The following is a 144,179-nucleotide window of genomic DNA, read 5'->3' as shown; positions in this document are numbered from 1 at the left end:
TTCACAGGCCTGTGCTCGTGTAGATGTGAAAGCTCCCGAATGTACTTACACAATTCTGTGTGTATGTTTAATGTCTCTGATTGAGACAGACACCAGCCACCGTGCGCCTCTTTGGTAACGCGTTAGCACCGACAGCTCTGTTTTTTTTCCTGTTCTCCACGTGTGTCGACGGGATTTGGAAGTATGGGTCCCGTACAAACGCACTCTCGGCCTCATGCAAAATGCACCAGTCACGTTAACTGTGTGGTTTACGCTTAATGAGAGAAATCCAAGAAAAATATCCCAATAAATTTTTCAATTAGCTTAGATTCCCTCTAGCACTTTGCAAAGTCTCAGTCAGTATTTGTGCAGATTTCCTCTTTTAGATCTTTATATATCATGAAATATGTAGGCTTAATTGATTTCCACTTTTCCCGCAATGCCGTGGTAGTTTTGAAAATGAGGCTGTTATCTGTGGCTGCAAGAATATGGGTATAATCAGATTTGCGTTACCACTAGCGCTCCGCTAACTCGGGCCCCCAGATCTCATTTTTCTTGTCACTGTGGTCTTTCCCCCCCGTCGCAGCAATCATCCAGAAGCGTCTCAAGAAGGAGAAAAAGGCCAAGAGGAAACTCCAAGAAGCTCTGGAGTACGAATCCAAAAGGAGAGAGCAGGCGGAGCAGACTCTGAAGCAGCCCTCGCCCTCCGACAGCATGCGTTCTCTCAACGGTCAGACACTCCACAGTGAGATGCTGCGTCTGCACACCACAACATTTAGTCTGATTTAGTCATTTTAGTCCGAAATCAGGAAAACAAATGATGGCAAAGATGTGTTTTAGAAACTGGATAAACTTTAGGTCCTTTTTTTTCGTGTTTGCTCTCAGTTACTTTATAGAACCGACTGTTTAGCTCAAATGTCCTGTAAATTGAATCAATCACACAGCAACTGTACAACTGCCTGTTATTTTTACATTGTCATTCCATCTTCTGAATGTGTTCTTGGTTAATTAACCGCTCAGCTTAATTGATCGGCCATTGAAATCGGTGTAATATCCCTCAAAAGGTGATCTTGAAATGTTTTGTCTCGGTGACAATAACACAAATGTTGAGAGCCGGAGCTCCCGGGGGACTGACATGTATGAAACAAGCGATCATCAGATTGATTACGAGTTCATTCATTTGATCTGTTAGCTGAATGTTTCAGCTCTGACGTACGCAGAACGGCGACGGCTCGCTCTTGCAGAGTTCAACAACGTCATAGAATGTATTTATTCCGTGCGTTTGAACTGAAAGAAAACCAGTGATGTCGAGCTGTATTGTAGGCGCACTCTGGCACTTCAGATTCAGCCTTTCATTGCCTCCTTCATCATCAGTTCATTGGTCTGCCACCAGCAGTGTGCAGTGCAGAGTTATTAGACCAATTACAAAATAGGACTGTTTGTTCCAAGTTCAAGGGCAATTTTTGCCACTTTAAAACATTTGACTGCCTTTTTTCGAGCTTTATGAGCGCAAACAATCGGAGGAGGGTCCTGGTTTGATGGATTATTAGTTTATTTATTGATATTTCATTTTTTTTTTTTTAAATCGCCGATTGATAATTCCAGTGAAAGAAACAATCTCGCCCACTTTCGGGGTATGCCTTCGGGGCAGATATATAGCCCGAAGGCTCGAGCGGCGCTGCGAAAGTGGCGCGGTGATAGGTGGATGTCAGGCATGTTTAACGGCGGTGATCCCTCTCTTCTCGCAGACTCTCTGACCCCTGAGATGGAGAGTGACCGCAGCAGTGGAAGAACAGATGCTGAAAGGACAATACAAGGTACAGGGGCTCAGATGAGACAATAAATCTCTCTCTTTTTCCCTGGCTCTCACTTTTGCTCTTTTTTTCTTTTTCTTTTTTTTTTCTGCCCCCCACTCCCAACACACACACACACACACACACACACACACACACACACACACACACAGCTTCAGTTTATGAACATTAGTGTTTCTGTGCCTGCTGTTCAGACATACACCACCATCTGGGCCACAGCACTAGGTCAAGATCATTGGTTTTTCTGTCGGAATAATATTATTCTTTTGCTTGACTTTTAGTGCTCGTAATGCTTTTCGGAGACAGGTCTTTGTCAGTATAAATGCACATCGCAGCCGGCCGACCACTGGAGCAATACGAGTCATAAAACCTGCAAAAAAAGGCCAGCGCAATCTCTCCTTCGATAGTAATAATCAGGGTAAATCAATCCATTTTATGAATAAGCCGTGTACATTTTTAATGGTTTGTTTGTTTGTTAGCCTTGGGGGTGCAGTTTGTGTTTGGGGAAGGGCGCCGCAGCGATAACCTCTGTAGACTGTCTGCTATCTGTGTTTACCCAGATGCAAGACACCTTGCAGAGGTTGAATATCCTCATTATTACTCGAACGTCTTGCTTTAATACGCCTCAGCTGCGTCTGCTCAGAGCCGCCCCCTTATCAGTGGGAGAGGTCCCAATTTATCTGGGAAGAGGCTGCATGTAATTTGCTGTGAAACGCGGCAAAAAATATTCATCTTTGCACGCAAGAGTAAGTTGGGGCCCCCGTTAACTGTTTAATGTGCGATTAGTCTACTTGAACTGATATTTTGTGAAAGGGCAACAAAATAAGGAGGAAAAAAAAAGCGCACCTGGAGAAATGATGGCTCTTCCTTAATTGAATGTCATTCAGTCACTGTGGGGATCTGAAACAGTTTGGTGTCCAAAAAAAAAAAGAAATCCATATGTCATCATTTGCATACAAAGATACCTTCCAGATACAGAGTAATTATAGCCCGCTATTTCATACCAAATTAGTAAATCTTCTATGAAGAGCTGGCTCTTTGTGGGGAAATTGAATGGGCTGAAGCTTCTCACTTACTGTACAATGACAGCAGCCATTGTTCTGCATAAAGTATGGGCCATTTTTTATACATATATATGTATGTATTTTTTATCTAATCCCTGTAAAACAGTACACTGTCACCATGGCGTCTCTCTGATCATTGCCTTGAAGAGTGGAATGAAACCGAATAGCAGGCTGCACTTTTGTGTTTTGTTCAATTAGAGAAGCATTCGTCTGCCACCCATGTCTCCTCTCCTCTGCTCTGCGAGCTTCGCCGTATAATTAACCTCAAATGGCAAAAAAATGATGTTGATAAATTACACAAGCAGAAGGGGGGGGGAGAAAAAAAAAAAAACAAGCCTATCACCCGCATGAAAGCCAAGAGAAATGTGTGGCTGCATTCTCGAACTCCAAACTCAGGGAGGCGAATGGAAAGCGGAGGGGGGGGGGAGGAAAAAAATAATGAGGGCATAATTTTAGAGAACTAATTATTTCTATTTGTCTTTTGTCACACTTCTCTAATTCTGCGATATTAACACAGTCTGTGTTTATTAATTGCTTTTACAGTGTTTTGAATCGGGTCCAAGTGGGAACGTGGCTCTTTTCACAGGGAGGCGAGCTACTGGGACCGTACCTCGCCAGCACTGCCTGGCAACGGTGCATGTGTGAATATCTTCCCCCAGTATCTTCTCTGGTTCCCTGCCGTCTCCCATCCACCCAAACCCCCCCCCCCCCTCGACGTGTTCGGCAAGTTTACACGACCCTGTGCGCAGAGATAAAGTTCTTTGTTGCAAGATTAAACATCAGAACAGTTAAAGTGAAATTAAAATTAAATGAATGAATGTCACTGAAGCAAAAAAGACTGTAATTAATGGATCCCCTAATTGTCTTCATAAAATATTTGCATGGGCATAATTTGCATAATTTACATGTATTAATTAATCTTTCAAAGGAATTTTATGCTGAGAGAAGACAAAAATTCCCTTTGTTTTATTTAGCATCTAATGAAATATTTATTCTCTTTAATGAACTTTTCATCTCGATTTGAATATAAAAATGCTAAACTTTCGACATATTCTAATGAGCCCCTCGTAAAAAAAAAAAAAAAAGGCGCGTCAAGACATCGCCGCGTTCTCTTTCTCGTCGCGTATGTAAAGCAGATGTTTCCACATTTGCGCCCGCGTTGCCCGCTGATTGCCAGTTTGAATCGTGTTGAGACCGGGCCCACAATGGCAACAGCTCGGATCTCTCGGAAGTCCAACGCTGCCGTATTTTAACAGCCCTCTCTCCACAATGCGTTAAACCTCATCATCCGTCAAATAATCAAATTGCCTTTGTTTTCATTAACGCCCCTATAAATTGCCACAACTGTGAAGCCGGGCGGGGCGGGCGGGCTGCGAGGGCGACGCTCTCTCTCTCTCTCTCTCTCTCTCTCTCTCTCTCTCTCTCTCTCTCTCTCTCTCTCTCTCTCTCTCTCTCGGCGTTCTCCGGCCCCCTCTCCGGCGTTACGTTCCTCACGCCGCCGCGTTCATGCTGTAATGACTTTTACGCAGAACTCGTGGTTTGTTGCTTGAAGAGAGGCAGAGCCAGAGTGCAATGCCTCTGAGACCTACGGCAGTGCTGGGTAATTAGCCCGTGTGTTTGTACACCCCCCCCCGCCCTCCTTCCTCGCTCTCCCCACACACACTGTACACACAGTCATGGGCACACAACAAGCTTTTGTTGTCTCCCGAGTCAGTACGCAATACATAAAACACGGCCTGAAAGGTTAAGCAGCACTAAATCATCAAATATTTATCAGGCAGTAGTATAGATAAGACTTAGAATAAAAACAAATTTCAATTCTGATTGATAGAACAGTGGGGAAAGGCATCTCTTTAGTAATAGAAAAAAAAAAGATGTCGCTCAGACGGCTCCCAGCGTCGGGAGCATACTCCAGGAGATTACAACCAGGTGTATTCTCCAGCAGTCGGGCACCTGCGCTGCTCGTGTCATGTCCAACATCTCGCTCTGCTAAATGTCTTTGTGTGGGGTTTGTCTTTAACGTTGAATTATTCAGGCGCGCTGCCATAGAGAGGTATGTTTCTTAAAGGCATTACTGTGGCGTTCTCAGGCAGTGGAAATGCGGCGGTAATAAACGTCAGGCAGGCTCCTGAGCTGCGCCTAACAGATGCTTTTACCAGCTCTGTGTCGGAGCAGCGGCTGCTCGCTCAGGCGAACACTCCGACAAGAGCGTTCCCTGGCAGTGGACAAAGCTCGTTAGGTTGGAGGTGTCTGGAGATAACGCAGCGGAGGAATGTCTGCCGGTTTCAATAAACAACATTTCCCTGCAGGAAATGTCAGTTAGAGGGAGCACTTTACATCTCGAATGCAGCATTATGCTCAAACAAGCCGATCAGGAAGAGTTGTCTTAAACATGTGTGGTCTTTAGATCTATTAGCTTCAGTGCTGTTATGATTGCTGCTTTTTTTCTTTTTTTTTTTTTGATGATAAAATGTGAATGTAACAGTGGAACTGTGTTTGTATATCCGGACTAAAGTGCTGGGCATGATCTTCGAAATGCATAGTTAGCTGCTTCGAATGTTCTTGTATCTTTCCAAGTACTAAAGTTAATGACCGCGCATGATGTTTAATCACATTTGTCACGGCAGCCAAACTCGGATCTTATCCTTAAATCAGCTCATGAATTCATCGCGACTCCGCCGAAATCCGAAGACTAGAGGGCAACATTTCAAAGTTGCGTTCGCATCCCCGAGTAAATGCATTTGCGTCAGCGAGATGTTAGCTGTTGGCTAATCTGTGCGTGTGTGTGTGTGTGTGTGTGTGTTTTGTGTGTCCTCTGCCTGCAGATGGAAGACTGTTCCTGAAAACCACAGTGATGTACTGATGATCCCGCGAAAGGAGCCCGGAAGAAAAGAAAAAAATATATATATCTCGGAAACAAAAAAAAAGACAAAGAAAGAAAAACCCATGAAGATTCTAAGGAGCCCTGATCCAGGCCCATTCAGTTTGCGGAGGGAAGTTGGAGCTGCTTGTAGGTGGAGATGCTGTGTTTCACCCAAAATGCTGGAGGAGGAGGAGGAGGAGGAGGAGGAGGAGGTTGAGTCTGAATGTAGAGTGAGAAGTCTTTTTCCAGTCACGGAGGCCAACGCGAGAAATAGTTTGGTGCAGCAGGTTTTTGACACGACAGGTTGGCCCGAGGTGAAGGATAAGCAAACATACTGAGCACAGTAAACATGTACCCACGGTACATCGTGGTAATAACTCGTAAATTCACAGCACTGAAGATTTTTATACTGTATCTCAGCCAGCGAAGAAGCTTCAAAATAGAATAAATCGACTGAAGTTTTGTTTTTTGTATTTCAAATTGAATTCTAAGAAGCTAAAAACGACGCGCGGAGATGACCCTCGTGTGTGTGTGTGTGTGTGTGTGTGTGTGTGTGTGTGTCGGTGGATGGGTGGGTGGGTGGGCGGGGGGGGTGTGTGTGTATCGGTCCACGTGTTCATCAGAAGAGACGATTGATGTTTGATTTTGATGTTTTCTAAATTAGATGATAAATACAATCAAGTTTCCTTTATACCATTGTTGTACATAGAAGATCTGATGATAACGATAAGGCAAACTCACTCTGCCCAGCCCGAGTGGATTGATAAGGTATGTGTATATAACGTTAAGAGGTATTGTGTATGCAGTAGAGCTATTAGGCAAACGATACCACCATTTATATAAACCTCCCGTTTTGTTTTTGTTCTATCTCTGAGCCATCATTCTTTCCTATAGCTGCCATTTTTTCGGTGAGAAAGCATGCAGGCATGTAAATGTGTGTCCTGGAATTATGATATTTAATAAATCCTATATTGTGCTGAACAAATACTAGGGTTGACTCACTCGAGCCCAGGCGATTTTTGAAACCATTATCAAAACCATTCACTTTCAGAATAAAAGACTTTTGCTGTTGATAGTACTGTAATCTTTGTAACAAAGATGAATATTTCTTGGAATTGACTGTACATTTTTTTCTTTTTCGTCACGAGACGCACTCTGAAACAAGCACCTCTCAAAGCTCTTTTGGGTTTTTCTTTTTTTTTTTTTCTTAAAAGTGTTTTTTCCGATCGACTTGTCATGATGTGCCCAGTCTGAGAAACAGTCAAGTCAGGATGCAACTTTTTTGGAAACTGAAGCACCATTTGGTGACACTGCTCAAAAAAAAAAAAAATCCCTGTTTAACCTACACGAGTACATTTATGGTTTTCTAGTGTTTCATGGTATTCTGATGGAATTGTGGTGCTGAAACACCTGTGTATATTCTCTAGTCATGAGCTGATGTCAGTCCTTTAACTACAAAAAAAAAAAAAAAAAACAGTTTAGACCTTATGTGTTACAATCAAGAGCGCCAGGAGGGGGAGTGTCCCATGTTCACGATGTGTTTGTTCCTTTTGTTCTCAATGGAGTGTCTAGGTCTGTTGTCACTGATAACTTATATAGCTTCTCGAAAACATCTCTTCATTGTACTTCAAACTCAAATAAAGTTAACATGCTTGACGATAGAGTATGTTGCCCGAGCTCGGTTCTGTTGCCGCGGACGCCCCACGTGTCGCTGACGTAACATTCCAGATGCAGGTCGATACCACTAACACGTAAAGCGCGTGGATCATCACCGCGGAGGCGGCGAAACGGAGCAGCTGGAGATGGGAGCGTTTCGGGGCAGCGCCCCCCCCCCCCCCCCTTTTTTTTTTTTCTGAACCACTGTTTTGTGTTATTTGGTGTTTTTGAGACATTTACAATCAGCCCCTCAGTCTTTTAACCCCTTTTTCTATGTATGTATGCCCAGACGGGAAAAAGAAAAAAAAAAAAAGGAGAAAAAAAAGACATTGCAGGTATACTGTACTGTAGAAAAATGAATGAGCATATTGTTCTTCGCTTTGTATAGCAGTAAAAAATAATGTACGCATAATCATGTGAGAATATCTTGTGTTCGTTTTCCTTTCTTTTTCTGAGAGGGAGTGTGTGTGAGTGTGTGTGTGTGTGCGCGCGCTTTGACCTGCATGTGAGAGTGTGTTTTCTTTTCTTTTTTAAATGCATAGGCTAATCCTAGACAAAATATGTAAATGAGGGTGTGACCAAGGTCACTGTAAATAAATTATTTCATGTGTACTTCTACTTGTATGGCCCTAATTCACGCGATATTACCAGAAAAATAAACAACCCCTCCTTTAAGCACGTCGTACGTGCTGAGGCGTCATGCATCACGACGCGCACTTTAAGCAGCACTCGAGCTGTTGTTTTAATTGCAGTTGCTCCTTGGAATGATTAGTCGTACAAACTTTTCTCGAGCGACGTCGTGAATGTTTTGCTCCAGAGACACAGGAGTAGTGGTCCTCGGGGATCATTGCAGAACAGGTACAGACTCTTGAAACACACGCACACAAAAAATGTGAAATCGACATTGGGGGACAGATTTCTTCTGTAAGCAATTCTGAGTGAAATGTGTTGACACAGCATGCCTGGCCCATTCCCATTTTGCATGCTTTTTAAAGCATGGCCATAACATGGCCACAGAGATGAATAATTGACTGATTGCTGCATAATTCAGTGCTGCATTGTAAAAATTCAAGGCCTGAAATATTTCAAGCTTTTCTTCTTTCCTTTTTTTTTTTTTTTTTTTATTAAAAATGAGGTTAAAGTTTCAATCAACCTTGAAAGAACAATATGACACACAATGGGCAATCAATCACCAGACCGTGCTTCTTGCCGAGTTCGGGGGCTCGTGCTGACTGCCGCAGCTCCACTCCCAAACTTAAGCTCACTCTGGACTGAAAGAAACTGACATCACGACCGCTTCATCCGTTTAATGACTCGATCGCTCCCCTTTTTGCAGCTGTGAAAGATTCCCTCTGCTCACCTCCAGTGAGCTCGTGAGGAGTGGGCTGTTTACAGCCATTACTCACATGTTCTGTTTATTTCTCTTTCTGGTGCCTTCTCCTGCACTGGCATGTGAGGAAAAACAGGCCCCGCGGCTACATGTTTCATATCACTGCACATTTAGTAATAAATTCGATTCAGTACAAATATGACCACGAGGCACGAAGACTTTAAATACCAAATGTGCATTATAGATGTGTTGTTGCATTGCACTTCCTTCTCTGCAGTGTGGAAAGCACATTGCTGATTGCATATTCAAAGCATTCGAAAGCCGTGTGAGCTGCGCGTTTTATTTACTTGGCTTCACGCGGAGACGAGCTCGTAAAGACATCATCCAGATGTGATTATTCCGCATGATCCTGACCCCTTTTTTTTGGTACGCCTAATGTCACACTGCACAAATTTGCTGTTGTTCTGTGCCTGCTTGACCGGCAGAAGAAATGAGTCGCTACCGACTTTAAAAAAAAAGAACAAAAGTTTCACAGAAGAGAAGCAAAATTTGTATTTCTACCTCAGGATATTGTCTACTTCACCGTTAACCCCCCGGCTGAGCTAATTCCTGGCTCATCGTAGCAACCAGGAGATGACCATTTAGCAAAAGCAGCACTATTGCGCGTCTCTTGATAGCTGAGTGGTGCCCTGAGTCTGTGGAGAGACATTAGGAAGGTTCAGGCTGATCGTCTGAAAGATAGGACTAATGTCACCTAATCAGACAGACCATTACGTATTAGCGAAACTACAAAACAGTTTTATCTGACAAGGGCCAGGCCACATTATCTAAATTAACATTTTGCAAGCATGAACATGGAAGACCACAGAGGCAAAGAGGAGGGCTATAGGACGGCGGCCTGTGCTTAGACATTCGGCAGTAATTATTAATTTATGATTGTCTCTGGTCTTAATGAAAATGAAAGCCAAGAAAGAGAACAGGGAGGGATAATGTGGCGTGAAATTGAGTTTCATTTGTACAGGGGCCACCTTTTAACTCCGCTCTTCTTGGGCGGAAATGGAGCCGAGCGCTTCCCCGTCCGTCTCCGGAGAATGTATTTTAGAGGTGTTTTTTTTTTCTTTTTTTTTTCTTCCCCTTCCACGCTTTCTCCCCTTTCAGTCTTTCAGTCAAAGCTTGTTCATATCGTCTGATCCTTTTGTGGTATTTGGGGCCAACACGCCCTTTAACATCTCCATTACTCTCATAAGGCCTTTTCAGAATGACACCAGGCTCTTTGATGTCTGATAACTATGTCAACAAGTTTCTTGAATGGAAATGTCTCCACACGGCTCTTCCTTAATGTCAACAAGGCGACTGTGAAAGGGCTCAGTCTGGCTTGGTATGAGAGGAGCTGAAAGAGACTTAGTTTGATTTATACAATGCAAGACAGTATCAACTTCTAACGTCTGATTTTTGTTTTTAATCCAGGCAGTGTTCATCCCTGTGGAGGGTGACATACCCATTTAAAGCTTCCACTTGTGCTGTACTGGAGTGTTAATGGTTTAACAGCTGGAATCACACAAGTGATAAAGGGCTTTGTACAGATATACGCATCTATTAAAGGCATTGCGAAGATGGTGTAGAATTCTGGCCACACATCAATTAGAATACTTAAGAAGTAATGATAACCAGTCCTAACTGATCTTTTTAACATTTCTGACGACATTATTAAACTCCTTTCATAACATCCATCCATCTATCCATTTTCTATACCCACTGAATCCATCGGTTGGTTGCAGGGGAGGCTGGAGCCTATCCCAGCGGTTGAGAGGCGGGGGTACATCCTGGACAAGTTTGCCAGTCCATCACAGGGCCACACAACCACACACATGTGCACACTCCTAAGGACAAATTTCAGAGACAGAGCTGGGAGTTGAACCTGGAACCCTCTCACTGTGAGGCGACGGTGCTAACCACCACACCACCGTGCAGCCCCCTTTCACAACATTTACAGACAATATGAGAAAAAAAACCCAAAGGAAACAACACATTGACAGACTTAAAGAGTACCCATGAAGTCAGGTTTGCTGTTTGAGTTCTTTACAATCCCTGGTAGCCCACTGATTCAGACAGATTGTGGCTAAGTGTCTGCTCTGGCATCAGCTCACTTTTGGCATGCTAGCTCTGTGTCAACGATTATTGTCTAATTTGGTGAGATTTTGGGTGCGGAGATTCACTCCACAAACCCTGAGTGTTGACCTGAATTTGGATTTGATGAAGATCCGGTTCAGTTCCAGCAACCAAGTTACTTCTTTTCATGAATACTGCTGGACTTTGACCATAAGAACAAAACATTTTGGTATCCTAAGCTGTCTGGGACTACACATCATCTGTATGTCAGTATCTAGCACCGGGCTGACACCATATCCAATTTTCAGTCCATGAATATCATGGCATAGGCAGTCATAACAATGATGCCAGTGCAGTATCAATACAGAATTTGGGTAGATGATGCTTCCCGACCAGTAGAGCTTTCTTTTTTAGGTTTTTGTCTCCTATCTTTTAAGGTCAAGAACTTTAAAAAGTGTACAAGAATCAGTCTTCATTGAACAATGTGATTCTATCAGACGTGACCAATCACAATATCCTCATGTGTGTATTATCAACACATCGTCGATAGTTCATTCTTTTAATATCACAGTTAATGTCAATTCCATTATGTCGTGACAACCCTAATATGGCCAAACAAAGGCCTAAGAGAATTTTAAAAGGACTGCATTATTTTTCTTGTCTTGTTGACTATTTAAAGTAACCCTCGTTATGAGCCAAACTGACTCATTCACGCAGGACTTTTTATTCCGTACATTGAGCACCACTCTCAATAAACACATAGTGTGGATTCAGAACATTTCATCATATTGACCCAAGATGCAGGATATCAAATGATCCAAATTTGTAATCCTAAGAGCTTGAATAAGGGCAACTGAAGAGTTTCCCTTAGGCAAACTCTTAGGATTACCATGACCTGGATGACTGAGAATCTACACCAAATTTGTCATTTTATCAAAAAAAATACAAATGACGTTGCTGTCGTTGTCCACTAATTTTGCATCCATTTAAACACATTGTCCTATTTTTCAAATGTATTAATAGAACTGATGGTGGGTGGTGACTGTTCAGGCCAAAAGAGCTGACCAATTACAGCCCACTGAGATGTCCGGTTCCGCAGGTTCGGATTTTTTGGAGAAGCATCTTCCAAGGTTTGCTCTATTCTAGCTCTGATTTTGGTTTTTGATGCTTTCTGCTGAACATGACCATGGGAGCTGTGAGAGTGAACCAAAACAGCCGTTGGAGCAGACTAACAAACATAAACCATGAGTGAAAGTGTCCAGCTTAGTTGAACTGCGGGGAGCTGCCGTGTCTGCATGAGATGGACAACGGCTCTCTGTGAGTTCATTACTAAAAGCCAGCAGTAGTGCCAGTAGCCGTGTCATCCACTGTTAATGGAAAAATTGATTACAGGCCTCGGAGTGGTTCCTTCCATTCAAATCAAGGAATACGTTTTTAAACTATACTATGCGAGGAAAATACCATTAATTTAATTGCCTGTCATCCCAGCAAACATAAATAAATTTATCTGAATAATTAAAGATACATTCCAATATCAGTCACTACTCTTACAATCGTACTGTTGTCATTTTATAAATGAATTAGATCCACAAAGCTTACTTTAGCATTTTATGCAGCCACTTAATGTCCTGATCTATCAAAACAACATCAGACTTTGAAGCTGCTGCATATTTGAAGTGGCATCTGAAAGGTTTTGCAGAATCACTCACAGCCCGAGTATCCAAATCACCGGGGTTGGTTATATTAAGCCAATTACATTTTTACAATTGTGACGAGGGATGGTTAATTTAGTTTGACCCAAGAGCCCCCGACACTCCTCCAGATAGCAGATGGATGAGACGAGTGACCACAGGCATGAGGGAGTGTGTGTCTGAGTGTGTGTGAGCCCACTGGATTAGTCTTCATTTGGTGCCTCTGTCATAAGGGAGGGGAAGACTGAGCGCTGTGTGGTGGAGCAAAGACAACACACAGGGTCAGTAGAACCCACACAAACACAAGCACACGCTATTAAACCCCCCTCCCCCAAGCTCATCAACTTTATTTTGCAATCTTCCCTCAGAACCATTAGAATACCCTGAAGAAATGACTTTCCAATTAAAGGGGATCTAGAAGAAGAGGTTGTTTTTTCTTTTCTTTTTTTTTTTTCATCTCTGGCTCCTGGAGTTCTTTATTCCAATAATTTAAATTGGAATTGATTTTTTCAATTTACCCACTGACTGTTATGGACACGGAGCGCATGGCCAAAATAGAGCTGTGTTCTTCGAATATTTGTCATGAAAGCTCAACATGTACATTTGCGCAGGGTGCCTAAATAGTCATATATTTCCTCATGTGTGAACAATCAAGCAGGAAAAACAAAATGAGGCCCTGTGCAATTATAGCATTGCATATTCATGCAGTGTTTTGTGTAAAAGGTCATTCATTTTCTTCCCAAACAGGTCAGAAAAGCCTGATGGGTTTATGTTCATGGGATTCTCTGCAGTCAAAACCTCACCTCAGGCCAAACTTCGCTGTTACGCAGCATTTCTCAAAAGCTTCTGGAGCAGGAGGAAACAGTACTTTATCCCAGGCAAGCAGCTTTGAGCCTCCAGTGTTTAAGTTTGACAAACTATACCCATGAACGCAGTATCAACAGCGGCTCCAGTGGTGTTCTAATCAGCATTTATTGTGCCTCGACTGCAGCGATTGCTTTTGCAGGGTCTGCTTCAAAGCCATCCAGATTGTACTCGAGCTGTTTTACAGATGCGTCTAGAAATGCGAGGCCGTTCTTCTGTGGACGAATGGTTCTGTCTTTTGCTCCTGACAGCTGCGCGGGCTTGTTGTTCGCTCTCTCCTGAATTGTTTTAATAAAGTTGTGCTGCAGGACTAGTGAGAGAAGATTAATGGACGCACAGGAAGTATGGCAGTTGTGAGAGGATGCAGGACAGAGCGGGCCAGCAGCCATCTGTTCCCTCTCCTTTACAGCTCTCTTAATGGAGAAGCAAACCAAACAACATGGATCTGAGCCCTGCAGACAGACACACACGTGTGCATGACACATTTAGTGCACATGGCTAAACACCAAACATCACTTCATACAGGAGAGATGAGAGCTGGGCTTTTGTCATCGTATTCCCCCTTGTTGGATGTGAGCGTTTCGTGTGTGTGTGTGTGTGCTTTCTTTTTCTTTTTTTCCCTCCACCTTTCAGCAAAATAAAGTTGGGTGTGAGCCACGGCTCTGAGATTTAGATGAAAGACACAGCCTGGATGGAACGTGATTAAGAGATGTGTTCTTGAGGCAAAACAGGACTTGGCATTTGCTGAGACAAAACCTAATCAAATTAAAGCAAAACATGGCCATTGTTGTGGAGTGTGTTCTCCGCTTGTGTCACGTTTGAAATGAAACAGTGTAAAATAGATATGGGCTTGTGTCGGCGCAGCATCACCAACACAGTGGCTTTATTCAGATTTACACACAGGCACTGACTAATGACGGTTGTGCCCAATGATGCCTAAAGCACTTTATAGAGCTGTCTGGGTTGTAAAAGATGTTTACTATGATGGAGCTGAATGGCTCACTGAAAGAGTATTATTGTTTACAAGTTATGGTTTCAGATTCATTTACTCAGCACAATTGTTAAATTCTCCATCCGATGGGCACGCTGACCTCCGATTCATCGGGTAAGTGGTCACCCGTACGGGGTCCCTGAGGTGGGAAACACAGTGGCAAACCAGAAATTAAAAAAACAAAAACGCACAGCATCTTGTTACAAAAACACGAGAATCTTTCACAAAACACAACAGCAATGCAGACAACAGAACATTTCACAAGTCATGAAATAGAGAAGAATGTTGAGTTTACTGAGATGCTTTGGTTCTAATTGTTGTTGAAAATGAAAGATGTCCTTTTGTTTATTTTCTGAAAAGATTCTTCAGTTCATCATACAGATTTTTCTGTGTGAACGTGAGATTTTGTGCCACTGTGTTTTTAAGAGAGGTTGGTTTCTATTTCGGGAGGAAGATTTGTACTTGAATAATTCTCCCAAGTCTCTTTTGTGGAGGGTTGTTTTCTGGGGGATTTTCTGTCGTGCTTTCAACATTTTTGTTGTTCTTTTGCTGTTTTGTCATGTTTTCTGAAATGTTTGTTGTAGGATTTAGTCAAAAAATGTAAAAATGTATATATTTTTTACTTACTTGTGTTTTTGGCACGTCTGTGACGGCTTAATTAAGTTTGATCGATTTCTATGCTCGCGCTCGTTGTTAGCATAAAGCCTGCATTCCGACTGTTTCACATTTTATTTGTTTTGAGTGAACACAGACTATGTAACGTGAAATGGCAACACGTGTCGTCTCCCTCTTTCTCCCAGTGAAGACATCTGTACGACATGATGAAGTTTCCTCTCCGAGTATCAATCCTGTAATTGAGCTCAGGCAGAGCAGACGTGATGTGCAAACAGAGGAAGTCAAGGGCCTCTCTCATTCTTCCATGCATTCCTTCTTCATTCAGTCTCCTCTTCCCTCCCTCTCCCTCTGTCTCTTCCTCCACACCCACCCACTCGCACACAATTCCTCTCTTCATCTGTTTACATGTGCACATCAGCTGAAATAAGTGCATTACCATTAGCTGCCATCATATTTCTTACTGTACAGGCAACTTGGCACTATGGATCTGGCAGAGCAGATAGACACAGGTGGAATCTCATAATAGTGACATAAAAAGCTTCCTGTAATTGTGTATAATCTGTGTTCGTTCTCTTTGCCCATGGTGTAATGCTGCTTTCTCGTTCTGTTTCCTTACAATGCTGTGGATCATAAAGAAACCGAAGTGAGAGCGGATTAAATATTAACTCAACCCGACAAAGTCTCCGACAGAGCTCCTATTCTACTTCACATGATACATTTAAAAACACCCCAACCCGCACTGAGCGCGCCACTGTCGAGAACATGTGGCTATGCTCACTTAGAATAAATCTCATCTATGGAGGCCAAGGTTTTCATACGTGCACTTAGCCGAGCAGAGAGTCGGAAAAAGAAAAAAAAAACACACAGGGAGAAATGAGGGCCTTACATTATTTATACCTGCTAATGGTGGCTGGCTGTGTGTGTGAATCAGCAACGGAACTATCAGCTAAAATAGATGCCCAGCTGTAATCAAAGCCATACATTTTCTTTACTCTCCCATCCTCTGCTAAATACAGGGTCAATTGGAATCAGTTTAATAGCATTTGCCACTCTTGCAGTAGATTATCTCCTTTTAATGGAGATGAAGGACAATGCAGGCGCAGATTGCCTGAGAACTATGTGCACTGAAAGAGCACCTCACACGGTTCCTGTAAGACATCACTGTGCATCTACCACATATAAGAACAATAGCTCAAGTGCTTAACCTAGTTTTGTCTGCAAAAGGAATCCATTAGTCTCATTGTGCAGCCCTTAAGCTTGGCATCACAGGGGGGAACCCGCTGCTGCAAAGCTACATCCATGCACATGTGCCTCTCATTTCCTATAGCAGTCCAGAAGTATCCTTCAACATCCTATTGTAAAGTTTACCAGGGGAGAGGTTGGGTGTATTAAAGTGCCCTGAGAGAAACACTAAATGATGTAAATGCAGGCAGCTGCTTACTGCTAATGCCGTACAGTAGACGAGGAGGCCCAGCTGAGGCTGGATATGTATTGTATCTATATAACATTATTGGGTCTCTTTCATGTCCTTGTGATCTCTAATGGGAACAATATGAAGAGTAATGGTTTGGGAAAAGTGTGGGGGACAGCGCTTTGACCCAAACTGCAGCAAATCCAGTTTGTTCTGTTGATTTGAATTATTTATCACCATTACAAGGTCTTTCCATATGGTTAAATTGCATGTTTCGGATGGTTTGGCGGTTTGCATCTATGATCATTTTGTTCAAGGTTTTTTTTTTGCAAACGTGCTTACTTACACTCACGATCGCACTTATAACAGATATGAGCCAGATGTTGCAGTTTGTGGATACCTTTTTACAATCTTTTTGATTTGATGAGCCCCCCCCCCCCGAATTTGAGAATAATTACTGCAAGTTGTTTACTTCTATATCACATTCCAGTCTCGAAACCCAAAGGGGTCATTTGTCCCAAGTCTGCTTCAACACTCACAACATAACTGTGCATAAATAAACATATGAGACACAAACTCTTGAGAAACACTTTTAATCAAGACACAGATAAATAGCCCTGCAAAGTACGGTTTTGAAAACAATTGCAGCAACACTGTCTCTGATCATCATTTGATGGTGAGCTGACATGCAAACTCTATTAAGCTGTCTTCAAATATGCAAAAATGATATGATTTTACAATGATTACATATTCACTTCCCCAGCTGGCTGGCTCCAAGCGTCTCCATTTGTCATCGACTATTGTGTCCAATTATATGATTAGCTTTGAACACTCCAGCACTTCGAGAGCTCTCGTGTGTTCTGCCGCGCAGAGCGATTCACAAACAAAGTCATTACAACATGTATTCACACATATCAAATAACAAAACAGATGGCCACTGCGCCTGCCGCCTGATTTGTTTTCCACACGAGTGGAAGAAAAAAAAGTATTTTCTGAGAGCTGTGTTTAATGCTGACTGGTTTTTTTGCTTTTTTTTTTTTTTTTTTTCTTATTCCCAAAGAAGAGCAGCTGGCTGTCGCGCTGTTAGATCAGCTCCTATGAAAGACAATCTTGTTTTCATTAATTTCTGTACAACAAAGGCACTTGTTGGGAAGATTTAGAATTACAGCGGGTAAAGCTTCCGGATAATTCATCACAGGGACTTGACAGGAAACTTAATTGTTTTAAATGCCAGTTGCGGTGAGCAGCATGGCTGATTTTTCTTTGATGTCTAACAGGTGGGACAGATAGACGACCCTCTGATGTTTCATTCGACCTTTGGCCTGTTGGTTATAAATCCACTTGTAGTCCACCGGCAAATAAACCTATCACCATATGATGGAGTGCAGTTGCCAATATTCCATGTGAGATGGAAATCTTGTAGTCTGCCTCCTCTTATTTAACACTGTGTAAATCTAAACCTCTCTATATCATATGGAGTGGCCACGTCTTCACCTATGAATACTGCACAAAGCAGCCAAACACCATATGGAGTCTCTGTGAAACTGTGTGTCTCTAATTTCACCAGCATGTTACATTCACTTGTTTCAGTGTAACTGGGTTTGCTTGTGTTTCTCTCTCAGGTGAACTGAGTTTCTTTAGATTTCTATGCCAATAGATTAAAAAACATGACTAAAATCTGTATTTTTTTTTTTTAAAAGCAATACCATCAGTATATTGCTGTTTATATGTTACGTTACGCCATTGATCAGTCAGTTCCGAGCACTTCTATGTTACATGGCGTGACGCCACAGGGTCAACAGTTGTCTAACTGAAGAGAAACAGAACACAGTAACCCAGCTGCTCTGACTTTTAATTGTATGCAGTTGGGTCTGTGTTTGCATGGCAGCTCTGAGGTGAAGAAAAAACACAACCCTGGACAAAACACAGCAAAAGCAAAACCACAGAAGATGTCATGAAGTACAGCTCAGAAGACAGAACAACGACTTAAACAAAAAGAGAACAAAAAGGAAAACTATAGACTAATTCTGTATTTCTGCGAAGTGTTTTTGTGTTTCCAGAAGTTGTGCTGGATCATAGAACTTGTTGTGTTTGCCTCTTTCTTCGAGAAAAGTTTTCTTGTGCTCTGTTTTGTTTGTGTGTTTTTGGGAAATGTATTGTTCTCTGAGGTTACAGTCTAAGTTTTTTTTTTCACGGGCTATCTGAATACAGTCTGTGAAATTTTGTCATGTTTTCTGTATAGTTGTCTTTCATGAAATGTGCTCGTTTGTTTGTTCACATTTGCTCAATTTAATTGAGTTTTCAGAAAAATGGACACGTTTTCTGATTTTATTTGATTTCATCTTTTTTGGTTTGCTTGTTTTTTTAACCTCAGCTCTGCTGGATGTGGTGTGGCAGACAAAGAATAACTCTTAGCTCGGATGAAGTTTGTGCAAGAAATCACCACATTCAAAGCCTTTGAAAATTTTCCTCTTCTCAGTAACACAACTGCCACCAATCAGCACTGACTTATTACTTGTCTGTAATCTAAGAAACGCATTAAGAATAAATTGCATTTTATACCTGCAGCAGAGGCCTGACACTGAAATGTCCCAGCGCTGAAAAGGTTTTCTGTTTAAAGGTTAAGGTTGCAGTAAATCTAGCAAATAGCCTCCCTGACATCTCTTGAGCATGTTACTGTAAATGCACTCCAAGCAACTGAATCATTTAACATCTAATCAATACTATTCACATTGCACCATAAACACACTTTAGTCAGATTCCTGGTTGAGGAAGCTGTTAGGGCTGTTGTTAACCGGAAAAACTGAAACCAGTTTGAAATGAAAAAAAAAAAGAAATAAAACCAGTTTACATCAGAGAAAATAGTACAAAAACAAAAAAGTATCAGGAGAGGAATTAGAGACAAAATCCTTGTGACGTCCACTTTGCAAAAGTTTTTTTAAAAAGCACAATGTTTTGGAGCTCTGGCAGGGGGATGGGATTTAGCTGTGCCATGCTGCCATCACCTGGTCGCTACATTTACAGCAACTTTTAGGAGGCGTGCGATGCAAGTTGTAATTATGTACCGTGTCAAGTGTTTGGTCCTAAATCCGGGCTCCACCAATATGAAATGGCGGGAGTTCAACATGACATCATGCAACGTGTGCTCACTTGGCCCGTGTAGGACTGATGTGTCACAGAGGCTGAGTTTAGCTGCGGTTAAGTCAACAATCGAAAGCAGCAACCTTTGAGAACCCACCACTGTTTCCTGCGGAGGCTGCTGAGACCCTTTACGACGTAGTGAGAAGGTTGAAAAGCGTTTCAATGTTTGTTCATATCAAAACAAGCGCTGAGATACTGTGAGCTGTTTTACATGATTAGGGAGCTTTATTTTCACCTGCACGTATGCCACACCTGAGTCACAGACTGCAGTGCTTTGTCTGAGGGAGGAAAGATGCATGGAAAACATTTCAAGTCTCATGGGTGAGTCAATCATCTCTGAACACAGATGTTTTTGCCACAACAGCAGCACTCCCATACTGTGAGTGTAAATTACATCTTGAAAATTAATTGCAATATTTGGTTCCTTTTTGATAATTAACTGTGTAAAGTAGACGGTGATGCATTCAGTGTTACATTGTGCCAAAGCATGCACAGTACTTACAATTGCGGCAAGCTGTTTGAAGTAAAGTTTCATATCATCGCGCTAGTCAGGTTGCTCATTGACCTGACGCTTCCTGTGTGTGTGTGCCTGCTCTTTCGCCTCACGCTTCGCAGGTAGTTCCTATACAGAATCACACTGATCACCCTGTCCTGGAACTGCTTGGAGACAATGTAATACAAAATGATATCCAGGACTGTGCTTAGATTCATCAGGAATGTGGTGAAGACCGCCCACGTGCTGAACCCCCCATCTTTGCCATCCCCCAACAGGCGAACCACCAAGCACACATGAAAAGGCACAAAACACACCAACACTTGGATAATGAGCGTGATGATGATCCGGATAGACTTCTGCTTCACTTTAGGCTTGAGCTTGGAGGTGCGGCCGTGGATTAGATTATCGACAATGACAAAGTAGCAGCCGATCATTATACATATTGGCACCAGGAAGAAGAAGATGAGTCTCACAAAGTTGATAGGGTTGTCGTGGCGCAAAAAGATGATATCTTGCATCTTGATGCAGGTGGTGAAGTTGGATTTGCGATCAGGGTCATCGTCGGAGAAGAGCACAGGCACTGTGCTGCCCAGAGTCATGAGCCACACCCCCAAACTACCCATCACAGTCTTGGGGACGTTCCTCAACTCTTTGCCATGCTTTGGCTGCACAATGGCCATGTAGCGGTCGGCGCTGATCAAAGCGAATAGCCACAGAGCCATGCAGGGGTAGAAGATTGTGAGAGCCGCACTGATTCGGCAGAAAATATCCCCGAAAGGCCAGTAGTCCTGGTGGAGGTAAACCAACCTGAAAGGGAGCAGCAGGATGTAGATCAGGTCCACCATGGCCACGTTTATCATGTAGACAGTGACAGAGTTCCTTTTCTTGGTGGTCAGGGAAAACACCCATAAAGCAATGAGATTAACTACGACTCCTATGATGAAGACGAAGCAGTAGAAAACCAGGCTTGCCACGCGGTACTCCACAGGGCCCTGCTCCGGCTTCATAGTCCCGGATTCCAAAGACATGTTGGAGGAGTTTAGATCCACCCTCATACTGAGAAAAGATGACAGCAAGTCACTTTATTTGTTCTGTACAGTTGATGTAACTTTTAGTTTTAAACATCCTCTCTCTTTTCATTGTAAGAAGAAGCACATCAGCTTTTACGAGTTGAAGGCCTGCTAATAGGCCAATACAAAAATACTGGTATGCTTCTTGCAAGGTAGCATGTGGAAAGAGGCATTTTGACCATTATGTATGTCTATTTGAAAAGTGATCAACAAGAAGCTGAGTAAATCTCTAGTTATAATGTTGTGTAAAAAAATTAATGGACACATCATCAAATTGTTAGCAAATCTTTTAAACCTTTGGTCAATTGCAAGATATTTGGGGATTTCATCATACCAAAAGAAATCGAAAGATTCAGGAAAATCTCTTTCGACAGATGATAAGTCTGATGGCATGGCAGCAGATTCTATATGATTCTTCATTCATGAATAATCCTGCCAATCGGTCCAAATGAGTTAAAAAACAAAAGAACAAAGAATAAAATTCTGAAGAAATCTGGATTTTCCTCTATAAATTCAATGTTTATGTGTTAAACCAAACATATAGTCTGGACCAATCAGATCTCTGGCTGAAACGGTGCGACAGAAATAGCCAGAGGCTGCCTGTAAATTTGGACAGATGCACATTTTGCAGTTTCCAGAGCCTGCTGTTGGTGATTTGAATACTTATTTTCAAAAGTTGTGCAGCTGTACTGTGAAAGAAAAAGGAAGAGCAGCAGACCGTGTCCGTCTACATGTGGCTTTCAACAACAGTTCGTGTTTTGGTTGAAAATAAAACAACAAGAAAACAAATGAATCAAAACTAAATGTGTAGAATAACTCTAACATCTGGTGACAGTGAAATTTGTATTCATGAGGAACTGGAGGTCTGTCTTCTTGAGAAATCACGTGACTTCGGTATTTTGATTTCAAGAATTTCTTTTTTTAAAACTGTGCTCCACCGCACACTCTGTTGTATGTGACAGAATTTAGGCAGCATTCTTTCCAAATATTAAAAAAAAGTTGTAAAAGAAAACAGTTAACGGAACAAAAGCGGTGTGGAATGACACACATGAATCATATAAATCAGCAACAAACGACACATTCGGCTGTAAACATGTCTGCCAGCATCACGCTCTCCCACTAACTCAAATGTGAAGCAGACACCATAGCTTTGCCTGGACAATAAAATGGCACACTTACCCCAGAAATCAAGCAAACATCTTCACAAGCTTGCACCAACAGGTTCATGAAGCAAAAGTAAGGTTTATCAGAAGTGTCTGCTTTCACTGCCAAAACAGGGAAGTGAACGTTTTCTCAAATGTGATGGAAATGGTGGCGAGAGTGAGTGCAGTGTAAAGCCCCCATCACTTCCTGTGTGTTGCAGTTTCTGTACTTTTAGATTCATTTACAGTATCTGCGTAGTCGGAACGGAAAGGGCTACAGCTTTCCACAGTCTGCAATTACACCCCCTTAAAGAAAATGATGTGCCATTAGAAGTGGGAGTGTGTTTGGCAGGCAGAGAGATGGCAGATTTAGGGCGAGTTATTGATTGGAAAAGTGGGGTCTGTCACAGCACATTAGTTCTCAGGGGAGTAATCCACAGCAGGTTGCTGTGAGAAGCATCTGCTGCTGGAGAGAAGTAATTAAAAACAGGATGTTGAGGCAGTTGCCATATAAACAGGAAATAAGACGGTGGTAATAGACACTTCACGCTGATGCTGTGAGATGGTTTTACACCACATCAACTTAATGGATGCAAAGCGCATACCTCAGGTGAAACGCTCAAGGTCAGTCTGAACCAGGCTTGAATACAGATTAATGTGTGTGATTAATGTGAGTGTGAGCTGCTAACAACTATGAATTAGGACGTTTGGCTCAAAGCACATTATGCAATAAAACTTCTCCCCCTCATATCCTAACTGCTACTTTTCGTTCTTATTATAGATCTTGTGAAACAGACGGCATACCTACCCACGACTTCCTATTTTTGCCTCCTGACTGACCGCCACTGTATCTGACCTCCATTAAGTATCACATCCACGGTCTCACGCTTTGTTCGATTTTGCAAACTTGTCAGCTTCGGTGCTCGACTCCTTTCTGAGCTCCCAGCGGGAATTTTATCGCTGCATTTTCAGAGCTGTGTGTTTGTATCGTGGAGTTCAATTCTTATTCCTGAGAAATAATTATCCACCGGCTCATCCTCTTGATGTGCCTCAAAAATCTCATACCAGATGGTACTCGGTGTTCATTGCAATATGTTGTTATGACAACAGTCTGTGGGATGTTTTCCTCTCTTTGATACTTGTCATGTGGCTGTGGCTAGAAAGTATCCCACTCTAGAGAAAATACTCACCATGATTCACCTGTATGATAAATACAGTTATATTCCACTTAATAAACAGATCTAGACTACAACAAGCTGTGCATGTTTTGTTTCTTACCTTAAGGTATTTATTCTATATCTCATAATGGGTAACAGTCAAAGAGTTAAAAGGTCATTATTAATAAAAAAGATGAATATATGTCCTCAATGAAATCAACGTGCCAGCTAAAAGCCCTAATTACTTGGTTTATCATCATCTCTTTACCCTGTTTTACACTGTCCTCTAGAGGCCGACGTGACATATTACAACGTTTTCTCTGTGCCCACTAATCACACCATAAAAATCCCACAGTGCTATTATTTCTTCATTGGTAACTCTATCATTTCTAGGTGTTCCAGACTCATTTTTTATTTATTTATTAGGGCAACTGAGTATTCTGTGGATAAGTTCTGTGTTGGACCCCATCGGTTTCCAATATGTGTTAGGTGCACAGAAAGTCTCAATTTTTGGCCTTATTTCAATTATATTGTTCAATATATTTTTCTTTTTTTCTTGCACGTCTGTTTCAGGGCGGTACCTGAAGGTGACTTTGATTTACATCAAAAGTCCCACTCAGTCAAATTTTCAAGGATAAAATAGATAATACTCTCTTAACTGCATACTTTTTTTTTCCCACCTTGAAAATCTTTGCAAACGTTACACACAAGTTTAAAAACTGACACAGTGTGCACACTGGACTTATGAGCCAGGTCTGACTTCAACTACTTGTATGTAAACTTAAAATGAGCATCGAAAACTTCCCTCACCACCAGGAGAATGAAACTGACACCACATGATTCAATTTGGAATAACTGTATACGTATCATATTTTGCTGCGCTATTGTAGGGTTCTTCATGGATTCAACCTACCCCTTAAAAAAAGAAGCACATATCCCAGATCCCCAAAGACGTCAAGCGATAGAAAGAAAGCGATAAAGCAGATGGCTGTTTCGTGTGATTTACATTGTTTAGTGCAAACAAAACAACAAGACCGTCGCCAAGGGATGTGTTTCAGAGAAATTAGATTTCCACAAAAAAATAAGAAAAAAAATCAAACTTACTCTGAGGTCAGGATACACTGCTTGAATTATTCGGTAGTGGACTGCATTTATAAAGCATAAATCTAAATTGTAACTTGTCCAGTTTGCCAAGAAACAGAATAGCATCATAAAAACAGAGTTTATAAAAACAAATACTTTAGATATGAATAGGCACACTGGGCAAAAATAGTGTCAACCAGGTGGCTCTTTCTGTCATTTTCTCTCATTCATACTCCAACGAACAGCTACTCTCCGCTTTAAATATTTCAGCATTGATTCTTTCTTTAAGTTTTTCTTTTTCTAATTAATGGCATGCAATGCTATACGAGTTTTTCTACTGGGAAGCTGTGGCTACAATGTTTTTCTTCTCCTTTTTTCATGATAATTCATTAACTGATCACCAAAACAGTTGGTGATGAATGATCAGTCCCTGTTCTCAGTATTTGTGCTGTGGTTTAACCTGTTTCCTCGTGTTTTGATAACATTTACATCATCAAGGTTCCTGGAACCGATCTTTTTTTTTTTCCGAAAACCTTTGTTTCACACTACAAGGGCACACACGCTCTTACTTAGGTGCAGACAGTGCACCAGCTGACTCAGATCACACCTCTTTTTTTTCTCCTCACTTCAAGTCAGCGACTCAAGACAATTGACTGCACTTCACAGAAACTGCCAAATGTAAAATGCCAGCTTTAGGTCAGTACATCTGACAATAAGGTAACAGATGACAGCAAGTCTGTTTAGTGCGTAATAACTCTGACAACATCTGCTCCATAAACAGAAAATACATAAGGCATCAAAACAACTGATTCTCCTGTCTGCTGCTGTTATTCTAATGACTACCACCCCTTTCTTCTAATGTCTCTTTAATCCTATGATGCTACCACAATTATGAAACGGCTATAAACTAAGAAGATAAGTCCCTTATCATTCAAGATCTCAAGATAACAATGTAATGTGATCTATAACATTTCACGTTCGAAGATAACCGAGAACAGGAAAAATCTTGTTTTCTTCATGAGAAATGTTGCAAATAAGGTATGCTTTCAGTGTCTGCATCAGTAGACAGTTTCGTTAGCATTTCCTTATGAAGAAGTGAGCAGTGTAAGCAAAATTCTATATATACACAGTTTTGGCTTATTTACCAGCCTCTCCCTTCATAGGCATAACAATGTACGCTGAGAAAAAAGAAATTCCAAAAATATAATAATAACTCCTCGTCTTACTGTAAAACTCTTTGTGTAGTGGATGTACATTTTTGCTTTGTGGTTTTGCTGAAGCCTGTGCAGTGCTTGCTGTGTGCTGAGGTACTTTCTTCTTCTTTTTAAAGGTTTTGTTATACTTTCGGTTGTGTCTTGCCGCTGTGCCATCCATCCATCCATCCATTTTCTGTACCCGCTGAATCCGTCGGTCGGGTCGCGGGGGGGGCTGGAGCCTTTCCCAGCGGTCATCAGGCGAGAGGCCTGGGTAGACCCTGGACAAGCCGCCAGTCCGCTTCCAACCCCAGGCAGTGTCCCATCATCCTGAGCTATCTGGCCTTTGTGCCATCTGTCACGAAGCTTAATGTGATATTACATAAGAAACTATTAACATTAAATTGCTTCTAATTTCTTGCACTTACTGGCTATAGATTTTGCAACTTTATCAAAAGATTGGTATATTTCTTTTGGATCTCAGAAAATCAACCACCCATATTGGACTACAGAGTGCCATGCTAAATCGAAAGGTCAGAATCCAGGACTGCCATCAAATTTCTGGATCTATTGCTTGCAATAGCCACGCTTGAGTCAGTTCGATTCAAATAGCAATTTTGACCTAAGTCAGATATGTCTGAATATCAAGGGACAAGAGAAGCCAATCATTATGTGTATTTTGTGATTTGCTTCACTTGATCTTGGAGACTATCCTGCCAAAACTAACCATGGAAGTGTTCTTACCCTATCCAAGTGACGCTGCTGCCTAAAGACAACCTTGAAGTGACAGAGTTTTCTTGTAATAAGTTACATTTACACGTAGCTAAGGCAACCAGTACAACTGCGTCCATGACGGTGAAGGTTGCATTGTGAATAGAATGTATTTTAGGCCCAACCATGATCAATCAAGCAATGGTATTGAGTGAATCCAGCCACGAAATGAGAAAAGTGTTTTAGTAAAGTGTTGTTATTGACAGAACATATGTTGGCCTCAATCAAATGTCACACAAGGGCCCATTTTAGAAAGCTCTACGCCTGTATGACCCCTTCTTTATCCTTCTCATGAGGTCTTCAGAGCTAAATGCAAAAATAAAGTAGGAAAGAGTTCAGTTATCAGACTTGACAGCGCAGTAGGTGTCATCGTACTGTAAACTGACACTTTTTTGTGAGGGGATGGCAGGTGAGGGTCAAACAGATTAAACAGATTGAATTAAAGTTGCTGGTTCGCAGCTTGGCTGGAGCCTCTCTATGTGGAGTTTCTCTCCGTGTATGTGCAAGTTCTGTCTGAGTACTCTGGCTTCCTCCCACAGACTAAAAACAGGCATGTTAGGTTAATTGCTGACTCTAAACTGTGGGCGTGTGAGAGAGAGTGCATGGCTTTGATGGACCGGTGACCTGTCGAAGTGAAAGTGATGGATGACAGAAGCCCCAGAAATGATCTTTGAATAACGCCCAAGATAACAATAACTAGGACTGATCCCAGCACTTCGCCTTAAACTGTTAAACGCAAAAGCAAACGCATTTGATTTCAGTTTTAGCCCCGATTATGTATCGAAAATATGTTTGTAACATTCTACATCATACTGACGACTCAACAGTCATGAATGCAGCCGTTGTTCCACATTAACAATGTAAAAAGAAAAGCACCACGACTAGCTGTCGTGTTGTGGTAAAATGTGTTGAAATAAAGGGAAAGTACTCATGCATCTGCAGACAGACAGATGGTGGTAGTAGAGTGGGTTATAGGGCAAACACAATGTTGTCTCTGAGGGGGAAGCAGACATAATAACAATGACTCCAGAGTTGTTTGAGATTCCTTACTTTTATTTCAGATACTTTTCAAACATTGCCGAGCAGGGGGCCAGAATTAGATTAAGCATTTACACAAATTACAAATGTGTCACACAAAAAGTTTTAACGACAAACAGTAAAAAGAGGATGCTTTCAAAGTATGAAAATCCTTGGAAAATGTTATGTATCAACTGACTTTGTGTACTGAGTAGTTCAGTGTACAAAACAACAACAACAAAGTCTTGCATCCAGTATTTCAAGGTGCTCCAAGCACCCTTTAGATCTAGCCACAGTTCCTTTGTGGATCAAAATCTGTCTCAGAGACTTCAGATTTTTTTTTACAATCAGAACACTGTGAAGGCCAGTGCACCTGAGGTATGTGATTTTTGGAGGACAGGGTAGCATTTGCAGGAGTGTTCTGCTTGAGGCTAAGGAAAGAGGTTCATCCCACTTGCTGTATGTTATGGCTCATTGCTATGAGGAGGATAGAATCACGGCCATCGTGCTCCTCACAGAATAACTTATACACATCCACACATCTGAAGCGCTGAAATCTTTTACAGAAAACTGCAACAACCTGAAACTGTTCAGCAGTTCAATGACTAGATTCCTATGATATAAGCTAGAAAACCTGACGATCAGTACTGACAGGGAACAGATTGAAAGGCAGACTATGACTGAGAGCCACCTGTAAATGAGAAAATACACTTTTGTGCATTTCCTTAAACTCAAACTGTTACCCTATTTTTGGTCGTGCTATACAACAACATACAGTACAACAGTATTGTTTCTGGAATGAATTGCATATGTCCTTTTGTCTGTGAGATGATTGCTGTGTGTAGATCACACATGTTCCAGGGTAGCTACAGAGGATTCAAAACACAATTATGTCATAACATAAATTATCACAGCCAAACTTTACAAAAAACAGCTCCATCTACAAGTTACTGCTTAAAATTGCATCCTTGTCCTAACAAACGAAAATCAGTTTTAGACTCAACAATAATATGTGCTGCTTTTCCAACCAATTAGGCTGAATTCATTTCACAGAAAGTTAGAATAATAGTTGTTCACCTCAACGGTTTTTCTGTGAGTTGAAATGAAACGTGAAGAAACTTAACCAAGACTCAGACTGATTTCATATCAGAATGAAACTAGTATCAGATATACCTCTACTTTAACATTTCAGTGCATGCACTGTCTGCTCACTATCAGACTTTGAGATAAATGCTGTGATGTTGCTGTAAGAAATGTTTTTTTCAAGTGTGTGCACTGCTTGGAACGAAATTAACTTCCCTCATACTTGTACCAGACTGTCATTACTTTTCCAACCAGATGGTGAAATTAGTTCCTGTACATTCCCAACCGGATCTGCCTCATACTTTACCTAATCAGCTACTGTTTGCTGGCACGACGCAGGTATTTTCTCCCCATTTATTTATTTTTTTCTCAAGTTTTCCCCACAATTTAGGAATATCACAAATAAACTATGTAAACACAAGACGTGCTGAGTTTTCATTACATTTTGAATATGTCTTATCTGAAAATTCCTTCATTGTGGAAAATAATCTACTGAATTCCAGGAGAGCAAAATGATGAGTAGCTTCTTGCTCTCCATGATGACCTGACCTAGTCCTTTACCAGTTTATTTGACTCACTGTCCCTGTGAAAAGAAGCTCAATGAGACATAAGTGTCCCCCTCGTCATGTCTCAGTTCTTAAGTTCACTCGTGCGATCGATGTGATCTCCTTTCTGTCAATCTCTCACTGGTCGTACCCACGATTGAACTGTTGAGTTTTATCTTGTTGCCATCGATGAAGTCCTTCGAGGAGCCTTCGGGTGACGTCCTCACCGCGCTGGAGAAGGACATGCTGACCTGCAGCTTTAGCAGCTTCAGGAGTTTCCTTTTGTAGCCCTTACAGGCAAAGAAATAGATAAATGGGTCCAAGCAAGAGTTAAAGTTCATCAGACACACTGTGATGTGCAGCGATACCTGAAAGGCTGTAAGATCAGCGCAGTTTGGCTTGGACACCAACTTACGGATCATGTACTGCAGAATGTCAATGTGATAAGGGCTAAAACAAACAACAAACACCAGAGTCACGCAGCAGATCACACCAATGGCCTTGCGACTGCGGCCAGACTTCTCTGTCAAATGGTTGGTCTTTGCTGTTAGCCGGAGTTTGGTGCATAAGACAGAATAACACCCAATAATGGTGACCACAGGGATAACATAACCCAAGAAGACAGCACCGATCAGTATAGTTTCAATATGGTCCACCTTTTCAAAGTCGGGGTATTCCATACAAGTGATGAAGCCATCATTCTCACTTTGGGTCAAAGGCATTCCAAGGAGAGGGAGGGTCTGTGCCAGAACAAGCAACCACACACCAATGCAGATATAGCGCACGTTACTGACTTTCCTGAGTCGTGAAAAGCGCAGAGGCAAGACTACGGCGATGAAACGGTCCACACTGAGGCAGGTCATGAAGTTGACCCCCGCGTAAGTGTTGATGTAGAAGATGAGGGCTGAAAACTTACACAGTACTTCACCCAGAGGCCAGTGGAAGCCCCTGGCATAGTAAACTATCCTCAGAGGCAGAGAGAGGGTGAAGAGGATGTCAGAGATGACCAGGTTGAGAGAGTACAAAGTGGTGGAGTTGATCTTCTTCAGATTGGGACGGATGACATGGAGGGCGAGGCAGTTACCGAACAACCCCACAAAAAACACAATGCAGTAGAAAAGCGGCATGAGGACTCGGGCATAGTCTCGATGGGCGTATAGGGTGTCGCAGCTCGTCTTATTAGAATCATTGTTGGAGGCTGAGGTGGTGAGGGTCACAGGCACAGTGATAGAAGCCATGTTGATACTTCAGGAACCAATAACTGCAAAAAGGAAACAAGATCTTTGTTAAATTCATTTTGCTTTTGCTTTTTTTTTTCATTTTCTGCCTGTTTCAGGAAACACAATCACACTGAACAAGCATGATGAAACTAAACTCTTGTCCTGTACAACCGACCCAAATGAACACCTTGCTTTCAAAAAGGAAGTAAAAGAGGCTGCTGTATTTCTCATTACTCCTTTTCTCAAATCCACAAGTATTTGTGTTTTACTTGTGCTTGCCTGCCGATTGCTTCAATTTTGTTGCAAAAGAAATGGCAAACCTTAAAAATGTTGGCATTGCATGTTATTACAGAGCTGGTCTCATTTTCCGAAAATACAAAAAATTATAAAATTATATGATTCATATGTACATATATACACATGGTTGGCACTGTTGCCTCACAGCAAGGGGGTTCCTGGTTTGAATTCCGGGCGGGGCCTTTCTGTGTGGAGTTTGCATGTTCCCCCGTGTATGCGTGACTTCTCTCCGGGTACTCTAGGCTTCCTCCAACCGTCCAAAAACATGCATGTTAGGTTGGTTGGTGACTCTACCTTTACCCTAGGAGTGAGTGCGAGTATGGATGGTTGTTTGTCTTGTTTGTCTCTGTGTGGCCCTCCGATGGACAGGGCCACACAGAGACAGAGATGGGCACCCCTGTCCAGGGTGTACCCCACCTCTCGCCCGATGACTGCTGGGATAGGCTCCAGCCCCCCCGCGACCCGACCGACGGATTCAGCGGTATAGAAAATGGATGGATGGATGGATACTTATATATTTCTTTTTAGTTAATTTGATTTGTGTGGTGTGTAGTGCCACCTTGTGGTTTTTGTTAACCAAAACCTCACTCAAACCTCACTCAAGTGAGGTTTTTAGTTAACCTATTTATCAAAATGAAAGTTAAATGTAGTTATGTATTCACATAAAAAAAAGTCCAAATCCAATCTGATATGAACTGCTGTGCCTGAAGGTACCTTTTCACTCACCAAGTTGTCCAGTTCCCTTCATACTATATTTTCACAGATAAGGACTGTTCAAACATTTTGATATCACAATCTGAGTTTGGTTCTTTTTAATTTAGTTTTCGGGAAACTGGCAATGAACACAATAATGGTGTATCAGAGAGGATTGAATGACTGACCTTCACGAACAAACTACAGTAGGAGCACCCACTGATTTACAAATTATGTGTGCATGTGTGTGCGTGCGTGTGTGCACCTGTGTTTGTAGCTATAAGTGACACAAAGGAAGTCAATGAACAATTACTTTTCTGTAATTCTGCCTGCACTGGCAATGCTTGCAAGAAAAAAAAAAGGTGTTAAGAGATGGCCTTGTGTTTGAGGAAGCCTACTTCCCCAGAGTATTGTAGCTAAGAATGGGGCACAAATTGAGCGAACATGCAAAGACCAGTTTTTTCATATTTCTTTTGAGGATACATTGGTGCTTAATGTCAAGAATCAACCACAAAATATTTAAACTTTAATTGATTATTTTCAGTCAGATATAAATCTGCACTACTAAAGCCAAAACACCAAATATTATTTCTAAATCTAACACAAGAAACACAGAAACATACAACTTTTTCAGATGTCATAAAATAGTATACAGTGCATGTTTAATAGTTGGGCAACAGTCTCTAATTACCTGACTCTGGAATACAACTTGTATTTTCAAATTTCTTATGAGCCAAACTGACAGCTGTACCAGTTATCTTGTTGCACGTTAAAGGACAAATACACAGCGAGTTACAGACAACTTGAAAAATACAGCAAGGAAAACAAACTTACCTCACTGATGGAAAATGCTGCTCTATAGATCTACCAGAATCACACTGATCCAGGGGACGTGAAAATGTTATTCCAAAGCTGATCACTCTCACAAGAGTTGCCCAACAGTCACTCTGCCTGGTGTGAAAACAACATGACATTCAGACATCAAGATCGGTATCTGCTGCCGGTAACTATAGTGACAAAATATCCTGTTGTAGCTCTCTCTCTCTTTATCTGTGCGTGAGGGTGTGTGTCAGTTTACCCCTCTCACTGTTACAAAACATTTTCAAATGCTCTATCTCACGTCAGACTCTTTTTTTTTTTTTTTTTAATGAAATCCAGTGATTGCAACCGAATAACAATTAAATGCGATGTGACACCAAACTGCCTGGATGTATATCTTCTTATGAGTTAGTCCCAAGGGAGTTGAGCAATTAGGGGTGAAGCAATGATCTGGGGAAATGAAAATCTAGGTTTCATACAAAGTTGTGTGTTACGTGTGCCCTGTTGGGAGGATGTGGCTTTAGCTACCGAGATGAAACCAGATAGATTTTTTTTTGTTCCATTTCTGACTTTTAGCTTACTTCTTACTTTTTTGAGACCAACTTTATCCAGTTGAGATGTTTTTACCATTGTTAAAATGTTATTTTCCCACATTTATATCACACTTATATTTGATAATCCGTCATTTTTTTTCATCTGTTTCTATGTAAAAGGAGTGACGGTGGAATGGGGATTTTCCCATTTACCACAGAAGAAGCATGCTATGTTTGTTTCAGTGTTTTGGGCTCAGAATGACTTTCAAGTGATAGTACAACTAACATTTTTTCTTTTGATGGCTATGAAGTCTTTTTTTGTTGTTGCTCTGTGTCGTGTATGTCATCAATATGTCAGTTGTGATTGAAGATATTTTCATGTTTAACCCATGTGGTAAGAACATACAAATCTGAACAGCCCCCAACCGAATTCTGTTTTTTCCTTGAGTGGATAAACTTCTCTGATACGCCTACCTTCAGCAGCCCTTAAAGGTTAATAGCTAAAGATTTTTTCTTTTTAGGAGAGAAAGTACCAGCTGAGCATTTGGTTTATCAGCAAAAAAAAACAACAAAAAAAAAAACACACTTGCACGAAAAGAGAGGAGAATAACACCCCCAGAAACTGACACTGAGCTGTAGAAAGACAATTTCACATTTGTTTTAGGTCCGCCTACCCTCGCGAGCCGCAACGAAAAGGGAGATGCGCACGCACTGATTAAAAGTAAAAAAAAAAACAAAACATATTTTATTAAATCAAATATTGGGAAAAGAATGAAGTGTGAGTGTCAGTGTCAGTGTCTGTATCAGTGGTGTGTGTCAATATGTGTCTGCAATGGTCCATGAAGGATCCGTTTTGTCTGTGCATGTCAAAAGTAAGAAACAGGTAATAAAACAACAAAGCAGCTGCCATGGTGTAAGCCAAGGAGACAACTTGCATCGGGGTAGGCGGACCTTAATAGCCTCTGCACCAGCCAGGTGCACCTTGTTACTAATCACCTGAAAGGCAAACAAACACACAACAGTGTGCTGTACAACAGCAGGGGCCCGTTGCACAAAAGTAGGATTTAGACATCCAGGATGAATTACTCAGCTAGGTTCAAGGAATCCAAAACATGGGCGCCCAGGCTTAGTTGGTTGTACAAAGGCCAATCCAGGATGAGCAGACACGGATTCATCAAGCCAGGTGAAACCGATCCTGGTTAAGTGCTGCACATGGCTTGCTGAAATAGACCCCACAATCGATCATAGATTCACTGATTCACCATGGCAACAAGGGCACCGTATTTCTCCCCAGCGGAGCAAGAACTATTAATGGAAGCATATGAAGAGGTGAAGGAGAAAATAAAACAAAAAGGAAATACTGCCACAGTTGAAAATCAAAGGGAGCAAGCGTGGCAAACCGTTGCTGACCGCCTGAATGCGAAAGTAGTGCACAAATACACACTCACCACTCCACTGAAACCATCACAATTAGGCCACAATCCAAATAAAATGTTAATTAACATATTTGTAGCCTATTTTGATTATGAACAAGTTGAAATTGACTGCATGTGAGTGAAACTATCTAAATGTAACTCCATGCTCCTCCACTGTTTCATTGTGTGTAGATTTAACATGACTGGGCCAAAACAGACATGGCAGCAAGTCAAAGTAAAATCTAAGAACATCCTGCAGAATGGTAAGTCCCCTGACAAATACTTAACAAGTGTACTTTTTATCAAGAATGTGCCTGCCCACACATTGCCTGTACTGTTTTAGCAGTGAAAAAAAAAACAAAAATAAAACAAAAACAAAACTCAAACACAAACACAAACAAGGCACAGGTGGTGGGTCACCATCACCTGACCCAACCCCAGCAGAGGACAAGGCACTGGAGCTCAACAAGGGCAGGCCTGTGTTGGAGGGGATCCCTGGCTGGGGACACATTCACAAATATGCCCCCCGCCTTCCAAGATCTCACCCTCTTCATATATGGTACATTCTTCCATCTCTATGTGAGACATTACCAACCATTCATATTCAATCCATTTGGACTATCTGACTTTGGTTTGCCTTGCAGTCTCTGGAAACACCATCACACTACTGGAGCCCCCAGTACCAGAAAATTCTGATCCAGTGAGTAGGCTACTCCATCAAAGGCATACTGTAGGCCTGGCATGTATCATCTACTGATGAGGCCACGATTTGTCGCACAATCCGTAGTGTGTGGCTGGCAATTAAAGGACTTGTAAGCATCTTCATCTCTTTCCCTGGGCATAGAAGACTCTGTGACATCAAGGAGGAGTTCTATAGGATTTCAGGTAAGAATTTTTTTTTAAATTACAGTTACAATTACAATGTTAACATTCAGAGTAAGATACTCATTGCATCGTATTACAGGTTTCCCCAATGTCATTGGTGCAGTGGACTGCACACACACGAGGGGGATTTTGTGAACAGGAAAAACTTCCACAGCATCAATGTACAGGTGAACATGACTTTTGATAAAGTTAATTAATGAACACTGTACATTGCCTGTGATGTGCATTAATTGGTTTAGCATCTCATCATTTCAGATGGTCTGCAATGCTGACTGTTTGATCAGTAATGTTGTGGCAAAGTGGCCCGGCTCGGTCCACGACTTCCGAGTGTTTCAGAACTCAGAGATCTATCGGCGCCTATCACAAGGTGAGCCACAGAACCTCTATTGATAACCACTTTTAACATCATGGCTGTGTTAAGACTGTCACTACTTATGAGGTTGTGATTGTAACATTTTGTATTCACAGGTGAATTCCTGGGTGTATTGCTGGGTGACAGAGGGTATGCCTGCCAGCCTTTTCTGCTCACTCCATTTGCAGACCCTCTGGAGGCACAACTGGCATACAACCATGCCCATGCCAGAACAAGGGCCCGGATAGAAATAACATTTCGCTTTCGCTTTGATTCATCTTTGATTCATCCTTGTTCAATAAAGGAACATCATGGTACACTCTAATGTGTATTTATATTTATATGGTGATGTACTTTATGTGTAGTCTGTGGGAAACTAAATAATCTAATGATTGCAAGTTCATCTAAAATCATCAGTTATCTAAAATGTTTGCAATTAATGATCACAAATGTTTCAATAATGATAGTGGGTATAGTTAAATGTTTTAACAATATGTCCTAGGCAGTGGAATAAATACTGGTTTCCATTTGTGGCGACCGCTGACTGAGATAAGGAATGAGATTAAATAGATCCTGGAACTTAGCCTGGAGCAGGCTAGCTTCACAGAATAAATCTCCATGGTAACTTACGTCTGAACATATCCCACTTCCCTCTATCCCACTTTTGTGCAACTGGATCACGGATAAGTTGAGCCAGGATAGCCAACATATCCCCGCTTAATCCCTTATCTTAGTTTTGTGCAACGGGCCCCAGGACAGGACCACAAGGCCCCCCCAAGGCCATAACACACATATATAGGGCTTACCTATGTTAGCAGACAGCTGATGATGTGTGCAAAATTCTGTTGACTGCTTGTTTCTCCCACTAAATGTCTTCTAGCGCATAAAATCACCCCCTTAACATCTTTTTAAATCATTCAAAACGTTATCTTCAGCAGGTAAAATTTTGCTAGCCACACAACATAGCCTGCAAAACACACTGAACCAATGTCATGGACATGCATGACCTGCAATGCAATCGGTTCACCAATTATTATTTATGATGAGACAGAAGACAGAAGCAGCTGGATGAATTCTGAAGTGCTGAGGGACATAGTGTCAGCTCACACTGAGCCAAAAGCAGCACAGCTCCTTGCACATTGCTTCCTTCACCGTACAAATAGAAAATCATCCAAAAAATTACTGTAAAACAATTCAACCGGTTTCTGAAGGTAAATTAGTGGAACATTCTCCAATAGCCCAGTCAGTGATGATCTCACTGGAGACAAATTAAAACTCAGAGAGCTAGATTTACTTTTGTTTTGCACCTGGTGCAAACTCTGTTTTGGCATTTATTTATTTTTGCTATCTTATAATCACACATAGTGCTATTTGTATGGTAGTTATTTTTTACAGGTCCTTAGGTTTTGCTCTTCATTTTTTAAGTTAGTTTATTTGTTTATTTGAAAAAAATCCAACGCACCATAACTTCTGTAGCAGAGATATCATCTTCACACTTTCACTGGCGCTGTGCCTTAAAAGGGAACTCCGGTATTTTCAACATTAAGCCTCTTTTCTGAGTCGTCTGCAATGTTTTAGAACCCCCCTCACCGCTTTTTTGATGTTTACTGCTGTCTCCGGTATTTGCCTAATTTTGATTCTTCTCAATCTGCTTCAGAATGGCAAGTCATGCGCATGTCTAGAAAGGTCCGTAAAAGCACAATAAACGTCCGTTTTCAAAATAATCAACTCACATTTTGACATTTTGTATTGGTGAACCTCAATGCTGTGGCACATTTCAACCAAAAAGGGCACATATCATTTCACTTCTAATTGTCCTCCACTCGAAACCCATGACAGCCTGAATCAAAGTTCAAGTAAAATTTGCTCAGAGAGTGACTTATGTGTCTGCACCAAGCTACTCAAACTCAAATCATATTTTTGTTCAAGGGACATATGTTTATCCCTTTGTTCCTCAAAGAAAGGTCATCTGGCATTTCCATCTCTGTGCAAATGGCAATATCAGTCCAGACCGTTGTCACATGTGGTCTGTGATGTTGGAACAAGCTAAATACCCCAACCCAACGCCCAACAGCTTTCACACTTGAACAAACTCACATTATCTTTGCACTTCTTTACCTGTTCCAGTTGTACTCCTTTTAAAAAGATTTTTTTTTAAATCTAAGATTTTCTACCTTGCTGAGGCTTGCTTTGGATTTAAATTAGTAAAGGTAAGTTCAAAGTAACATAGGATGACTTATGAACAAACCACAACTAGAAAACACTACAATAGCAGTTATACAATGAATCATAGTAAAGGAAATCCCCTCTTTGCTGATGTCTATGTCCAGATTTCAATCATCCCTTGCCTGCAATGAATTCTCGAAAAACATCAATAATCAATCTTTTAAATATGCTTATTTTACCTCGTAAAAATGTAAATGGGATCATGCACTCAAAATTACTTTTAACGTTATTCAAATAGCTATACACACACACTTTTGTGTACATACTGTCGCTGTGTGGTTTTAACACCTTCAAATTCATCGCGCCCTTTTGGGGTGATGCTGCTTTTTACTACAAAAATATTTCTACAGGATATGCATTGCAATGGTACATGCTGATGGAGTTTAAAAACACTTATCAGATCAGCACACTCTTATTGGAACTCTAGTTTGTCAAATCAGTCCATTGGTTTCAAATGTATTTTCTATGTGTGAAATCAAGAAAATGCCACAGCACAAGAGAAACGTAGAGCTTGGGGGATGTGAGGCACTGTGCAAATGGTTAAACCATTCAGGATTAAAACGCAAAATAGCTTCAACACCATTCTGTTCCTTTTACTGACAACAGCCTTCATTCGTTCAAAACAAGTCCGGTGGTGAGGCAAAGGAAGTAGTTTGACTTCCTCATGCCCAGCCATGTGGGTCTGACTCATTTGGCCTCAGACAGCCAGATCACACCCATCGCTGAAAGACAAATAGCAAGGTATTTTGACTCTGCTATTCATAGAAGACAATGGGACTCAATGCCAGGGGGAAGCCGTGTATGCTGTCTGAACTCTTTTCTTGCAAATTTTCTGGGTGTTTTAATGAGATATTATGATTATGAGAATAAAACAGCAGCAATAAACCAAAGAATGTAGATTGGGTTGTGGCACATTTGCAGATCTCCCAGGCCATTTGATATTAATCAGTGTTCTGTGAGTCTTAAACATGATAATGGATTTTTTTTGAGAAAAATTAAACCTTAAAAAAGGATATTGCAGTACACGATGAAACACCTTGTTGTGTGTCATGGATGGATGTTGTAAGTCAGTAGAAGCCTCCAGCTGATGCATTTCTTTATTACTCATCTGAAAATTCTACAGGAGATAGGGGTTCAGCTCAGAGGTGTTTGGGGACATTTATGCGGTAAAATACAGTGAGCCAGTGAAGAGATTTTAAGAAGGGTAATGTGGGCTCTTCTGTCAATTTTGTACAAGCTGTAAAACTAGTCAAATCCTTCTTGCTTAGACTGGTGAACAGGCCGTTACAGTAGTCTAGACAAGATGAAATAAATGCATGTATCAGCATTTTAAGATTTTTTTAGAGACGACAGTTCTTATTTTGGAGATGTTACGCAGCTGGAAAAAGCAGGTTTTAGGTGAATGTTTTGTGTGACGTTTGAGAGCAGGGATGTCCACATCTGGTCCGAGAGGGCCACTGTCCTGCAGGTTTTAAATGATTCCCTGCTTTGACACACCTGATTCAGATCCAGGCATCATTAGTAGGCTTGTCCACAACTTAACAATCTTTAGAAATGATCCATTTGATCTGAATCAGGTGTGTTGAAACAGGGCAATGTTTAAAACCTGCAGGATAACGGCCCTCGAGGACCGACTTTGGACATCCCCGTTCTAGAGACATGGCTTGGTCAAAAACGACTCCTAAATTTCTCAGGCTAGGTTTGGATGTCCAGCTGAGGCTACCTAAGTGCCGTTTGATACCTGGAACAGCACCATCCGGGGCATTGATGAGGGTCTCAGTTTTGTTTGAGTTCAATTGTAGACAGTCATCACTCAACCATTGTTTCATTTGTGATAAACAGTTGATCAGGGAGCTTAATTTATTGTCAGGGTCTGTGTTTTCGGTTCATGGTTTATTTTGATAGTTTTGTCTGCTTCCTGTTTTATTTTCCTTCACTTCCTGTTGTGCGTCATTTTAGGTTTCTTGACTCCGGTGATGTCTGATTGCCCATTGTTTTCACCTGTGTTCTGTTTATTTATACCTTTGCTCCCCAGTGTGTCATTGTCAGATTGTCTGTGCATTTTGCTAGCTTTCTGGCGTTATTACTTCTCGAGATATTGATTGCATTCCTGGTTATCACGACTCTTTGCCCGTTTTCTGGATTACCCCTTTGCCTAGCGATTTTTGTGCCTTTGCATTACTGACTGCCCTCCCGTGTACCGACTTGGAATAAACTCCGTTTTACTTCTACCTCGTCTGTCTCTGGTCTGCTCTGTGGGTCCACTGTCTGTCTGGTCACGACATTTATGGGTCTGAGATATCTTAAAAGAACAATATGATTGGATGTCGTCCGCAAACAGACGATAAGAGATGTCAGCAAACTGTTGTATAATCCTCCCTTAGGGGAGCATCTAGCTACAGCAAAAATAGAATTGGTCCCAGGACAGAACCTTGAGGTAATCCATATAGGAGACCTGTAGGGTCAGATGTTAAGTTGCTCACTGAGGATGAGGTGGTCAACTGCATCAAAGGCCGAGGAGAGGTCCAACAGGACTATACCACAGTACATCTCCCTGAGTCGGCTGACAGCAAAATGTCACTGGACACTTTGAGTAGGGCCGTTTTGGTGGAGTGGTGTTTCTGGAAGCCTGACTGGGAAGTGTCATAAATGTTATGTTGTTTGGACACCACCTTTTCTAATATCTTGGCCAGGAATGAAAGCTTGGAAATAGGCCTAAAGTTCTGTAGGTCTGATAGTAGTGCTTGACTGCACCAGTGTGAAACTTTGGTTCTTGGCATGAAAGGAAAGTTTTGGACATGTTCTTTTGAACAGTCTTCTTTGAACATAATACAGAACAATGTTATTAGATATAGCACCCTTTTTAAAGAGAAAATTCTGTTATGAAATACCTATTCTCTTTCATAAATGGTTTCTGCTTCCTGTTTATAATGTTTTGATGTAGTACTGAAAATGTATTGACTTCCTGACGATGTCAATAATCTGATGGCTGATTTTTCAGTTGTTTCTCAGCATGAGATTGAGCTGAAATTGCAACAGAACATGAATCTTCTTGTACATCTTTACTCGACGACGGCGATGGATGATGTTGAAATTTGAGGGTCATGTTAAATTATGATGGCTCTGATGTATTTAATGCAGGCTAAATAATTAGGAGTTTCTTGAAATGTTCTGATAAAAACTCTATTTTTGTCACTTTTAATCTGTATAAAACTACATTGAGCCATTTTCAGTCACAAACCGCAGTTTGACAAAACAATTCGCTCATCCCGGTGTTCACCTAAAATTGATGTGAACATCTTTAAACATAATGACACCTAAATTCAACATTTCATCCCGAAGAAACATCCAGGTTGGTGGACCACAGACCCGAAACAATTTTAGGCATATCACTGTCTAAAACTTTGCTGCACTACAGTGTGTTAATGTAACAGAAGTGATCTTGTGCCTTGAAACTGGATTCAGTGACAACACAGGACATGTTGTAAAGATGATATACTTGCACTCATCACAAAATGTTCTTTTCCTCTTTCCACACCTCATGATATTTCAAGTCTTTCTCATGTAAAACGTCTCGTCAGATGAACAGTGCTCTCATCTGGCAAGTGAAAGGTACTGCAGCTGGAAATCATTCGACATCTCCAAAAATATGTATCTCTTTTTTTGCGTCAAACTGAAGATCAAAGAACACTACAGCAGTCGAGCTGCTCATCATTGGATGCTTCAGAAACTGTACAGCTTTACAGGTGACTAGTAGCAGTGTGGGATATTTGACTTTGTTTATCTTGCAAAATAGCTTTTTTGGTTAGTGATGTGAAAGTAATAGCGTCAAAAGAAAAAAAGGGCACAACCACCAAGCAAAACCATCAAAACAGAGAATGAAACCACCAAGACTGCTCCTAAGTTTCATTTTGAACAACAACAACCTTGCTTTACCTCTTCAGTCCTCATTACTTTGTTGTGCAACTTTGTTGGTTTTTACAAGAGACACCAAGAGAACATTAGTGATTAGTCACTGTCTAACTACAGTTGTGAAAGAGTCATCTCTTTTAACACTGTCCTATCAACCGACATTTAAAAATTAAAATGAAAAAAGTCTTAGGACTTTGCTGTTTGCCACCTCATTTGAAAAATTGAATACAACTGACTAATAACTTTTGCAGCACTGTGCCATTTACAATCATTTGATTTATTTCTTAACATATTTACATTTAGTTTGGTTTTAAGACCTTTTATATTTCATGTGTAAATTGCTTTGTGTTGAATTGTGCTATGTAATTTCCTTTACCTTACCTTCAAGAACAGAATTGATCAAATGTGTTAGTTGTTAGTTGTCAAAGGGTGTAAAGACTTAAACGGGTTAGGCGAGATCAGATCATTCAGGACAACCATGCAGCAAAATTCTTGTGAGACAGAGAAGCAAGCAGTACTTTAGAGTGACTAACGGTGAGGAAATGCAGCGCTCCAAAAAGCACCCACTGTGAGCATGCATCAACAACAAAACTGACGCTTAGCAAACACACACAGAAGAGGCAGCAGAGAACAATGTGATGTCCCAATAAAATACTGTTTCTTGTGAGCTTCCCGTCTTGCTGCAAAGTTTTCCACTTGTAAAGAAATCTCTGATCATTTTGGGAGTGCATAAACACAGGTGACTCTTTCTTAAACCTCTTGAGATTAGTGTTGTTTTGCACTATTTGCTCATAACAGAAATAGCATATTCACTCATTGTAAACAGCCCTAACGATTGACATATAAAGTGAGAAATATAGAGACACAGTCAAAGTCTAACACGTATCCTACCAGGATCAAGTATGAATCTTCTTACTGTAAAGTGAAAAAGAAAATATATAGATTTTCGGGTCCTTATCAGGTGTGAAACTTTGGAGAGCAAAGAGGCTTTCCCCATCCAGACAAGGAAGGGTCGCAAGGAGAAATTAATCTTTTTTTTAATCGTACTGTTATGAACTTTAACATTTAAGATGCTAACTGAGGCCATTAGAGTCTCAGAGGTAGCTCTGACGTTTGATGATATTTTTCCGAGCATTGCACATCGTCCGATCCTATGGGGAGTTTGCTGGGAAATCAAGTTCTGGGAAGATTGGTAACTGTTTTAAATGTTTTCCACTTGTGAATAATCTTTCTCACTGTAGAATGATGGATTACAAATTGTTTTGAAATGACCTTATAACCCTTCCCTGATTGATGGGTGGCAACAGTTTTCTTCTCTTAGATCACAGATGTATTTTCTTCTTTGTTGAGAAGAGAGAGGAAGGATCCAAAATGCTGACTCAGAAGTGGCTGGACTAGCTTGACCAACAAAAAAAAAAAAAAAGAAACAAGGAACTGGCAATGATTGAGAGAAAACCAATGGGAATATATACTTAGGGAAACTAAGAAGGAAGTGACTGCAGCTGTGAATAATTGAGTAGGGGACAGGTGGCAATGAAGCTGAAGGCCAGAAAAGGAGGGAACTATGGAATAATGACCAGAATCAAAACAAAGGACTGAGGACATGGAACAAAAGCAAACTGAGAACACAGAACCAAAACAAATATATTATCGAACCTTTTGAAAAACTCAAAAAAAGAGGAAAAAACAGAACTCAAAAACACAGATCATGACATCCTAGGCATTGTGCTAACACACTGTTGATCAAGTGCATTCAATTAGCCGCACCTGGATGCTAAAACCCCCCTTAAGTTCCATGTAAGCAGTAAGGGTGCACATTGTTTTTCACACACTGCTCCTGCATTTTGGCTTAGTTTTTGCTCAATAAATGGATAATGAAATGGTGTAATACGAAGAAGGTTTAGAATAATGTAAGTACACAAAATAGCAAATACATCCGTTAGTTTTCAGCCATTTTGATGCAGCCATGTAACATAAATCTAGCTCAACGCAGTCTCACCATGAATAGGCTGATGGTACATCCTTACGCATTTGACACCCAGATGAACAATTGTGTTTCTCCGGTTTATATTGCTTACTGTTATAAGCTGGAGCATCCAAAACAACCTCCAGACAAATTAATATACAAACTTTTATTCATTCTTTTGCTTGATTTCAATCAACAGTCCAGTGGCGATTCGAGTCTGTGGGGGCCCCAAGCAAAAAAATCCTAGGGGGCCCTACTGACCAGTGTTTGTCACCAAAACATCTGACACCAACGAAAAATGTATGAAATAAAACCTCTTTTTATTCCAAACATGTTCCAAACATGAAAAACATTGTTATTTTTAAAATATACATGTAAAGAATAAATAAATAACTAAAAAAGACTACGTTGTCTACATTGGCACTTGATATTCGCCTGTTGCTATTTATCTACCGGGTGTAGCTGGCCATCCAATAATAATTGTGTTAATTTAAAGATTCTTTGTGACAAGTAAAGCTGTGGCTAGTTCTCCGCGAACATAGCCTACAGTGGAACTTGACGTGAGTTTGACGAAGTCAACAATGGAATTATGGAATTATAGAATGGCATGTTAACTAGACAATCTTTGACTAAATCATTTAAATTTAACTGTTCAAAGAAAACATGTTCACCACGAACGTTCGCCACTGTTTGAGACAGTTTATAAAGTAACTAGACAATCTTTGATTGAATGCACCTCAGCTCTCGGGGGCCCCCTAGTGGCTCGGGGCTCCAAGCAGTCGCCTGCCTTGCCTGTTGAATGACAAGGTGCGCCTCTGACAGAGTCCCACTTTTGTAAAACTGAAATTAACCATAATTCAGTTTTAAAAAAAAAACGTTTTCATGCAAATGGGCAAAAATAACTACATATAGGAACAGACTCACAACATTTCGTTGAACTCTTAGGAAAGGAGCGATTACCAGCATCAACAGGTGGGAAAAGTTTAGAGGCCGGAGGATCTTAGTTGTGCAGTTACACAGAGAACTGCCAGATAAAACCTACGAGTTTGTCTCCTGTCTGCCTCAATACTTTCTATTCTTACTTAGAAACTTCACTTTTGTTTTAAAGCTGCAGTCTGCAAGATTTGTTGTTGTCATACGTAAAGTCCTACTTTTTGGCATTTTAAGAATTTACATGATCTATCAGAACGCTTGAAGTTGAAAACGGTGACCTCCGTAGTCGCAAAATGCAAGAAATGCTTATTTTTTAACCGAAAAATAAAAAGTTATTCAACTTCCTGTCCCGCCCCTTCAAAACACATGAGAACTCGTGCACGTAGACGTGCACGCCAGATGCGCCTACACGACTCCTCATTCATCAACTCACCTGTCATTTGCGATCGTGGAAGACACAGTAAGTAGACAAGCCGTAATGAAGTTCAATAGTCCAGATAAATAAGCGTGGGGACGAGCCTACCTTGTATCGCGTGTGCACAATCGGTGATTGACAGGCAGCAGAGCCCAGCTCGTAAACCTGATTGGTTACCTTTTACCGGTCCGGTCTGCAATTTTGTAAACAAACCTGCTGGCTTTGGAGGGACCTAGCGGGACATATAGGGGACCTAGAGAACTCATTTTTTTTTTGTATTGGGGTATTTAATGTACTACTTTCAGAATCCCCGGACAGTTCCAGGCATTATGCTTGAAAAAGAGTTGCAGACTGCAGCTTTAAGTAAGATATAAACTAGGGTGTTAGGTTTAGGCGCAAAAAAACTAATTGGTTTGGTATGGGTACTAAAAATCATTAAAGAATGAGAAAAGGTGGAATTAAAAGCTAGGTGATCAGGTACTGTCATTAGGAAAATGGATGTCAGGGTATGAGGCAGGGACACATTCAGGCTTGCTTGAAAATAAATCCGCTCACAATATTTGGTGCTTGTTAAGGACCATGCTTTTTCTAACCCAGGGATGAGTACCATTCCCTCCAGACACAAAACATGGTACCCAAAAGAAAAAGAAATCTCCCATAGAGAGACACTTAAGTCTTTTGCGAACATGAATACCGGGAAATTTCTGGAGAATGTATGGCGAATTAGACCTTCTAGACTTTCTCTGCAGTTGCTGTTTACACATGTACTTCACAGTGGGAGGTTGCTCAATTGAGACGAGTCCTCCCAGCTGGAAATGCTACTGAGTGGCATCTGGGTTGAGCAGAGAGTTGGCAGGAAATTATGCAAAAAATATGCTGTAAAAATCACATAGCAAAAAAAACAACAACACATTGTTTACAGCACATTAGGAGTAAAGGATGAAGCTCCCAGAGCTTTCACTCGCTGCTGACGAGTGAAACGACACATAGGTTGACAGAAATGAATATTCAAAACTGCAGCTCTAACCAGCATGTGCCCCCGTCCCACAATAAATGCATGCTCTGCTCACACATGGTCTCACTTGCTGATGTGCCGAACTTCTTACTCGGTAGCTGTCTGGGGAATCTCAACAACAAGTTAGGAGAAAATGTTGCAGACATTTCTATTCTCACAACTCCTCCAGAGCATTCACTGCTTTAGTGTTTCAGTGCATGTTAAAGAACCACTTTTGACGGTGCACAAATAAAAAGAAAGACGCTAACTAAATACGGAATTTCATCACCACAAACACAGTGATTTCTGTGTTGTGCCCTTTTCATTTTTTGCTGTGGAATTTAGTTATTTTTCTGATTATTCAGCGATAAGTTCTCATTAAAGTGACAACTCTCATCAGCATTTGACATCTAATTCTATATGCTTTCCACAAAGTGCTTGAAAGTAGTTGCATAATATTGACAAAAATAACAATAAATTTTTTGGAATTAGTAGCAGATGTAAGGGAAATTGAAAATGAAGTGTTTGTGCCCATACCAAAGCTTATTGGAACCAAGTGTTACCAGAGAAGAGGATGTTGAAAACTTAAAGCTTTGAATCCAGGTCACTGGAAATGCTTTAAACCACAACCAGGCCTGCATTCTGAGAGTGATCAGTTCATGTGTGGTTATAGGACTAATGAGGACTTGAAGGTAAAATGGAGCTCACAATTTTAAAATCTAATATTTTACCAGTGGCGGCAATAAAGAGACCCTAACCTTAACTCAAAGAAACAGAAGATATGTTTCAGCTCTATGGCTGAAGCATTTTAGATGAGATGAAAGAATCTATTTAAGAATTTATTTGGATGGGCAGTCAAAATGGAATCGCTGTAGTCTTGCTTAAATGTTACAAATATGTGTACCAGTTTTTCAGTGTCACTTTGGGAAAGGATGACCTGGATTTTTATATAATTATGTAGATAAATGAAACCATAGAGACCTGTTTAATATATTAATCAGACATACCAATAAAGCAATTTACAGATTAAATAATAAACACTGCTCATCTTGTGACAAGGCAGAGTTCTGTTGGGAAAACCACCACCATGGCTTTCACATGGATGTAACTGTGACACTTCCTCTCTACCAAAGCCCTTTTGCAGACCAGACACCAGCGACAAACAAAGTGATTGCACAATAATGACACATCAACCCACTTTCAAATGAACTTAATTCTTTTTTATGACACAACTTGTGCTCAGGGTTATTAAGCAAAATCATAGGGCAGCTTTTTCACACACTGCTCCTGCATTTTGACTTAGTTTTTGTTCAATAAATGGAAAACGACACGGTGTAATACGTCATTTGTTGTTGTTCTTTTATTTACTTTTTTTTGTGACCGGTGAGAACCAGGTGGTTTCTTTGTATGTCCTGACATGTAAAACCTTAGAATTCAACAGAGTATACTTTTCATTTCATATGATGGCATATAGATATAATCACTATACACGGTAGGTCGAGAGAAACGGTTTGCAGTATTACGACGCACTCAAAAAACTGTGGTGATCAGTGAACACTGCACAATAGGGATATCAAATTATCATTTACAAGCGTTCAGTGGCATTGCTGTGTGGGAAATTGAAGTTATACAATGTTAAGTTGTTTAGGTGTGTTAAATATAAGCTCTTTGAAATAGGTATGTACAAGCTTAGACCATCACAGTGTGAAAACGGAGAGTGTTTGTGCCCATACCAAAGCTTACTGGAACCAAGTGTTACCAGAGAAGAGGATGTTGAAAACTTAAAGCTTTGAATCCAGGTCACTGGAAATGCTTCAAGCCACAACCAGGCCTGCATTCTGAGAGTGATCAGTTCATGTGGGGCTATAGGACTAATGAGAACTTGAAGGTAAAATGGAGCTCATGATTTTAAAATCTAATATTTTACCAGTGGCGGCGATAAAGAGACCCTAACCTTAACCCAAAGAAACAGAACATATGTTTCAGCTCTATGGCTGAAGCATTTTAGATGAGCTGAAAGAACGTATTTAAGAAATTATTTGGATGGGCAGTCAAAATGGAATCGCTGTAGTCTTGCTTAGACGTTACAAATACGTGTACCAGTTTTTCAGTATCACTTTGGGAAAGGATGATCCAGATTTTTATATAATTATGTAGATGAAAGAAGCCATAGAGACCTGTTTAATATACTAATCAGACATAACAATAAAGCAACTGACAGATTAAATAATAAACACTGCTCATCAGGCAGTGTTCTGTTGGGAAAACCAGCACCATGGCTCACATGGATATACAGTGCCTTGCGAAAGTATTCGGCCCCCTTGAACTTTTCAACCTTTTGCCACATTTCAGGCTTCAAACATAAAGATATAATATTTTATTTTTTTGTGAAGAATCAACAACAAGTGGGACACAATCGTGAAGTGGAATGAAATTTATTGGATGTGTCAAACTTTATTAACAAATAAAAAACTGAAAAGTGGGGTTGGCAATATTATTCGGCCCCCTTGCGTTAATACTTTGTAGCGCCACCTTTTGCTGCAATTACAGCTGCAAGTCGCTTGGGGTATGTCTCTTTCAGTTTTGCACATCAAGAGACTGAAATTCTTGCGTATTCTTCCTTGCAAAACAGCTCGAGCTCAGTGAGGTTGGATGGAGAGCGTTTGTGAACAGCAGTCTTCAGCTCTTTCCGCAGATTCTCGATTGGATTCAGGTTTGGACTTTGACTTGGCCATTCCAACACCTGGATACGTTTATTTGTGAACCATTCCATTGTAGATTTGGCTTTATGTTTTGGATCATTGTCTGGTTGGAAGATAAATCTCCGTCCCAGTCTCAGGTCTCTTGCAGACTCCAACAGGTTTTCTTCCAGAATGGTCCTGTATTTGGCCCCATCCATGTTCCCATCAATTTTGACCATCTTCCCTGTCCCTGCTGACGAAAAGCAGGCCCAAACCATGATGCTGCCACCACCATATTTGACAGTGGGGATGGTGTGTTCAGGGTGATGAGCTGTGTTGCTTTTACGCCAAACATATCGTTTTGCATTGTGGCCAAACAGTTCGATTTTGGATTCATCTGACCAGAGCACCTTCTTCCACATGTTTGGTGTGTCTCCCAGGTGGCTTGTGGCAAACTTTAAACAAGACTTTTTATGGATATCTTTGAGAAATGGCTTTCTTCTTGCCACTCTTCCATAAAGGCCAGATTTGTGCAGTGTACGACTGATTGTTGTCCTACGGACAGACTCTCCCACCTCAGCTGTAGAGCTCTGCAGTTCATCCAGAGTGATCATGGGCCTCTTGGCTGCATCTCTGATCAGTCTTCTCCTTGTTCGAGATGAAAGTTTAGAGGGACGGCCGGGTCTTGGTAGATTTGCAGTGGTCTCATACTCCTTCCATTTTCATATGATTGCTTGCACAGTGCTCCTTGGGATGTTTAAAGCTTGGGAAATTTTTTTGTATCCAAATCCGGCTTTAAACTTCTCCACAACAGTATCTCAGACCTGCCTGGTGTGTTCCTTGGTCTTCATGATGCTCTCTGCCTTTCGAACAGAACCCTGAGACTATCACAGAGCAGGTGCATTTATACGGAGACTTGATTACACACAGGTGGATTCTATTTATCATCATCAGTCATTTGGGACAACATTGGATCGTTCAGAGATCCTCACTGAACTTCTGGAGTGAGTTTGCTGCACTAAAAGGGGCCGAATAATATTGCACGCCCCACTTTTCAGTTTTTTATTTGTTAAAAAAGTTTGACACATCCAATAAATTTCATTCAGAATTTTTTATCTTTATGTTTGAAGCCTGAAATGTGGCAAAAGGTTGAAAAGTTCAAGGGGGCCGAATACTTTCGCAAGGCACTGTAACTGTGACACTTCCTCTCTGCCACAGCCTTTTTGCAGACCAGACACCAGCGACAAACAAAGTGATTGCACAATAATGACACATCAACCCAATTTCCAATTAATTTAATTCTTTCGTTATGACACAACTTGTGCCCAGGGTTATTAAGCAAAATCATAGGGCAACTTTTCTGAAAACTCAGGAAATGTTGAAGGTTAAATTTAGATATGGGACTCGCTATAAACAGATAAGGTGCACCTGCAAACACTTGTAAGACGTGCACACATCACAAACCTACCACAAGTTTTGGAACCCAGCAGGAATGAGGCCTGTAAGGGGGGAGCAGGAAAGGTGGCTGAGGAAGTGGTGATATTTATCTCTGCACTCCTACACAGAAGTCAGATGTGGGCGTGAAATGGAAAATTGTGACATGTTCTCTTTTCGACAGTATATTGTAAGATATTTTGTACTTTAGGAACCGTATTATCAAAGATTTTAATAATTGGGGAGTACACATAACAAATGTGTGTTGTAGTCTAGTTCCTTCTGCTTTTACACACAGTTTTGCCACAATGGAAAAAAAAAAAAGGGATGTGAAAGTTACTGTTGTCCTGCGTTAAAGTCCAACTGAAACTGAAATAAAAGCTTGGATGATGCAATAAAGTTCACAGCATTCTGTGCCATCCTGCAAAAGAACCTTATCTGACAAAGACCCCCTTTATGCACAAAAATAAATGTTGAGATTATTATTTGACCCTGATGCGTCATAGCATACATGTAATTTTTTGCAGTATTAAGAATAAGGAAGGTAAACATTTGAAGCATGGTACAAAAAAAAAAAAAATAGAGAAACATGCATGTAATACAAAGTAAACGCTACTTATCACATCAAGTAAAATTAATTTTGTTTTGTCTGGAGATTAGCAAATTTAAACTTGACAGCATGCAATTTTAATAAACTGAATATGTATTAATGCACAGCTTGCGTAAGATCTTACATGTAAGACTCATAAGCCGTTTCCATCAACACTATCGTCACAGCTGAGAAGAATTGGCCTTTTTGAGCTGAACAAGTAAAACTAGGTCTTCTCTGCAAGGCTCAGTTTGGGTGCATCTCCCATATGCTCAGCTGCGGTTTCTCTCAGGTGTTGCTGCTGCTATTCTCGGCTGTTATTTTGGAGGAGGCAGCAGAAGTATAGAGACAGTCCTTGAACAGACTCATCACCCGCTTCTTGTACGTCTTTATTGCAAAGAAGTAGATGACTGGATCCAAGCAGCAGTTGAAGTTCATTAATGACACTGTAATCTGCGGGGTGACAATGGATTATGAAACGGTAAACCGAATAGGAATTTTTGAATTTCAGTTAAAACTACAGTTCTTACCTGTAATGACATCTTGAAGGCTCTCAGTTCTTCACAGGTTGGCTGGTGCTTTATTTTCCTGAACATGAACTGCATTATATTGATGTGGTAAGGGCTGAAGCAGATGATAAATGTGACGAGGATGAGGAGAATAATCATGTTGGCCCTATGGTTTCTCTTCGTTCGACCGGTCATGGAGTTCTGCTTGGCTGCGGCTCGTAGTTTCAGGTTGATCTTGGCGTAGCAGCCCATGATGATGGTGAGTGGGCAGCAGAAGGAGAGGATGCAGGCCAGAATGAGCAGGTACGGGGTGGAGTGGGAGCCCTCAAAGTTGAAGTACTCCATGCAGGTTCGTTTTTCTTGGCGTACGTGCAGCATGCTGCGGAACAACAGAGGAGCTGTCTCCAGAGACACAAAAGCCCAGACAAGGCAGCAGACCCTGCGGACAACTTTTACACTGCGCAAGCCCTGCAGCTGTTGTGGATGCACCATGGCCAGGTATCTGTCCAAGCTGATGCAGGTCATGAAGCCAATACCTGTTAGAAATACAGTGGATGTGCAAAACAGCTTAAAGTAAACATGTACAGAATAGAATCATCAGACAAATCAAAACTTAGAGGGTGATGGGTGACAGTTTTATGCTTAATTTATTTTAGACGTCCTCATATTGAATTTCATTTTCTATTTGTTTTCTAAAGAGGCTTTTAAGCTTTCTTCTTTCACGCAAAAAGTTCTGAATGTCAACCCGATGTAAAGATGTGCTTCATGAAAAGACACTCTCAAAAATTGGATATTTGAAATGGCAACAAAAGTGCTTCTACTGTTACCTGCGTAGGTATTGGCAAAGAAGACAAGTGTGGTCAGTCTGCAGAGAATGTCACCGAAGGGCCAGTCAAAGTGGCGAATGTAGTACGTAATTCTACCTGGCAGCGCCAGCGTGAACATGGCATCAGATAGTGCGAGATTGACCAAATAGATGGAAGTGGAGTTGAACTTCTGCTTCCTCTGGAAGATTACATAGAGAACCAAACTGTTCCCACAGACACTGATGATGAAAACCACAGAGTAGAAAACAGGGAAGAGGACCACTGCAGCTCTTTGGTAAACAAACACATCGCAACTGCTCTGGTTTGGAGACGTTTCTGTGGAGTCCGCGGTGACATTTTCCACATCCATCCCCACCTGTCAAATTGAGGAAAGGTTTACACTGCGCATAGATACTTACAGGCAGATACAAGCAAAAGAACAAAAGACCACAGAACTATTCCATAGATAAAGATCATTATGATATAGAGTACTTACACTGAGAGAGTAGTTCAGTAAATGTACTGTTAATGCTGCTGAAGCTGCTAGATGTCCTTGTAAACTGAGCTGCGATGACGAAAACACATGTTAAAGGTTGTATGAAATCCCACCTCTTTTTCTCTTTTTTTTGTCACGTCTGTCAAATTATGTCACACTACACTTCAACTTCCACCGTAGTTACACTTTTGCAATCACTGTATGTCTTTGGACTTTTCAATTTTGACTTACACTACTTTCAACCCTATTGTAATGCAGGTGGCCGCGGCTCAGTGGTTAGAGTGGGTCGTCCGTTCGATTCCCACTCTCGCTGCTCAAAATAGATTGGTGGACTGACAGCTGGAGGTTCACCTCCTTGCCACAGCTGAGGTACCCTTGAGCAAGGCACGCTCCACGGGGGCTGTGATTGGCTGCCCACCGCTCCAGTGAATAACATCTGTCGCAATGAGTGTTTGACTGTGTGCATGTGCATGTGTTTCAGTGTCCAAAATATTTTAACACCGAAATTTCATGCTTTCATGAAACACTGGTGGGCATTTTTGCAGCGCATTGCCAGTGCTAACCAAACACCACCACGTAGCCAATTCTAAGACTGAAAATACAAAAAAGAAAAAATAACATTCCGTCGGTGACATTAGCTGCAGCCATATCAACAGTTTGATCTAATTCAAAACTTCAAACTACAAAACAAGAAAAAAACATAATGTAGAGGCAGTGCAGCATGGCGGGCTTCTGATGGTGCTGGGTTATTGGTGTTTGCGATGACGTGACTTTGTACCGAATAAAACCGTATCACTTTTTAATAGGGATTGTTTCAATTTATTGGACACTAATGCTGTGAAGTCCTGGCAAAGCATGGCAAAGGAGCAAATCTGCTCTTTGCTGATCTCTGTGGATTTCAGACTTCAGGCATTCGTTGCCTGCTAGGGCTTCGTCAACAAAAGTAGTTGAGACAAAGAAAAGTATTTCAACGCATTCGTTCTTTTAGGATTTGACAGAAAAACATAATTTAACGAAGCGTACGTTCTCTGCCATTCTATTATCTAAATCCTATTTGTGATGTGCAGTGTCTTAAATATTTAACCTTTGACTTCCTTTCATGAGCTTTTTTCCAATCTCTGAATGAAGAGGTGTAAGAATCACTGGTTCAGACATCAGAGCATTCAGCATCTGCAATTTGCAATGGCTATATTTAAATTACTTTAGATTAGCACCACTGCTTGCAGTGGGTGTCGACGGGTGTTTGAAAAAGGTTACAGGGTGAGGTTTTATATTAAGTTCCTGTCACTGAGGTTTATCTGGTTTGTACTCTTCGAGAGGCTGAGATGAATGCACGCAGGCCTGAGGTGGCGATGATGAAGATATAAGAGGAAGTGAAGCTGAAGAGTTTCTATTCTTTGTTTTAAAAAAAAGGTAAAAACTGTCACAAACCTATGATGTGTGAATGAATCACTAAGATTGTGAAGAATGTCACATCTAGATATACAGCTCAACCACCCAAAAACCCAAAAGAAAAAAACATGTTTATGTTAAAAAAAAACTCCAGCAACGTAGTATTAGTTTCTGAGAACAGTTACAGCAGTTGAAATGTGGCATTGTAGGTGTGCTTCTGAAAAGCAAGATGCGGCAGCTTCCCTGTGAAGAAAACAGGCTTGATGTGCAGTTTTCATACCAACTGAACAGCTTCAAAAGAAATATTGAAACTAACTGTTTAACAAATTGAAAATTCCTCAGCTACGGGACACGTTATGTTAACAAGATTGGAAGAAGTACAGGGACTCGCAGGGGAAGGGGTTGACGAACAAGAAAACAAAAAAACAGCTAATTTGATGAGCAGCCTGCTCATTACACTACTTTACACTGCATTCGCTCCAAGTCATTACTCTGTTTGCAACTCAGTGAATGTCATATACTGTGAGATAGGAAACCTTGCCCTGTACTTTAATGTTAACTCAAATCATTGGAAAAGTGGAAAAGTGCCAGAAATGGTGTGGGACCCATCGTGATAGGACCAAATACTATATGTTCCGGTAAGAAAAACTTTTCTGAACGGTAAGGTATTTGACTTTTATTGTAAAACCCAAAGCTACCAAGATCTGTACAAAAGAAGAAACTGAACACAGATAAAACACCATCACTTAAATACAAGTTAACATGGGAGGCCTATAAGAACACTGGCTATGTTTTTTTCTTCTTCAAATGACTAATAAATCTCTCAGCTTTATCAGCTTTATCTTTCTTTAGAGTCCCTGATCTCAAGTGAACAAACTAAATTATATTGAATCGACTGTTGACATCTCTTCTGGTATTTTTTTTGTCCTTGTGGTGATAGACTCCTCCGTGTATTGCAACATACTGCAGTTGGTATAACTGACACTTGATGTGCGTGGCATGGCAAACGTTACTTTTTTCACAACTTGCACGACCTGAAAGCACAGAATAATCAACCCCATCAAACCCCAGACTATTTTCAAATCACTCCTTCGAAAAAGACAATCAAGTTCACACTCTCGTAGTTTTTTTTTTTTTCGAACGAGTTGAAAAAGAATTTCCCAACTGTGTTTCAACCATTTGTTACAACCGAACTGAAGCTTGATAGATGTTACATCCATTTCAGTTGGAGTAGGTTAGTATGGTAGGCAGACATCTCAGTCTGAGTGCTTGGAAACCTTTTGAAAAAGGTGTTGGTTGCATAATAAAGGAACTCTCTGTATTAGGGGTCTGAGGGAAAAAAACTGAAAAGGGAGCCACTTTTTTCACTCAGCATGTCCCAGGCTTTAAGTGTCTCAGGATGTAGTGTCACCAAAAAGAGATGCCCTTTACTGTGGCTTGAGTTGACCATGTACCCTTTAAAAAAAGCTTGATTGGAAAAAGCTTACAAAACTGCTTATTCTGAATGTTGTTCAGCTGATAGTGAATGAAAGCACACGCATTGCGCTGCATATTTGTTTTTGTGAACGATTTGACAGGACATAAAATCTTTGAGCCCATCTTTGACACTAGGGGGCTCCTACATTGACCCCTGGGACCCATATAACTATCCCCCAGGACTTTGTTGTTTTACATGTGGCCCTTACGTCCCAGCCTTGTGTTTTGTTCTCTGTATTCCAAGCTTACAGTAAAAGTACAGTAGACCCGCTCGAGCTACAGTAAGTGTCTCATCGTGCTCACCCACCAAAGCTTTCCATGTAGGTGTAATTGAAATGGATGGCTGCTGGATCGGCAAAAGGTCACTAATTGTCACCAGTCAAATGCGGTTATAATACAGCTCACTTAGGTCGCAGTAAAAGCTTCATGGAGACAGTGTCACCTGCAGGTTGGGAGCCTGCTGCCCTTGAGGCCTACATTTCATGCTCCATTAATTCTGTGCCCGGAGTTAAACATCTCATACCATCTGAATGGCATTCTGAAAAAGGAAAAGACAGTCGTCTGTTGGGAGCTCACTAGGTGTCCCGAGGGTCTCTCTGTATTAAATACAAAAAAAGATGGAGATGATCACTTACGATCCTTATCCAGACTCTTAACTGACTTCTCTAAACCTGCTTCAGTAAGTGAACATAAAGAGGCTTTAACTGAAGATATACTGTGCAAGTTGCTTTCACCTTTCTATTGACCCCAAACAATCTAGTATTGTTCACGTGTTGTTGTTTTCTTCTTACAGATACTAAAATGCGCTTACAAATCAAATCAATGGCTAAGAATGCATTGCTTTTTTTACACTATTTTAGTTGATGTATTGCCCAAGCGACCCTGAGAAGTTGCATGCGGTAGCGTGTAGTAAAGTGTTTGCAGTTTTCTGGGTTGATTGGTGTGTGACACGAAAGGTCTTAGGAAATTGAAAGTGACGACCCAGCATGGAACATGCATGGAAGTCACTTCTCAGAAATGTGACCTTTTTCTGGTTGTTAAGTCAGGGGTGGGCAAAAAAATAAGGGGAGGGGAGAAGAGGGGAACAAACTGATTTGAAGAGAATTATACGATAGTGAATGCTGCAAATGCAGCCCATAAAAGAACACCCCAGAAGGCATATCGTTTTAAAGGCACCCTCATGGTGGAGAGGGACCAGTGGTGTGTTGGTGAGGCAAACTGGGAATGACTTCTGGAGTCCAGGGCATATGTGGAATAACCAGCATGGTTCCACAAATGGTGCCTAACCAAATCTTGGATGTTTTTTGCTGCCAAAATTAATTTTGTATCAAACTTCCCCCACGTACTTCAGGTTTAGGGCCAGTTTGTCTCACAAACTTCACTCTGCTGCTGGTGACTCACAGCAACCAAACACATGCAACACTAGATCGTAATAATGAGCAAATACGTTTTTTTTTTTTAAACACTGATGTTTCAACTCGCACGTAGACATGCCAAAAAAAAATGAAAAAAAGGAATGAAGGAAGGAAAACAGTTTTAAAAAGTATTGCAATCCCTTGCACTGTTATAGTAAAACTGTTATTAGATATACAGTAAAGCCACTAGAGGGAGTGCAATCACAACAAATCAGAAATGGAAAATGAGTAATGAAAGTGGTCCGAGGTGGAAAGCAAAATTTGTTTGAGCTAAAGGTTGATGCATTTCTATCTTTGAAATTCACATAGCTGTTTCATGTGTAAATGTTCAAATTTGCTATTTTGTTGTTGTGTTAGAATTGCGTGCTAGTGTGCATCTGCGTGTGATGTGTATGTGTAAGCAGACTGCTGGACTTACCCCAGGGGACTCCAGCATTGTCAGGGGGCCTCATGTGGCTCGTGTCTGGTCTCATCATCACCACCCCACCTCCCCCATCTCTGTGCATCAGCCGCCGCCTGCCCCACACAGGCCTTGTCTGCTGTTCCGCCAAACTCGCGTGAAGACTCTCCGTTCACACTTTGCTTCGTGTTTGTCAGCGTTAACACTGATGGGCAATTTTTTTTGTTGTTTTTTTTCTTATTAGAATGCACTTGTAAAAAAAAAACATAATGACATTCCTTTGCAAAGAGAATATCGTGTTTTGCTGCTCTTAGTGTGAGTATAACAAGGGAAGAAGACTGACTGAAGCTGCATGGCACGGGTGTGCAGAATAGTAATTGCATGCTGTCACAGGTGTCTGTGGACAGCTTCTTAAAGAACGTCTACAATGCTTCTCATTTCATCCCAAGACATTCTTAATCGAGCATGTCACAGTGTTGACACTATGGCTGGTTGTTAAAAACACACACCAGCTCATTGTGCCCGGTGTCCTTTTGAACTGCTCATGACTTCACACCCATCAGCATGCTGTAAATTCAACTCAGGACAAAAGACTTTTGTTGCAGCTTCTAATGAAAAAACAATGCATCACAATGAAAGATTTAAAGGCCCTATCTACTTCCAGATTCTGAGCAGAAACATTTAAGGAAGGAAACCAAGAGAGGAGCCATTTGTTTGGTTTGCTTTCACTAAACTCAGAGGTTTCTATGAGCTAAACTATTCAAAAACACCTTTGTAGACATATGAAAGGCCATATACTATGCACTTAGCTAACTTCCATACTAACTATATAACAACTTATGAGTTGCATTCAAAGCACATTCACTTTATATTAGAATAACAAAGGTACGATTGTTTGGAAGATTTAGAGTGAAACTCAGATTTTCAAATTGCTCATCGTAATAATTGTGATACAACCTTCATTTTTGTTAAGCAATCAAAGGAAAATGAAACATATCAAATGATCTATTCTTAGCTTTTGAATGCTCAATAAACAAAGGGCTCGTCACAAACAAGGATTCATAATGCAGAGACAGATACATAGCTTTTTGTAGATGCCTTTTTTTGTAAAAATAATGTCTTAAATTATTGAACCTAACATCAGATCAGCCTCATCCATTAACAGGTAAAGGAGACGTATTGTACCTTTGCTTATTTCTAATAATCGATCAACAGAAGGTCTCAGACAAAGAGTCATCTACTTTCAGTGAAGTTTGGTGTGTTCAGTTTTCATTTTCCAAATCCCAAAAGGAGAGAGGCAGCTGCTCAGCAGCACCATCTTCAGGATCTCCATTGAAATGCATAAAGCCTCCGAACTCTGACCTTTGCCTCCGCAGTTTCTCTGTGTGAATCTTTTTTTTGCATTGCCTTTGGTTTATCATCTTAATGTCACTTTATCTTACTATCAATTATCCCTATGTCCTATGACCTTTGATCGCTGTAATCTATGTGTGTATTCATTTTAAAAGGCAATCATTTTAAAGTTATTGAAGGCAGAAATTGAAGTTTAACACGACAAACATCATGTAAAGATTAAAACTCGTGAACATGAGGTCACACAAAAGATGTTTGGACAACTGCTCTACTATTGGTATCCATTCCCCTTCACAGATGTTACACCATCATGTGTATATTCCACCCAAACAAAGCCTGTATTCATCCGTGTCCAGTCACTCAGGTTGTGTGTGGAGATGAGGCCTTGCACCAAAGTCCGTCCTGCGGCCGGTTTTCAGGTCATCTGAGGCGGTGCGCAAATTTTGGATGTCATCTTGGCTGTTGAATCATTGTTTTATTCACAGGGCATGGACTAATTATTTCAACAGCTCTCTTCAGTGGGGAGCAGACTGACAGTTGCCGTCATTGGAGTGATCAGTCTGTTTCGTGTACTGGGCTGGGGCTATTTGATGTATATTAACAATAATTGGTGCCACCGCCACTATGATGTTTAGTAAACCTTTGTGCTATTTTCCAGGAGGATGCCCATGAGGAATTTTTCGAGTCGCTGCTCGGTCTACAGAGACGCCTTCAGAGTGACGACAGATGGGAGGACTGCTGTTCTGTGCAGATCAGCAGACACCAAGACCTAATCATCATTATCACCTTAAAAGGACATACAGTTTTTCTTGTTGTTCCTTTTGATCGTCAGAAAAATAGGATACCACGCGTACAACACATGCAGCGAGTCAAAACAATGTGGCATTCCTCATTTTCATAAAATGTAAGACAGCTTCAGGATGTCAAATGAGTGCGAATAAACACATTGTGCAATTCTGACAAGCAAGAAAAGAAAAAATCCCTACAAATGGGTTTGATTACCATGTTGGTTAGAAAAATGAAATTGCGAATTCATAAAATAAATAATCAAATACCTGTAAATACTGCTTGAATGCAGAGAGGGTAAAGGTCTGATGCTATTGATTGCCGTCTGATGAGGACAAACAATTTGGTCTTCTAAAGTCAGCCTTTAGAGATCAGTTAATAATTAGCATTGTTGTGCTATTGCCAAAATGTTCTACTGCTCATCAAGTACATGCTCCTGTCACGCCTTCTCACTCTGGTTGGATGACAAGGTGTGGCTCAAAATATGTGAATGTCGTCGTAAAGTTTGATTCTGTGGTCAAAGTACAAGTTTGTGAGTTTTCTTGTAATCTGGCAAACAGTTAGGGTGGCGATGTCTCAAGTTCCAGCATCTAGCAGCGACTCCAGCAGGTTTTGAGTCTGCCAGATTCTACAAGTGAATGAGAGGCAGATGTGTGGTGACAGCACCACGCTCATTAGGCCGAATCAGTGTCACACTGTGACAACTGGCCAACTTGAGGCTTCTCTCTTCAGTCAGTGCTTACTCAATTCACCCAAGACCAGCTAGAACTCTAGCCAATGTGACACCATTAACAGTTCTCGCTTCTCCCTTTTTGCCTTAAACAGAAGCTTTCAAGTTTGATTTGTTTTCTAAAACACTCACAATCTAATTCAGTTTAATACACTGTCTCCTGCTTTAACTTTTGTTCTACATCTTGGCCCTCTCCTAACAGCTATTTTTGATCTCTGTGCTATCCCTGACTCTGACCACTGGTCAGCCCCTGCTCCTCAATCCCAGATGTGTGGTCAGTTCCGGCCCCTTTGGGCCCACATCCCTGGGCTGAAGTTGTGATATCTATTTCAGTCCACTTGAGACCAGACAGGCCTCCACTGTGGCTCCAGAGAATTCACTGTCCAGTGATTACTGATGGTTGCACCATCCTCATATGCTTTAGTATCTCCTGTGTCCAAACTGCTTAGCATCTCATGGGTCGCTCTAAGCCATTAAGGCCAGTTTGCAATTATAGATGTGTGGCTGCTGGACACTGAAACAGATGTGCTTTGATCTATTTATGTGGGGGTGGGGTGGGGGTGGATGGGGTCATAACAGCTTACTTGCTTGTGTGGGTCAAATCATGCAGCTCTGACAACCCTTGTCTTTCAGTTCATTTGACATGAGCTTGTATTTTCCGATCAACCAAAAGTTTAGTGATGAGTGGGCATTAAGAAAGAGCAGCAACAACAGCTGCTGTGTGTGCACGTGTCAGCACACATACATAATCATGCATGTGTGTTTATGCTTTAATCTGCATGTGCTAACCACAGCCAAGCATGTGTGGAGGTGAGAACTCGTTGAATGGAAATTCAGACAATCCTGTTGCACCAAATAAAAAGGAACCAATTCAAGCCCCATCTGTTTACGCACCCAAATTCACCAAAGGGCAAAATAGTTAGTGTTGCGGTACATTTCTAACACCTTGTCTCTCTTTTTTTTTTTCCCTCCTCAGATTGAAGTGCTTTGGGTGGTGAAAAATGGAAAACAAATGCTCTGTTGACAGCTTTCTTATGCCCAGGGTGAGTGAGTATTTATATCATAAAGGTGCCAACACATCCTGGTTTTACAGGCTGACCATCACTGGAGGGAAGAAAAGGAGGGGGGACAAAGGGGGGTTATCTGGTAGCTCATTCTGGTAATTACTAGATCAGTGATAAATACACTTTGATAAGCCTGTGACAAATTATCTTACAACTAAGTCTTCCGTGGCATGAAATTCCTATTATTTTGCAGAGAATTTAGCTTTATAAAAGTAGGACATCTACAAATGGAACCTGCTGATCACAGGTTGTATCCTGGTGGGGTGGCAGTGCAGCTTGTAGTTCACGGCTGAGACCACTGTTACTGTTGCCCACTTCGGAGCTCAATGCTATCATAATTTAGTCCACAGCGTTGAGCAATGAATGCGTCAGTGATATTCAGTTTTTGTCAGTTGTCTCATCGTCCCCACTTTGCCTGTATTAAGAATTCACGGGTCACGTGTATGGCATTTAGTACTTGTCTCAAGTGTTTTGTGTGCCTCTGCTAACTAGTCAATTGTGACCACTTTTTACAGCAGCAACAACACCTTGGGCGAACTGCGATTTCATAATAATATGGTGTCAGAGGCAAGCCTGATGGGGAAAATGGTAATAACTCCACGACCAATATGAATAATGAATGAACTCATATCGTTTCATAAAACAGAAGGGATGTACAACATATGGAAATAAGCATGCATATTATTTTTCCTTGGGTTTTCCTCATGAATAAAAAGGCCAAATTTGAAACGACTTCAGCTGCTACATTACTGTATCCTGCATGATTTGGCCTGCAGCATGTTATGGGAGCTCCGTCCACTGTACCATCACAGACAGAGTGCACAGAGGGAGCCCTCCATCGACAGGCAGGTCTGTCCAGAGGTGAACCATGTGTACACAGCTTTAGGTCCTCTCTGATGTAGGTGTTTCTCAGTCCACCAGAGTCGTGTTGCAAGGCCGCCATCCCACTGAGTTTGTTCAGTGTCAGTGTACCGAGTGGAGTACCATGAGAACATTCACTCCTAGGATTATATCCAGGAAACTAGAGCCCACAACACATTCATATGCCTAAAGAATGTTGAGAGGTTTTTCATCACCGTATAGATTTTTTTTAAATGAATATTGATATATTCAAGGGGAATGAAGTACTTTCCCTTTTGGGGATTACTAAAGTATTATTATAAAGTATTATTCAGTAAGTAAGTACATATCCAGAGAAACAGTCTACTGCCCAACAAAATGTCTAAGAAGTTTATATTTTGAGGTCCGGCTGGTTCTGCTCATTAATTTAGTTAAATGAAGTGAGAGAGGTAGAATCAGTGGGAACCGAACAGGAAAATAGCCCTTAAAACCATTTCCTGTTTTTTTGGTTAACATGTAAGGGAGTCAAAGCCTCTGTATGTGTTTTTTTTTTAATCTTTTTTCTCCACTCTCCTGTTCTATGTCTTCTCCCTTAACATTACTTAATGTTGATCATATATCATTTTCTTATTGGTTTTCTAAATGTGTTTCTTCTCTTCCCTTTTTTTTTTTCACCGCTTCTTTCCTCTCTGCCTGTTTTGCTCATGATTGCCGGGTCAGTCACTTGGTGGTGGATTGGGTCAGGGGGTGCAGTCTGGTCTTGTCCACCAGCTTTGGGAAGTGAAGGCTAATGCCTCTTGGCACTCTCAGCTCCATCAGTCCTGGCAGCATCATTTTAGTAATGCAGAAGTCATCAGGGCCTCGGATTGCGTGAGGGCTCTCATCTGGAAACCCAAACAACTTTAACCCCATTGAAATCCTGTTGACGAATACAAAAATTAATGAATGGATTAAGTTGCTATTTTGCCTTATTGGATTACACCACACTGTTGAGGATCAGTGTATTTTTCGGAAAAATACCATCAAAGGAAAATCAATTATTTGGTTTTGGGAGAGCGACAAGAAAATCTAACAAACATTTGCTCATGTTATAAAGCATACACATGAACTACTTTGCAAGTTGAGGGTTACTGTAATTTCAGTTCAAAGGCCAAAGTTTAATCTGAATTGCAAGGCCTCTTTAACTGGTGTGCTGGTCTTTTCCAACCACACTCCACTTCCTTTATGGGCATTCAACTGGATTGTTGCTTAACCTGCGCAGTGACCCTGCCAAATTGTATCTTCACCCTTCTACCCAAGATCTGCTGCTACACTATTTCCCTCGTGGGCAAGGGTTTTGCTATGCGTCAACCACAGCCACACACTTGCGAAGGGAAATCCATGAATCTTGTTTTAGGGCAGAGGGGGGGAAAAAAAAGTCAGCACCAGTGCTTACTCATCTGTTAAAAACGGAGTGATCTCCAAAGTTTGTATGAGAGGGTTTTTGACGGTGCCCTGCTGCTTTGTCAGTGCAGCACATGCTGCAGGCACTGGCATCCCCTATTGCCTTCCAGGTCATTGGCCAGGCGCAGCGGGCGGTGGGCTTCTAGCCCCATGAAACGTCCCTGATTCACAGCTGGATCCGTAACAAGGTATCATAGCAAATGAGTCGGTAAAACATCACTGGTTTGAAGAGCATGAAAAATTGTCATGATATCATTTGTAATTCCTGATCTGGACTGCCTTTAGAGAAAGACAGAGGATGTGAGGGAGAAGCCTAGAAATGGAGGGGTTTTATTCCTCCTCACCATCTGCACCAGCCTCTGCCCACTACCCCTCCCACCACCTCCACAGCCTGACTCCCAAAACTGATGCCTCTAGGCCGGGGGGGTCCAAACTAATGTAAAGAGGCAATAATTGAACATCTCGTGATCCTCAGCCAAGTGGCTTATAGCTGTTGCTCTCTTAACATGAGAGCTTTATGACACATTGTTCAGTTCTTGAATGTGGGCTTTGCTCCTCATTACACATGACTCATGAGTGGTCGTGATGTGTCAGATTGGTCTCGTCCTGGTGGGCTGTTGTGATGATAGTGATGTTTGGAAAGGTTCTCTAGGGTAAATTAGGAGGAATTAGTCAAATTATGTCACGTCCAGGAAATTTTCTAGCTGCCAAGCATGCAATTTACTAGGTGTTACTCTTCTGCCCTTTTTATATTCGTTTGTATAGGAAGCATTACAGAACAAACTATCTGTGCACCGTTTTCCCTGCAATTTCATAATGATATATTTTTAAACAATAAAAAGTGTGTTTTTCTTACCCATACTTTACAAATCACTCGTAACAATTTGTAACAACTGCTTCAAAAGTAAAATAATAACTGTAATTTACTCTTTCTTCTACGGAATAACTATCCAATGTCTGTTTTTTACATTTTCATTGCTATTATTTGTTATCTTTTGTTGCTTAAAATGCACAGATCATAATCCAGGATTAGATTAATTATCACATAAACAATTGGAATATTTTACTTTTTCTAATAGTATCCCACAATAAAGAAAAAGTTTGTGCTATTATATAAAAAAAAAAAAAAAAATCTACTTTGTATTATGCAATAAAATTAGATACTGAAACCCTTTATGATCTTTAACCTTTCTATGTTTGGAGTGCAGTTGGCTGTGAGGCTGTGTGCAGGTTTGATGGATGCAAAGAATAGACAAACACCAGCTCCCTCTAAAACCACAATGGAGACCTTGGATCTAAATGTCATGGTTTCATAACGGATACACTGACATTTGTGTGATGGGATTTAGCCATGGGTTAATATAGCCATTGCTGGCACACTGCATTGATGTCCATCTCACTTGGGCTGTGAAGTCTATCTCACAATTTTTTTTTTTTTTTTTTGGTGCCCTCACAGAGGTTTCTTTCAAAGGGATGAATTGGTTTCTATGCTGGTTTAAACCAATTATTTTATCAGAAAAAAAACTGTTTGATATGTAGGTTTGTTTTATATGATGTTAATGTGCCTCGGGAGCTGTTCAGATCATTCTTTTTTGGGGAGTGTTGGGCTGAGGGGTGGGGGCTGCCAGGGAAGGCAGGCGATCAGCATCAAAATCAGAGCCATGTAAATCTAATCAATTATACAGTTTTTCAGATAAAATGTTGGTAAATCAAAACACATTTTCCAAAAGTCACAGTATAATGAGAAATTTAAATTGGAAACAGAAACCATTTGTTTATTATAAATGCCAGGGTGAGGTGGTGTCTTGCCATCCATAAATTTTGTTATCCTTTCATATTCTTTTTTATCTCTGACTACAGCTTTGGCACTCGTTCAAGATTTTAATGAACCCAGACTTCTGAGGCATCAAGGCCTAGTGATGCATTGTCCATTTGGATGGGGGAGTACAGAAGGGGACAAAGGCAAAAAAGCGTTCTCCTTTGACATAATATCTCATATTCTGTTCCCTTACAAGGGGGTTATTAGGTGATAGCAACATTCAACGACACAACAGACTGACAAGAGTGAACACGTATTCAGCGCGTATCTCAAATGAACTGCCAAGCTGATGAGCTTGTGCACACGTTTTTTTTTTTTTTTTTTTTGTATGCGTGTGTATGTGTGTCTGCATGTGGCAAAAGTTGAATAAAAAAATAATTTTCTGTGCCTCACGAGGACACAGAGAACCCCCCTGCTCTGGCGCGACCTGGTGTCGGCTGCTTTCTTGGGCTCAGAGGTTCCTAGGGGAGACCAGAATGGAAGTTGAGCATCTTGCTGTGATCCAAAGAAAGTGTGCCAAATGCTATCAAAACTGGATTAGTAGACAACAATTGTGTTCGATGAACAGAAGGGGAAGAGAAAGAAGTAGTTTCCAAGTAACCCATGGATGGAATTTTCCTCCTCCATGGCATTTATTTTTTTCATTTTTTTTTTTTATCTCATGCAAGAACTGATTCAAACATATCCTGTCTTTGTTTGGAGGTGCGATCTATATTCATAGGGCAACTTTTCAAACATTAGATTCATTTCAGCATGACTGAGAATAAAAAGTCATCTCGGGTAACGTGACCTGTGTTCATCGCTAATTTTTGTCGAAATAGTTATTTTCACAAAGAGTGAAAGAATTTATTAGGAGTGTCACTCGCACAACAACAACATACATGTAGGCCACACAGCCTGTTCGGATTCTGGACATGAAGGAGTGTTTATACTCAACTCCTTGTGTGTATAATAATCACTATTTCACTGTCATTACACTAATACTTCACATTAACCAACAAACACTGAAAACTAAAAAAAAAAAGGAAGAAAAAAATATTGTAAAATATGGGGGAATCTCTTTGTCATTTATTTCACTGAGAGCTTACTGTATGGGGGGGGGGGCAAATGCCCTGAATGGCAGGCAGAAAAAAAGGGAAATTCATGGTTTTCCCTTTCCTGTTTTTTCCCCCCAAGGTCTACCACCAAATTTATTTGGTCCTACAAGTAGTGTAGTGAAGTAGAGTAATTCAAGCAGCACAGTCCCCAATGTCTGTCCTTGACTGCTGACATTTGGAGTAAATCCCCTGCAGACTTAATCATGGCAAATACTGCATGTCATTTGTGTGCCACACCTGGACCTGGCTAATGGTAGTGGTAGTAATTCACCACTGCTGTGAGACACAGCTCCTGGGATGACGTGCCTTCTGCACGAATCTTTCTTTAACTTCTCTGGCTTGTCTAAGTTATCAGGGAGACTGTTTCCTCTACCTCAAAAAGCAAAAATAGCTTTGGTGTGTGAATAACTGCTTTCATTCCCCTTAATTCTTATCACAACTGTTCATAATAATATCTCTCAGTAAATGATCTTCAACACGTTTCCGTGGTTCACCACTCTACAACAGTTATCAAGCCACCTCCTACCACGTCTTCGCTGTTTACCTTCCCATGTGCTAGTGGATGCATAAATCCCGCCTCTCTTTATGCTGTGGCCTATCAGATGGCTCGACTTGCACGTGGGACCGGCTAATGAAGCCAATCGCTGTGTGCTCTTTTACTCGTCACCGGAAAACATGGCGGCGTACATTACAAGAGCTACGAGAGGACTTGTTCCACAGTAAGTCATTTTTCGCATTTTAACATTTCTCCTGATGAATTTTCTCTTTCATTTACATGCATATTTATTTAAAACTAACCCGGCGAAACCACGGTGTTTTAAAAGTGGTCGCTAAGCTCTCCTCTGTGTGACATTATAGCAGCAGTCGGTCAAATGCCATTTGTTTTGCAGGCTAAAAAGTACAACGCTTAAGGGCAGAGCTCTTGGGCTTTATATTCGTTTGTCACCCTTTTATGTTTGTAGAACTGACAAGATTTGCTGCTCTTTCTATCGGCTTATGTGATGAAAATGCTTCAAAACGCTGGAAGTTTGTCTCAATCTTTTCTCTACTTGTGACAATTGCTACGAGGATAAACAGTATTTCGGTGCTCTTAACCATGGTCCACTGAGTCTTAATAAAAGAAGTCCTCACAGGCTTGAGGCAGGTAGTCATAAAAGAAAAAAAAAATACAAACCTTATGTTATAAGTGTTTAGCTTTGGTCATGCTCAGAATAATCATGCTTAAGGTTTGAAATAAGGAAGTAAACATATTAAAGTAATCATCATAAGTGAAAGACATCAGCTGCAGAGTGATCAGTGTTTTTTCTTCTGAACTTAACTCTTACTGAGCAGACATTTGAACCCTTTGGAGGGATAGTACTGTTAGTCCTAGAATATCTGCAGCAGAGCCAGTTTGAGCTGAAGACCTACCCCTTTTCTGCCTATGATTGGCTCTGACTTAGATATTCTTCCTCTCTGACTGACAGTTTGGAGGGCAAAACCTTGTGCGAGCCCTGTGGTTCTGAAACGGACAGCAACAACTTGTGGTTATCATAGTTACAGGCTTGTCCCCTGGGAGCCAGTGGTATTTATTGGGCCAGTTTTGAATACATTGTATCCCCCAAAGCACCGAGGGTAACCACTGTTGGCAAAGGAAAATTATTTAATTTAGTTATTTTAGCAGCTTAGCATGCGTTTAAAAACAAACAAACAATTTAAACAAGCTTTTGGTGTAAAACTGGCATACGCAAATATACATGTATATAATATCAGCCACACAGACATCCATCCATTTTCTATACCCGCTTAATCCAATTTAGGGTCGCGCGGAGGCTGGAGCCTATCCCAGCTGTCATTGGGCGAGAGGTAGGGACAGCTCGCCAGTCCATCACAGGGCCAAACAGAGACAAACGAGACACGCAACCATTCACGCTCAGAACCCACACCCACCTACATGGGGAGAACATGCACCACACAGACAACATATCAAAATATGATCGAGAGTGGGGAAAAAGGCCTGTTGGCTTGCACCTAATTTTTTATTGCAAGAGCCGATATCACATCACTTGATGCAAAGAGGGGAGACCCCTCAGTGTTCCATTTAAAGTCATAGACACTTAAATGGTGAGGTGAGCTTTACCAGCGTGGACCCTTGTAGATATTAATTCGACAAACTTTACGCTGTACCCTTCACGACTTCTCACTCCAAACCTGACGATACTCCATACTGTACTGTTAGGCCACCCCAAATCCCAGCCCGGTTAATTCCCTCACAGCGACAGCCCCTCGTTGCATCGTCCTCTCTTTCAAATGAGGTTGATCTATTTTATCACGAGTGTGATAGGATAGGATTCCATTTTGATTTGGCTTCATGTTTTTAGCTAAAGATAAAGATGTGGGATGCGCTGATGCAATGTTCCAGGTGAACCAGGTGTTCATAAGTACACAGATAAACAACAGCAGATATAAATTGATATTCAAATCTGCATCCAGGGTCGTGGAGATGTCAGCTTTAACTTATATTTAGACTTTTATAAACACATTTTCAGGCGTATTTTGTTTTTCTTTGAAGTGGGGTTTTGTGAAGCACTCCTGAGCCGTGACCGCAAGACATCCCTTCGTCCATATCAAAAGCGTGATCTTATTTGGTAACTGAAAGCCATTATTAAACCAATTCAGCTGAGCCAAACATGAGCCCTTCACTTGGTCCATTTGTATTTGTGGTTCCACACCATTAATATCAACATATGTATGTTTATACTTAAAATTACAACTTGTTTATTTTGGTAATCTTTCTCTGGTTTTCCTCATTGTCAGTATCGGACAGAATTGTTCATTCAGCAGCTTAAATACGTGACATAACAGCTGTTTTCTTACGGTAACGATTACAGTATAACCACAGATTCCACAGAACTTTGGGGATATTATGTATTAATTGGTCTTACTCTTTTTAAAAAAAAAATAAACAACTTAGTGATGAATGTTGTTTCTTGAAGTACTTATTTAAAACAAAGTTGATGGGGGAAAAAAAAAAAAATCTCCCATCTTGGCAAGGCGTGACTTTGGGCTTTAAGGGGGACCAGAAAGTGCACTGGGTTAAGAACAAAGGTCAAAACAAGAGCGATGTCGTGAAAGGAATTCAGCACCATTATTGATTTGGCTTGTTTACATTCTACCTGAAAGCCAGAATAGTAATGGGAAATAAAAGTTTATTAATTGTGCAGCCTACATAATCTCCGAAAGAAGCAGAAATCACTTAAAATGACTTAAGATGTTCCAGCCAACCACAGGAGCTCTGGCTGTCCTGAGCCAAAGAGGCGATCCTAAATGTATTCATTTATTTTTTGCTGGTATAAGGTTATTTCCCATCTTAGTTTTGGATGTCGGCACGTTATCGTTATCAAATTAACACCGTAACAAAGTACGACACATCGTAATGAGACTCTCCCGAGGTGGGCATTAATTACACTGAGAATCCAGCATTTCTGTCCCATATTCGTTCCTCATGTTGGACAGGTGCATGGGGTCAACTCAGTTTTGTGTCATTGAACGAATTGTCGAGTCCCTCCTATGGGTTTGACATTTTCCTGAAAAGCAAAAATGTCAACCTTGTAGTTGTCTGACACTACAGGAAAGGTCAGATGATCGCCCAAGTCACCGGGCTTCATCCGCTGGGGACCATGATTGTCGGCGCAAGCTTTCATGGCCATCAGCTCAATAGTTGAGATCTTTCACTGTGGACAAAAGAGTGAACAACTTAGATTTTCTGTAAAACACAGCCTCTTAATGGCTCAGTACAGACTGAAATGCTAGGTTACTGTAAATGATGTACTGTAAATGCTATTACATCTTCTTGCAGTCTGCACTTTAGATTTAGACATCTCTTATAACCTTTTAAACATTGCAATACTGAACAGTTGAAGTACTACAAGTGCATCTCGCCATGATCAGGTCATGACATTCAGTGACTGACTCTTAGCAGTTTAAGGTTTTTGAAGTACTAATGATTAAGTTTTAAAAAAAAAACCCAAAACTGTTGGTTACAGGGAGCTTAAGTGTGTTTAATATTCCAGTAATGTGTCTGTTCTAGTCAACAGCGTTGTTGACATGTGGGTCTAATTCAAGGCACATGAATTTCCAGAGGCACAAAGCTGACGATCCTGCCAAATTTAAGTGTGAAGGGTCCGTCACGCCAGTCTAGTGTGTGCGTTTGTGTTTTCTTTTCTCCTTTATGCGAGTGACGATAGCCTGAGTAGATTTGCAATGAGATTTCTTTCAGTCTTTCTAATTTCTTTCTATAATAGTTGTTGCATCTCGCAATTTCTTGCCGTAAATCAAACTGATCTTAATTAAAACTTTTCAAATTGTTGTTCTGACATATGCTATGACTTGTGTATATATATATGTATATATATATATATATATATATATATATATATGGCATAAACAAGTCAAGTCTACATTTGAAATGGAACTCATTGAATATTGACTAAAATTTCTAAAAAAAAGCAGCACTTTAATGGTTAAATGCAGGCCTTTCAGAGGGAGGAATGTGTGTGCTTGTTTTATGGACAGCCTAGAGCTCTCGCCATAGCGTTGGCGGCAGACTGCTCTTTGTCACAAACACCCTCGTGTCAGAGATGCAACAGCATCCTGGAGGAAGCATTGACTGCCGCTATGAAGTCGACAAGTGATGAAAGTAGCCTAGAGGTTGTCAATTAAGAGAGCCAAGGCCTGGACCTTATAAGTTAATGGGCAGTTTCCCCTCTCAGGGCCTGCTAGGGCTTTATAGCACAGCTTATAAAAAAAAAACCCTAAGTGTAATGCACCCCTATAACGTTTTCAATTAAGAGAAGGGGCATAAAGCAGTGCAGACACTTGGCAGTCATGCTAGAATGTTTATTTAGTGGCATTTGGCATAAATTGGAAGGGGAATTTTCAATTGCACCAGTTATTTTAAGCAGCGGCTACTGTGCAGAATTTTATTTTGATGACGCTTCATGCTGATTGAAAGCATTATAGACTTCCTGGTGTCTTCTCATTACCAGTTCTCTTAGCTTGGTCAAATGGATGCACAGCCAGAAATTTAGGAGCCCTCACTTCTCACAAACAAGACTAATTTTAGCGTTCATGTTTAATACTGTACACTCGTGATGGCTGTACAAAATCCTATTATAAATGCAGTTGTAATTTCGCAGCAAATTGGCTAATTTCTACTCTAAACTGTGTCTACAAATGACATTGAGGGGAAAAAAAACGACTGAACATGCTCGGAAAAATGTTGTTAGCAGTTGCACATAATGAAAGCCTTTGTTGGTAACGCTGTTAGAAATGTGCGATAATTGTCAGTGCTTAAGGAAAATTCCTTTGCTCATCTGGTGTCCTCTGTGACTGAGCTTTCTTTGGCTTCCGGTAGAAAAATAAATGAGTGTTGAATAAACACCAGAGTGTTGACACCTCATTTCCTCATTGATTGGTGGTGGAAGCAGGGCTTAAGGTGTGTGGCCATAATCCAATCAAGCAAGAAAACAACCACTGGGACTGTGTAACCAAATTCTGCAGCCACGAGATGGTGAGCAGGTTGGTCAAAGAAAACCTCAAGATTATTTATTTTTTTTTTTTAAAAGCCCGTCCACTTCATGTTTGAAACACCCAGTCTTAAAGCCTGAATTATACCCCAGCAAAGCTGATCGTGCACATAGATGTCCCCGTCTTTGCCTGCAAAAAGGGACCTTCTTTCTTTTGCACTTTTTTTTAGCGAAGGAATCAATAAATCGCCCTATTACCTGCTGTTGACCCAGCTAAGCTTGCCTTTGAAATCTGTTACAGAGCATTAAGTTAACACATGTTGCTGTGTGAAAACAAAGCTCTGGTGACTGGCGTGGGGACCAGCTGAGTAAACAGGGTTGAGGGGAGCAGTTTTAGATGGCAGGGAAGAGAGGCCTACACTTGTCCCAACACCGACTAAGGTGGCTCCATGAGGCCAACAGATGGATATGTTAACCTGTATCCCCATAGAAGAAGAAGGGAGGGGGAGGAAAAAGGAAGAAAAAAAACTCCAACTAAAACAAGTGACTCTGCTTTAGCACTAAGGCCTTTGATCAACAGCACATCTTCGGCTTCGGTGTAGGACTTCTTACGACCCCAGAGAGCACATGGAACTGCATCTGTATAAACATGGCCAGGGAGGAATGTGTGAACAATACAACAAAAGAATTTTGTTCTAGAAACATGGGGTGGACTTGGCTAACGGGTGGTTTATGTGGTTAAGGATTTGAGCGCGGCGGTCGGATCGAATGAGAAGCTAGGGAAATATTCTCTGTTTTTAATGACAACAAAAGCGGGAGACTAGTATTTTTGCTTACAGATGTGTGCCGTTACACGAGGGCTGTGATGAAATTGTCGTTGCTGAGAATGGCGCGACGTTTGTTACCTTAAGTAAAAACTTCAGTAGTTTTTATTTTATTTTAACGCAGATACCGCAAACGTGTGCGGTATCTGTTGATTTTCTTGGCAAGTTGCAGGCTACCACTCGGAAGAGTTTTCTCGAAACATTTAATGTAGGAATGAATTACAGGTTCTAGTGAGGAGTGTGTTTTGGCGATACAGTTGAGAACAAGTGGCGATATTTTGATTGGAATCAATGGTGTGTGTGTGTTTGTGTGTGAGAGCAGGATATTGTTTCCAGGTTTAAGCCTTTGAAACATCTTTCCTTCCAAAAAGCCAGTCTTTGCCATTAAATAGATAAAGTTGGGATTCCGTCTGCACCTCAGAAAACTGTGAGAGCACATGAGTTCTTGCAGGGGGAAAAGTATTTTGTTCTGTCCCCTTTCTCTCCGCAACAATGGTATTTTGGTCTACTTACACCACTGAGGTTGGCTCATTGCCATGGTGATGGTCGGCTAGTTCCAGGGCGATGAAGTGTAATTTACCCAGCATTTCCTGTCTGATACACAGCACCCTAATGAGTAAGAAGCTGGCTTTTATAGCGGGGTGTTTGTTAAACAGGCCCAGCGGGGACATTTTTGTGTGTGGGTTGTTTGCATGTGCATGTACCTGCACCTTTCTTTTTGTTCCCCCTGTGCCAATGTGTTCCAAGTTTGTTGAATGTGGGAGAATCTATAGGTGAGGTTATCTGTAATGATACACAAGCCCATTCTATGGCAACAGGACTGCAGTTCTTAGTTCAACCCCTTGGGGTCAGTGTTGTTGGTGTGCCTAAAGATGGTGTCTGTGAGGGCAGCTTTGGACTTTTGTCCTAGAAGCTTTCTTAGTTTCTTGCATTAAATTCCAGCCCATAAAACTTTATTTGCAATATCATTGATACAATATCAATATCATTGTTTCTCCTGACAAAACAAGCCCCCTCCTACACACACACACACCATTCTAAGAGATGTATCTTGTTCAAGATTCAAGAGGGTTTATTGTCATTCCAGCCATATACACAGTACACAGTGCAATGAAATAACGTTTCTCGAGAAGTTTTCAGTGCAAACAAACAGCAACAACAAAGAACAACGCAACAACAAAGAACAGCTGGGACAACAAAGACAATACTAAAAATGCTACAAGTAACTGCAAGTGTGGTGCAAAAAAATGCTTGTAAAGTGACTGTATTAATATTTACATGAGGTGCAGTATTGCATCAGACAAGTACAAAAAGTGGCTCAGGACAGTATACAACAGAGGTGATCAGATCAGTCCCTGAGCGTTGAGGAAAATAAATATTATTTGTAAAGGACATTACTGATACTAGTAGCACAGGTTTTGAAAGTTTTGACCCAAAAACCACTGAAATATTTAGCCCTTTCATCGTCTCTCTCTTTCTTTACCACCAAATATTTCCTCTGATCAGCTGCTTGGGTGTTTTTCTTCCTCACCTCACATTGCTCTACTATCAACTGGATTTCTAAGTTGCTCTTTTTCTTATCCGTTCTTGCAGGTCGATTGTGAGCACATGCATGTAGCAAGCATAAATTCATACTAACTAGTAAGGGATCGGTAATTGTCGTGTAGCTACTACTGCCAAAAGCGGGGTTCGAGGCGTGGTGCGTACTGCATTTCTCTAACGCGAGAAGTCCATTTCCCGGTTTACATCAAAGCGCACGGGAAATTCTTTCCAGAGTTTGTCGAGAGAAAACGCGAAGTTGCACTGTAGGAAAAAAAAAGAAGCAAATCAGGGAAATGTAATTTGATCGTTAAACCTCAGAAGTTGGACAACAAGCTGTGAATGGATAAACATGATTACAGCGAGTACAGTAGACAATATTACAACTATGTGTTCTTTGGCAGTTCTGGGTTAATAGTCTTGTTTTGATTCATTAGTCATGTGATCTTTGTGCATCATTTACTTGCTGAATGTGTTTTCATAGCACTCGGTCACCCCATCACCACAGAAAAAAAAAAAGAAGAAAAGTCCCAATTCTGATTTATCTGGCCAGGGAGCAAACAGTTGGCTAATTTCTTTTGGTATTTTGCAGTATTTGGAGCTCGTTTTCCAACTTCTTATCACATCAGTGGCACCGGCACTAGTTGCAGACAGGCAACCTCCTGTTAGCGCTACACTTCATTAGAACCAGGTTTCAGTGGTACCACACACATTCAAACAGCAGGACCATCTCCCTAGCATCAAAGGATGTTTTATACAAAGGGTTGTCTCTGCGTCTGTCCTCCCATCAGTGTCTGCTAATGATGCATGCTCGCACACATTTTTTACACTGAAACCCACTTCTCCCTGTCATTCATTCACACTCTCAAACTCAATGTCTGATTTCATTTCATTTCTCTGTCTCTCTCTCTCTTTCTTTCTATCTCTTTCTGCCTCTCTCCCCCTCCACCATCCGTAGTGTTTGTTTGGCTGCTGGGTTTTTGTTTGTTTATTGTTTCCAGATGGCAGACACAGACTTCATTTGTGTGGCTTTCAAGTTCCCAGAGAGCTTTTTACTGCCTTGGCTCAAGCGCTTATCCTGTTTCCTCTAGCCGGGCTTTATGATGGGCCCTTTTATATGTAGCAACTGGAAACAACTGTCACTACCAGTCTGCATCGAGGAGAACAGGAAAAAGCCTGGAGAAAGTCTGGTGAAAGTGTCTCTTTCTGTGAGCCTTCCATCTGAACATCTTCATTACTGGCAGAGCACTTGATCTTCAGATAAGGATGATGACTCTTTACCCATTGGGTGAACTTCACTCGCATTCACCGCTCTACATGTCGACTGCTTAATCAGCACCACCACAGTGATAGATAAAGTGATAAAGACAAAGTGCGCGAAACTAGTTTCTTGACATGACTGTAAGGCAGCGTACTAATAAAGTGCTGAATTAGGACTTGCTGAGTTTAGTCTGGGCATCATTAAGCTCTGTGACATTACTTATTTACAGGAACTGTGGAGGGCAACTCGCCCAGTAAACGTGGGGGAGGACCAGTGCATGTCTTTACTCATCGGATGCGGTTTTTAAGACGGGCCAGTAATCAAAGCTCTCAGCTATATAAAAACCTGCCCCTTCTCCTTAAGGAGGCCTTTTCTCCTGGCCGCTGCTGAATGAGTGATTACCCTGACATTCCAACCTGCCCAATCTCATTTCTAACCATGATTTTTTTTTAAACTTTTTAAACTCAGATCAGCAGACACCAAGACGGTGAATTGACTGAGCTAACCCTGTAAAACTGTTCAACAAAATGGAAATGTTAACTTTTTAACTTCTAATTACTGGGAGATGTTAGCATACAATTAGCCAACACGGACACATTTTCTCGAGTACAGTGAAAACAATCGCCGTGACGCCAGCTACAGCCCTGTTCTCTTCTTCATAGAGTGAACGTCATGGGACGCGACTCTGTTTGTGACGTCCATAAGAAGCGTCTGCCTTATACATTGCACGTGGCGGCACAGTCATTACTGTAACCTGACTGTGACCCTGCACAAGGGAATCGGAGCTCAAGTGTGAGGGGATTGGACTTTACTGTTCACGTAAGCGCTGTTGTTTTGTATTTTACCACCACTGAGCACCTGCCTGGTCGACTAATCTCATCAGGGTTTGGGCTCTGGTACCGGGGTTAGGGAGAGGACAGCCAAGCATGACCCATATCTCTGTGCCAGGGCAGTTCTACTGTGTACTTTTATCACAGTTTACTATGAGGCTCATTGCCAGGGTGTTTACTACTGAACTGTCTAGCACAACAAGATAATGCCTGTGCTAATGCGCCTCTAAGCACATGGCCACTTGTGCATAGAAGGGACTGCAGTTTGAATGCTCGGTTGTCTATCATTCTAATGCATGTATGGGGGGGCATATATATATATATATATATATATATATATATATATATATATATATATATATATATATGATTTGTGCTAATTATTACACAAGTCTTTAGATAGCGTACTTGCATCGTGCATTTCATGTGCTTTTTAGTCTTTAGCAGTCCATTGAAACTCCTACTGTGGAGCATTCTGAATGAGTACATGCACCACTTTGCAGAATAGATCTTTATGTTTTCAAATATGCTTACCTTTGACGCCACAATAAGAGGTTCCAAGTACGTAAGACCCCCAATGGCCATAGTCTGCTGACTTAGTTTCTGGAAGTGGTGCGTGCGGTCGCAGCCTCTGATGCCGCATACACACAGGCCAAAGCTTCCTGTTATGAACGCCAGTTGTAGCATAAATTGAGACTGCCAGTGATTCCATGATTTATTTATTTATTTTTTCTCTCTTGATTTTTAATGTTTTTTTTTTCCTTTGCTCCTCACACGGGCTGTTTACCGAAATATAACTTAAGCCTGCTCAAGCTTTATTGGTCACTGCTACACGGACTTAAGTTGAAACTGAGAAAGCTTCAAGAATCAAAACTTCTTGTCTCTGCAGATTCTGCTTATTTGTTAGACATCTGTTAATAGAGATTTTGCAGCAGTGTAAGTTTGAGGTTTAAAAAGACTTTTGGCCTCAAATTTTACTGTGTATGGTTATACATGTGTGTGTACCAAAAAAAAACGAGTATGTTGATACACTGGTGTTTCATCTGAGTGAATGAACTTGTTTCTCAGTGAAGGCACAGAACTATTATATTTTAAATAAACTTTTGACAAGCGGTTCTGTTCCTCTGTCATGACCATATTTCTAGTCCATTTGGTATCTGCACCATCCTGACGAGTAACTGTAGATCTGTTTTGATTTTATACAGCTGATAGCAAAATTGTTGAAGTCAAGGCTCCTGGCTGACTTAAAGGATCTGAGGCGTCATCTCGGTTTTATTTTTCATTCAATAAGGAACCAGAATTGCTTTGGATGAACAACAAAGCAGAGTACAAATTCTGAAGCGTTTCCCAAAATTATACTCATTCTTTAGAAGTGACATTAATTCAGATTTCAAGAACTGATTTCAGGACACACACATTTCTGAAATTTGAATAAATACTCTGTTTCCATATTAGCATTCCTACCGAGGAACACTGTAAGTTTAGGGTCGTTTAAAAGGCTTGTTTGTGGTTCTCCATGAAAAACCCCCTTGTTTTACACATTTGTTGTCTTAGTCAATTGAAACCATTGAACTCACTCTTCTACAGTCATGAGCATTCTGAAACCTGCTTGGTCCTCTCCCTCAACTCACCTTTCAACCACCATCTCTCACACACACACACACACACACAGGAAACAAATCAGCAGCTGGCTGTTTGATGTTCTAATTTAAACCAGTGGATATTTCTGAGCCATTTCAATCCCCTGACGTTTGTGCTTTTGAGCGCGAGTGGACGCAGGGGTGCAATAAAGATAGTTCCTTTTATGTGAGGGATGGATATTTTTCCTGTTTTGATATCGTGACATGATTTTAAATATTTAGTTTTCCAGTATATTACAAGGGAAGCTGATGACACGAACCGCAGAAATGGCGGCTGCACTACTCTGTTTTTGAATAACTCTGCCTCCAGCACGCACTCACTCTGAGTTCCAATTCACACCAAACTCAAGTCTGCCACGGTAACAAAACATAAAAACAATAACAACAAAAAATCAGTAAGAAATTCTATGTAGCATTTGCCTTCATAAAAGTCCTGTGGAATGTTGCTTTGAATCGATTGCTAGGAAAACTGTATATCGGACACGACTCCAGCTTTTATGTCGGCTTGATGTCATTTAATCTGCAATAGTAATTGAAGTAAAACTCATAGCTCTCCGTGTGGAATCAAAAAAAACATTTAGGTTTTTAATATCTCACCCAGGCTTGTGACGACAAATTCAATTTATTTGACCATCTCTGGTTCATCACCAGGAAGTCTCGACGAACCTTTGCAAACGTAGGTTTTCTGTTTTTATAAAAAACGATCATCGGTTGTAAATGCCACCAAAGGTTTTGAATCAATTTTTTTATTTTTATTTTTTCACAACTGCTGCATTTTTTTTTTGGTCTGGGTGAGTGTGGTTGTGCCAGTGCTGTAAACAAAAAAAAAAGAGGAAGTTTTCAGTTTAAAAATCTGATTTACACGAACGGGCATCGAGCGTAGTCTTTGTTCGTCGTAATCCGTTGCGTATTCATCAAACACAAAGCAGATTTTTATCCACAAGACGTTTTGCCTAAATGCTTACCGCTGGCTCATTGATGTAGCTGGTGTCCTGCTACCTGCTAGCTTATTAAACCAGCAGATTAAAAACAGGCCTTCCTCTAAGACTCGAATACAGACACATACAAACACGAGCAGCATGGTAAGTTGGTTTGTCTTTGATGTACTCTGACTGACAAAGAGACTCCCTCCTATCAAAGGATTACAAATAAACTACAATGAAAAAACTGATTCACCAAAGGTGGTCTATGTTGTCTCTGTTTGTGTTTTTTTTTTTCTTTTTTTTTTTTTTTTCAATAAAGGCTGCTATGAATTAGTAGTTTGTGTTTCTGCTATTGATCTAAATAGCACCACGCCATGCTCGCTATTTTTTATTTTATTTTTTTGCCCACATGTGTCCAAAGATGCCTTTCCAGTTTTAAATGTTTGCGAAGGGAACACAGTTAAGCATCAGTGTGGACGACGCACTGAATCAGATGGCGGTGTAGGCCAGACCTTAAGCAAATTGCCATGCCTTTTAGTCTCATCTTCGTTGATGCGGTACTTCCTCGGGCTTTTGTCTTCAGTTTGGGGCACAGCTGTCAGACTAGGTGCTATCCACGCTTCCCTCCCAAAACCTCAGGGCACGCGCCACTGCACCCCAAACACTAAATAGGAGCATTAGACACACTGTGTTAAGGGCTGCTGGTGTTTGAGCTCTGGCTTTGGGTGCTTGTCTTGTCCAATGGCCAGAGACATGTGCATTATCACAAGGACACCCTCACAGCTGCCCACCACGCTGCAAAAGTTATACTATGCTTCATACCCTTCTATTAGGAAACAGATTTACTCGAATGTGTTAAGTGTCCATTGTCCCACTGTTGACTTCTGTTGTCCGTTAGCCATGGACCCCCTTTTTTTTTTTTCATCCCTTCAGTTTCTGCCTCCCAGCTACAGCTCTTCGCTGTGAAAATGCCCACAAGGCCTATCTACCCATACGTAGTGTTGCAGATTCTGCAAGATTCTGCAGATTATGCACCACTGGCATCGCACCTCAGCAGGATATAACTAAACATGAAAATTAATTCACAGCTAAATGCTACTATATGCAGTCCAAAAGGGAGGGGAGAGGGGAAATCAAACACAGATTTACACTAGTGAACAGCTCCAGCATTAAGAAAGAGAGCCTTAAGGCAGGAAGAGAAGGGAATGTTTACTAATGTGTGAAGCAAATTAAACAGTTACTTCTCGCCACCTATTACCATAGGTCCACACACCCATATATATATACACACACATGCACATATACCGTGGTCATTTCAAGAGAAGCAACTCTTCAACTGCAGGGAATTTTGAGCTGGTAATTTAGAGAAGATTGAGTGAATGAAATAATGAATAAAACAGATGTTGAATATTCTTTGAGCTGCCTAAAAATCAAGTTAATTGAAGAAAAAGAAGAATAAAATCAGCATAATGCGCTGAAATTGTAAACACTGCCTCTGTCGCAGGAGAATTACATCGATCAGTCTGAAATCAGAAAGTTCGGAGAGGCTGCTTGGTGTGGATCTCGCAAACTTTTTACCTTTTTTAAAACATGGGAATGTTGCCCACCAGCTTCCCTCAACATCGACAGTTTCCAACTTCGACCTCTCAAGAATTTTGCACGCTGAGGTTTCGATGGGGGAAAAATCATTTCAATGTATTTTACTTGGATGAAGGTATTCAATCCAAGTGACTTTTACTTTTTTCTTTTGCTGCAGCTACAACATCCTTCAAGACTGCCTGTTATGAACTTAAGCATGAAAGTACTTGGGCATGACTTTGTCTGAGAGCAATGCAAATGGAATTGCCCCCTGATGGTTTGGAATGCACCCAGCTGGCCTTTAAAAGGTGATAATTGGAAAATACAGGATGAAGCCACAGTCAAGGTGGGGACCTTGTGTAAGACTGAGTTGGCCATAGCAAAGATGGAGATCTACAACAAGATTTGAAGAGGAAAGATGAAATACCTTCAGCTTTTTTTACCTTCTGCGGTGTGTTTCTAGACTGTGCATATGTGACGGAATCCTTGCCTTGCCATTAGCATTAAACACAAGCCATATAATGACATTATTGTGCACTCTTGCCCTTGTTGAATAACAGTGAATGTTGTCCATTAGGTGAGTCCAGTGCCTTTTGTCAGTAAAAAATAATATTGAGGAAGTTAAAGTCAAATGACGTGACTACAGTACCACTGATGTGTGTCGAGGGGTTTAGAAAATAGAAAATCTATCCTAATCCAGTGGTTTTAATGGATTTAAAAAAAACAACTTCCATATTAGTGTTATAATATGGAAGGTGAATGTAAACATGATTAAGAGATTTGTCTGACAAGAGTTGGGTTTACAGTAGTTCCAGAACTAGTGGAACACAGACCAGCTCAGACATGACTTGGCAATTTTAGCGCTCAACACTGAGCTTTTCTAATTTACAGCAGTGGGAGTGGAGGAGGGCCCAACTCAGACGATGTAAATATGAACGTACAAATTGTCAAAGCGTTCGTGTCAAGTACACTGAGGACTGTAGTAACTGCGGTAACAGCCCTTAATCTAAAGCTGGTTCTGGGTATTTCTACCAGCAAAAGACATGAGCCAGTTTCGAGCATTTGAGAAAAAGGAAGAAAAAAAGAGGAAGGACAGCAGAAAAAAGGCTGCTTTTAGAGAGGGCCCAACTTCAGCTACCTACTGCTATGTATTGTTGGGATTCAAACCCAAATATACATTGAGAAGGCACAATCCTCTTAGATGATGCCACCACTGCCAGACCTCATGTTTGTTGATGTAAGTAAAAGACCAGACCATTTTTTTTTCTTAGAATTAGCTTTTCAGTGTCCAAAATTTGTATATTTTTAATTCACTTATTTGTCATAGACGATACATAAGAAAAGACGATGACATTTCAAAAGATATGTATGGAGTACATATCATTGATAGCCTTTTTTTCCCCTTAATTTTTCCGACTTGTTTTTTTCACCTAGGGCCATTTCCTCTTTGGCAGGATGTTCAGTTGAATTATGATCTCAGTTCAGTCTTCTAACTTTCTTCTAGACACTGAAAAATTGAAAGTGGAGCTGATTTATTTATTTATCTTTTTTCAATTTGTGCATATAAAACCAGTATAGCTTAGATTGTGCCTGATTTAGGAAGAAAATATAAGCCATAAATGGGGACACAAATGGCTTTTTAGGAAACATTACTTATGAAATTCAGTATCTTATTTGATCTTTTTTTTTAATTATCCTTTATTATTAGTTTGTGTTTATGTGTGGCCGCATGGCATCATGGGAAGTTAATGTCCAATAATTTGCCTCAACTGGAAATTTCACATTTATTTAAGTATACTGCGTAGAGAACCTTAAAATGCGTGTGCCTACTAATTTATTAAACCTGACACAGCATTCCTTTTACTTGTTAGGAAGGAAGTGGAGTGGGAAGGTCAGGAGGCCTTACAGGAGCTCTTCCCTTTACAAGCCAAAATTCAAAGCATTTCTTCACTCCTCTTCTGGTGTTGGCCTAACCGAGTGTAAGCCTGTGCATCCGGTCTCCATTACTGTGTTCCCTTCCAAGAGAATGTGACAGCGATAAGGATCTTTTGAAGTCCAGCTTTACCCCGAGAACTTAAGGGAGGGACAAACCCTGCAGCCAGCTGCTAAACTCCACAGAAACCTTGGTCATTTTTCTTTAGTTTTTCTGAGGTTCAAGATTGAGTTTAAGGGTTTTTTTTGGGATATCTTTGAAGAGTTTGATTTAGAATTTACACTTCTCTTTCGAGTTTGATGTAAACCTGATAAGAATTTCCATATCATAAGATTCAGTAACCCTTTGATCATTAGGCTTCAGTCCAGTCAAAACAGTCTGCAGCTCGACACCCATCATGCCCCGTGTCAATCGCCAGGCATTTCCAGTAACAAAATGCCAACACCCATTCTGCCCTGTTCAGGAAATCTTTCACAAACCCCAAATGGAATATTCCTAATGACTCCCTGCACCTGATATCTGCTTTCACTATTTGTACTTTAGTAACGAACCAGTTTGACCACAGCACTGACTTTCAACCTCAACATTGCCTTCCTGTTGTGTTCAGGAATCACCACTGATCATTATGTGCCATGGATCAATTCTCAGGCTCATGATAGAAAGGACCCACTTCTATCCTTAAGTACTTCTTCTTGCATGGGGAAGCGCTATCCATTGCAGAAAGAGATGATGCTTCTCTAGCGGCTATCCTTGAAATAAACAAATAAACTAGTCCAAATAATTTGCCGATTGGTTTTCCACTGTCGTTTTCTTAGTTTTGCGCTCACAGCTCCATAAGTCCATAACTTGCAACGTTTTGGCATATACAGCCTCGATTTCATGGTAAACAAAATGGCTGAAAAACCCAATTACACATTCCCGCCTGCCCCGATTTAGTGCATATGTGAGGGGGGGCTTCATAATCTGTGGCCAGGCATTAGGGATGTTGCCATGTGCATGCTGTGGAATATGGAAAGCTTGTGATCCCCATTGTGTTGCCAGAGTTGCATCTGCTTAATCACTACTATGAGCTGAGGTGGTAAGTGCAAAGTGAATGTCTGTCTGACGGCCACAGTTTTAAAGAGATTAGGCCCAGTTTCAAAAGCACGGATATGCTTTTACAATGTAGATTTGTGGTAACAAACGGATGTGAAATGGATGATCCAGTCCAGTCAAATAAATGTATTTTTTTTCACCAAAAGGTGTGTCCGATTTACACGATTTCCCATCAAGTTTGTGTTTTGGTGAAGAAGAATAGAACTCGCTAAAGAAGAGTGGGCCAGGATACCTCCATAATGAAACCAAAAAAGTATTACTTCCAGTTAATGCCGCCAGTTAACTCATTGGCTGCCAGCCATTTTCAGTTCAGAGCCACCCATACTGCCAAGTGTTTTTCAGTATTTTGACTGATTTTCCAAGACCCACAGAAAAGTGTGTCTTATGACTATGTACACACCGAAATTACCAAAAGAAAGAGTAGACTCTTCTTTGATCAGGAAAAAAAAGTTTGTTTCTACCATTTTCAGTCTTTTAGTAATAGACAGTAGAACATAGGTTGGTTTCACCAAAAACAGCTGTTTGACCCAAAAAATGGAGAAAACGAGCTCTTTTTTTTTTTTGTGCATAGTGGCACTGCTGCCACCTAGCGGGTAATTTTGCCAGTATATTCTCTGTTTAGTGTTTACAAGCCTAAGATTTAGTGACGAACTCTGCTAGATTGTCCCCCAGCCCGCTCCGTTAAAAAACGCAATTGACGTCTATAGACATCTTTGGCACCGAAAGAGTTAAGGTGGATCCACAAAATACCGAATGATGTTTTTCACACAGTTTTTTTTTTTTTTTTTTTTTTTTTAATTTTGGCTTAGTTTTGTTAAATAATCACATGATGCACGTGTTGTTGTTTATCTGAAACTGTTTTTCCCTCATTTTTAAAACCTGTTAGGACCAGACAATTTTATTATGTCCTGGTACATAGAACTTTAAAATCAAGAGTGTGTACTTCTTATTTCAAATGACAGGTAACATGCTGGTGTGCTATGTAATGGACAACAACTGGTGCTCTGCGAAAAGATTAAAAATGAGCTCACACTCATATTTTTTTGGTTCTGGAAGCACATGTATGTGGACACAAATGGACTTTAGATAGTGATATTTTGACTCATAAAGCACACAGAACTGTTGAAATTTACATATGTCCATAAAGTACATATGTCACTGTACATGTAGTATCTAAACATGGATTGAAACTAAGCTCCACACTCCAGGTTAATAGTGGGAAAAGGACCATCACTTGCAACTCCAGTGTCCAAACTCATTGTGTCACCTATGGAGTCACAAAGCAATTCATTTCAGGGAAAGGGGGAGAAATAAATGATATGAAATGTCTTGATTTCCAAATATTTTGAGTGCCTAAAACACATCATTCTAGTCTGGTCCTGAAATACGTTGGTGCCAAATAAACAGAAAAAGCGACAGGGTTTAGTTTCCATGATCCTCCCAGTAAGGGAAGGAAGGGGCTCTGGTTTTTGCCCACTCCCACCCACACCACACCCTCAATGGAGCAGTAGGCCAAGGTAGGGTCTTGCTCTTTTCCACATTGGCGGTTGGCTTTGTGTTTTTGTTTCAGAGTGTTTCATCTACACATAACAGTTAAAGTGGGTTTAACTGCATCAACTGTTCCAGCAAATATGTCGGCATGAGTCTTTTTAGTACATCATTAGACTGACAATTGTCAGCTTTCGTGTCTTTTTTATAATGATCACATAGTAATGTTCCAAAATGTATTTGTGTGTGAATTTAAAGAAGATATTGTGTATTGTGTATTATCTAAATTGTAATTTGGATTATCATTATAAGTAATATTTCTAACGAAGTCCAGTTGTTCAGATAAATTGCTAAATCTTTTAAATTGGTAACACAGTTTAGAAGCCTAGATCAGAGTTCGATTGTTTTCTTTTTTGTCCCACTTACCTCAATACAAAATTTGGACCCTAACCTCATCCTGGTAATCTGTAAAATATACCAATCAAATGTATCATAAACCTTTTGGAAAGCTAACGTGAACTAGGATAATAAAATGAAATGGGGAAAAATAAAGGTAAAATCCTGGACATGATCCCTGGTCTGCTGGGTAAAAATTCCTTTGTGTTATTCCAAGTTAAGGTTTGGCAGGTATATGGGCAGTAATGAGAGCAGAGTATGAATGAATGCTAGCATTGGCATCAGTCGTGTATGGGTCTGTTGTTCCCAACTGTCAGAATGTTTTTGGCACATTTGGGTTAAGGTTGGAGCTCAACGTGGCCATTTAGACCGTTGCCTCCGTCTCCATATACATGCATAAACATAGGAGGGGAATCTCAGTTATTAATGGGGAGTATGTCAGACACAACCATGCTTGGTGACAATATTGCTGCTTTTACCTTGTTTGTGTTGGGCTTCTTCCAGTTAACCTTATACCTCCGAAGTCGACCAAAACATCTGAAAAACAATTTATCTTGAGACGAATTGGTGCCACATGAGTGTCATGTCAAACTGTGAACTACAGCTTGATATGTCTCTACATTTCATAAATGCTGCATGCTCTGTTTTTACAAAAAGATTAATGATATCCCTGACTTTGACTCTATGTTGTTACCGGCTTCTTCTCTTTGTGTGTCCTGTTGTCTTCTGGTATTTCGTTGTTTTTGGCCGAACAACCGGTATGATTCGGGGTCATGTAAACATCGCACGCACATAATGTACGGCTGCTATTGAAGTGTAAAACATCATCACACTCTACTCAAGTGTGCTTTGAGTTGTAATTTATGGTTGTAGGTGTCATACGGCTGGCGAGGAGTTCAACATAAACAAAGTCACGGGGGTGAAAGGTCAAGCCTCATCAGACTTCAGTGTAAACTTTGAGCAACTTTTTGTGGATTATTGAGAATTCACCGCGCATCTAATTTGCCTGATTTGCATTCAGACAAACGATTGACTTTATTTGAAAAAGTGATTTTGCCAAACAATTGTGGGCCGCAGTAACACCGGGATCCTGGTAGTGTTTGCGGGAGCTGTTGCTCTTCCGTTTTTTACGCGGTGACTCATCGGTGGCTGTGCCGCAGTGAAAGACGGCACGGGAATTCTCTCCATGCGATCCCCAACGCCCGCAGAACACAGTGCTCTGACAATCTCACAGTCCCCGCTTCCTAAATGCATCACAGCTCTTGCTGCAGGAAATGGGCCGTTGATTTTTGATGATGTGGTGTGTGGGTGAGATGCGGAGAACCTGCTGGATTTGGCCAGCAATACCTTTTTTTTGTTTTTTTTTATTTGACTGGAATGAAACTCACTTTACATGCATATATTACCGTCAACAAATTAATTTTACTGCACAAACCAAGTCCCAGCAAGGATGTAAGGAATTTACAAAAGCCCCTTTCTTGCCCCTAATGGTCTTCATTTTGTATAAAGTGTTTAGTAATTGCCAAAAATACAAATCTGTTCAGCCAAGAGAAAATCCAAATGTAGGAGTTTAAGGGTTAATGCTAAAATGTAAAGGCAGAACTGATTAATTCTGGGTTGAATTGACTGACTAGAAGGGCTTTCAGCTTACAGTCCTTTTTATGTGGGGTTTGGGGAGGGGCTGTGGGTTTCTATGGGGGGTTGTGGCCTATATAATACCTCCATGGTTTTGGCAGTCAGATTTTCAAGAAACTTCCTGGTGTGTCAGGATCAGTCAGGCCTAAGCCAGTCTTAATTAAAGGCTTGGTGCTGGGCAGAAGTTGAGGGCAAAAGGCATCCCTGTCGGCTAAAAGAATGAATCGTACGCCATTAAAACACTTTCGGGAGCATCCGCTTTATTCTTTAAGAGTCCTTCTTAAAAACTCTACCCATTCAATTCTGACACACATGAGCGATGATTTGTCTGCATCCTCGCATGAGGAAAAGAAAGTGCAACTGCGTCGATTAGGAACTTTTTTTTTTTTTTTTAATTAAAACCAGCTTCAGCTTCAGCTGATTTGGATACGTCCAGTTTCGCCTGCATTAACACACTGAAAGCGACGAAGCATAATCAAGCATTTCATCACTGAAGATTATTAATTACCTCTTGATTTTGAAATCTCCATTCATGTCTCTCTAGAGTTGAATGATGTTGAAAAAATAAACGAGGTACATCGAGGCTCTTCCTTGTCTGTAATCACTTTCTAGAAGCTTGAACTCAAAAGTAAATTTTACAGTAAATTAACTTTTTTTTTTCCAATGGTCCTGGCTCTCAAAACAGTTTAATTTGAATGTTTGAAACTGATGCAGTCATAAAAGAGATGCAGTTATCATATTCAACCACTTGGGGGCACAGGCAACTTACAAGGAAGATGTGAGCAGCTTGGAACTTGAGTGTGAACATTGTGCATGAGGGTGGGGGCTGGGGTTGTTCATTAATTAAATGGAATATGATCCAAAAGACTCTATGGTCGCTCATGACACCTCGTGCCCCACAAGAGAGAGAATAAGACAAATGCCACAGATGTCCCTTTTTTCTCTGTACCGTTTTTCCTCTGGTTTTAGTTTCCCTCCAAATCCAAATGTCAGTCAGACAACGCCTTAGTATGTTTTGGTCTCCTGAGTGGATCTTTCCAGTACACCCATCTGTCAGACTTTTTTCTGAGGTCCGAGGAGGAGCACGGGAGGGGGGGCTGTTTGTGTCTGGGCCCTGGGTTTGTGAGCTGGTGGGGGCAAGGAAGCAGGCGTAGTACATTTCGCACTGCAAGCCAAATATCTGAACAATTTGATCTACTTTTTTGTTTCAGTGTCTGGGTTATAAGCACTGTTTGAAAGTCACGGATTCACATCTCAGATCAGAAAGTTGAATGTAGTGCGCTTTTTTTGCTTTTTTTCTTAATTCACGCTTACTGAACCGTGCGTGTGCACATCATTAATGATGTCCTTCCTCCACTAACTTAACAATTCCTTCACCCTTTGACCCCTGCTCCCTTCTTCCATTCATTCTTCCTTCCACAAATTCCCTGACACCTGTAGAGTCTACCGGGCATCTTCTCCTCCGGCTTAAAATCTGCAAATCACTCACATTTTATTCAGACGTGCTCTCCTGAGGAATCAGCCTTGAGGATGCATCTGTAGTTGTTTTTAAATGGAGACATCTTGCAGCAACATGAAAGCAGTGGCAATACAATTCATGAGCAGTGAGAAGTGTTCTCACCTGCAGAACTAATACTGTTAATGCATTCACATCATGGAGGGTTATGTAACTGTGTTAACTGAGATGGAAATTGCAGCCACCTTGCCAGGCCTAATGCATTCAGGCTCCACAGTGTCAGATGGCCCCAGTGATCCAGGGGGCTCAAGATGGCAATGCTGTTTAGCAGTCCGGATATGTGTGTTTGTGGCCAGGCGAGAATATGTGTGTATGTGCTGCAGTGTTTGTTAGATTAGGCTTAGATGTGTGTGCCCATATGGTTTGAAGGCGACACATTCGAGTCCCTCTGGCCCCGTGCCAAACGTGTGTAAAAGATAGTGTTTGTGTGACACTGTTTTTACACTCGACCCTTGCCAACCTTATGTGTGTTTTCATTGTGAAGTTTGTATCCAAAGCAGGCCTATTTTTAGGTCATGTGACTGGTCTGTGATCATATGACTATATGGTCACAGTCAGATAGGTGGGGGGAATGGATTTGTTGACCAAGGGAAGATGGTCCTGTGCACGCTGGTCTTTTTGGTTTGTCATTGGTTGAGAAGCTGCTTAAAAGTGAACACCAATCAATCCTCCCTGATCCCCCGTCTCTTTCTTTCTCCCTCTGACACAGAGCGGGTGACATAAGTTGTGGATAAGAGTTCCCACCTCTCCTCCGCCTCTTTTCTCCTGTGCACTATAATCCTGACACAGAAAACCACCCCTCAGAGAACAAGTGTCAGTCTTCCAGTGGGCTGTGCAGTCAACTCCCCTCTTTTCTGCCTCTGGTTAGCATGTTTGAGAGTGCTAATGCTGATGGAGGTGACATTTAACGATACAGTGAGCACAGTGGCTGCGCTTGTACTGCCTCACAGCCTCGCTAAAGAGAGAAGTGACTGATCGCAACTGGGAATGCTCAGATGACAGATAAGCACATATAGGCAGATTTATTTACCTTGGTGAATGTAGTGTAAGCTTGCCAACCAGGTGTTCTTCAAGCCCGTTGTGCTGCATATTTTACTATTTATAGCTCTTGTTGAAGCTCTAAACCTCAACAGATCCCTAATAATTTCTGTAAGGTGATTCAAATATGAGCATAAGATGGATCTTTATGTCAGATTTTGTCCTTTCAAAAAAAAAAGAAAAGACAACCACGACGACAAAAAAGTTGTTCCTCTTGGAATGGAAGCTGAAAAGCCGACATTAACAAAAAAAAAAAAAACCTGCAGAAATGTTATGGAGACACAACCAGAGATATCAAACATGTTGCAGCACCCAATGTCAAGTTGTGAAACAGGCCAAAGATATTTGCATTGAATAAATGAGAATTTCTCTCGTATCCAACCCGGCTGCGGCCAAAGGTTTACCGTCGCAGATGCGTGCTCCATCTGGCCCTTTTCTCCTCATCCCGAGACATTAACTGTTCATATACACTATTTGTGCTTGGTGGGGGGATAAGTTTTGCGTGAGGCTCAAATTCTATAGTGAGATGAGGTAGACACGATGTATTGAATAAAACTGACATTGAGCTGTAACAGCTTTCTCAAACCGAGTCAATCCTTGTTTTCTCTGTCCTGGTAGTTTGGTTAATACAGGGTTGAAGGGATCAAGTAGCACCCCCTATCTGTAGTAAACATGACAATGATGACAGCCGACAGAACAACAAATCTTCAAGAGAATGATGCTGTCCTGCCAACATTCTCCCTGCCCCTCCAATACCAGCACAAAACCCCCTCACCCCTCAGCCCAAGGCTGTGATCCTGCATAGCAGGCATAATGAAGCCATATAAGCCTGTTATTTGCTGCTTTACGGCTTGTTTTATGAAGGTGACTTGACAAGCAGCTCTCAGAATGGTTCCTGCCACTTTAACAGACGGCATTACCAAAAGAAAAGGAGCAGTGAGGAGGGAGGGTAAGGCAGGCTGGAGAATGTGCTGAGGCCTTTATGTCAGCCCTGCCAGGGCTTTGATGGGTAGAGGTCTGGCTGCAGGCTATCACTGGTACATTTTACGTCTTCCACCTTTTGTCGCGGGGACATTATTGATGTTTGACCTATGTTACTGTTCCCACCTCCTCTTCACTAATCAATTCCCACATCGATCCATTAATCAGACAGGGTGATGGCCAGTGAAAAGGCCCATGGGTATGTGTGAAGAATTGTGGGATAGGCCTCGGGCTACTTTGGGAGACGGCCTACACCTGTGGAGTGCACTATTTTGAGTTTAGTTTGACAAGTGGCCCTTTATGTTAAAAGCACAAGTGTTGATTAATGTGAAAGAAAATCTTATGCTAATTCCGGACGTATTTAGAATGATGCCTGGCCGTATCCAAAAGCAACAAACTTTGAACACACAAATACTTTATATTGAAGCATAATTACAGGAAATGCACATTTCCTTACTTCAAGAAAGTCGTTACCAGGCTAGAAGCAATCAGTGTGAAAAATGTCAGGAAGCTTTCTCATCACAAAAAAAAAAAAAAAAGCATCCAGTATGACTTTTGAAACGTTGGCTCAAATATCAGCAGCGCTATGTCACTAAAACAAGGATGCTTTTTGAATGTGAGCAAACATGTTTTTGTTCGTCTGACTGTTTCCATGGAGGTTGGGCAGTAGCATAATTGTGCTTAGGCCACAAACAGAAACAGATCAGAGACGCAGACAGCCAACAGATCAAAACAGTAGCTGCGGGAGTGGAACCCGCCATGCTTTGATTAGGTTTGGTTTGGTTTTTTGGTTTGGTGTCTGCAGACTAAAGCCATCACCCCAGTCTGTCTCCGCTGTTGCCAAGTTGTTTGCCAAAAAAAGAGCGGAAGATTTGGGAAAGAAAGTTAGAGAGAGAAAAGCTGTGGGCTGTTCGTAGCCCACCCTCCCCTCTGTCTGACCAGGGTCCAGCCGACAGTCACTCAGCTCTTGTGGGTTTAGTGAATTGAGAAGACACTTCTTGTGTGGATTTTTCAATTCTTCAACGTGTCATTTGGCTGGGAGTGCTATTGTCCCCTCTCCCTTTTCTCCCTGCTCCTTCTGCCGAGACGAGTCGTGTCATCCCCTCGTGATCAGCACTTTTGTTGGCTTTGTTTTTGGCCCTACCTCAGAAGTCCATCTTGTCTTTTATGTCCCTGCCTTTCATGCATAAGGGAACAGTTGTGGCCTGTTGTGGGGCTGTTCCACTGCATTTCCACCAGTGGGGTTTCCTTTCATTCTCTTCAAAGTACTACAATGGGGCTCTGAGGGCCTGAATGACCAATGCGGAGTGCACAATCCTACAGAGCCCGCTTATTTTGTTTTGCTAGAGTCAATAAAAATGCTAAGTTAAAAGCTAACCCCCTTATGCCCTCCTCAAATTGAGCGACTTGTTTGACCTTTTTAAGTCCTCCTTATTAACTTTTAATGATGAATTCATTGATTCTTTTTTTTTTAACTGTAAAAATCAGTGTTTTACTCTGCACACCTTACATTTTGTATATTTTATGATTAATTGATCCAATTTTAACTGTATTACAGCATAAGTCGCACAATGCTCCATACGGAGTTGAATTGATTTACAGTACTCAGTTCTTTATGACAGATGGCAAGATAGGAAGCTGCAGCCTTCAAAACCGGCTTTTAACTCAAGAGTAAACAATAGCACTTATGTCGTTTTACATTCAGACTTTTTCTTGTCCCGAGATCTAGATTAAGACGTCCCCCGTTCTGCCACGGAGGAGGTGGATTCAGCTAGTTTTATGTGAGGGGATGAGAAAACGGGAAGAAAGAGGACTGCTGTCGTCTCTGAGAATTACGGCAGAGGCCTTGCAGAAAAGCATTGTGTGCCGATTTGTGAGCTGGGGGAAAGCCGGGGACTTTGAGGATTACAGGTAGACAGACATTGGCTGCCGAAGATAACTGCCATGACTTCGTCCTCATTGTGTAGATTAAGGCATAAAACCTAAACTAATGAGACTGGAAAAGGGGAGAGGACATGGATGGGAGGATGAGGAGAGGGTTTAGTTGATCGTGAGGGACATTGTCATTGGAATTGGCTAGATGAGAATGATGTAAGGCTGTTTTAAAAAAATAAAAATAAAAAAATAGTTCCAAAGCAAATTTCTTATTGAAATTGAAATTTCTTTTATTGAAAAATGGTTCCAGACTGGAGTTAAAGTCATTTTTATGGTGCTAATGGGTGTGGCTTCCATGAATCTGTGCAAAGGTTTTTTTTTTCTTAAATTCTCAGTAAAACAGTGCAATCAGTACAGACATTGACAACAAATAGTAACATGTTCAGCATGCTATTGTCTATCCTGCTCCTCTTAGTAAAAGGTAGACTATCCCATGTAAACACTACAGACCCCAGCTGATCTAATCTGGGGGGGGGTGGATTGCTCATCCTGACTCCAACTTGCTGCAGGGCAAGCAAAAGAAGCAGGGGGCAGAGGAGTAGAAAAAAGAAAAAGTGTTTGATTCTTTCCTTTCCCTGTCTCGGTTGTCTCTGGTTAATTTTTCAACATTTTCTACCATCCAGTTTTGTCCTCAGTCCTGAGGCAGTGTAAGGAGAAAAAAAACACACATTTACACATTACAGCCTCATGCTGGCAGGAGGACTATGTGTGAAGAAGGCTTCAGTTTTCTTTTTAATTCTAAAGAAAACAAAGTGTCAGACAGGCAGGTATGTGATGCCAGGTAAATATTGATGACTTTTTGACCATTTCATCCCCCCCCCCTGCCGTCATCTTTCTGCAGACGGAGAGCTTGTTGATGCTTCGGCGACATCGATTTCCTCCCTGCTCTTTATTCATCTTTTATTTTAACCAAATTTAATCTGGATTCTTAAGCACCACAGACCTCAAAATGTGGTATACATATTAAGAAGTAGCTGATTACTGTGGGGTGGAAACACAGATGTTTAATTTTGTGCATTTTAGACACAGCTTCCGTCCGCACCACCAAGCTGGAGATAATTGTAGAAATCTACATATTGAGAGGGAGGCTGTCATTGGGGTCTGTTTTTCAGTGGGCCGCTTGTTATCTGCTGTAATTCGTGTAGTAGGATGAATATTACCACCTGAGTTAGGCTATTATGCTGCCATGTGGAGGCCAGTAGAGTTACAAGAAAAAGTGATCATCATGTCATGATAATGAAGCAATTACTACACACTGCCTGTCATAGAATATTGACTGCCAGGCCACATTAATCAGCAGCTTCAGATTGTACAGTGTCATATATTTAAGTTCAAATTGAGTATTTATCAAGATCTAATATAGGCCACATAAAAACCTCTTACCCTCTGTTTGAAAGGTCCTCACTTTGTGCCGGAACTGCTCTGACCCATCGAGGCACGGACCACCTCTCAGGAAGTCCTATACATTTCGAGACGTGGTCTCTGTGGATTGAACCTTCTTTCCCGTCACATCACAGAAATGCTTGATCGGATTGCGACTTTGGTAATTCAAGTGCCAAGTTGACACTCTGAACTCTTTCCGACACGGTCCTTAACCCTCTCTTGAACAGTTTTGCTGTGTGGCAGTCCACTTGCTTAAAGAGGCAGCAGCCATCAGGGAATGTCATGACCAGGAAGTGGGTAACATCTACTTGAATGCCAGAATCAAAGGTTTTTCAGTAGCGCATCGCCCAAAGAATCCCACTGAATATGCTTGCTTTTGTTACATTCCGCCTCAACTTACCCAGCCTTTGAAATGATGTAAAAGAAACACGATTCCTCAGACTGGGCCACCTTCTTCCACTGCTCCATTGTCTGGTAATGTGTGTTCTTAGTATTGCAGCACGGTCAGTAGAGGACTGCAGCTACAGTACATAACCCTAGCAAGCTGCAAAGTCCTGTCTGTTCTCACACCTCTCTATCATAATTGGTATAAAAAAAAATTGTATTCAGTATTTTTCTCTGATAGCTCCTCAGTAGGGTTAGCCGACTTGGACCAGGATTCAAATTTGACAAATCCCCTTAAAGATCAGTGAGTCTTTTGTCTCCATGACCATGTTGCCGGTTCCACGATGGTTTCTTCCTTGGACCGATTGAGTTGGATGCTAAGCACTTGCATACCAGGAACACCCCACAATGTCTGCAGATGTGGAGATACTCTGACCGAGTCAAAGTCGCCCCCATCCTTATGGTACCCGCTTCAGAAGTCAGACAGACAAGAACGTGATGTCTCATCCTACAGTAACTTTGAACTTTTGACAAAATAACTGCAAAAAAGTTCCCACTCAGGAGATTTAAAATCTTCTAGACATTTGGCATTTAATTCTGCTCGTGCGACGCCCTCGACGGTCGTTACTTCACCTCGTTTACAGCGAGGCACCGTTTTCTCTACAGTGCAGAGAATATGCAGTTATCACTGTAAATGTAAAGATTTTTACCCCGTGGGAGAAAAAAATTCAACAAATGAGTCATGGAGTGAAAAAATTGCACCAAAGTTGTTCATGAATGTCGGTGCATAATGTCCTGCAAGCCCCTCAAACCGTTGACCCATTAAAAACTGACGAGTCACTGCAACGGTTGCGTGTAATTTATTTTTATACAACGTGACCTTGGCTAAGATTTGATTATGTGTTGGCAGAAACACCTTTTGGCTAGTGACCTTTTTGTATCACTGTACCTGGTTAAGATTCGAGAAAAAGTAATGGTTTGGCTTAAATGCTGCTTTCCACATACGGTTGGGGACATTTGTTGTTATTTGCCATCAGTGTCAGGGACTGACTGTTGTTTTTTTTTTTTTTTTTTTGGTCTGACTTGTGTCCCCACTCCAAACTTGATGACAACATAACCCAGCCTCCTCCTTTGCTTCAGATAGACTGTGATCATTTCTATGGCTGCCAGAAGGCTTTGCCAGTTAAATGCGAAGTGGCTCCACACGCTTTCTGAATAAGTCTTTTTGTTTAACAGTAGAGTCTTGAAATGCTAAAAAGGAAAAAAAAAAAAAAGTCCATTTATTCTTAGCTCTCCCTTTTAATTCATCTCTGATGTTTGAAACTGATATGGACTTTTTTTCGAGATGCAAATAGTTCTGTGTTACGGTTACACGTCCATACACCAAAATGTTCTTAGACAGAACAGACACAGGACTTCGTACTTTGACGTTTCTTAGTGCCATGCTATTTATTACCTGCTACCTCAAGAGACACATTGCTGCACCTGTCTAGATTAAATAAGAGAGCTTTAGAGATAAGGATGTGGATATGTTGAACGGCTACATAAGTCACGTAGGTGGCTGACGGTGAAGATAAGATGTATAGTTCAAGGATATGTGGTTCAAGGTGGATTTATTGTAGCCAGACTGCACAGACGTGGACGGTGAATGTCTCATCATCAGAGGCTTTTCTGCCGTATTGAAGATCAGTTGGTAGTTCTGTACCTGGGAACTGCTTTGTCTGTGATGGTGCCTACTGATGGACGGGGATAGACACAAAACCTTAAGTAAAATAATGCTCCTTCAGCTCGGGGGGACTGTCAAATGGAGGAACATTACCCTGGATGTTTACACGACAATTGTGTTTTTAGGCTAGTTTAAAATGACGATTGTCGGTCGAATTGCAGCTTGTTTTGAACGACCTCTGATCAGTCGAACACAAAACTTTGCCCCCCCTCTCACCACGTTCTATCCTCCCCCTTTCAGTGCTGCTACGTCTGGGTATGCTGGAGTCTCTCTGCTAATAAGAACCAGTCCCATGCAGCACCATATAACCTCACGAACACACAATTACCTCTGATCTCAGACCAGTAAACATGGCAACTGTGGCTAGGTCTCACCACTTTACAGCTGCTGTATGGCCACGCAGCCCTGTGTTATCATAACCTTTGATGTAAAAAAACAGAAAGGAAACAAATGGTAACATTCGCTGCCCCTGGACCAAGAGCTCTGTGGGCTAACTACCCACTGGGGAGCTCCCCTGAGAACTACATACCTTCAGGGCCTTTTTTTTTCTGTTTCCATTTGCACTTCTGATAGGATCATCGAAGGGACGAGATTGTGTTGTATTTTTTTCCCTCACATATAGCCTTGATACAGCCCGAACTTCACTGTCGGTCCATTATTGTTCCATTTTTAACAGATAACATCAAAACCTGTTTGCAAGATTTTACAAATGTTCATACTTTCTTTAAAATCGTCAATGCTTTTGCTATTTTCATGTGTTAGGCCAATAAACCTACACTCTTGTGCTGTTCGGCAACCTATGCTGATATCAAAGCCAGTGATTAAAAATGCTTCTACATTCTGGATGTCAAATCTTTAACTTCCAAACTGAAGGTATAAAGCCGTCACAAAATTCCTCCAGTTCAAGGTACATTGGGACTGTTTGAATGTATAAAGCACAAGTGTTTGTACATAGATTCAATATTCTGAAAAAAATCGATCAGATGTGGAAATACAAAAAAGTGGCACGTATTTCACAGCGCCAAGCCCCCCACTATCGACAGCTCTGCTCAAATTTTGTGATGTCCATACGGTTGAAAAGAGCAAATCTTTAGGTTTTGATGTTAATTTATTTTTCGAATGATAACTAACACGTCAACCTATTAATTTCTCATTTCTCAAACATGAATTTAGTTTTACGCCCAGCTACTTTATTGTGCTCTGCGCTCCACACAACTACCTTCGTTCTTGCACCCTTCGCTTTCATTTCTAATTTCGGTGTCAGCTTTTTCTTTTTCCATTCGGTTTTTGTACCTAAAATGTTTAGCTCTACTTATTTTTAACTAGTAACTACAGTTTGCATGAATTTGGCCAAAAGTTTCTTAACCTGGTCATATTTTCTCCCCAAGCCTTTTGTAAAGGGGCTCAATGCCTGGAAGAATTAAGGTGCTCGAAGCATTCTGAATGGGTTTTAACTGCCTGCTACAACTGCGACATCTCAGTGTAGATTAGTCCTTATTGGGACTGGAGGGCATGTGGAAGCGTAGTTGACAGGATTAAGTGGCTATTGAAGTCACTTAAGCTCCTTTAACAGAGCAGAAGACAAGAAAAGAGAATAATTCTGCCCCTCTTTTAACAGAAGGGATATCCCCTCTCTTGCTTGCTGTCTAAGGCCTTCCTTAGGCAAAGGAGGACACTGTCTGCCAATAAAAGCTCTGTTAGGACTAATGACACCTAGAGTTAGTCTTGGGAGATGCTGTTTCGCTCTAATTCACTATATTTAATCCTAAACATAAAGTTATTTATTAGAATCGCATTGTCTTGGAATCCAGATAGACGGTATAGATTATAAAACTTTCATCGTTGTATTGTATTATATTGTAAGTATTGCGATTGCTGACTTTGTGTGAAGCATTGACACTATTGACTGTGGATGCAGATGTAACAGTGACTATGTTAGTCATTGGTCTATGATACAGTATTTCCCTCCATACTAATCCAGTAAATCTTGATCTTTTGATTTCAAAAGTAGACTGTCAATAGATGGTTAGAGAATTCATTTACACGTCGTCTGGGGGTGATATGATGATAAACGCTGGCCGTGATCTCATTTTCAAAACCTCCATCATAGCAGCTGCTCTCACAATTCAGTGTTGTATTGTGCTTAGTGCAGACTTTTTTTTTTATTTCTATTTACTTGATGTGTGACTGAGAGCTAGGCTCTATTTGTGTTTCAAATTAGCTTTTAAATTCAGCCCCGAAAGGCAATGTTGAGCAATTTGTCATTGTGGTTGTCTTTCTGTTCAATAAATGATGCGCAAATTCAAATTTTCCTCCAATTCCATTTAATTTTGTTATTATTTGTTTGCTATATTTGCTTTCATTTGGAATTCTTCTGATCTTGATCTAATCTTTTCTGTTTTTCCCTCCAGCTTTTGCTCTGAGCCAATCAGGCTTGAGCATAAGTTGTCAGCTTCCACGTCACGGACTACGCCAGTTTTATGAATCAACAACTTTATTTATTGCTTATTTTATATTGGCTTTATATCAAAATCCGTTTTACGAGCACATTTGAAATGAGACAGGCGGTTTAAACCCTGGACAGGTCGCCAGTCCATCACAAGGCCACACAGAAACAAACGAGACAAACAACCATCTATGCTCACACTCACTCCTAGGGTCAATTTAGAGTCGCCAATTAACCTGACATGCATGTTCTGGGCGGTGGGAGGAAGCCGGAGTACCCGGAGAAACCTTTTTAAATCTACAAAGTCTAAATTTAAAGTTTTCTCTGGCTTTTGGAAGACACGTTTTTCTAGCAATCTCATGCACAAGGGTCCGTTATCAGAGGTTCCAGCGATCCCCTCCATCTTCTATGTGAGTGTTTGGGTCCGAATCAACAGTGGTAAGCTGTGGAAAGTGGGCGCCTTGAGACACTGAGCGTTGCCACGCTATCGTATCAAAACTGTAGGGAAGAGAGAAAAGACTTTGTAGTAACGATTAATTGAATCAATGTAGTTAATTTCAGAATCTGTCCTGGGACTGGGTCAGTGTGAGATGGGAGAATGGAATAAATCAGTGTGTTATGTGCAGCTGTATAGCAGGATAAGATTTTTTTTTTTATCAAATTGGATGCTGAAGTCAGAAAAAATAAAACAAATTGCATAATAAGTATGTGAATGGGTCGCCAAATAGAATTTGGGGGTGAGGGTGGGGTCAGCCAAGTATAGTCAATACGTGGGAAACATCAAGTTCCTCAGACTTATTTTGGCCTTACAGGCATCACATATTGTCAACTCTGAATCATATCATATCACAGAAGAGAGCTTTCATGCCGACAATGTGTTAGCATGTCTATGGCTGAGGTTTGGACGTGATGAGACCACGATGTGTCAGCGTGACTGACATTTATGTATATTTATATATATATTTATATATATGACGTGGGTGTGTGTTAATAGATACAAACAATGTGAATTAGAGGTTGATTTGTAGCTGGTTGTGTTTGTCCTTTATCGCTGCATTTCTGATTATAGCTTATTTTTAAATGAGACATTGCACGACTATGTTATTGTTTTGAAATCACAAAACTATCCATTTAAATATCTTTTAGATAAATTTGTGACAGTTTTTTTTTTTTTATCTACAGTCTTCGTGGTAACAGTAAAGGTGACTGACTTCTCCAACTAATATAATGGGCTTTCAAGTCAAAGCAATTCACATTAAACTTACATTTTTACGGTGATTTGGCTCGAAACAACCGGGGACATTCATTCATTCTTTCACTTTCTGCCATGCTTAGACATTCACTCAAGTGGCTTCATTAGCATCTGAGTGGCTCCGTGTTTAAGGTTAGTTTCACAACAAAGACTGCCAAAGCACAGGTCAGCATCTCACATGCGCTCCAAGCAGCAGCTGAAGGGCAAACTCCTGAAATTAAATGTTTCCACACTTTCACTCTAGTCTTGAAGAATCTACCTCCTCCAGCATCTCCGCGTTTAATAAAAACACTGTAGATATAATGAATGCAGCAACAACCTTTAATTATTCATCGCCCTCAGCCCTGTATTGATACTGCGAGCTCATGAGTAATGAATGCGCCAAAGACGTGTGTTTTTGCATTCACGGTGCCCCTGCCTCAGTGCTGTGTATATCTGTGCATATGTTTGTGTCTCACTGTGTACTTATATATGTATATATTTGTGCTGACAGGGAGAGCGGCTGGCTCCTTCCTGCAGTCTGGCAGTTGTATAGCGAAGCACGGTGTCGTCACCATCACTCTGCAGGCTCCTCGCTGCGCTACATCCCCCGTAGGGCGGTTCTCTACTGCCCCGGCAATGATGAGCGAAAATTGAAGAAACTAGCCTCTCTGGATGTCGACTGTGCTGTGTTGGACTGTGAGGACGGTGTGGCCCTCACAAAAAAGGTACATTTAAATGAAATACAGCTTTTCTTGAACAAGGAACACACAAAACGCATCCACAATTGTGTGATCCTGACTGTTTTTAATTGAAGCTCCCACCATTAGACAGGTGCTCGGTCTCGATCAAAAGAAAACTCCCTAAGTGAGATGTTTAAGACAAGCACTTTTCAACTCATTATTGCTGTTGAAAGGCAGTCCCCCCCCCCCCCCCCCCCCCCCATCATTCGTTTAAAGCAAGGTGACCATGTCCCACTGGGTAAGCAGTGGGAAAGCACCAGATGCAGCAGGTTAGGAGCATTCTTCTCCTGCCTACTCAACCTCCCCATTGGCCCAGCTGAACTACCCATGAAATTGTGATTGGAGAGTGGGATAAAGAAGGGGCCGGGGCAAAAAGTTAACTAACAAAGGTTTTTAAGTCATGATAATAAAGATGATTGATATGTCTGGAGGCTGTTCCTGTAGCACACAAAGACAATAAGACGATGGCCTGTGTGACTGACAAGCTAAAACTGTGGCCCTGCAAATGCTGTTGGTGGATGCAAGAGCTTCTGTCTTTATTATGTGTAAAGGGGAAATGTGGAGAGGAATGCGGCACAGTAGGGGCCATTCAGGGAAGAGAAGTTAAATGCTGGAATCTGGTTCATGATGTTCACCTCCAACATTGCTTATTTTGCTTACCAACCCACATAAGCCATTAAGTCTGACAGAAATAGCAGAAAATGACATGATTCACTTCTTTTTTTCTAGTCCCTCTTAAAAGGTCTTTCTCTGTTAGCAATTAGCTGGTGGGTTGCGCCTTTCACCCTGTATATGCTGTTACAATTGAAGAGAAAAATTACATAAGCAACAGGGTAGTTCCATTACTTTAAGATGCAGAATAATGTCCCTCAGCAGGATCGACACTCCACCTTTCTTTGGTAGCACTTTACACTAGTAATGCACATCAAAATACCAACAATAACTTCTGGAAAATAGCATTGTACCTTAAAGGTCCTATGGCATGAAAATAAATGGAGGCTTTTATATATTTTTATAGGCTTTAGTGGTCCCCTAATACTCTATCTGAGTTTTTTTCCCCAAAATTCTGCCTTGGTGCAGAATTACAGCCAGTCCCAAAAATGAGCTTTCCTTAGGATCCTCAGAATGAGCTGTCTAGTGGGGGTGTGGCCTTACTTACGCCCGTGGTTCCTTGCGCAAATGTTTTGTGAATCGCTATGGCACGTAGATGGCACGGCAGCCCTATGCCGTAAAACTAGCGAAACCTGTTGATATGAGCTTACTTTGACAATATGACGAACTAGTTACTGAACAACTCTCCTAACACAGTCAAACATCAAGCAAGTGCTACACAAGACACAGCAAAAAAGGCGTGCGTGAAGGGGAAAGCAGGAGTGAGGATTTTGACATTCTCATCTGATTGCTCTGGTTTGCAAAGATGCACGTAGCGCGAGTCATTTCAATCAGGGGAAAGGCGGATATCGTGCGGGCCATAACACCAACAGCAGGACGGCTATCAAAACAACAAATAAGTACACAACACTCGCGTTACAGTAAATGAGGTGTCCACTTGCATACCTCATGCTATTTACTGTTACATTAGCGACAGTGACCGAGCTATTAGCTGCAGAGCTAACGACACAGACAGACTGACCGTTTTGACTCTGGAACCATGAATGAATCATTATCCTGATGAAATACACTGAATTTGCGGATTCATTCTTCTTCAGGAAGCTTGAAGTAGGGGGTTTTGGTCTAAAATGAGCAAGCTAACCATCTCATGGGCATGCAAACACCTCCAACAGCCCAGTTGGCAGAGATAAGTGCTTGCAGATGCTATTAGCTGCATAGCTAACCGTTAGCTAACGTTAGCTGCTAACGATACAAACCCTTTCTTGTGGTAACAAGCTATATAACTATACTGTACATACAGGAAAGCAACACAATTATAGAGCGTTAAATTACTTACTCTCGGGAGTGAGATCCTTCCCCAAGTGAGAGACGAATGGAGCAGGAGATTGACAGGCGGATCGGTGCGTCGTCTGCAGTAATGCGGGCTCTGCACCGGCCCAACGTGGTGAAAAAGGAGCTGAGCCAGAAGGCGAAGCTCTCGATTTACCGGTCAATCTATATTCCTACCCTCACCTATGGTCACGAGCTGTGGGTAGTGACCGAGAGAACGAGATCGCGAATAAAAGCGGCCAAATGAGTTTCCTCCGCAGGGTGTCTGGGCTCTCCCTTGGGCTCGGTATTGGCCCAAGTTCTGAAAAGATTCGTCGGTGAAATATTTGGCGCACACATACACAAATCTCTTCGGTTCTGTCGACACTTTCCCAGAAAAAAACTAAATCCGTCCACTGGCTCTTTAGAGGTTCTGATGCAGGAGCTCTAATCAGATTTTTTACATCCATATACAGCGCAATGAGCTGGCCAAAGAGCTGTGGGCGGGGAAAGGCAGTTTTGGCATAGCCATATATGGGCTCTGGGTGGAAACAACCTCCACGTCATAAGCGGCAGCTTTCCCGATCAGTCCATCTGCACGGTCACATTTCCAAAGGCGGAGAATAATTTCCAGTGCATGGTTTAGGTCTATCGTCATTTTTAGCCACTGGGGGACCGCAGGCTGGCTAGAGGAACTCATATTAATGTTAAACAACCTTAAAAAGTGAAAATTTCATGCCATAGGACCTTTAATAGTTCCCTGCCTAATAAGTCCCCATTACATTTTCCATTTCTTATTTCACTACGTCAGCTCTAAGCTGTACAAAGCATGGTGGATTCAAGCACAGTGTGGAAAAAATCTTGCAAGCAATCAAGTGTTTTTTTTTTTTGTTTTTTTTTCCAATATTTTGGTAATAATAATGTAATAATAAAAAAATAATAATTTGCTCGATACACACTGGAACTCTTGCGTCACTTATCACATTTTTGGTATCGTTCTCCTCTGGCAACTTTCACGTAGAGCGGATATTTACTGAGGATGTTTACCAGATTAATGCAATATCTATTCTAGTGTTCATTCTGAGAGAAGCGGAATATTGAGTGAGGAAATGGAAATCCACACACATCAGCTCTTATCGTCGTTGAGATAATGTTACATCTAAGCGAAGACTGTGACATGCTTTTGTTTTAACGACAGGTTGTTTTATTTTTCATACTTCACTGACACACATTTAAGTGCACTGATTGATTATTGGGCTTTCTGTAGAAACACACATTGTGTACACTGATGTAGAACAGAGCCCGCAGCTGTATTGCAGTGTAGTGAAAGCTTGGGTAGTCATCGTGGAAGAACCCGAACACACGAACTGCTCACTGTTTTGTTGGGTGTTTTTTTTTTTGTATGGGCACTATTATATGTTAGCCCTGAGGTGCTAAACACAACAGCATTAAACGACACTTCGCATAATTCATCAAAATTTGACAAAAAGCCAGATGCAAGTTTTTGGAAAAGAAAAGAAAATTTTGAAGAAATTCATGTTTTTTTTTTTTATTTTAATTTTATATTGATAATTTCAATGTTGTGTTTTGTGTTTAAAAAATGTCGCGTGTTTAAAGTTTTGCTTCTTGAAATGCTTGTTTTCTAAAATGTTGTGGTATTTTGCTATTGGCCGGTCGAAACAATTAGTGTTGAGCCAACTTTTAGTCCTTCTACAGTTAAATCTCTAAAAAAAAATTGAAATCTCGTTACACAAGGACGGAACATCAAATGCTCAATTTTGTTCCAAAACAGAAAAGATTTGTCTTTCGGCTTATAGGGTTCCCCACAGCAGATCTTCTGACTCCATTTCACCCCATCTTTTTCATCTACTTCCGGCACACCAATCACCTTCATGTCCCCTGTCAGTACATCCATAAACTTTCTCTGTCGCCTTCCTCTTTTCCTCCAGTCTGGCAGCTCCGTTTTCAACATTCTTTGTCCAATCTATCCACGATCCCTTCTATATATATGTCCAAATCATCTTAGCCTTGCCCTTCTTCCTTGTCTATGAACTGTTCATTTTCCGCTGAGCCACCTCCAGCTCAGCTTCCTGTCTTTTAGTCAGTGCCACCGTCCCCAAACCATGCAACATAACTTGTCTGACTAACGACTTGTAAATCTTCCCTCTCACTCTTCCAAAATGGAAATAATGCAGCAAGTTAATAATTTTCTTTCCATATATTTCTCTGTTTATATTTATTTTGTCACGTGATAGGAATAGTCATGTCTACTTTAAAAGTAGAGCCAAGTTTTTTTTTGTTGGTTTCATGGATTTCTGTAGTTGCTATGCTCGGGGGATTAAACAAAAAGGAAAATCTGCCCGAAAAATAATTTAAGATGTTGGCGAACACACTTATATCTTATTATCTTATAAATTACTAAGCTGAGTTTGCACTGATATAAGTTTTGCACCATTTCCAGAAATTAGCTTGAAGCTTTGTAAACATCCCCCCTGAACGTCTAGTCAAAATAATTCCCCCTAACCTGCCTTTGATTAAATCAACTTAAGATCTGACCAACTGAACTGTTAATGAGTGAGAGATTTAGCTATTATGATGTGAGCGTGTTACTCTGATAGTTTCTACAGCGTATAACCTAGCTGTGATTATATTCACCATGACAACCACACAGTCCACACTGTGGGTTTGCCAAGACATGCCAGGCCTCAACAATGAGTCAGTCTTGTAATGCATGTCTAATGGGAGAAAAGCACTGAGTGAGCTTTCTAAATGCCACCCTGAAACACTGTTTTAGTGAATGGACAAGGCGAAGTGTGAGGTTAGTCACCGGGTATGCATGGATAGGCCTTTAAATGGGGCTACTGCCCACTGCCTCCACCCTAATATGTGTTCATTATTGTATTTTTTTTTCATTATCCTTCACCTTTACCCTAAGATGGAGAAGGACAAAAAAAAAACTAAGAGGCGAAGATCAGTCCCCTTGAAAATTGAAATCTTTGAATATTTGCGTTAATTGCTTGCCGCTTTGACTCCAGAAATGTCTGCACGCTATCTTGGCAGAAATTGCGACTGCTTAAGAGGTAGGGAGATGTGACAGGGACTAAAGGGTAGGAGCCACCCAGTTTGCTATCTGTCACCATGAACCTGGGGGAGAGAAGAAGGAGGAGGAGGCGGAGAGAAGGGAGGGAAGACAAGGCTGACTGCTCTAACACTCTTACACATATCATCATATCTGTATGATCAGTGGGTTGGAGGAATGGGGAGGGCAGGTTGCAACCCTAGAGCGGAACTGACGGCTACACCTGTCCTCTCTCCTCCTCTCTCCCTCGTCGTCCTGTTCTCTTTTGCCCACATCCCCTCTCCAGTGTCCTCAGGGTTAAGATTGTTTATCTCTCCCTCCCCCATGTTCTGTCTCTGTCTCTTAGTGCCCTTTGGTCCAATATTCCTCCTGGTGTTTCTCTTTCTCCTTCTCTTTTCCCCACATGGGTCCCTCCATCCTCCCTGTCTCCCCCCTGCCTCCCTGCCGCAGAGAGTCTCTCCTAATCCCTGGAAGTTTGGAACTAATGAACTAACTGCTGAGCCGCTGCCACGGAGCTTGGTCCCAAACTATACTGTACTTCACACTCGATTTCCTCTCCAGATGGCATAGTGGCGCGGCCGACACAACGGGGAGCACCTCTCGCACACCAGCACGCGCCTGCAAATGCACACAAGATGGGCGGAATACAAACATGCACACAAGCCTAAGTGTGTCTATGTAGACACACGGACATTTACGCACAAATAATACTGAAGCGCATGTAAAAATCGTCACATTTGGTAACCCACTCTATATCAGTTAGAATAAAGAGGACCCCGGACTCTGAACTATGACTATGTTAGGATTTGAAATTGGTTAATTCCCTGTTTATGCATCTGTTGATGTATCGATACTTGTATTGATGCTGATCATCTGCCTCAGTCACCTTTGCCTGGCCCACGTGGAAGCCACGAAACCAGTCAGTCCTGGATTTTTAAAGTTTATCGACTATTTGGGTGCGATTACAGCCAAACTTTGGTTTTGCTCTGTTTAGTTAACCCAACTTGTCGAAAGCAACTTTGTATGATCGTTCATATTAAGAATCAGATCTTTGAGGAGAAACTAAAGATAAGAACCTGACTTTTTGCAACCTTATTTGCATGTCTGATAGCGTTGCAATATTCCATATCGCAGAAGTTAGGATAATATGAATGAATCGAAAACACATGGCAAATAAAAAAGCAATTATAATTGCTTTATAGAATGAAAATTGCCTGAATAAAATTAGCCGGTAACTGAAACTAATGCGGACAATCATTACAAAATCTAAGAATTTGAGACGACACAAAGGTAGTTGTGATTAGAGGGAAATCTGCACGGTTACATGCACAGCAGAGTCGAGCTTTGGTTACAGCTCAACCTGACCATTTCACTAGACCGTCGTCCATGTCCCAGTTTACATGCATGATGGCGGATTCGAGTTATTAACCTGAAGTATGTCCGACACCACCGCCCGGTGGAGTATGTGAAGACATTCTGCTGCTTCTACTGTTCTCTGTGGGAGATCATTGTACATCGAGTATAGCGAATTCACTGCACAGAGATGGTCTTCAAATGACTTGAATGGTGGTTTTTGTCATTTTTACGTTGCGGTTTTAAAATCCGTATTTCATGAGAGCGGAGCAAAAATGCTTAGATAGACCACCCAAATTGACACGTCGTCTTAATAATGTGATAAACTGTATCATAAGTGAGAATGTAATATGTCCTTACTGCTTTTACAAAAAGATTGGACTCGGAGAGTGTGCAACCAAACCATTTGAAAATTTTGATGAAAATTCAGCAAGTTATCATTTTGGTTGTGGATCTATTCCCTGCATCCAAAGACATACATTTGTGCGAGACGCTGCTTCTCTTTATAGACTGTGAGCTAATGGAACAAACCGCAGTCTGGTTTAAATTTCATTCCGATGAACAATGAAAGAAAAAAAAGAATCCGTCTTTGCACTGGGAGCTGAACCGCGATGCAGGCGGTTGCCTCTGTTCAAGTGTAAACAAGCCCTCACAGTACACGGAGCATGAAAGCTGCAGTTAAAAGGAGGCTGTTCGGAAGAGGTTGCTCTCTCGGAACTCTTTCTCTCACCAGTGTGACCACTTCAGCTTGCGCCGCACTCTCTCTCTCTCTCTCTCTCTCTCTCTCTCTCTCTCTCTCTCTCTCTCTCTCTCTCTCTCTCTCTCTCTCCCCAGACACATTTAGTACTACCTCCAGATCAAGCTTTATTTGGGATGTTCAAGGTTTCCTCTGTACTTTGTTAAGTCCCAGGTTAATTCTGTGATCATAGAAGTGCTCAGTATTTCCAGTTATGAGAAGGACAGTGACGATCTTCAGTGCTTCTGTGGATAGCAGCCACAGATTGTCCAGACTTAATTTTATGGGGGAGAAAAAGCCATTTCCTGATGTAATTTCTGCTTTTTGTCCTGTCACGCCCCCCATAAGACTATTTACCACAGGTCAGGTGGTGAACCTATTATGCTTTCATTATGAACAGTTGAGTGGCGAATGTATCATTGCATAGTTGATGACATTATTACAGTCTATTACCTTTGTCGGGTTATTACTCAGTATGAGCCATGATCTGTGCATGAACTGTGTCATACATCAGAGATTTTCAACTCAACATAAATTATGCAGCCAACTGTCAACTGATACGTGACCTCAGCTCACTGCTCACTGTCATTCCAAAGGACACAGAAAGCTCACTCCTTGTAAATGGATTCCAATGAATGAACACAAAAAGCACTCTCTGGGAATCGCGGTAACCGGTTGAATTATGATTTCTGAACAGATGTCTTTTGTGTGTATCAACGGTACTGTGCAAAAGTCTCGAGCCACCTTCATTACAATCTTTTGAATTGGTCTCGAGCAATAGTTTTTTCCGGAGTTTCTGAAGGTTTTTTCTTCCGGACATAGGCTACTTTTTCCCTAATTTCCAAACCTGTTCTCGTACCTGACCATTTTCAGAGGAATCCATTTTTGGGGGGTTATTAATTACACTTAACCACCGACCTGACCTGAATCGCGGATGTCCCCAAGTCAAGGGATCGTGTAGACACATGACAAAACAACTTAACAAAGAACCAAGGTTGCCTGGCAACATATGAAGGAATGATGAGTGGGTTAAGGACTTTTGCACCGTACTGTACAGATCCTTAAATATGCGATTGTGTGCGTGCGTGTTCACTCAACACCTCAGAGAACCCCAGAGACTTGAGAGAAACTCCCAGTCAGGCTGCCAAGTCTCACAAACGGGGTGTGAGCAGCTCAGTGAGAAAATAGACCCCATCCCTGCCAGATCAAAAAGACCCACCGTTCCAAACCATGCTGTCTGTCATAGTGTGCGTGTGTGTTTTTAGGTGTCATGTGTTGGGTATCGATTGAAGATCTTTGGTGCCATGGGCGAACAAGAGGTCCGGGTGCATGAGAGTGATGACAGTGCTGTTGCAAGAATGAGGAGAGATTTGAGATTAATTCTTAATGAGTCATACATTTCATTAGTTCTATTTAACCCTTTTAGAATTAAGAGTGTTTTGTTTTGTCTTTTGAAATATATTTGCCTTGTAATTCCAGATCAGATGGATTCAAAGAGACGACTGAAGCTGGAGGAAAATAGAAAAAATAACAGAGGGGTCCTCTCTCACTCTCATTATTCTATTACACTCATGTGTTTTCACTGGCAGCCGTGGGCCGCACCAGTCTCTGTTACGTGGGTTTTGTAACGCAACCGACACTGGAGAATAACCCCAGTAGGAAAAGTTGTGATTGGGAGGGTTACAAGAAGAGGGAAACATCAAAGAATGAGAAGAGGAGAGGAATGAAGCAGATGTGCGCACATGAGAAAAATAAGCAAATATCTCTTATTTCCAAGGACACTGTTGCTGAAATCTTTGCAGAAATGGATCGACAAGAACATTTTTCTCTAAATCAAATTACATGAACATAAAATATTTCTTAACAAACACTAATGTGCTCTTGTTTTTCATTCTCATAAAAAGTACCCCAGTTGGTTTGCTGTGGCTTTAGAGCTGATCCACACGTGTAAAAAATTGGGGAATCCTGTACGTTGAAAACTGACACAAAGTGCAGAAAACCAGGAGTCTGTATGTTACAACATGGGAGTGACAATTTACGGGAGAATCACGTGGTAAACAACCTAGAAATCTGACGCTTTTATTGTGACTTTTATTGTTACTCTCGGACTGTAGCTCCACTAGTGGGTTGGGTTTGAAATGCATTTTCTAATGTTACATTTGAGTCATAAATGATCTTTTGAAGTAAATCATTTGCCAGTTATAGCCAATTAGAATCAGTGGTGCAGCTTCCAGACTAGAGGTTAGATGTTATCTCAATGACTGACTAACTTCTTTTTCATGGGGTATGCCGTCCCATAATAACCCAAAGCACCGAGACCCCTGGACAGTTGCTACTCTGCGCAGCCCCTGATTTCTGGACAGAAAGCTACATTTATTGCGTTTAATTTTTAATCATAATGGTACCAGTGTAAGAAAATGATTATTCTTTACTATACACAGAACTATTACATTCAGTTTATAACAGTGTGCAGAACTGTGTGTACATTTAAATGCATTTCCATTTCTTTATCAATTTCATGTTTGATAACCTGTTATCTTTGTCATTTAGTCATTGAATGCTTTGTACAACAGAAGAAAGATCTCTATACAAATGCAAGAAAAGGTATTAAAGTCATTAAGCAGCAGGGGACACTGAATCATACAGATAAAGCAGCTCTACAAAGGTAAGTCCTTATTACTTGTTTTGAATGGTAACAGACCGATGGGAGAGAGCTGAGAGTGTGGGGGTGCAGTGGTGATATGACAGTGAGCGTTACCAACAATGCTCATGTTTATATCCGTCCCACGTGAGTGGAACACGACGATATCCTGAAATGGGGAAACGCCAAATTGTTTAGCTTATCCACAAAACTGTCCGATCGTGTTGGTGGTTCGGTGAACGACCACTACTTTTACCAGAACAGTTACCCCGAAAAAAAACCGCGATTCTTTTGAAATTGGAAGACGAGTCCCACCTCCTCATCCAGCCATATGGGAGCCAGTAGCTGAAGAGATGAATAGTTTGCACAGGCAACAAAAGTTGGATTTGTTAACTGATGATTGGCTGTTCCCTTCCTCTAAAGGGAAGATAAACCACATTTCTTTGCCTTCTGTCAGGGGCGTTCTGCTTACACTAAAGATGACAGGATCAGAGTGGATGCACATAGCTTAAAAAAATCTTTTGGGGTTGTGAGAACAGAGTTGCCGTGGTTCAGGCAGTTGGTCAGTTGCTGCCTTGTGGTAGCTTCGGTACAATGCATAGGTACTCCTTCTATGCACTGGATTTAACTAGAATCCAGTGGAGACATCAAGTTACACGTAGCATGTCCTCTGCTATCATTCTGGTGAATCTTTAACCTTTATGTAGCACTTTTGACAAAAATGTTCATTGTTTAGACTTTACTGGTGGGCAAAACTAAAGGAACTTGCATATTATTATGTTATATCCATAATTTATTACCTCTTATTGTTACTTCCCTACCAAATGGATAGACATCTCTTGCAAATACCCTTCCTGAAAACACCACGGTTGCAGATTGTAATTAGTTGTAAGTACATTGCATATATTTTCATGGATAATTAGTTCATAAATTGTGTTTATAACTAGCTGTTTTTCTACTTTAAACTGTCGGGTTTGACCAATTTTGACAAGCAGCTATCACGATTTGCAAATTTCGTCCTCCTCTGTCCTGGTTACACATCTTGCTGTCTGCCCTGACAGAATAACGGATAACTCATTGCGCCTCCAATTGACAGACCGAAAGCCCGAACCTCCTCCCGCTACGTCTCTGTTTTCAGCGTGGACTGAATTAGACAGTCGTCTCACTCCAGCTTTCTGGAGTGCAGCATGTCATTTGTCAGAACATATCCGCAGTGACAGCGAAGCTACAAACACATGTGCACATACACTTCACACCCTGACACACGCTCACTGACAAAGATAGACAAAAACAAATGCATAGGCTACGCAGTCACACTTCAGGCAGGCAACACTCACCTGCAAGAGTCCACAGCTCGTTTTAAATGGGATTGTGAGTTGCACAGCAGGGTGCAAAACGACAGCTCTTAAAAACTGCGGAAAAAACAACTGCACTCATCGTGAGCCATGGCCTCCCATTCTTTCACATGTAACCATATATATTCACATTAACAATAAAGATGCACAACTCTTCTGTTAGGAGGCACCATGTAATTGCAGTCGAGTCTCTTGAGAAGACGTGCAACAGCTGTGTCTGTCCACATGTCCAAAAGACTGTAGTTGGACATTAAAGGAGCAGAAATTATGAGATGGTAATATTTTGGTAATAAGGAAGCGTTTCGGCGAAGTGATGTGAATCTGTAACGGCGCATTTACTCGTATTTCAGCCAAAGCATCCTTTTTTTTTTCAATCCCTAACTCTGACCATATTTTCAGTAATATCCAGCCCTAACCATGTTTTTTTTTTTTTTTTTTTTTCAAGCTATTAAGCTGTTCGACACTATTAGCTCAGATGAGGCTTGATCTTGGTTGTTTGGCATAATGTTTCATGATGTGTAACACCACCGTCTCCTACTTTTAAAGTTTAAAGTTTTTGAGCACGTAATAGTTGCGCAATATCAAAATTATTATATTTGAACTTTTATGGAACATTTGGTCCCTTTTTTTTTGACAGCTGTTAATCATAACTCTGCTCTAAAAAGAACATAATGTACCTTTAGAGAAAAAAAAAAACAGGTGAACTACTAAACCAAAGGTTCACAACGTTAGATGACCAATACAATGTCAACTGAAACAATGTTGCTTGTGTGGAGCTTATTTCATAGCTTTTATACATTCCGGAGAGACTACTTAGGTCAGTGACTTTATTTGTTTTTTTTTAAGTGAAATCTACATACATATTCTTTTTTATGATGAGAATGTGGGCAGGAGTTTTGAGGGAGACACTTACTTGTTTGTGTTGTGAGCAATCCTTCATTATGCCATTTGTCTTCATTTCTAAGGCAAGAGATGTGGTACGTAATTGTTATTTTCACTGAAAAACACCCCTTATACCTCCCTCACACACCCTTTTTGCCCTATGTTTTGATCCACTATATACTATGTTTACCTCTTCTCTGAGAAATGATACAGATTCAATGAAGTGACTGGGGGAGCCCACATGGATAGCCTGTCTAGAGGCAATGTTTGACGTTGCTTAGTTCAAGCAGCTTGACAGGAGGGCTGGGCATCCATGATCTGATGCTGAAGAGGAAGCTGGTCCTGCTGTGGACTGTACACACATCAGTTTGGACGCTCCAGTCTGATGTGGTGTCTACAAGGCAGTAGCCATGCTGTGTCACATATACACAGCACTCTGTAGGATCCTTGGCGTCAAGGCTCAGGCTGTGTGTTAAGAAGCTGCCCTCGCTCTCCTGGAAGGTCAGCCTCTCTGCACTTGAAAAGCTTCTCGTGTGCATCAATGCGTTCTACGGCCCTGTCTGCCTGGCTGTCTGCTCGCAAGCTTGCTTGACTGTGTGTCAGCCTTTAATGATGAGAATGATGGGGGGAATCAAAGAGTAGATGGAGCTGACGTTGAGGCAAGCTCTCCGTAGGAGACCAGGTGATTGGGGAGGGAGCTTTGAAGCAACTTGTTGGATGGCTGTCCATTAATGTAAATATCTTCTTTTCAAAGGGCTTTATTCAAGCTTGGAGTAGGGGAGCCCATAGGGGTCAAGGTGTCTGCCAGAATAATCTCTGTCGTACTTTAGATAGAAAGGGAGATAAAAGGAAGGATAGCGCATCGTGACCTGGCCGTCTACTTAAACATTTTCTGGCGTCATAGAATCAGCAATATGATTGCGAAACGAAAGAAAGTGCCAAAGGCCATGGTTGCAATGAGTGACGTCTGTTAAATTACGTTAAATTTGAATCATTTTAGAAATGCACACTGTCTGTTTGGTGAGTCGGCTTGCGTTACTCCCGTCTATTTAATCTGTGAATGTTATAGGCCGTGTTTTTTGATCATTTCGGGGATCTCTTGTTTATCCAGTCTGGTCAAGGATCAGTGTGGCTCTGGGTGCTCGAAGCAGCCCGGAGTTCTCACAGATCAGTTTTCTCCCGTCCCTGTGAGCTGCAGACACACAGACAGAATTTTATCCACCAAGTAGCAGGTTTATGAACGGTAAATTATGGCCGCATAAATCGCCCCATCCGTTTTAAGTTACCACAATACAGTTACAGGTCTGTCTCGGCTTATGAGCAACAGTAAGAAGGACAAAGGCAGAGCAAAACTTGAGTAAGAGTCAAAAGATCACTGTGCACTCATCGAATGGTGTGACTATCTCTCTTGTCTCATTCAGGCAGGCAAAAGGGAGACGTAGATGACACACAGCAGTTCAGCCTGCCTATGACCCCTATTAAACCCAGAGCAAATCTTTGATATGTAGTTTGATACCGTATTTTATTGATATTGGAGGAGTGTTCACAATATCAAATACAGTTCTGCATTCCAGGAGATCAGAGCATGCACTGTTTAGTCCTGTGACCCATGAGGGGTTCCCATAAGCTTACACAGAAATAAACCGAAGTTGACTTTGACTTTGGTGGAGTTTTTACAAGAGATTTTGATCTATGGGCTTTCCATGTTGTCTCTATGTAGTCACTTTTGCATCGCGTTTAGTCTAACAAAAGTAAATGTTCAGATATTTAGCACCAAAGTTAAGTAGTAAACGGATAACTTTTATTCTTCCAAGTTGCCATCAAGCGGGGTGTGTCGTCACGCGGTATGATTTGCACCACCCATTGGTGCACATTTTACTTGCCCTCTTTGTCTTCGATCAGAATAGCATATCAGACAGTCTTCCTGTTTGACTCAGAAATCTTCAGGTAGGTCGAAAGAATTCTCAAGATTTTTCTTTCTAGGCAAACTATTCGATTAAGAGAAAGACGACCAGTCTGAGCATCTCCAAAGACACACATGCACACATCCGCACACAAAAATTCAAAGGCTCCAGCCTCTGATCCGAGCTGACAACTCATAAGCCACCGTTTCCTCATGCTGCTTAACTCAGACCACATTTCTCCCACAGAGCCTCTCTGCTCTCCCGAGCCTGACTTCTCTCTCCCTGCTCTCTCTCCATTCCTGTTGCCCCAGCATCTGGTTTGAGTATAACGGCATGTGCCACTGTGTTACTGACAGGACCTGGGTGTCTAGGCTTCTTTTTGATTTTTTTTTTTTTTTTCCATCTTTCTCATCTCCCTTCCTGTTCAGCTCACACAGTTCAGATGTCGAGGGAACAAAGTTGAGACTGCAGCCTGTGTTTTTTTCTTCTCTTTTTTGCACGAAAGTTGCACAAATGTATGCCTTGATAGTGAACTGTAAATACTTTTCACTCAACTTGTCTACATTAGCATAGGCAAAGTTGGATAAACCTTTGTTCCAAATCACCAGTTCTGACCAACCTCACCCAGCAAATTGAGGAATTTTGTTGACTTATGCGAAACATTCGGATGTCAGGATCCGTGTTTTCGGGATTATTGTTTGCAACCTGTTTTTATTCTTAAGGGCTCCAAAAAACCTTCACTTTCTCAGAGCCCCTAGTGCCTCTAAGCCGCCACCCGTCCCACTAGCCGAGGCGAGATTACTCACCGACGGCAAATGCAGCAAATGTCATTTTAGACTAGTCACACGGTCCTTGTAAATCGGCCGATGGCAGAGCTGAAGGAAGTCAGCCAAGATCGATATTCAGTCCCTTGTTTAATCTAGCTGTTCAGTTCACTTTCTGTCTACGTCTGGTTTCATTTTCTGTTTTGTTAGGTTCAGTTTTCGCAACTTGCGGGTTAGGTTTAGGAAAAGCTACATCCTGCAGGAGGCAGTTGTGGTCAGCCTCACTACCAATACACAACTTTATTAATCCTGTGTGTCGGATAATGATACATTTACTACAGTTCCATAACTCAAAAAAAAAACAAAGGCTCGACTTGCCGGATTCAATTGATTTACCATGAAGTCGTATTGAGACATATTCAATGCAATGTCTGTAACTTTGACATAAAACTTTGTGTTTACAAAAACTTGTTACGATCACATCTGACGTTACTTGATATTCACAGTGAATCGGTATGATAGGCAATTACTGCAATATCTTTTTTCCACCTTTGACATCAATGTTTGTCGTGCAATTAATTAAAAATGTAGATACAATTGAAATGCGCAAGTCAAGCTTTTTTTTGGCATAATTGTTTTAAATGAAGGTGAAAACGCTCTGTCATGATACTGACTTTCACTCATGTGTCTTCTAGTTTTAAAACAGTATGGACTTTTTAACAAGGTTTAGAAGAAAGAAAAAGCTTTTCCCTGGAGTTTTTTTTATTATGATTATGTTTTTTCTACCCAATTAATGAATAATCACTTCCGTCTAACATTACTTGCCAAAACAATGCCATGATTATTTTTATGGTCTTGCTCGGTGGCCAACAAGATTTCTATCTGACTTTTATATTTATTTATTTATTTATATTTTGATTAATGCAATTCATCAGTCAGTACACATGACCTGACGGAAACCGTAATTGCTTTGAAAATGAAAGTAACAACTGATGATTGAGTGTCTTTATTACATTTTCCAACCTGAGATGTGAGTAAATATGATACTGGAAGAATCATATTATCTGTCTCTGTTTTGTAGACGGAAGCCAGGGAAACGATTCCAAGGATGTTGATGGAACTGGACCTGGGCCGGACAGAGAAGTGCGTGAGGGTGAACTCGGTCTCCAGCGGCCTCGCTGAAGCTGACCTGCAGGTCGTTCTACAGGGGAAGGTTCTGCCCCCTGCCATCATGTTGCCCAAAGTGGAGGACACTCAGGAGGTCCAGTGGGTGAGCTGCAAAACATGACCCGTGTTTAAACCACACTGGGCTCAAAATAGCAGCTTTTATGTTTATTTATTTGATTTGTAATTCCCAGGATATTACATAAACATTAAACGAAAAAGTCAAAAGGAGTTTTACTAAAAACCCATGGACTGAGAAACTAGAGGAATCATCAAAGCATTCATAACAAACGCTTTTCCATATCCCAGTCGAGCGGGGAACCGATCCATGTGCCAGGACTGTCGAGGACAGAGTGCATGTTTTTCTTGGCTGCTGCTCAAGCAAAGGATGACATTTCTTCAGATTAGCTTCGGAAGCCCGATAGCTTTCTGTAAGATCACAATGGTGCCTTCTGCTCCTGGTGAACTCACCGCAGACTTGCATCGCTCGGCCCGAACTTGACGCTGCGTAACGGTCATTTACTCACCCCCGCTTTAAAGTGTTCTAATTTACTTTGTGTGTCCACACATTTGCTCCATTTAAAAAGTTATCTTAACACGTACTGAGTCTCTAACAGATTAGACTTGTTCACGACTGTGGTCTTGGCTGAGGTACAACAGACCTGTCATAAACGTATTGCTTTTGACACAAGATATGACAAACTTTTGCTCTCTTCCAAAGGTTATAGAGAAATTGCCCACTTGTCTATTATACTGTTCCCATTTTTTTTTTTTTTTTTTTTTTAAGTCTTTATGTGAATTACAATTTGTCCTCGCTAACTAGACCTTTGCGTTAGTTAAGAGGTGTTTGTTTGGGAATGGCTATGCCTCTGGCTTTCTATAAAGTGGTGCTGTACGGATGTCAAGTCCCAAAAGGTCATGAGACAGTGACATCATTAATGCAGACCTTTCTGATCAGCTCCATATGGTTCACTTGCCACAAGAAACCAGGCTGCCATCTCTTCTTCACTGCTTACGTTGTGTAATTCAACGTTAACTTAATTTTTTGTGGGAAAAATAACCCACTGGGGTGAGTGGTTAGTATGTTTTTGCATGTTCTTTCTTAGGTGAGCATTCGTGCGGCTGATCTATCCTCTAAATGCTTTAGTTGAATCAGAAGTGAAATGAATGCACTTGGTCTGGCTTTTTACATTAGTCTTAATGTGTCGGCACATGCATGCTTGTGCGCACGTGTGCACGCAAATACACAAACATAGATTTATACACGTACATGGTTGTGGGACGGCCGCAGGAAGTTTTTAACTAGTGGTTTTAATTAGAACACGTCTATTTCCTGCTGGCCTTTCTTTCTTCCAAGTGTAATTGCTGACAGGTGTTCACTTATTCTCTCCCCCAGCTTTTCACCCTTGGCTACTTTCTTTGCTTAAAAAAATCACTTTTGTTCAGCTTTTTTTTTTTTTTTTTTTTTTTTTTCAACCTTTCACTTTCATTACCATCATTATTATTATTAGCAGTAGAATTGCATCTGAAAATCTCAGCCAGCATATTGAATGCTGTCAAATGCAGTTAATTGACTGCTTGTGTTTTTTCATCTTGGAATACTTAACGCTTTTTAGCCAAAAACCGAACAAACGGCTTTGATGAAATGAAATGGAGTAAAATAAAAACACTCGATCGTAAGTGTATGGAAGTAAACCTCTACTGTTGGTTCCCTTCTTCTGGGGGAAAGTTGTCTGTAAGTGTGCTGTAATTCTTGTTTGATATTAGATTTATTTTGTGTGCGTTCGCACCAGCAGGTGCATACGTGCTCCTGATGCAAAGTCAAATTGATCTTTCTGCACGCCCATCTAATCTCACTTTGTGCCTCACAACTTTTTTTCATCCCTGCTTTGCCCGGACTTTTCTGTGTATTAACGTGTGTCGGTTGTTAGCATGTGTCTGATTCTCCCCACTCTTGTTAGGCTTGGCAGTAAATCCCTCACTTGTTTATTTTTCTCCCTTTTTTTATTGATATTGGCACAGGAACCTCCGGACTGATTTGTCGCTAAAAGATGGACTTGCTTGTTTTTCTTTGTGCGGAAATCTTTTGCCCCGTCTCTCTGCTCTCCTCCAGCCCTTGTGTGACTGACAGGCCTTATTGGGCTATAACAGGCGTAACTCCCTCCTTTGTTTGAGGACAATTCTCACACAGATTCGGAGCCATGTGCATTCTTTGCCCAGCACACTATTTGGTGTGCACTGGGACCAAAAGAATCGCACCCTGTCCCGCTCCTCCTCCTCTACTCCTCCTCCTGTCCCCTCCCCTCGTCCCTTTCTCTCCTTCCCCTCTGTGAAATGAACACTTCAGCAGGCCGGAAACATTTAATCTGGCCCCCTTTTGAAGAAAATTAATTGAAACTTGTCTCACTATAGCCTCCTTTCTCTAGCTCCATCTCTCCCTCCTTCTCTTTTCATGATTGGGAGGTGAAATTGTCAGAGGGCTTGTTTGTAGTGTGGCTTTGAATGGCAAGAAGAGGTGTTATTTCTTCTTTTACGCTCCTTTTATTTTTTCTCTATTCAGTGGTAAATAATACCTTAGAGTGAGCTAGGTTTGATAGCCATTGACAGCTAATAGTTGCTGTGTTTGTCAGGGTAACAAGAAACAGGCACTAAAGTACCTCTTATGCAGTGTAAGTCAGACCCTCAAAGTGTATAATAGCTGAAGAGTAGAGTGTTACAAAAGGACAGAAACATGTAATCAGAGAGGCTTTTTTGGCCAGAGGTGCTGCACGGAGCTGTCACTTGTTTTCCTTTGGTAGAATCTAAACAGTTCACTCGGCTCACCACAGCCTTGTTAAGGTTTGCATGGCATGGCGTATTGGTGGTAATCTCTGTGTGTGATATCTGTTCGGTTTCCCCACAACAGGCCATATCTATCTAGTTTTCTCTGTCACAGAAACAGGTTTATCTACACCCTCTTTTCACACTCCCCTCTCGGACCCCCCTCCACCCCTTCCTGTGTCGGAGAAGGAGGGGGCATATTATGCTAAGCCCCCAGCGTTAGTTTTTATGTTGCCATAGCAGCCTTGCTCCCACAGGGTTGTGACCTCAGATGATTACAGTACAAAGCCTATTGGGTCTTGAAAACCTCTTTGAAGATGAAAAGTCTTTGATGGTTTGTATTTATGCAAATCTCTCAGATATGATTTATCCAACTGAGGTTGAATGGAGAGATGATTAAAATTGCCCCTATTTTTGAAATCCTTCAATGGAGGCCCATTCTTTCAGTTTTTGGGAACAAGAGTGATAAGTGTGAGTACAGGGGTTATTTTGCTCTTCATTTGGAAAAATACTCGCGTTGTACCTGAGGTTATTTATAACAGTCTCTTTCTCTGGTGTGTCAAAGAGGGAGCAGGAAGGGGAGGTGGGTGGGGGGGGTGGGGGTGGGGGGGGCATGGAAGTAGACATTACTACTCTGAGCTTTTTCGCTCTCTTCTTTTTTCTTTTTCTTGTTCTCTTTTTTTTTTTTACTTTTTGTCTGGCTTTGAAAAGAAATATCTGACGGAGGGGGCTTTTGTGTGTTTCCAGATGATAGATTTAGGAATTTGGGCTACCCCACTGGCAGTCCAGGGCTAGCTGTGAACTGGTCTGTTGGAAAAAATTGGAATGCTTTGGTGTTCAAAGAATTAAACTTGGTTTTAAAGCCCTACTTAGGTGAGCTTGCATATTAGCAGGAGTCGTGCAGAATAAAGGCCTCAGCAAAGTGTCACATCACACTCTGGTTGTTGCTTCAGTCTCCCTGTTCCCCGCCATGGAGGAGGGACTCAAAATGGAATGAGGTGGCAGTAAAACACACTCAAAGACATCCCAAATCTTGTTTCTTCTCCCCCACTTCTGTGTTTTGTTTCTTCCTTGCTTTTCTGTGCATGTGCTGCGTCGTGCATGTGTGAATTTACATGTGTGCACACTCTCTCGGGGGAGCACAAAATGCAGTTGAGCAGAGCCTCTGAAAGAAGGTAGAGCAGACGACTTCAGACGAAGAGGGGAACCCTGGTGATCATGTAAAATATTTCATTTCGCTTGCTTTTGTTGCAGCTCCTCTGTGCTTCCTCTCTGCACTATTTGATCCCTCAGAGATGTGCCTCTGAATAAGAACTGAAACGCGACGAGTGCAGGTGATAAAGGTGTCAAGATTTGGATCAAAAGTGAGCTTTCGCATGTTTAGACTTTTTGTTTTCGCCCCCTCGCCTGTCTTGCCCCACTGTGGATTTTGAAAAAAACAAAAACAACAAAACGACTTCAATTTGATTCTGATTGTTGCATCTGAATATTTCTTTCAGTCTTAGAATTCCCAGCAGCTCAGTAGCTCAGCTTTTCTTTATTCACGTAACTGCAAATGCGTCCACAAAAGTCCACCGAGGTATCGTTTTACACAGTAAGTCGAATGGAAAAACATTCCAGCCGAACATAATGTTTCCTTGAAAATATTAGCAATATCCACATCATTATGACATGGTTTCAACTCCGTATATAGCTTAAAACTTATATGTCACAACGTATTACTTGCTTGAACAAAGCTCAAAAATCGAATGAATGCAATTGTGGTGGTGACGGCAAATTAATTTGTTGTCTTTGCTGAGAGTATTATTGCTTCCTCGTTGCAGAATAAGTGGGTTTTGTTAATGAGTCGCGTCTCAGATCGTCCCTGTGTGCTTAGTTTGTTGACAGATTTCAGCACAACTTGAAAGGACGGGCGCTGACAGAACCCATTCGCCTGGTCACCTTTGTGGAAACCGCTGTGGGCCTGCTCAATTTTAAGGTAAATTGCAAACACCGCCCCCCATCAAAAAAATAAAACTGCATGCGTAAGTCATTTTTTTCTGTTTGCCCATTGTTCACCTAAGATTAAAGACTGCACCATGAACAGAGAGCTCCACATGTCCTAAATAAAAAGGATTCAAAGCTTTCTGACTCACAAAATAAGCCTTTTGAGTTTGTTTTTGGTTTTTTCGGTTGTTTTTCTTTTCTCTCTGTCCCACTTCAGACATGCTGACATTATTTAATTAGTCCTGTTTTAATATCATCATAGTGGAGAAGTTCTTGATGATATTTTGGCCCGCATCAAAGTGATTTCTGTCGCAGTACAGCATGACCTTCGGCTACACGGGGAAAAGGGAACGGTTTTGGGCATTTGGGGAGAAACCAGCTGGCAGCGCTTCTTTTGGTCTGTCTTTCAGTGTCCCTCTCAAATTCTGCGACAGTGTTTGTGGTTATGGAGTGTGTGCATGTGTGTTTTGATGGCAGGGGGTGCCTCTGTGTGCTTTCTTGAGCACACCCTGTATTTTTTTGCCCAGACTGAACCCCAGGTTACAAGCATAGAAGAAAAACAAGAACTCGCTGTGGCACAGCTAGTGGTGATATTAATTTGGAGGTCAACAAAAGCATGAAACACATTCTTATTGTTTCACACTCTGCCAGCGACAATCAAGAGTTTCTTTTTTTTTTCTCTCTCTCTCAATAATTGCGGGTGCCAGTTTTATTTTTTCCCTTTTTTTTTCATTGGTTAATCCTTTCCTAATAAAGCACTGAAATTTGTACTTTTATTTTAATTGCTTTTATGTAACATATCCACACGTTTTTTTAGCCAAATCTTCTTGTCATTTAATTTTACAAACCTACACAGCCTACACAAATCTGTACTTGGAGCCAAAAGAAACTGTAAAAGCAGCCTGCCGAAAATAAGATTAGCACAAAAAAATAATGTTGAAATCAGAAAATGTGTTTTTGAATCGGTAAACACGGCAAATAGAAAGTACTTTACAGTATAACTCAACTTTACGGCTTCACCCTTAACTTCTGTGACCCGATTCAAACAGTATCGAGGTTGAATGATCAACCTTTCCTCAGCTTCTTTGTGTTTGCGGCCAACCGATAGAAAAGTGTTTGCATCTGTGTCACTTTTGTCACCCCGCAGCATGCTGACACATACGTTCTCTCTAGGCCGTGTGTGAGGAAATCCGTCAGCTTGCTCCCAAGGCTGGTCTTCACCACGATGGCGTGGTGTTTGGCTCCGATGACTTCTGTGCCAGCATAGGTAGCTATCGCACATCTCCCATTTTTTTATTTTTTATTATTATTTATTTTTTTTAAAGACCACACATTAGATGTTCTCTCCTTGTCCTAATGGATTTGTGGCAAAGACTACTGGTAATGAGAAACGGTAAATACCAAATGTATGTCAGAAATCAGTTACTTTTTGCTTATTTTGAGCAAACTATTAAATGACTGCGGGAAATGGGATTTGGAATGTGACTTGTGACTTGGAAGATCCCAAGTAAATAAATTGGATAAATGAATGAATGAAACTTCCTTATTTGGAATGCAAAGTTGTCTGTATGAGGACACCTCGGTATGTTTAATGCTGCTTTTGACCTCTACATAAACACACTCTATATGCTGTTCATCTCACCATTCTACCTTGTCCAAATTCATTGCCTTGGATGTTGGCCTTCTTAAGGTGCCACACGGACTAAGGATGCCAGGGAGCTCCTTTACGCAAGGCAAAAGGTGGTCGTGACCACCAAAGCTTTCGGGCTGCAGGCCATCGACCTGGTTTACATCGATTACAAAGATGTGGAGGGACTGAGGCAACAGGCCAGAGAAGGTGCTCTCATGGGCTTCACAGGTAACATGTCCGACTCTGCACCTGACTCTAGACTTTTCCTTATTGTCCCTCCAGATTGCTTTACATTTTTTTTTGTTGTTCTGAAATTGTGTGCTTTTCATTTCTTTTTTTCACCTTGTGGCGCAGCAACGCGCGTCTCTCGACCTCGGGCAGCAATCAACATTCACGGCATCCAGCTGTTCAGTTTTCACTCCTCCTTGTTAAAATTAACTACTTTTTTTTATTATTATTATTGTTGTTTGATCTGAAAAATCTGTGGAGGTGGTGCACCATTTTTTTTTTGGAATAAAAATCTCCCATTGAAATCACCATCAGGTTGGTGGTTATAGAATTGCCTAATCTGCTGTACCATATATATGGTTTTGTGTCTGCACGTGTATGTAAATGTCTGCAAGTAAATGTGTTATTAGGAAAGTCTAAGTCTAAGCAGTCTGAGTTTTTTTTTTTTTTGCTTTAACAGACCTTGGAAGGCATTCTTCCTTGACATATGTCAGCTTTGATACTTTTATTCCTTGAGTATTATGGTGTTTTCTTGTGATGTGATGCACTTCGATCACATCAGAGTGAAGGTTCTCACTCTCTCATACTGAAACCCATCCAGATAACCTTGTTTCCACCTCTCTCTGGTGTTTCTCTGGTGTTGCAGGTTCACTTGTGTCTTGTGTGCATTCTTTTCAGTTTATGCCTCAATTTTACATTTTTTTCCTCTCTCAGATTTGCACCTGCAGATGGCATCATTCCTTTTAGCACAAGGTTTTATGCACGTAAAGATTTAATATCCTATTTCTAATTGTTTGTAATTGTTAAGAGTCTAAATGATTTGTGGCTTATCTCGTGTAGCAAGCGGGGTAAAAGGTGTAAAAGCCAAGCAGAAACAGCTGGTTGATGAAATAAATGGTTAGATTTGATATGGAACAGAACCATGCAAAGTACTGGATTAGTGGCTTACAAGCCATGGGCACTCTGTATAATCTTGGTTAGTAGCTATTACTGGCCCGAGTGTGCTTAAGCAATAATACGGTGCAGCCAAAAGCCTCTACCTGTGCAGTAATTGACCTTGGCACTGCCTAAGCTGAGTGCAGCACCCATTAGAAACGAGCATGGAACACACCAGTGAAACGCAAGCACCCCGTCTCTGGTTTAGTTGTGTGGCAACACTGTCCACCTTAGTAGATTACAAATACAGCATGTTTGACTGGATTGTTGTTAATTGGATGATTTAATCGTAGCATCGTTAGCTTACGGGGCTGCATGTTTGATATGCTATGAGTTACGTGCTGCCTCCAAGAGTCAATGCTCTCAGTCAAAATGTTCCCCAAATAGAAAACGGTTCCTCAAAAAATTTTCTGCTCTTAGGGACCGCGTTTCACCCCATCCCCAGGACACTGCCCATCATTCGCCTGAGAGCTCTTTGCTAAATAGCAGTCCTCCAATGAGATGCCAGCACCACATGGCAGCACAGGATTGGCTGGAGGGCGGGAATGATGTATTTTAGGATGAACCAATGGGTTGTAACTGAGGGCACCTGAGTCACCCAGTCTGCCCCTTCACTCTGTCTTTCTTCTGTTGTCCTAAACAACCGCACGCACGCACACACACACACACACACACATAAAGAGACACGTTCTTAAAGTACATTTAAGCCTGCCAGTTTCAGTGTGGAATCGAGCTTCTGTCGTCTGACAAGAAGTAAAACAGGTGGCAAAGGAGGGAACACACACTCCTTCTGCCTCAGTCCCCCACAGAATGCAACACGAGCTTAGACCTACTGTATGCACACAGCAGGATCGTACACATTTTATTTTTCCGATGTAAATACCGAAACACTGTGTATGCAAACACACTCAGGACTGCTCACATATTTAAAAAAAGAAAACATCCACACTTGACAACGCATCGTTCGTAGCCTCGGGAGTCCTCAGGCTGTTTGTCCATCACTGTTTCACTCAAACAACCACTCACGAGCGCACACATCATCGGCGCTTCCCAAAAACACACAAAGCGGCTTTTCTGCGGACACGTACGTCTGTTTTTTAATAGTAGCTAAAAAGTATTGTTTGCTCATGAGTCATTTTTCGAGCTTTTGAGCACAGTGTTTTGATTGTGTCACTGCTGTGTGTTTTCTGAGGTTAACTAGGGTGAGCAGAGCTGGATGAAGGGAGTGGATTTCTCCTCCCCTTTTTCCTCTCCCCTCCTTACTTCTCCTCCTTTCTTCTGAGCTAATTTTTTTTTTCTTTTTTTTTTCTTTTTTTTTTTTTTCTCCGCTCGTGCAGCCCGCCCGCTTGGCCACCTTGAAGGATTTGTTGTCGGCGACAGAGCTAAGCCCTAAAGTGTCGAGTTCCTGCTGGCTGCCACTGAGCCGCCGTTCTCAACAGACGTTTCATAACCTTAACTTATCACTACAAGTTTGATCTGCAAATGTACACGGGATTATGTCTGTGGCGTTCACCCACATTTAACAGAGAGGGGGTGGTGGGGGAAGGATTGTGGCGGACGGTCTTTTACACCTTGTTAGGCTTCGATTTCAGCAGTTTGGTGTCCGAATTCCGCAAAGATATTCTCCACGAGCCAAGAATATTCGGCAAATGAAAGCACGAAAGTTTTACGGTTTGTTCGTGTAATACTTCATGTACAGTTACATTGTATTGTTCGCTGGGATTTAACAAAATCTGTATATGTCTTCTGTGAAGTTTCTACTTAACAGCAGGGCTGCAAGTAGACAGGAGACACTTTATGTCCACCAAGATGCACGACATTCTTTGGTCCTGTGCTACCCCTCTGTCTCACCTCAGCGTCGAAGGACACACTGACACATACACAACTCTTTCTTATATAGTTCCCTTTTCTTTTCTCGAGTTGCCAATCTGCGTTGTTTTTCTCCTGCAGCCGCTACCCCCGTCTCTTTTCCGTGGTCACTTCCTTTCTGTTGTTTGTGCCCGAAATGTTCATAAAAATAGTTATTATGTCTCCTGTTTTTATGTATTTTAGGGGCTCAGAAAGCCTGCTGTTATAAATGGCACTGTTAATTTTTCTTGTGTGTGTGTGTGTGTGTGTTTGTGTGCAGGTAAGCAGGTTATCCACCCAGGGCAAATCCAGGTTGTGCAGGAAGAGTTCTCCCCGAGTCAGGAGAGGGTCCAGTGGGCTAAAGAGCTCATCGCTGCTTTTGACCAACATCAGAAGGAGGGAAAGGTGAAGTTAACATCCTGATGTCAAATTTGGATTTCGCATCATTTGAGAATTTGCCCTGAAATGATAAAAAAAAAAAATGTAAATATAGTGTTTTGGCCTAAAATTGCAAGTCATTTGTCCATTACAGAGACCATTAAATGCACAATTCTTAAGTAGAATGAATATTTAAAAAAATTGAATAGCCACTATACGATGGAGTGTTTTCTTTTTTTTTTTTTTCTTCTTTTTTACACACATATGTCTCCAGCTCGATGAAATATCTGAGTGGCCTGTGTGCTGCGATGACACGGGTGTTTCTCTGCTTTGACACCGATCCTTTGTGCGTGTCCCTCGCGCACCTCCGTAGCTCTGAGGAATACATACTGTACACCCCTGGGTGACTCTCAGAGACAGCTGAGGAGAGTGAGGGGGAGTTGGGCCAATTAAGTGTACAATATTATTGTTCCTAATTTAGTGCATGGTTGGATCCTGTGTGTTGAGCTCTGTGGGCTATCTGCTGAGGTAATACGCAATCTGCCCACACCTCTCTCCCTGCAAGGGCTGCTCCTACTAAGCATCGCCTGAGGGATTCATATCTTACCCATCCCATCACTGTTGAGTGCGTGTTTATGTGTGTCTCTCCCTGTGTGTGTGTAATGGCTTGAACGGTGAGAGGGATTACTCCTTTTGTCTTTGAAAGTGACTGATGCTTGCTTTTCATAATTTCAACCCTCAAATATTTACAGTAGAGATATGAAGATTTCTTTTTTTTTTTTCTTCTTTTTTTTTGCACGGTTTTTGATACGTAGAGAGATTCTGTCGTGCATTTCTGGAGTAATGTGTCTTGTTTCTGCTCTCTCCTGTGTCGCAAACCTCTTCAGGGTGCGTTCACCTTCCGCGGCAGCATGATCGACATGCCCTCGGTGAAGCAGGCTCAGAACATCGTCACACTCTCTGCCACGGTGCCAACGAATTAAGGCAACGTGTGCGAAGAAACGGGAGGGACCGCACGACTAAACCCTGACGGCAGAGGTCGACGGAAACCGGAAAATGTTGCAGGTCTTGACAAAATGAGCACTTGAAAAACTTTTCGAGCACAGCCCATTGTAGGAGTCTTATTGGCAGCTGTGTTTCATTTTTTTTTTTTTAATTTCTGTTTTTAATTATCGCTTCAATGTTTCAATTAAATTCACTTGATTTACGTGGCTGTGTCTGCAAGGTTTTATCTGTGCTGCTGTGCTGCGTCTCCAGATATTTTACACCGTGCAAACACACAGAAAAAGTGAATGGCATTTGGCCTTATGAGACCAGCCCCGTGAGCCTTTCTGGCATGCCCTGCGGAGTGCGCACCATCATGCTGTCTCCAGTGTGTGCGTCCATACGTTCCGTTTCTCCTGGTTCGTGATGAATGCTCCCTCATCTCCACAGTCCAGGCAGTGGGGCGAAAGGGTAACACAAACACACCAAGTCACCGTTGTGGGTCTATTCATTGGGTCCCAGTCAGACTTCAGCCCCCTGCCCACAGCCTGACTCGCAAACTTCGAAGTCTTGCTTGCGTAAAAATGCAACTAAATGGAAGGAAGTGTGCAATCTCACAATTTATCTTCCTTTGTGTCATTTCCTACCCGGAGACATGCTGCCATCTCTGTGAGCCTGTAGCTGAACGTGTGCTGAAGGAGAAGACGTGTGGCATCGCACACACCAAAGGAGTAGCTGATCTCTCACGAGATTAAGGTGACCTGCTTTGATAGCAGCGTCTTCCAAAACTATTTAATCTAATCAACGGTGGAACACAAAAATGAGCTTCTTAATGAGTTAAGTAAAGAAGTCTTGTCACAAATGAAAGTACAATGGGGCTTTGTGGAGCGCTTGTCCACATCTGACTTGCAGAGAATGTGAAGCGGGCGTGATGTTAGAAGGAGACAGATTAGTGGCCATGTTGCTCCAGCAGACCAGGACTGAGGCTTTGTCTCTCTAACTGTGGATGGGAGGATAATTGGGGGGGTGTTGAATGGTTAATAGTGCCATTGGTGACCATGGTAATGAAAGGCGCCATACCTCCTCTACCCCACCTCATCCACTCGTCTCTCTCTCCCTGTGCCTCTCTCTTACTGTATGATCTATTGTGTCTGGGGCAGAGCTGGTGTCTGTGCCAGGCCAGGCCAGACAAAAAGATCGAAACCACTCCTGCGTCCAGCCAAGAACCCCAACAGTAAGCTGTCTCTTTGGCATTTGGCCATGTATCCCGCTCACCCTTCGCTCACTTTTTTTTTTTTTTACCGCCATCAATACACGTTCAGCCTGTTTGCTTTCCCCGTTCAATAAAATACTCTGAGTTTGGTGGGCGGAAGCATTATGTGCGACTTCCATGAAACAGATACAAAAATATTACTCAGTTGAAGCAGTTTTGTGAGACTTTGCGTTAATGTTGGACAAGCAACGTCATAAACCCGGATACAAATTTAAGGGATGCGGAGCTTTAACTCACTGAGTAACTTGCTGACTATGAGTGTCCTGTAGTGCTGTAAGATGTCATTATTGTATTCAAATTATCATTGAACTTTAAATTACTTTGCTGTGACTTTTAAAACTTGCAACTGATGTTAATTTTTACTTTTGTTGTTGGGCGGGGTGGGGGGAGTGAAATAAAAACATCTTAAACTAAATGAAAAACAATGAGGTTTTACTTGGGTCGTCACAATATCACCGCACGGTTTGATTCAATGTTACCAACATCAAGTATACATTAGAAATAAGGCGAGGTGCCATGCGCTTGAATGGGCTATTGTTATTTGGATTGAAACGTTAGTTGCCATCATAAAACAGCTCTGACAGTCCCTATTCAGAGTCATGCAGAATTGCATAAAGGACTGCAGAAGGTCTTTCACTGCCAGTTTCACGTGGCTGCGAAGGCTCAGCGCTTGCGAGTCCACCAGAGCACAACCAAGTGACTTTAGTTGCGAAGGAGACCAGTTTGATGGGACAACTTGACTCTAGGAGCAGCTCTCCACCAACAGGTGTCCTCACCCCCCCTCACCTCCCTCCCAAGACAGGAAGGAAGACCTCAAAGCAGAGGAAGCAGCACTTGGGCATCATGCAGGGACAAAGCCAAAAAGAAAAAAGAAAAAGGAGGGGGGGAAAAAAGGCACATCTTTTAAAGATGAGCAGAAAATTATTTCGGCCTGTTTTTATTTGAACAAATCACAACATCTTCTGATGTTGTTACACGTGTTTCCGTGTTGTCACTGCAGCCAATAATCCTACTTTTGTTTCCTGGTGAGAAGTGAAACGAGCTGTCCTCTGCTTGTACAGCTCCTTCTTCTTTTGCTCAGCTTCCTTCGCACATCTGCGACTTTAATTTAATAACATTTATGAATTGGGGGGGAGGGGTGGAGAAAGTTCGAACATTTCGGTGCCATCTCTGTAGATTAGAGGAATGCATCCCCCCCATCTGCCTCTGCTGTGTAATTCTACATGACATTTCTATTATGCGTGGAAGTGATAAAAATCTTCTCCCTTCGCTCGGCGGTTTTATTTAAATACATTTCCCCGGTATTCCCTGAGAGATTAAATTACAATTAACACGATTATAACCTCCCCAAATTGTGACGGGAATCAATTAGGCTGCGAGCAGTATTTCATACCCCCGGTAATGCGTTGGTCGAGATTGCTTTCATAAATAATGAGCGACAGTATGTATGCAAAATACTGTCAGAGGAAAATTAAAACGAAATGTTTTACATATTTTTCCATTAATCTAAATGGGACCCGTGTGGCAAAGATAGTTTTATTCTAATTCCCCGCCCGGGGATGCTCAAATAATGACTTGATGTTTTAATAGACTTCTAATGACAATGTATGACAAACTAATTGCGGGAAAAGATTATTCTGGAGCAATAAAATATGGCGTTATTGTGGCTGCCGCGCAGTTTGAGAGGTGTGGCTCAGAAGGCAACGCGCACGAGAGCTGATCAACATGAGAGATTTGAGTTTAAGACAATTAAAGGCCGCTTCAGTATCACGGAACACGGTTGAAATGAATGAGAACGCTTTCAAAGTGACTCCAGCAGGCCGTCTTCTTAGAAACTGTGACAGAACTATTACAGCCAGCCCTTTAATTTAGAGCATATCGCAGCCCTCAGGCAGACAACAAAATGTTTTTGGTTTTTATTTTTTTGTTCCCCTTCCTTATCAATTTTTATTTTAAAAAAAAAAAAAAGAATGAAAAAGACTTTAAATGAAAATGAAATGAGTTATTTCGCTTTCTTCACAGATAAGCATTTATCTCATTGTAGAATTTGAAAATAATTCGGCTGCAATAAAAATGATAACATTTGTATTTATTTATATATGTATTTCTGGTTTATTTAATTTGAGGTAAATGCACCTTATAATATTATTTTTTGGGGGGTCGGGGCGGGGGAGGTGGTCACCGGGACCCATAATAGTCCTGTTTAGGTGGGATCATTTTTCTACCAAACAGTTCAATGACAGGAGATATGACACGCTGCCCTGATTCAGCCACTTCATCCTCAGTATAAACCATAGGTTGATCGCCTCCTTCAGAATCTTCAGTCCTTTTTTTTTTGTTTGTTTCTCTCTTTAGCTGAATCCTCTTCTCCCCTCGCTGATGACAGACGTGTGTTACGGTTCTTTTTTCCCCACTAAGGCTAAGCTTTGCATGATGACTTTTACCGAGGCCTGTGTGAGGCATCTGGCACATGTGGACCATTACTAACTTCATTTCAGAAGAGCTTTTGTGTGAGTGTCCCCGTCCGCAGCAAGAAGTCCGAGGGGACAGAATCAGAGACATTTAACCCCCAACTCCACCCCCCTCCTCGCCAACTTTTATACCCTCATAAATCTTTTTTTTTTTTCTTCCGGGAAGAGTTTGATCATTTTGTGAACCAAAATAACGTACATTTTTCATTTTCTACTCTTCAATTTTGCCAGTGGTCCGGTGAAGGGCGGGGGGAGGAGGGGAGGGGAGATTTCGCCTATATTTATTCAACTTAACCCACCAAAGCTCTTGGGCCACCTGAAGGCCTTTGCGGTTCCTGTCGAGTTTTACTTCTGGGTGTCCATTTCCCTCGACGTCCAGAATGTTCCGCCGCTTGCAAAGAAAAATAATATAGTTCATGAACAGAACTGTAGAAGCCCGCAGGCTTGCAAGCACCTCACCGTCAGACATGTTTGGCTCTCTGCTCAAACTAGGAACCATTCCCACAGAAAGGTGAGCTGACATAAGATCATTATATATAAAGTTGGAAGTAAAAGTTTGGCTACAAATATATATTTCTAGGTGACATTACCTTCCTCCACAGCTTCTTCTCCTGGCCTGACTCCCCCCTAGATTCACTTCTTCTTAACGGGCCTAGATCAAAGGCTGGCCGCCCCGACGGAGACCACTAAAACCCGCCCGCTTTGTCTGCCGTTGCCAGGAGTGAGGAAGGGTGTCGGGAGAGGAGGAGGAGGAGGAGGAGGAGGAGGAGGAGGAGGTGAAGGTAGTGGAGGGGGTGGCTTAATGAGACTCGCTGCAGAGACACAGAAGTCTCTACAACTTTTTCGTGATTTTCCTTCCTTTTTTTTTTCTTTGCGTCAGGTAGATTCTTATGGAAAGTTTTTCAGGGGATTTTTTTTTAAATTCTCACCCGAGTGCGTCAGTCTCTTCCATTTTTTTGTATTTTTATTTTATTGCGCACACATATGTGTTTTTTTTTTTTTTCATTATGGGGCACCTTTCTGGGGTGGATCGCAGGTCACATTCGGCTGTTGACTTGACCGTGCGTTCATTTCCGAGCGCGCGTTGGATCAGAAACCCCAAAAAGGGAAACGAGACTGAGGATGCTCGTTTGTTTGTTTTCGTTGTCCCGAACGCACCGGACTCGCCAGACCAATAGAAAGTTTACGCGGCCGACGCAGACAGTTTAGTGGAGAGAAAGGTAACAGCGTCCCATAAAACCAAGACGTCATTGGAGGTCTGTGGTCACACATTGTCGAAGAGCTGCGATTAGATATCACACATGCCTCTAACAGCCAATTAGACATCTGATCCAATTAAAGAAAAAAAAAAGATGTGTTGAATTTGTCTATTTTTACTGAAAATGTGATAAATATTTGAGTTTAGAAAATGTCCTGCCACACACCACTGCAACTTTTCCGCCACACGCGTGTGTGTGTGTGCGCGCGCGCGCGCGTGTGTGTGTGTGTGTGAGCACTGATGCGCGTCTTCGCCTCTGATCCTGCTCTGCTGAGCATCCTCTATAAAAGCTTTCACACAGTGGCTTCATCCAACCCCGCAGTTTTTCGACTCGCGTATGACGTTTCAAAGCAAAGTGGTGTAAAACAGCTGCTCACACCTGGGGCATGTGGATCTGTTAATGCCGCGCATTACGAGCAAACAAACGGGTGTTTCGTCAGTGGAAAGTTCCAAGCCCAATATTGAGCGTTCTGTGCTTTCTCCAAAACTTTACACTTCGATCTCAGTTTTCCTCCTCGAGTTTTTAGAAGACCGCCTCTCGCAGAGGGCAAAACACACGGACGCGAATTGGGTGCTATATTTCTCATTTCTCCGCACACTCAGAAGACCAAGCTCTTGATCCGCACCACCGGTCAACCTCCTCCTCCTCCTTCTCTTCCCCCCCCCCTCCCCCCTCCTCCTCCCGTCTCCCTTTCTGTGCCATTGAGCAGGTGGAGGCCGCGCACCTGCACACACAGCTGCGCGCACCTTGTTGTCGCTGCCGCCGCTTGACGCTCAGATGAGCGCAGCGCAGAGCCGACAACACAACCCCAACCATATAAACCTCTCCTGTGCCGCAGCTCTTAGCCTCAGCATGTATCACCTCACGTTACAGAGGGACACCGGTCCTTATTTATTTATTTTTTTTATCTAATGGGACGTTTATCAGCATTTTCTTGTTCGAATAATCATAACGATAAAAAGCCATCAAACCATTTCTGACATTAAGTTGTTCTGTTAAGCATTTTAGAGGGGCATTTATTCCGGCCACGTTGCCGTCTATCTCTCGATTACCATGCTCTGTACTTCAACACGACACCACCTAATCCAATTAAACACGATAACCCTGGACTCACGTATTATTCTCCTCCTTTTCCCCCCTCAAGTTGCTGACAAGCACTCTTGGTTTTGTGTGAAAGAGGGAGTCAAGAGCCCTCTCTTAATCCCGAGCACTACCACAAGTGATTGAAAAGTGAAAGAAAGCCCTCGTTGGTCCTCGAGCTGGATGGTGTTTTCTTTGTCCAGTACTGTGTCTTTTTGTTCAGTCCGGTCAATTTGGGTCTTTTACGGGGAGGCCACGTTCTTGTGGCAGTTATTGGTTGGCATCAGACAAGACATTTCAAGTCTATTTACCGTCTTAAACTTGTGGTAATCCAAAACCCCCTTTTTTTTTTGTAATTTTGCCTACATTTAAAGTGTGCCTTTGTTTGAGCAGAATAGAAGAAAAAGGGAAAGAACAATATTTCACCCTCAATTTCTTCGCTGCCACCAAACACAAATCATAATGAAACGGTGGATTCGGAGCCACATACCTATTTGTTTTCTATAAACCTCTCCCCTAAAGGCTTTACAGAAACAGCAACCAATAATCTGCTCATTTCTTACTACGAGTGACAGTGAAGTTGCGTGTTGCGTTGTCGTTCACCGTCTTCAAGTCGTCTCCTGCTACGCAGTGATTTAATTAAACCCGAGCTGAAATAACGTATTGTTGTTAGGTGTAGCAAAATGACAGGTAATTGACATTAATCCACTCTCTCTGAGTCTCGGGGGGGTCTGAAGTAAATGGGGATACGGTTAATGAAGCACCACTTGCCCTTTGAAACTCGGTCACAGTGTGCAGCGGGGAAGTTTGAAGAAACTTCATTTGTTTCTGTTGAGACATGCGTCATGAAATGTATAATGAGGTGACGTGTTGAGTCGCGAATAGGTGAGTAAGAAATGTGTCGGTGCGGATTATGTTCCTTTAGAGCTCAGTTGGCATAGTTTGCTCTTTTACATTCATAATTTAGTTCGTCTTGTGGGTTTACGCGACTTTTTGGAGGTGTTTTGAAATTGACGCCTGCCCTATACCTGATGATGCCCCACCAGAGTGCCCTTTCAGTCCCCCTCGTGCTTATTATAATTCGTATCGAGAGAACTCCCTATAGGAGCTGTGACAGACGGACCGAGGCCAGGTGAGAGAGGGAGTTTTTCCCAGTGTGAGGAGTCGCAACTCCCCCTCACCATATGCACGCGGCTCGGTGCAACAGGGGCCTGCTTAATGAGGGCACCTATGGGGCCCTCCCGGATGGAGAAGTGGCCTAACCTCGCCATGGCCGATCAGACCCGAAGCACCTGCGCGTCACGTATTCTCCTCCTTCTCCCCCTGGCTCCCCGCGAAGCTGCGCCTGTCACAGCCGACATCACGGAGAGTTCATACTCCAACTACAACTTTTGACAACCATAATGATGCGCATGGCGATGCTGAAAATCTAGGGAGGGGCTACTGTAGGGAAATAAGGACTCCGCTCTCTGCAGCCTCTAAAGTGATGAATACATAATCTACTGGCTGCTGTGAAATCTACGGATACAGTCAGAAAAGCCTCTGTAAGTTTTTTGACATGCTGGATATGTTTTGTTTTCAGATTTTTGGTGATCTGCTCCTGTGTAATTAAATCCCCATCTTTCTGTGTCACTAAGATGGATAAGCTTTGATATTTTGTGAGATGTACTGTCATTTACCATGGCAAGTGTCTGCGAAGGGCCAAAAGGTCCCCATCCCCAGCGGAGCTGGCCTAATTATACAATTAGTCTTATGATTGGGACGGTCCAGAGCGAAGTGTCCTGTGGGACGAGCAGACACATTATGGCTGTCATTAGTATCTTCACAGCAAGTAATAGAGCTTAAGTGCACTGTTTGTGTCCGTAGGTGAGGTAGAGGATTGTGATTTCTTACCAAGTTCACTTTTTTTTCAGAACAACATTCTATTCTGAAATAAAGAGAAAATAAGGGAAAAGTGTAGTGTATGGAGAGGTGTCGGGGATGTTTTCTGGACACTCCTGATACTATAGGTCATCTTGGTATTCAATCGTTTATGCCTTAAGCCTCAGATGGGGCCTCACCAGACCGAACCCATATCTCTTTGAAGCTCTGGGTCAGATGGAGACCCCCATATCTCAGTCTAATTGCCTATCCAGCCATATTTCCTTTCTGGCTTATCCCTGGTCCACTGAGAACATCAAGAAGCCACATTTCCTTCTGCCCATTCAGAGCCGTATCTGTCATTGCCAAACCCAAGTCTGTTAAAGCAAATGGGCGTGAGGCTTGTGATGTTTGGGGATCCACACGCACATCTCCATGAAGTCAGAGGGAGGTCCTGGCACTGCGCGTCTGAGGAGGCTGTGGTTTCTCTACACTGGATACTTTGCTTTGAATTAGAGCTCCTACAGTGAGCCTGGATGCTGAGGATGATTGGTAACCATCTTCACCAGTTTACCCACGATGAACATGCGGTGACTCAACTTTGAGAAAGTCCGATCTTCGCAGACGGAGCAGGAGTCATGCTCTTATCTGTTGTCGACACAAATGGCCCCTTGTCTTTGTTTTTATTAACAGGACTGTTTACCGAGCTCACTTTGCCCATGTTCCCACTTCTTATCCGAATGCAAGCCTGTCCCTTTTCTCCCCTCTTGTTTCCAAGGATGCCCCCTCTTCCCTCTTCCCAGCTGCGATCGAGTGATTCCCCCCTCTCTCTATGCTGACCTTTCCTGAAATAAAACCAGGTGCATTCAGGCCCAGCCCTCTGATGTTGCAGGCATGATAGTTCTGCACAAATCTGTCCCTGATACTAATCTTTGTCCACAATGCGAGGGTGATGGCGAAAAAGATGAGGCACAGGGATGGGGATGGAGCAAAGTGGTGGACCGGCTCTTCATTTCTGCAATCATTTTACTCCATCACAGATAGGTTTTAAGATATGAATGGGGAGGGGAGGGGGGGGGGGGCAACTTGGATTTGAATGTGATTATCAGGTATTGTGGTAGTGAGAGTAATCCTCTATTTATGAGGAGGCCTCAAATGTGTTGTTACCCCAGTGGGTAAGCATAAGCATGTCTTAAGTAGCGACTTGTCCAGAGTTAGCCTCATGTTGGCAATTTTGACACAAATGCAATTTTATAATATGGAGCCCAACAACATTATATTTGATTTATTTCAGCTTATATGCTAAAACGGTCACCCTGTAATGCTTAAACGTGCTTAATTTCAAACAACTACGACATGCAAGAGTCACACAGCTTGTTCCACACGTGCCAGAGATGATGCTGCTGTTGCTTTTAGTTCTATCTAGTACCTTCTAAGCAGCATCATCCCTGGGCACAAATCAGAATATCCTCTGAAAAGTCCATCTGCTTCACTTTGATGGAGTAGTTCACCACTTCCCTCCACCCGCTCGTCCCTACTTTCCAAGTACGCTGAAGCCTACATCCTGCATTTAGAGGCTTTTAGGAAAGCCTTGTCATTCAATAAGAGACTACTGGGGCAGCATGCTCACGCTTATCTGCACTTTAGTTTCTACTTTCTGGCCGGTGGGCCGTATAATGGGCCAGGTATAGCGGGGCCTGGCTCATGCAGTTGTCCGTGGACGACCTTGCTCTCCTCACCTACTGCCTTGGAGTGGCTCCCAGTCCTGGGATGGGGCTTTGGACTGGCACCAAGTCTCTACCCCCACAGATGTTACTGAGCCACCAGATATTATGTCAGTTTCTGAGTGATGCATCACGCTCTTGTGAACAGCAGTTCGTGACTGCAAAGTAGATATGATTCATGTGACAACACAGGGAATCAGTTACATAGGTAAGCCAATAAATTAAGTTAAAATCTTGTCATTGTAGTGTAGCACGGATCCTTTTTGTGCCATGAATTATTGCTAATTATGGGCAAAAGAGGAGTGCGAGGACCAGTGTCAAAGCTTTTGAAACTGAAATATTTCAAGGAACTAATTTATCATGTTTTGTTGGAACACACAAAGTGCAAACATTGAAGATAAGTGACATTTATGTTGTTTAGAAAATGCAGGCCCTATGGCAGTGTCACAATCTTTGGGGATATCTTTTTATCCCCTTTTCTTTAGCATAGTTTTCATTTTGCTCTTTTATACTGAGAATATAAATAACCCATAGATTGACTTACTGGCTCATTTAAAAAAAATTTTTTTTACTCAGAAGACATTCAAATAAGCATGAAATCGATCAAATCCATCTAAAATCCAGTATTTCAGCCAGAAGAACTCTTACTGTTATGACTAACTAAGACATGACTTAAATATGAAGCTGCATTTTCTTCCCAACACATAATTAATGGGCTTCTGATTATTTTTAATGATTCTCAAACCTCTATTACACCATCACTGGCCCCGCCACGTCTCCGTGGAACAGACTCAATATTTGAAGAGGGAGAGGGGGGGGTGCTGGGTGGGTGGATGGTGGACACACAGAACATTTTTGGCATTTAAAAATACTCAAATGATGATGTGCACATTAGGTAATTGATTTAATGAAGTTCCTATGAAACTGAAAAGTACAGGTCAGTTGAGTAACCCCCCTTGGAGCCTTTTGTCTGATGTGTAACTCTCGAACTCCTCTGGGAAACACATCGGGGCTAATAGGTGAAACCACAGCTGCTGAAGTTGGGCTGGAGAGGCGCGACTTTCCCCCTGTAGACGTCCGACTAGCCCGCGTGTAACACGGGACAAATAATTTTTCAGTTCCCTCAACGCACACAATCCGCGATTGAGGGGGTAGGACTCCATCGTCAAACAACAACAACACAGTTTTGAGTCGCACCCCTTAACTTCCCATCGAGTTGTCCCCTGCATGCAGGCTGGAGTACGTGTATGACGGGGAAAAAAAAAACTGTTCGCAGACAGAAATCTGCGCTTGAAAAGAAAAGGGGGGGTTAAAAAAAACCGCTCCAAAGGCAGTATTTGGGTGGAGAGTGTCGACTTTACCGGGAGAGGTGCAAGCCCAACTGCAGCCTTGTTTTCTGACCTCCTCGTGAAACTTAAGACAGTAACCAGGTGGAGCAGGGAATGTTTTTTTCTGTCTCTCGTGCGTTCGTGAGAAAAAGAAAGTCTGAGACACCTAAAGGTCACAGTGGGAGAAAGTTTTCACTCGGGAGACAAACAGGTGGAATGCTGTGGCAAAAGGCACACTTTAATGTTGAGCGCAGAGATATTGGACGCACGTGAGACACGGTGATCACTCAGACAGTTATTATTTCGCTTCGCAGCCAGATTTAAGAAATTGACAATGAGCTATTGCATTCAGCATGTCTTCTCTACAGTGGATTAGAGGCAAGGCGAAAAGTGGCTTAAAATTGACTGGAATGGACCTTCCACAAAACAAAGAATGCTGCATGTGCGCCCCTCTCGAATAGGGTCTTTATTTGAGTTGAGCAGTTGCCCTGTGCTTTGACTTCACTAAACGGGCGTGCATATCTTAAATTTATAGTCTACAAGACAATAAAGAAAAATAGCAGCCGAATTAATGCTGATTTACAGAGAGCCTCTATTTATCTATTTCCAGGGGTCCTGACTTCCGTTTGCCACTCAATCCTCGGTATCCGTTCATCATAGGATCCAGAGAAGTGTGATTTTTATTGGGAAGCTGAGTGAAAAAGGGGCCAAAGCTGTCACAAGGTGCTGCTGTTCTGCGGTATGAGGGGCAGCGGCTGGTGTAAAGAGGTGCTGCTTGTCTCCACACCTGCTCTTTGTTTCCCAGGAAAATTCAAGCTGTAGTTCAATTATTAATTATTAAAATTACCTTTATTTTTTTAATACATACATTTTACTCTACCTTCACCCTTAATAAACCAAGAAGCCTGGCCATGAAGGTGAGCCAGGCATACTGCCGTCCCTGGCGCAGGTGCTTGGATCAAATGACCCCCGTTTTTTCTTTTTTCTCCCCTTTTCTTTCTTTCTTTCTTTCTGTCTTTCTTTCTTTCTGTCTTTCTTGTTTTCTCTCTCCCAACAGAGACTGTTTAACTTTTGTGACCAGAATGATCGCCTCACAAGCAATTTTGGTGCGCATTGTGCCAGCGGCATTCACAAGATGGATAATACTTGTAAAGTCTGACAAGACTGCATTTGTTTTGGTTCCACGCTCGTCTGAGAAATTATCGTTCGAGCCTTTTAGAAAAGGCGCAATTGGGAATCAGTGACGTTCTCACTGCACTTTTTTTTTTTTTTGCGCTTTGTCCTCTCCAAAGTGGCGTCTGCATGTCTGACTCTGCCAGTTACTGATTTGCAGGCAGTATGTTAAGGTGGCCCATGTAAGTGATTTCCACGGACATCCCACTAAAGGAGAACAAATCGCTGACAAAGGAGCGCCTTTCCCATTCAACGGCGTCGTTAGGACAACCAAAAAGTATTTCTCAGATAATAAGTTCTACTTCAAAGCGTTTCTCGCTGAAGGGTGACTGCTTCACTCCCTTTTATTAAGTCTCCCTCCTTTTAATGCCGCACGAACTGTCTCTGGTTATTTTTCATCGTGTTTATCTTGTAGCATTCATTGAGCGTTTGTTTCCAAACAGGACCTTACAAGAGGACGCTCCTCTTTTTGGCCCTTACCCCCTATAAAAGTCCACGCACAAAGCGAGGTGAGGGCCACGAGCACTTTGAATGAAGCAGCAGATGAAGTGTTTGCAGAAATCCTGACAAGGCAGCTGTAAATGGGCAAACCTGCAGACTTTGCCTTTTATTGCAGCTTCATTGTGCTGATGAAGTGATTCTTTTCTCGCGCTTTAAAAGTGTGTTGATATCTAAGATAGTTTTCGCTCATTAACTGAGAGGATTTCATATCCCCAAATCCTCCAGGTCGATCTAAGTAAGGTGCATCTTAATTGAGGCAACGTAGAAGCTCAGCATTTTTTTCTTAAAAAAAAAAACAAAACAACAAAACACAAGGAGTCAGTTAGTAGGACATTTTTTCCTCGTTTTCCTTTTTTTTTTTTCTTCTTTTGACTTCAAATCAGTGGCAGATCTGAAGCTTGCGTTTCATCCACCTGTCAACGGCGTGTTTGTGACAGCGCGTACTTCTGGAGAGGTTGCATCCCGTCCACGTTTGGATTGTAGTTCATTTAGTGGCACTTAGTGCAACCGGACATATTCAAATGTGAGCGTCTCACTAACCAATTGCCATAGAAATCCTAATGCGCCATGAAGACTGTCAAAGCAGCCGGCCTTCCTCTCAGACTCCGCAGCCTTTGAAGTGGTGCACAACTGGCGTTGGTCAATTTTAATTCTATAGACTGGACAGGCAACTCTTTGAAAGCGAGATCGTGCGTTTTGATGGAGGAAATAAGAGGGGGAACTTGTTTTATACACTCTATACAAGGCTTTGCTTATTGTCAGATATCTTTTATCTTTTATTTTTCCCATGAATGATTCATGCCTCGGCTGCTTTGTGTCGTCGCAGCCTTTCAGAGGTAGCGCCATCAGGGGGCTATAAGTTTTCCCAATAGCTCAGTGATTAGTTTATAAACCAGGCTCCTCGGCTCTTAAGGCCTGCTTCTGGGAACAGTGGATGTTTGATGGACACGTTGGGATAGTGAGCGAACAGAGCGGCGTCAGCTTTTCCCGTTTAAAGCGAGATTTTTGGTGGTTTGTTGACTCCTGCAGCTCATGTTAAAGCTGTAGTTATTGAGACAAGAAAAAAAAGGTTTCAGCTTCCTAACAAACATCATACAGGAGGATAAAATCCCGCAACCACCAGCTAAATTGACAGTCCAGTTTATGCCTTGTAAATGCCATAATAAACATTAAATGACGCCATTAATCAATTTAACTGAATTCATAATCATTTGAACATTATTTACTCCATATGCTCTGGTGTATATATAGATATTTTTTTTTATTAAATTTTAGCATGACTTTTATATTGTAAATTAAATCTTGAACATCAAAGAACTGCACAGTCATCTCCCTCTTTTTTTCTTTCTTTCTTTTTTATCTATAATGTCCAATGGCACCATGCACCTCAATATGAAAGACAGATCACTACAAAAGGCATGCGAGAAAGGGGACTTTTCACATTACACAGCCTATTCAAGTGGATGTTTTTTCTTCTTTTACAGAGCACAAATAAAAACGAACCAAGAGAGAGTTTGAACATGAATCTGAAAAGAACATCAGCAGGGCTCTACACATCACCAAAAACTCATATTATTATTATTATTATTATTATTCTTTGGTGTTTCTGTAATTCCAGTACGACACTGATACCAGCAAATAAATTACATTGTACAAAACAACATTTTTTTTTTTTTTTTGTTATTAAAACTACACAACATTCACAAGCATCAGCACAAGTACATATGTACAAATCCTGCAGGGTCAAAGCCTGTCAGTGTAGACATTTAGGGTCTCAAGGGACTTACTGGACTCTTTAACAAGCATTACGCTTGCGTATTTTGCATAAAATATAGTCTTAAATAGTTCTTAAATATTACAAAATTCCATCCAAACACATGTTTTGTATAAATCTGAAAAAAACGAGATCCCTTAAGACACTTAGATGTTTGCCTCCTCAATTTCTTTCCCTTACTGTTTTTTTTTTTTGTTTGTTTGTAGCACAACTTACAGGAACATGATTTTTTTTTAAATGTTTTTTTTTTTTTTTAAAGAAATTGCCTTATTTCCAGCACCCACATTTTGTCAGTTGACTTTTTGTTGCCACATGTCAGATTAAAAGCAGTACCTTTTCCGCCTGAAATGTCTTTAATGTGACAGTGATTGATTGCAGTCCAGTTATTAACTGCAAGAGGATGATGGGAGGCCATGTGAAAGATGTGACTTCAGCACACCAGTTGAGTCTCATGTCATGCAGTTAATTAAAACCCTGGATATTAATCTTGTAAATGAGGGATCATTTAAAAAAAAAGAGAAAATCTGAATCACATTTAGGCTGTATGTTTTACCTCCAATGTCGACTCTACTTTTACTTTAAAATTGCTTATTTGATGGCTGCGATTTACATCTAAGGTAAAGGTCAGGGTCACCTCAGAAAAAAAATGTCCTCTTCACACAATTAAGCTTACATTGCACCAACGATGAAATGGGACTTTGATGATTTTAGTGTTTGCTTTCTACTGCGAAAACATATCTGAACGACATCCCAAGCGCACGGGCCAGCATGGTTCTTCTACACATAAATTGGTTAATTGGATGACAAGTATGACAGTCAAGTGGATGTAAACAGGCCATCAGAGCATTGTCCTGGGGTCTGAATTTCTGAAAGTGTCCTCATCGTCAGAATCCGACGTTGGCACATCACTGGAGGGGGTGTGGAGGTGGTTGTGTCCTCCGCTCCCCTGGCACACGTACCACTCGTTGAGGTTGGTGACCTGAGGGGAGAGGTTCGCCGAGCGGTTCCTGTGCGGTTCAGAATTGGGCGAGAGAGAGTCCCCCAGAGGGTTTGTGGAGGAAATATAGGGGACGTTGGTGGAAGGGGGCGGCGGGGACTTGCAGTGCACTTTCATGTGTTTCCGCAACGAGCTCGGGTGTGTGTAGGATTTGTCACAGCCGCGGACTTTGCAGTAGTAAGGCTTGTCACTGGTGTGGACGTGGGAGTGCTTCTTCCGGTCGCTGCTGTTGGCGAATTTTCTGTCGCATCCGTCAAACTCGCACTTGAAAGGTTTCTCACCTGGATAGAACGAGAAACGGATACAGTCAGTGTCATGTGGGCCTGAAAAACATGGTCACCTCACGTTGGAGCCACATGTATTTCCATTTTTCCAAAACTGAAAAATGAATGTTGGGCTCTCTGGATCACAACTTGTCAACACGACACCTTAGATAGATCAACAAAGTGTGCGATTCCTCGTTGGAGTGGGACACCCCTCTTTATCAGGACACACTCACTAAACATATCTACTTGAACCACTGCTCCACACCCACTTGTCCTAAAGTGGGCTATATTCCCGTGTGAACACGTGTAACATGCCTTGAGGCCTTCTGGTTTACGTGTGTGTGGAAAGGGGGCACTCATGAGACCACCAGGAGACGTTTGTGCACCGCAGTGGAATCTGGTCATAGCCCTCCACACACACACACACACACACACACACACACACACACACACACACACACACACACACACACACACACACACACACACACACAGTCACACTAAAATAGAAAAAGGAGTAGTTTTCTTTTTAAACGTACCCTACATTCCTGTTGAAAAATACACTTTCTAACTAACAGAAAAGTTCAACTTGGACTTTCTGATCTTTTATGTTTTTAGTAAAGGATTTACTCCTCTGGGGGATTTTAGATGCTTGAATAAGATTGAGTGGCCTTGTCGGTGGCAAAAAAAAGTCTAAATTGCACGTTTTATTGGCCCAAATAGGACCCTCGGTCTGACCAATAACAACAAAACTGCTCCCAGAGGGCAGTTGTGAGAATTTAAAGCAGTGGAAAGTTGATCTGCTCGGATTTCTCTGTCTTTGACTTTAAACATTAAACAGCTCTAACCGACATTTTCGTCGCCGTGCAGTTGTTTTTGGCTGATTTCTTTTTTACACACATAGCAGAGGTGTATAGTGCACAGTTAATTCCCCTGATAGTTAACATGGCAGGTTATCGGTGTCTCAACTTGTTACATGCTTTTGTTTTTCCTTGTCAGAACCTCATCCATATGTAAACTGCTTTTGCGTAAACGTCCTACGCCTGAGGACAATTACATTTACGCGTGTAGTAGTATGTACGTAAGCACGTTTTACAAATCATATGCCCTAATCCTTACACGCCTACCGCAGGCGCCCGGGTGAGTGGATAAAAAAAAGTTTATATTTGACAACGGAAATTAAACACGTTTACTTGTACAAATGCGTTGCCGAATAACAGCATTTTTTTTCTTTCTGTGCGCAATTACGCACGGTGGTTTTGCCCATCTGTTTAGTAGGTGAGCAGCAAAACAAGGTCGCCTAGATTCTGTTGTCACGCTCGGCGACCGAGCGATGTTTTCAAAACTGTGGCGTGCAAGTTTGAGACAATGAGAGGTACTGACCTGTGTGAGTTCTCTTGTGAATCTTTAGATTTTCCGATCGAGCGAACACTTTTCCACAACCAGGGAAAGGACACGGGAAGGGCTTCTCTCCCGTATGAACTCGGATGTGATTTATCAGTTTGTACTTCGCTTTGAAAGCTTTTCCTTCCCGTGGGCATTCCTCCCAAAAACAGACGTGGCTGCTCTGCTCCGGTCCCCCGACGTGCTCCACCGTGACGTGGTTGACCAGCTCGTGCATGGTGCTGTAAGTTTTAGAGCACGGCTTCTTTTGACTCTGCTCCTGGTCGATCCATTTGCAGATGAGCTCTTGCTTTATGGGCTGCCGCATGTATCTTAAAAACGCCCCCGCGGCTCCGTGAGGAGCAGAAGCGATGT

General features: G+C 41.6%; 6 protein-coding genes across 11 annotated transcripts in view; 2 read left to right on the top strand and 4 right to left on the bottom strand.

Annotated features, from left to right (window-relative positions):
- dachd (dachshund d) overlaps positions 1 to 6,280 on the top strand; it is a 93,611-nt gene extending 87,331 nt beyond the window's left edge. For 4 of the 6 annotated variants that reach the window (XM_075479232.1, XM_075479228.1, XM_075479229.1 and 1 more), the window contains 3 exons: positions 566 to 724; positions 1,728 to 1,796; positions 5,683 to 6,280. In XM_075479232.1, coding sequence (XP_075335347.1) covers positions 566 to 724; positions 1,728 to 1,796; positions 5,683 to 5,720 — 266 coding nt within the window. In that variant the 3' untranslated portion in view covers positions 5,721 to 6,280. The remainder of the gene's footprint in view (positions 1 to 565; positions 725 to 1,727; positions 1,797 to 5,682) is intronic. The other 2 variants (XM_075479230.1, XM_075479231.1) reach the window with 1 other exon arrangement.
- A 13,451-nt stretch (positions 6,281 to 19,731) lies between these two features.
- On the bottom strand, positions 19,732 to 22,425 carry gpr18 (G protein-coupled receptor 18). The gene is made up of 2 exons (XM_075479226.1): positions 22,274 to 22,425; positions 19,732 to 21,080 (listed from the first exon to the last, which is right to left on the bottom strand). Exon 2 carries the CDS (start codon positions 21,077 to 21,079, stop codon positions 20,060 to 20,062), a length of 1,020 nt encoding a protein of 339 aa, XP_075335341.1. The 5' UTR covers position 21,080; positions 22,274 to 22,425; the 3' UTR covers positions 19,732 to 20,059.
- A 5,062-nt stretch (positions 22,426 to 27,487) lies between these two features.
- Positions 27,488 to 32,662, bottom strand: gpr183a (G protein-coupled receptor 183a). The gene is made up of 2 exons (XM_075478650.1): positions 32,130 to 32,662; positions 27,488 to 30,346 (listed from the first exon to the last, which is right to left on the bottom strand). Exon 2 carries the CDS (start codon positions 30,321 to 30,323, stop codon positions 29,184 to 29,186), a length of 1,140 nt encoding a protein of 379 aa, XP_075334765.1. The 5' UTR covers positions 30,324 to 30,346; positions 32,130 to 32,662; the 3' UTR covers positions 27,488 to 29,183.
- A 17,853-nt stretch (positions 32,663 to 50,515) lies between these two features.
- On the bottom strand, positions 50,516 to 52,134 carry LOC142395952 (G-protein coupled receptor 183). Its single transcript, XM_075478500.1, has 3 exons — positions 51,786 to 52,134; positions 50,980 to 51,494; positions 50,516 to 50,902 (listed from the first exon to the last, which is right to left on the bottom strand). Exons 1-3 carry the CDS (start codon positions 52,132 to 52,134, stop codon positions 50,738 to 50,740), a joined length of 1,029 nt encoding a protein of 342 aa, XP_075334615.1. The 3' UTR covers positions 50,516 to 50,737.
- A 14,605-nt stretch (positions 52,135 to 66,739) lies between these two features.
- Positions 66,740 to 126,939, top strand: clybl (citrate lyase beta like). The gene is made up of 8 exons (XM_075479224.1): positions 66,740 to 66,794; positions 99,879 to 100,092; positions 115,823 to 116,011; positions 120,602 to 120,703; positions 121,885 to 121,978; positions 122,402 to 122,569; positions 125,634 to 125,758; positions 126,619 to 126,939. Exons 1-8 carry the CDS (start codon positions 66,751 to 66,753, stop codon positions 126,712 to 126,714), a joined length of 1,032 nt encoding a protein of 343 aa, XP_075335339.1. The 5' UTR covers positions 66,740 to 66,750; the 3' UTR covers positions 126,715 to 126,939.
- A 13,725-nt stretch (positions 126,940 to 140,664) lies between these two features.
- The window catches only part of zic5 (zic family member 5 (odd-paired homolog, Drosophila)), a 4,328-nt gene continuing 813 nt past the window's right edge, over positions 140,665 to 144,179 (bottom strand). Inside the window, exons 1-2 of the mRNA XM_075478649.1 lie at positions 143,805 to 144,179; positions 140,665 to 142,436 (exon numbers count right to left, since the gene is read on the bottom strand). The exon at positions 143,805 to 144,179 is cut by the window's right edge and continues 813 nt beyond it. Coding sequence (XP_075334764.1) covers positions 141,997 to 142,436; positions 143,805 to 144,179 — 815 coding nt within the window. The 3' untranslated portion in view covers positions 140,665 to 141,996. The remainder of the gene's footprint in view (positions 142,437 to 143,804) is intronic.

Source organism: Odontesthes bonariensis, chromosome 12, assembly GCF_027942865.1.
Source record: "Odontesthes bonariensis isolate fOdoBon6 chromosome 12, fOdoBon6.hap1, whole genome shotgun sequence".
Lineage (NCBI taxonomy): Eukaryota > Metazoa > Chordata > Actinopteri > Atheriniformes > Atherinopsidae > Odontesthes > Odontesthes bonariensis.
This window is presented reverse-complemented; position numbering and strand designations above follow the sequence as displayed.

Excerpts from the sequence above, each read along its gene's own strand:
- gpr18 (XM_075479226.1), bottom strand. The coding sequence starts at position 21,079 with ATGAGGGTGGATCTAAACTCCTCCAACATGTCTTTGGAATCCGGGACT.
- gpr183a (XM_075478650.1), bottom strand. The coding sequence starts at position 30,323 with ATGGCTTCTATCACTGTGCCTGTGACCCTCACCACCTCAGCCTCCAAC.
- LOC142395952 (XM_075478500.1), bottom strand. The coding sequence starts at position 52,134 with ATGGATGTGGAAAATGTCACCGCGGACTCCACAGAAACGTCTCCAAAC. Across the intron at positions 51,495-51,785 it reads CTTTGCCAATACCTACGCAG|GTATTGGCTTCATGACCTGC; the intron begins GTAACAGTAGAA and ends TATTTCTAACAG. Across the intron at positions 50,903-50,979 it reads CCTTCAAGATGTCATTACAG|ATTACAGTGTCATTAATGAA; the intron begins GTAAGAACTGTA and ends GTCACCCCGCAG.
- clybl (XM_075479224.1), top strand. The coding sequence starts at position 66,751 with ATGGCGGCGTACATTACAAGAGCTACGAGAGGACTTGTTCCACA. Across the intron at positions 66,795-99,878 it reads ACGAGAGGACTTGTTCCACA|GGAGAGCGGCTGGCTCCTTC; the intron begins GTAAGTCATTTT and ends TTGTGCTGACAG. Across the intron at positions 122,570-125,633 it reads TGCTCTCATGGGCTTCACAG|GTAAGCAGGTTATCCACCCA; the intron begins GTAACATGTCCG and ends GTTTGTGTGCAG.